Below are 102,110 nucleotides of genomic sequence, written 5' to 3' on the forward strand. Positions count from 1 at the left end.
ATCTAGCAGGTTAACACAGTGGTATATTTATTATATATTTAGCAGAAGAACCCAGTGGTTATTTATTATATATTTAACCCAGTGGTATATTTATTATATATCTAGCAGGTTAACCCAGTGGTATATAATATAATAATATATCTAATAGGTTAATAATAATAATAATATATTTATTATATATATTATATTATTTATTATATATTATATATTTATTATATATCTAGCAGGTTAACCCAGTGGTATATTTATTATATATTATTATATATATTAACACAGTGGTATATTTATTATATATTTAGCAGGTTATTATAGTATATATTTATTATATATTTAACCCAGTGGTATATTTATTATATATCTAGTATATTAACCTCCAGTGGTATATTTATTATATATCTAGCAGGGTTAACCCAGTGGTATATTTATTATATATTTAACCCAGTGGTATATTTATTATATATCTAGCAGGTTAACCAGTGGTATATTTATTATATATCTAGTAGTTAACCCAGTGGTATATTTATTATATATTTAACCCAGTGGTATATGTATTTTATATCTAGCAGGTTAACCCAGTGGTATATTTATTATATATCTAGCAGGTTAACACAGTGGTATATTATTATATATCTAGCAGGTTAACCCAGTGGTATATTTATTATATATTTAACCCAGTGGTATATTTATTATATATTTAGCAGGTTAACCCAGTGGTATATTTATTATATATCTAGCAGGTTAACCCAGTGGTATATTTATTATATATCTAGCAGGTTAACCCAGTGGTATATTTATTATATATCTAGCAGGTTAACCCAGTGGTATATTTATTATATATCCTTAACACTGGTTATTTACCCCAGTGGTATATGTATTATATATCTAGCAGGTTAACACAGTGGTATATTTATTATATATCTAGCAGGTTAACCCAGTGGTATATTTATTATATATCTAGCAGGTTAACCCAGTGGTATATGTATTATATATCTAGCAGGTTAACACAGTGGTATATTTATTATATATCTAGCAGGTTAACCCAGTGGTATATTTATTATATATCTAGCAGGTTAACCCAGTGGTATATTTATTATATATCTAGCAGGTTAACCCAGTGGTATATTTATTATATATTTAGTAGGTTAACCCAGTGGTATATGTATTATATATCTAGCAGGTTAACCCAGTGGTATATGTATTATATATCTAGCAGGTTAACCCAGTGGTATATTTATTATATATTTAACCCAGTGGTATATTTATTAAATATTTAGCAGGTTAACCCAGTGGTATATGTATTATATATCTAGCAGGTTAACACAGTGGTATATTTATTATATATCTAGCAGGTTAACCCAATGGTATATGTATTATATATCTAGCAGGTTAACCAGTGGTATATTTATTATATATCTAGCAGGTTAACCCAGTGGTATATGTATTATATATCTAGCAGGATAACACAGTGGTATATTTATTATATATCTAGCAGGTTAACCCAGTGGTATATGTATTATATATCTAGCAGGTTAACACAGTGGTATATTTATTATATATCTAGCAGGTTAACACAGTGGTATATTTATTATATATTTAGCAGGTTAACCCAGTGGTATATTTATTATATATCTAGCAGGTTAACCCAGTGGTATATTTATTATATATCTAGCAGGTTAACACAGTGGTATATTTATTATATATCTAGCAGGATAACCCAGTGGTATATTTATTATATATCTAGCAGGTTAACCCAGTGGTATATTTATTATATATCTAGCAGGTTAACCCAGTGGTATATTTATTATATATCTAGCAGGTTAACACAGTGGTATATTTATTATATATCTAGCAGGTTAACCCAGTGGTATATTTATTATATATCTAGCAGGTTAACCCAGTGGTATATTTATTATATATCTAGCAGGTTAACCCAGTGGTATATTTATTATATATCTAGCAGGTTAACCCATTGGTATATTTATTATATATCTAGCAGGTTAACCCAGTGGTATATTTATTATATATTTAACCCAGTGGTATATGTATTATATATCTAGCAGGTTAACCCAGTGGTATATGTATTATATATCTAGCAGGTTAACCCAGTGGTATATTTATTATATATTTAACCCAGTGGTATATGTATTATATATTAAGCAGGTTAACCCAGTGGTATATTTATTATATATTTAGCAGGTTAACCCAGTGGTATATGTATTATATATCTAGCAGGTTAACCCAGTGGTATATGTATTATATATCTAGCAGGTTAACCCAGTGGTATATGTATTATATATCTAGCAGGTTAACCCAGTGGTATATGTATTATATATCTAGCAGGTTAACCCAGTGGTATATTTATTATATATTTAACCCAGTGGAATATTTATTATATATCTAGCAGGTTAACCCAGTGGTATATGTATTATATATCTAGCAGGTTAACCCAGTGGTATATTTATTATATATTTTTACCCAGTGGTATATGTATTATATATCTAGCAGGTTAACCCAGTGGTATATTTATTATATATTTAGCAGGTTAATCCAGTGGTATATTTATTATATATTTAACCCAGTGGTATATTTATTATATATCTAGCAGGTTAACCCGGTGGTATATGTATTATATATCTAGCAGGTTAACCCAGTGGTATATTTATTATATATTTAACCCAGTGGTATATTTATTATATATCTAGCAGGTTAACCCAGTGGTATATTTATTATATATCTAGCAGGTTAACCCAGTGGTATATGTATTATATATCTAGCAGGTTAACCCAGTGGTATATTTATTATATATCTAGCAGGTTAACCCAGTGGTATATTTATTATATATCTAGCAGGTTAACCCAGTGGTATATTTATTATATATCTAGCAGGTTAACCCAGTGGTATATTTATTATATATCTAGCAGGTTAACCCAGTGGTATATGTATTATATATCTTTAACCCAGTGGTATATTATTATATATCTAGCAGGTTAACACAGTGGTATATTTATTATATATCTAGCAGGTTAACCCAGTGGTATATTTATTATATATTTTACCCAGTGGTATATGTATTATATATCTAGCAGGTTAACCCAGTGGTATATGTATTATATATCTGGCAGTTAACCCAGTGGTATATGTATTATATATCTAGCAGTTAACCCAGTGGTATATGTATTATATATCTAGCAGGTTAACCCAGTGGTATATTTATTATATATTTTACCCAGTGGTATATGTATTATATATCTAGCAGGTTAACCCAGTGGTATATTTATTATATATTTAGCAGGTTAATCCAGTGGTATATTTATTATATATTTAACCCAGTGGTATATGTATTATATATCTAGCAGGTTAACCCAGTGGTATATTATTATATATCTAGCAGGTTAACCCAGTGGTATATTTATTATATATTTAACCCAGTGGTATATGTATTATATATCTAGCAGGTTAACCCAGTGGTATATGTATTATATATCTGGCAGGTTAACCCAGTGGTATATGTATTATATATCTAGCAGGTTAACCCAGTGGTATATGTATTATATATCTAGCAGGTTAACCCAGTGGTATATGTATTATATATCTAGCAGGTTAATCCAGTGGTATATTTATTATATATTTAACCCAGTGGTATATTTATTATATATCTATCAGGTTAACCCATTGGTATATGTATTATATATCTAGCAGGTTAACCCAATGGTATATGTATTATATATCTAGCAGGTTAACCCAGTGGTATATTTATTATATATTTAACCCAGTGGTATATGTATTATATATCTAGCAGGTTAACCCAGTGGTATATTTATTATATATTTAACCCAGTGGGATATTTATTATATATTTAGCAGGTTAACCCAGTGGTCTATTTATTATATATTTAGCATGTTAACCCAGTGGTATATTTATTATATATTTAACCCAGTGGTATATTTATTATATATCTCGCAGGTTAACCCAGTGGTATATTTATTATATATTTAGCAGGTTAACCCAGTGGTATATGTATTATATATCTAGCATGTTAACCCAGTGGTATATTTCTTATATATCTAGCAGGTTAACCCAGTGGTATATGTATTATATATCTAGCAGGTTAACCCAGTGGTATATTTATTTATATCTAGCAGGTTAACCCAGTGGTATATGTATTATATATCTAGCAGGTTAACCCAGTGGTATATTTATTATATATCTAGCAGGTTAACCCAGTGGTATATGTATTATATATCTAGCAGGTTAACCCAGTGGTATATTTATTATATATCTAGCAGGTTAACCCAGTGGTATATTTATTATATATTTAACCCAGTGGTATATGTATTATATATCTAGCAGGTTAACCCAGTGGTATATTTATTATTATTTTCTAGCAGGTTAACCCAGTGGTATATTTATTATATATTTAACCCAGTGGTATATGTATTATATATCTAGCAGGTTAACCCAGTGGTATATTTATTATATATCTAGCAGGTTAACCCAGTGGTATATGTATTATATATCTAGCAGGTTAACCCAGTGGTATATTTATTATATATCTAGCAGGTTAACCCAGTGGTATATTTATTATATATCTAGCAGGTTAACCCAGTGGTATATGTATTATATATCTAGCAGGTTAACCCAGTGGTATATTTATTATATATCTAGCAGGTTAACCCAGTGGTATATTTATTATATATCTAGCAGGTTAACCCAGTGGTATATTTATTATATATCTAGCAGGTTAACCCAGTGGTATATTTATTATATACCTAGCAGGTTAACCCAGTGGTATATTTATTATATATCTAGCAGGTTATTCCAGTGGTATATTTAGCTGGTTGTGATGAATGTTTTATCCTGCAGCGTGGGCTGAATGCAGGGCAGCTATTAAATATGTATATCTGCCACAGTCATGACCTCCTGGCGTTTCAACCAGTCATCATTGAATTAACATGATTGATTTCCATCATGCTCTCCAACAACACAACACACTCACCAACACGACACCAACACAGAGTTCTGGGTCTTGCAACAATAGATTTTTCTGCCTTTTATCTGTCCTTATTTGCGTGAAACTCCACCTCTGTGTATTGGTTGAGTGTTATTAGCTGTATCCTCTGTGTTTCATGGTTCCGTGATTCCCCACACTGTGTTTCATGGTTCCGTGACTCCACACTGTGTTTCATGGTTCCGTGATTCCCCACACTGTGTTTCATGGTTCCGTGACTCCCCACACTGTGTTTCATGGTTCCGTGACTCCCCACACTGTGTTTCATGGTTCCGTGATTCCACACACTGTGTTTCATGGTTCAGTGACTCCCCACACTGTGTTTCATGGTTCAGTGACTCCCACACTGTGTTTCATGGTTCAGTGACTCCCCACACTGTGTTTCATGGTTCAGTGACTCCCCACACTGTGTTTCATGGTTCAGTGACTCCCCACACGGTGTGCCAGCTGTGTTTGTACCAGGTGTGTGAAAGCTGTGTTTGTACCAGGAGTGTAAAAGCTGTGTTTGTATCAGGTGTGTGAAAGCTGTGTTTCATCAGGAGTGTGAAAGCTGTGTTTGTATCAGGTGTGTGAAAGCTGTGTTTCATCAGGAGTGTAAAAGCTGTGTTTGTATCAGGTGTGTGAAAGCTGTGTTTGTATCAGGTGTGTGCCAGCTGTGTTTGTATCAGGAGTGTAAAAGCTGTGTTTGTATCAGGTGTGTGAAAGCTGTGTTTGTATCAGGTGTGTGAAAGCTGTGTTTGTATCAGGTGTGTGTGCCAGCTGTGTTTGTATCAGGAGTGTAAAAGCTGTGTTTGTATCAGGTGTGTGAAAGCTGTGTTTGTACCAGGTGTGTGTGAAAGCTGTGTTTGTATCAGGTGTGTGTGAAAGCTGTGTTTGTACCAGGTGTGTGTGAAAGCTGTGTTTTGTCAGGTGTGTGTGAAAGCTGTGTTTTATCAGGTGTGTAAAAGCTGTGTTTGTATCAGGTGTGTGTGTGAAAGCTGTGTTTTATCAGGTGTGTGTGAAAGCTGTGTTTTATCAGGTGTGTGTGTGAAAGCTGTGTTTGTATCAGGTGTGTGTGAAAGCTGTGTTTTATCAGGTGTGTAAAAGCTGTGTTTGTATCAGGTGTGTGTGTGTGAAAGCTGTGTTTTATCAGGTGTGTGTGAAAGCTGTGTTTATCAGGTGTGTGTGTGAAAGCTGTGTTTGTATCAGGTGTGTGAAAGCTGTGTTTGATCAGGTGTGTAAAAGCTGTGTGTATCAGGTGTGTGTACCAGCTGTATGTTTTTTGGCTCTATGAGGCTGGGGCTCTTAGGCACAGTTTAGCAGCAGCTCAGCCCGCCTGCATTATTCAGCCACGACTGAGCCCCAGGATAGGGTTACCCCAAGCAGTACAGCTGATACATTAAGGTGCCCTTTGCAACTATAACGGGCCACACACACACACACACACACACGCTGTGAGGCGGTGACAGGTCCCAGGGCTGAGGTGAATGGGGATGGAGGCTGCATAACCACAGAGAGAGTGTCGTCTCGGCTCAGTGGGAGAGACACAATGGACTGCTGCGGGACACAAAGGACCGCTGACGTGGGATATGCTTTCTCACACACCTGACACACACCTGACACACCGTGTGTAGGAGAGGATACCCCTGAGCAGGGGAGTCTCTCAGACGCACTTCTCTCTGTGTGGGGGGAAACTGCTGCCAAAACTCAGGCAGCAGCCAAGAAGACAACCAACGGCTGCAGAGCACCGACAGAACACTGGCAGAACACTGGAAGAGCACCGACAGAACACCGGCAGAACACTGACAGAACACTGACAGAACACTGGCAGAAAACTGGCAGAAAACTGGCAGAAAACTGGCAGAACACTGACAGAACACCGGCAGAACACTGACAGAACACTGGCAGAAAACTGACAGAACACTGACAGAAAACTGGCAGAATACTGGCAGAACACTGACAGAACACTGGCAGAACACTGACAGAACACTGACAGAACACTGGAAGAGCACCGACAGAATACTGGAATAACACTGACAGAACATTTGCAGAACACTGACAGAACACTGACAGAACACTGACAGACCACTGACAGACCACTGGCAGAACACTGACAGAACACTGGCAGAACACTGGCAGAACACTGGCAGAACACTGACAGAACACTGGCAGAACACTGGAAGAGCACCGACAGAACACCGACAGAACACTGGAAGAGCACCGACAGAACACTGACAGAACACTGGAAGAGCACCGACAGAACACTGACAGAACACTGACAGAAAACTGGCAGAATACTGGCAGAATACTGGCAGAATACTGGCAGAACACTGACAGAACACTGACAGAACACTGGCAGAACACTGACAGAACACTGACAGAACACTGGAAGAGCACCGACAGAATACTGGAATAACACTGACAGAACATTTGCAGAACACTGACAGAACACAGACAGAACACTGACAGACCACTGACAGAACACTGGCAGAACACTGGCAGAACACTGGCAGAACACTGGCAGAACACTGGCAGAACACAGACAGAACACTGACAGAACACTGGCAGAACACTGACAGAACACTGGCAGAACACTGACAGAACACTGGCAGAACACTGGCAGAACACTGGCAGAACACAGACAGAACACTCGGACAATGGGAGACAGTCGGAGGACGATACAGCTGACATATCTGGAGCATTTTTAAACCACAGAGGAAACACTTTTGATTATTTCTGCCTGGAAATATCCTGTATGATCATTCCTGCTATGCTAGACTGTCTGGACCCTTTTGGGCTGTTTTCAAGGGGACTTGCCTATTGAGTCTGTGTGGTAAGTGTGGCTGAGCCTCTGGCAGCCTGGTATGGTACAGTAGTGAATGATGGGAGCTGTGCTGTAAAGAGCCCCAGTCTGGATCAGTCTGCTAGACTACAGAGCTGTACTGTGTGCTGTAAGGAGCCCCAGTCTGGATCAGTCTGCTAGACTATAGAGCTGTCTGACTTTGAGAAGTAATGTGACCAACCGCTGACCGCTGTGATTCAGACTCCGTTACTAGATCGTGTTTTGGATGGCATTGGTTTGGTTGGGCTGTTTTTTCAGTTCACGTTACAGTCTTCACAGAGAAGAGTGGGTCTGAGGCGTAGCTTCATTCAGACAGAGACAGACAGACAGGAGGAGATGCTGCTGTGTTTGACGGCCGGGTGGACAGCAACCCTCTGACCGGCTCCATCTCCCTCTAGCAGGATCCCTGGCCGGAGACAACATGCCACCTAAGAAAGGAGCAGCAGCCAAGAAAGGAGGAGGGAAGGAGGACAAGAAAGGAGGGAAGAAAGAGGAGCCGGCTAAAGATAAAGCAAAGGATGATGGGAAGAAAGGAAAAGGAAAGAAGTCAGAGGAGGAGGAGGAGGTGCCAAGCGAGGAGGAAGAGGAGGATGAACAGAGTGAGGAAGAGCAGAAAGCTCCACCGCCACAGAAAGGGAAGGGGAAGGTCGCTCTGAAGGGAGCCTCTAAAGCCGTAGCCATGAAGGCTATGGTCAAGCCGCCCCCCAAACGAGGCCAGCCCCCGCCCCCCGAGGACGACGACGACGAGGAGGACGAGGAGGTGAAGAAGCCGCAGATGAAGAAGATGGGAGTGTTGAACCTGAAGAAGATGACTCAGGGGAACATCAAGGGAACCAAGGCCATGATGGGGTTCACTGCCGAGGGACAGAAGAAGACAGTCGCCGCCCAGAAGGTCCAGAAGAAACAGGAAGCCAAGTCTCACCTGAAGGCTCTGAGCGGTCTGACCGGTAAGGCCTCGCCCTTCTCTGCCTCCACACCTAAACCCCCCCCGCCGCCGGTGAAGACCCAGCCCAAGAGGAACATGAAGAGCACGTCTCGTCTGTTCCTCAGGATGTCAGGGCATAAGAAGACCAAACCTCCCCCCAACACCAAGCAGATCCTAGGCACCACTAAGTTCTTCGCTGGCTTCGGGAAGTCCAAATCTCCTCCTCCGGAGAAGCCAGCGCTGCCCAGCACCTCCAAGTTCTCCATGTTCACCAGGAAGGAGGAGAAGCCCAAAGAGCCTCCTGGTAACAAGGGCCTGCTGCTGTCTAACCTGGGGGCCCGTGGCCCCGCCGCGTCAGAGCAGGCTAAAGGACTGGGGGGGAAGTTTAAAGGAATGTTTGTCAAGAAGAAGGACGAGAGCTCTGAGTCTGGGTTTAATAGTAAAGGCTGGATGCTGGGGAGGATAGCGGGAGCTACTAACTGGCTGACTGGGAGATTCCTGTCCTCTAAGGGCCAGGGGCGTCTGAGGGCAAGTAAGAAGCTGTCGTTCGCCACGCGGGACCCCCGTGCCAGGCTGAGGGGGGGCTACTACAACGAGGATGATGAGGAAGAGGAAGAATTCACCTATGATGAAGATGAGTACGACCAGAGGTCCCGAGGTCGTTACGGACGACCTTTAACCTACGCCTCCTACGACCCCTACGGAGAGGTCACAGAATACTGCGAGGACAAGTACGGTTACTACGACGACAAGGGCAACTACTACGACTACTACAGCGAGGACGACTATGAGTACCGTGATGATGAGGTGGAGTACTACGACCCGTACCGTTACTACGATGACGGGTTTGACTACCTCGACCACAGGCAGGGGTTGACGATGGAGGAGTATTGTTACTACGGCGACGATGGTCTGGAGTATTACTATGGCGATGATGGACTGCTGTATCCGATGGAGACGGGGGAATACGGTTACTACTACGACACTAACGAGATGTTGGATTACTATGACGACCAGTTGGGCTATTACAACCCGCAGTACCTGGATTATGGGATGTCTGAGCAGTATGGGATGTTGCCGGGTTACGATGGTTACTATCTGTCAGACCAGTCCCTCCTGTACCACACAGACCCTGCTGCTGGGATGATGGGATATGCTGCTGTTGATCAGTTCAACCCCTATCCCCCCTACCCGCTCCACCAAGCCTACCCTCAGCCCTACCCTTTCCCCATGGAAGCTGTTCTGGAGTCAGTGCAGCCGGGGGTGGTGTACGGGGCTGACCAGCTGTCCTACCCAGCAGCTGTCCCAGGATCAGACCAGTTCCGGCTGCCGCGGCCGCAGGTCAGGCTGTTTGGCAAGGAGAGATTAGAGGTCGGCCACGCCCCCTCCTCCCCTCACCTGGCCCTCAAAGACCTGGACATTATGTCAGAGATACAGTACGAGCCGCTCCCCCTCCCCGAGTACACCCCCAGATCTCACCCCCGGCCTCCCTCGCCCACCCCCACAGCCAAGCTCATCCAGCAGGCCCACGGCCGCACCCCTCTCTCTGCCTCCCCCAGCCGGATCTCCCTCACCCCTGTTGGGGTGACACAGCTCCCACTTCATGACCCCCCCTTCTATCACCACTCCCCCATACCTCTAGAGCCTGTGTTCCAGCAATACACCCCACAGATGGGAGAGATCTCAGGGATGGGACCCTATCCACCCATGGCTTCACCTTACCCATCGATGGCTCCACAGAGGGTCACCACATTTTCCCCCATGTTTTCCCCAATGCCAGTGCGTCGTCTCGGCCCCCACCCATCCCCTCAGCTCTCTCTAAGGCCTGGTTCTCCAGGTATGGGGCGCGTCCCTCATCCCACTCATCCCATGGACCCCCACCTCTCCCCTCGGCTCTCCAGGAGGGGGATTCCTCCCCCCCATCTGCCCCCCTCTCCGCTAGCCAGGAGGCGCACCTCCCCCCCCTCCTCGCCCCTCCCAGCCAGACGAGGCCCCTCCCTCAGGGCTCAGAGTCAGCCGTCTAGGAGGAGGAGACTCCTCTCTCACCCGTCTCCCCCCCTGCTCCCCCTGGCCAGTCCCCCCTCCTCCCCCCGAGGATCCCTGAGGAAAAGGAGCCCTCCTCATTCCCCCAGGCCCCCTCCCTCCTTTCTCCAGAGCTCGCCTGATTGGAGGAAGGAAGCAAGGAAGCACCTTGTCTCGCCCCTCCTCCCCTCTGCCTCCCCTCTCAGAAGGAACCCCCCTCGGGGAATACAGACCCCTGTCTCCAACATTCCGTCCTGCCTCCCCCTCCCCTAACCTCTCCTCTCCCACCCCCTCCTGTATGTCCAGCCGCCCCTCCCTTCCCGCACCTCCACACGTCACCTCAGAGGGGTTCGTGGCCAGGTGCCCATGGGGCGGTGAAGCCCTCGCCAGGTAACCCCTACCTGCAGAGACGTAGTCGGCACGGCACCCCTCTCACCCAGAACGTGGCTCCCTTCAGGTCGTCGGTTCACAGCGTCCCCGAGGGTCAACCCCCCCCAGCAGGACAGCTGCAGGGCCCCGGCCCCCCCATGTTGGCACGCTCAGTGTCCCGGCCGGGAGGGGTCAGGGAGTCGCAGCGGACCCCCCAGGGAGGTTTCCATCGCCCTGTAGGGAGGGGCCACCCTCTCGTCCGCATGCCCAGGAACCCTCCTCCTGACAGGCAGTCGTTCAGAGGCCGTCCTCTCTCCCCCCAGCCCTCCATGAAGCAGCAGGGTGGTCCTCTCTCTCCACAGCCCTCTGTTAGACGCCCCTCCTCCCCACAACACAAGCAACCCTCTTCCCCCCTGCCGCCCCGTGCCCCCTCTCCCATCCACCACTTCTCCCCAGCCTCCTTCAGACCTCCCCCCCACCACCCCAGTCTCCCCATCACTCCCAGGTCATGACCCAGTACAACCACACTATGGAGCCAGGGGCCTCTCCCTTACTGACCAACGCTCACCTTAGAGGAGTAAACTACACCTCCCTCAGCAGCGGCCCCCTCCCCCCATCCCTCCCTCCGTTACGATCCTCGTTCCTCCCCCTCCAGAACTCTTACCTGCGTAACACGTCCTATAGTTCACCTGTACAGAGAGGCCCCTCCCCCGGTGGCCAGCTGATGATGTCATATGATGGACAGGTTAGCCAGGGTTCTTCCCCCCAGCTGTCTAACGCCTTACAGCAGAACACTAAGCTGTCTAACGCCTCCTACTCCTACCCCCTGGCCTCCTCTCCTCTCCAGAGGAATGCCTCCCTCTACACCCCCGTCCTCTCCCCCTATCAGACCCAGTCCTCCTCACCTCGTCTCTCCAGCACCGTGCTCAGCCCTCGGCTCCGCAACGCTTCCTACGCCTCCCCCGCTCTTCACAGACCTCCTCCACCCTCCTCCCCCACGCTGTCCACCACTCTTAGCACCTCCCACCACCTACAGGGGTCAGCGTTCCGCCTACCCGATGGTTCCGTGATGATGTCGGGGGGTTCCGAGGGGAACAAGAGCAGTGGAGGTTCTCCCGGTTCTGTCTCTCTGATGTCTAATGCTCTGCAGAACACTAGCATGAGACAAGCTACCTACCGTCTACCAGACGGTTCTCTGGTCACCAGGACTGAACCCAATCCTCAACCATCCTCCTTCTCTCCAAACCTCTCCTCCGCTCTCCTCAACCCCAACATGCAACAGGCTATGTATAAATTACCAGATGGGACGCTAGTAACCCAGAACGAGCCTCAACCGATTCCCTCTCCCTCCTTCTCTCCGAATCTCTCCTCAGCTCTTCTCAACCCAAACCTCCGCCTGGCTACGTACAGATTACCGGATGGAACTCTAGTAACCAGGACGGAACAAACTCTTCAGCCATCCTCTCCTAACCTCTCCTCTGCCCTCCTCAACCAGAATCTTACCAAGGCTACGTACAGATTACCAGATGGAACTCTAGTAACCAGGAACGAGCCTCCACAACCTTCTCCTAACCTCTCCTCTGCCCTCCTCAACCAGAATCTTACCAAGGCTACGTACAGATTACCAGATGGAACTCTAGTAACCAGGAACGAGCCTCCACAACCTTCTCCTAACCTCTCCTCTGCACTCCTCAACCAGAATCTTACCAAGGCTACATACCGTCTACCAGATGGAACTCTAGTAACCAGGAACGAGCCTCCACAACCTTCTCCTAACCTCTCCTCTGCTCTCCTCAACCAGAATCTTACCAAGGCTACGTACAGATTACCAGATGGAACTCTAGTAACCAGGAACGAGCCTCCACAACCTTCTTCTCCTAACCTCTCCTCTGCCCTCCTCAACCAGAATCTTACCAAGGCTACATACAGATTACCAGATGGAACTCTAGTAACCAGGAACGAGCCTCCACAACCTTCTTCTCCTAACCTCTCCTCTGCCCTCCTCAACCAGAATCTTACCAAGGCTACGTACAGATTACCAGATGGAACTCTAGTAACCAGGAACGAGCCTCCACAACCTTCTCCTAACCTCTCCTCTGCTCTCCTCAACCAGAATCTTACCAAGGCTACGTACAGATTACCAGATGGAACTCTAGTAACCAGGAATGAGCCTCCACAACCTTCTTCTCCTAACCTCTCCTCTGCCCTCCTCAACCAGAATCTTACCAAGGCTACGTACAGATTACCAGATGGAACTCTAGTAACCAGGAACGAGCCTCCACAACCTTCTTCTCCTAACCTCTCCTCTGCTCTCCTCAACCCTAACGTCCGTGGAGCCTCCTATAGTGGGGGGTCTCTGGCCCCCCCTAGCCCCTCCCCCAACCTGTCCAATGCTCTCCAGAACCAGAACCTGCGTTCCGCCACTTACAGACTACCTGATGGGACCTTAGTGACCCGGGCCCAGCCAAGCACTCCCCAGCTCTCCAACGCTCTACAGAACCAGAACCTGCGTTCCGCCACTTACAGACTTCCTGACGGGAGCCTGATGACGAGACCTGTTCCCGCCACCCCCCAGCTTGGCAATGCCCTACAGAACCAGAACCTCCGTGGGGCCTCCTACCGCCTGCCCTCCTCGCTGGAGGAGCCTGGAGGGGGGCGATACGCCGTGGTCATGCCCCAGGTCCAGGGCTCTGGGCCGGGGCAAGGGGCAGGGCATCACTGGGCTCAGGGCCCAGGGCCTGGGACGGGGACACAGCCTAGGGGTCCAGGGGAGCAGGTGGATGTGTGGGGGTCAGAGACAGTGCTGCCCCACCCCACCGTCCAGAACCTCACCAAGTGGTCCATGTACCGGGATGAGGAGCTGCTGGATCCCCCGGGGCCCCCCCACCATGGACAGAGAGAGATGGACCTGGAGCCGGACTGGGCTCCTAACAGGGAAGGGGAACCCACTGGGCCCTGGTACGATAAGGTAATACTGGTTTAACTATAGAACCCACTGGGCCCTGGTATGACGAGGTAATACTGGTTTAACTATAGAACCCACTGGGCCCTGGTATGATAAGGTAATACAGTAACTATAGAACCCACTGGGCCCTGGTATGACGAGGTAATACTGGTTTAACTATAGAACCCACTGGGCCCTGGTACGATAAGGTAATACTGGTTTAACTATAGAACCCACTGGGCCCTGGTATGACGAGGTAATACTGGTTTAACTATAGAACCCTCTGGGCCCTGGTATGATAAGGTAATACTGGTTTAACTATAGAACCCACTGGGCCCTGGTATGATAAGGTAATACTGGTTTAACTATAGAACCCACTGGGCCCTGGTATGATAAGGTATTACCGTAATACTGAAAATTTAATTTTAATTTTACCTTTATTTAACCAGGCAAGTCAGTTAAGAACACATTCTTATTTTCAATGGCGGCCTGGGAACAGTGGGTTAACTGCCTGTTCAGGGGCAGAACGGCAGATTTGTACCTTGTCAGCTCGGGGGTTTGAACTCACAACCTTCCAGTTACTAGTCCAACGCTCTAACCACTAGGCTTTTACTGTTATGATATGGTAATACAGTAAGCTACTACTGGTATGATATGGTAATACAGTAAGCTACTACTGGTATGATAAGGTAATACAGTAAGCTACTACTGGTATGATATGGTAATACAGTAAGCTACTACTGGTATGATATGGTAATACAGTAAGCTACTACTGATATAAGGTAATACAGTACGCCACTACTGGTATGATATGGTAATACAGCAAGCTACTACTGGTATGATATGGTAATACAGTACGCCACTACTGTTATGATATGGTAATACAGTACGCCACTACTAGTATGATATGGTAATACAGTAAGCTACTACTGGTATGATAAGGTAATACAGTAAGCTACTACTGGTATGATAAGGTAATACAGTAAGCTACTACTGGTATGATATGGTAATACAGTAAGCTACTACTGGTATGATATGGTAATACAGTAAGCTACTACTGATATAAGGTAATACAGTACGCCACTACTGGTATGATATGGTAATACAGCAAGCTACTACTGGTATGATATGGTAATAAAGTACGCCACTACTGTTATGATATGGTAATACAGTACGCCACTACTAGTATGATATGGTAATACAGTAAGCTACTACTGGTATGATAAGGTAATACAGTAAGCTACTACTGGTATGATAAGGTAATACAGTAGGCTACTACTGCTGTGATAAGGTAACACAGTAGGCTACTACTGGTATGGTAAGGTAATACAGTAGGCTACTACTGTCTTGATAAGGTAACACAGTAGGCTACTACTGTTGTGATAAGGTAATACTGCTACTACTGTCTTGATAAGGTATTACAGTAGGCTACTACTGCTGTGATAAGGTAACACAGTAGGCTACTACTGGTATGGTAAGGTAATACTGCTACTACTGTTGTGATAAGGTAATACAGTAGGCTACTACTGCTGTGATAAGGTAATACAGTAGGCTACTACTGGTACGGTGCATTAATACTGGTACTATTGGTAATACTGCTACTACTGTTGTGATAAGGTAATACAGTAGGCTACTACTGTCTTGATAAGGTAATACTGCTACTACTGTCTTGATAAGGTAATACAGTAGGCTACTACTGTCTTGATAAGGTAATACAGTAAGCTACTACTGGTATGATAAGGTAATACAGTAGGCTACTACTGTTGTGATAAGGTAATACAGTAGGCTACTACTGTTGTGATAAGGTAACACAGTAGGCTGCTACTGATACGGTGCATTAATACTGGTACTATTGGTAATACTGCTACTACTGTTGTGATAAGGTAATACAGTAGCCTACTACTGTCTTGATAAGGTAATACAGTAAGCTACTACTGGTATGATAAGGTAATACAGTAGGCTACTACTGTTGTGATAAGGTAACACAGTAGGCTACTACTGTCTTGATAAGGTAACACAGTAGGCTACTACTGTCTTGATAAGGTAACACAGTAGGCTACTACTGTCTTGATAAGGTAACACAGTAGGCTACTACTGTTGTGATAAGGTAATACTGCTACTACTGTCTTGATAAGGTAATACAGTAGGCTGCTACTGTTGTGATAAGGTAATACAGTAGGCTACTACTGTTGTGATAAGGTAATACTGCTACTACTGTCTTGATAAGGTAATACAGTAGGCTACTACTGTTGTGATAAGGTAATACTGCTACTACTGTCTTGATAAGGTAATACAGTAGGCTGCTACTGTTGTGATAAGGTAACACAGTAAGCCACTACTGTAATGATAAGGTAATACAGAAGGCTACTACTGGTATGATAAGGTAATACAGAAGGCTACTACTGGTATGATAAGGTAATACTGTTACTACTGGTAATACTGGTACGATGAGGTCATACAGTAGGCTGCTACTGTTATGATAAGGTAGTACTGGTACTATTGATACAATGAGGTCATACAGTAGACTACTACTGGTATGATAAGGTAATACTGTTACTACTGGTAATACTGGTACGATGAGGTCATACAGTAGGCTACTACTGTTATGATAAGGTAATACTGGTACTATTGGTACAATGAGGTCATACAGTAGGCTGCTACTGTTGTGATAAGGTAATACAGAAGGCTACTACTGGTATGATAATGTAATACTGTTACTACTGGTACTATTGGTACAATGAGGTCATACAGTAGCCTGCTACTGTTATGATAAGGTAGTACTGGTACTATTGGTACAATGAGGTCATACAGTAGCCTGCTACTGTTATGATAAGGTAGTACTGGTACTACTGGTGCAATATGGTACATTTGGTATTACTGGTACTACTGGTACAATAAGTTAACACTCAATCAATCAAATGTATTTATAAAGCCCTTCTTACATCAGCTGATGTCACAATGTGCTAAACAGAAATCCAGCCTAAAACCCCAAACAGTAATCAATGCAGGTGCAGAAGCACAGTGACTAAGAAAAACTCCATAGAAAGGCCAGAACCTATGAAGAAACCTAGAGAGGAACCAGGCTATGAGGTGTGGCCAGTCCTCTTCTGGCTGTGCCGGGTGGAGATTATAACAGAACATGGCCAAGATGTTCAAATGTTCATAGATGACCAGCAGGGTCAAATAATAATAATCACAGTAGTTGTCGAGGGTGCAGCAAGTCAGCACCTCAGGAGTAAATGTCAGCTGGCTTTTCATAGCTGATCATTCAGAGTGTCTCTACCGCTCTTGCTGTCTCTAGAGAGTTGAAAACTGCAGGTCTGGGACAAGGTAGCACGTCCGGTGAACAGGTCAGGGTTCCATAGCCACAGGCAGAACAGTTGAAACTTGAGCAGTAGCATGACCAGGTGGACTGGGAGTCATGCTAGGAGTCATCAGGCCAGGTAGTCCTGAGGCATGGTCCTAGGACTCAGGTCCACCGAGAGAGAAAGAAAGAAAGAAAGAAAGAAAGAAAGAAAGAAAGAAAGAAAGAAAGAAAGAGAGAGAGAATTAGAGTGAGCATACTTAAATTCACACAGGACACCGTATAAGACAGGAGAAATACTCCAGATATACAGTGGGGCAAAAAAGTATTTAGTCAGCCACCAATTGTGCAAGTTCTCCCACTTAAAAACATGAGAGGCCTGTAATTTTCATCATAGGTACACTTCAACTATGACAGACAAAATGAGAAGAAAAGAAATCCAGAAAATCACATCGTATGATTTAAAAAAAAAATTATTTGCAAATTATGGTGGAAAATAAGTATTTGGTCACCGACAAACAAGCAAGATTTCTGGCTCTCACAGACCTGTAATTTCTTCTTTAAGAGGCTCCTCTGTCCTCCACTCGTTACCTGTATTAATGGCACCTGTTTGAACTTGTTATCAGTATAAAAGACACCTGTCCACAACCTCAAACAGTCACACTCCAAACTCCACTATGGCCAAGACCAAAGAGCTGTCAAAGGACACCAGAAACAAAATTGTAGACCTGCACCAGGCTGGGAAGACTGAATCTGCAATAGGTAAGCAGCTTGGTTTGAAGAAATCAACTGTGGGAGCAATTATTAGGAAATGGAAGACATACAAGACCACTGATAATCTCCCTCGATCTGGGGCTCCACGCAAGATCTCACCCCGTGGGGTCAAAATGATCACAAGAACGGTGAGCAAAAATCCCAGAACCACACGGGGGGACCTAGTGAATGACCTGCAGAGAGCTGGGACCAAAGTAACAAAGCCTACCATCAGTAACACACTACGCCGCCAGGGACTCAAATCCTGCATTGCCAGACGTGTTGTCGTGGAAATTTCCTCTATTTACCAAATCATGAGCGCAAACCACACACAAGTCAGAGTTAGTTATCAAAGTCCATCTTTAATTACATGAGCTCTATAGAATTTTGACTTTCAACAGTTCAGTATCTCTAATGAAAAGTTGAGAGTCCATATCAACAGGCATATATCAAATCCATCCTATCTTGACAAGATCACAGAGACACACTGACTGGCACACAGACATTACCAAGAGCCAAGAGATACACGCTTGATGATCCCTTGACCTCTCCCCTCTCTGCGGCCCATGCAACCTAGTCTTGACATAGAACAGATACTGCAACCCTGCCACAGTATTATACAAAATTAACATTCTTGATGAGAAGTAACTTACAAACATACTGTATGATGAATATAAAACATCTTACCTATGTTACCCACCAATTCTGATTATTCCATTACAGTGTCCCCCTGCTTAAGCCAGTACATGTCCAGGCCTGTCTGAAGTTTGCTAGAGAGCATTTGGATGATCCAGAAGAAGATTGGGAGAATGTCATATGGTCAGATGAAACCAAAATATAACTTTTTGGTTAAAACTCAACTCGTCGGGTTTGGAGGACAAAGAATGCTGAGTTGCATCCAAAGAACACCATACCTACTGTGAAGCTGTCATGTCTTATTATGTCTGTTCCTGTCCTTTCTTTCACTCTGTCTCTCTCTGCTGGTCTTATTAGGTTACCTTCTCTTTCTCTCCTTCTCCAGCTGTTCCTCATCTCCCCTAACTAGCTCGTTCACCCTTTCCCCACCTGTTCCCTTTTTTCCCTCTGATTAGGTCTCTATTTCTCTCTCTGTTCCTGCTACTTTCGGTGTCAGATTCTCGTTTGTGTTTCTCATGCCAGAAGCAAGCTATCGTCTCGTTTGCTTCCTCCTAGTCCTATCCTGTCGGAGTCTGCCTGGCAGGTGCATCCTGTACACTTCTCACTATCTTTTGTTTGCACTGTGTCCAGTTCATCATATGCTACGTGTGATCAGGTACCACCGTTCCTCTGTGACCCGCACCGACCCAGAGCGACCTGCAGCCTGTCGCCGCTACCCAGCTATTCATCAGAGGGACTTTATGTTTCATTTGTCGCCCTCTCTGCGGGTAGTCTATTGTGCCATTGACAACGTCGGAAGAGGATCTATGCCATTCCTGTTTTTTCATTAAAAGAACTCTGTTTCTGTTAAACCGCTTTTGGGTCTTCACTCAAGTGCATAACAGAAGCATGGGGGTGGAAACATCATGCTTTGGGGCTGTTTTTCTGCAAAGGGACCAGGACGACTGATCCGTGTAATGGAACGAATGAATGGGGCCATGTATCGTGAGATTTTGAGTGAAACCTCCTTCCATCAGCAAGGGCATTGAAGATGAAACGTGGCTGGGTCTTTCAGCATGGCAATGATCCCAAACACACCGCCCGAGCAACGAAGGAGTGGCTTCGTAAGAAGCATTTCAAGGTCCTGGAGTGGCCTAGCCAGTCTCCAGATCTCAAACCCATAGAAAATCTTTGGAGGGAGTTGAAAGTCAGTGTTGCCCAGCAACAGCCCCAAAACATCACTGCTCTAGAGGAGATCTGCATGGAGGAATGGGCCAAAATACCAGCAACAGTGTGTGAAAACCTTGTGAAGACTTACAGAAAACGTTTGACCTCTGTCATTGCCTACAAAGGGTATATATTAAAGTATTGAGATAAACTTTTGTTATTGACCAAATCCTTATTTTCCACCATAATTTGCAAATAAATTCATTAAAAATCCTACAATGTGATTTTCTGGATTTTTTTTCTTCATTTTGTCTGTCATAGTTGAAGTGTACCTATGATGAAAATTACAGGCCTAATCTCATCTTTTTAAGTGGGAGAACTTGCACAATTGGTGGCTGACTAAATACTTTTTTGCCCCACTGTAACAGACTGGCCCTAGCCCCCCGACACATAAACTACTGCAGCATAAATACTGGAGGCTGAGACAGGAGTGGTCGGGAGACACTGTGGCCCCGTCCGACAATACCCCCGGACAGGGCCAAACAGGCAGGACATAACCCCACCCACTTTGCCAAAGCACAGCCCCCACACCACTAGAGGGATATCTTCAAACACCAACTTACCATCCTGAGACAAGGCAGTATAGCCCACAAAGATCTCCGCCACGGCACAACCCAAGGGACAACGCCAACCCAGACAGGAAGATCACATCAGTGACTCAACCCACTCAAGTGACGCACCCCTCCTAGGAACGGCATGAAAGAGCACCAGTAAGCCAGTGACTCAGCCCCTTTAATAGGGTTAGAGGCAGAGAATCCCAGTGGAAAGAGGGGAACCGGCCAGGCAGAGACAGCAAGGGCGGTTCGTTGCTCCAGAGCCTTTCCGTTCACCTTCACACTCCTGGGCCAGACTACACTCAATCATATGACCCACTGAAGAGATGAGTCTTCAGTAAAGACTTAAAGGTTGAGACCGAGTTTGCGTCTCTCACATGGGTAGGCAGACCATTCCATAAAAATGGATCTCTATAGGAGAAAGCCCTGCCTCCAGGTGTTTGCTTAGAAGTTCTAGGAACACTTAGGAGGCCTGCGTCTTGTGACCGTAGCATATGTGTAGGTATGTACGGCAAGACCAAATCGGAAAGATAGGTAGGAGCAAGCCCATGTAATGCTTTGTAGGTTAGCAGTAAAATCTTGAAATTAGCCCTTGCCTTAACAGGAAGCCAGTGTAGGGAGGCTAGCACTGGAGTAATATGATCAAATGTTTTGGTTCTAGTCAGGATTCTAGCAGCCGTATTTAACTAACTGAAGTTTATTTAGTGCTTTATCCGGGTAGCCGGAAAATAGAGCATTGCCGTTGTCTAACGTTGAAGTAACAAAAGCATGGATTCATTTTTCTGCATCATTTCTGGACAGAAAGTTTCTGATTTTTGCAATGTTACGTAGATGGAAAAAAGCTGTCCTTGAAACAGTCTTGATATGTTCGTCAAAAGAGAGATCAGGGTCCAGAGTAACGCCAAGGTCCTTCACAGTTTTATTTGAGACGACTGTACAACCATTAAGATTAATTGTCAGATTCAACAGAAGGTCTATTTGTTTCTTGGGACCTAGAACAAGCATCTCTATTTTGTCCAAGTTTAAAAGTAGAAAGTTTGCAGCCATCCACTTCCTTATGTCTGAAACATAGGCTTCTAGCGAGGGCAATTTTGGGGCTTCACCATGTTTCATTGAAATGTACAGCTGTGTGTCATCCGCATAGCAGTGAAAGTTAACATTATGTTTTCGAATGACATCCCCAAGAGGTAAAATATATAGTGAAAACAATAGTGGTCCTAAAAGGGAACCTTGAGGAACACCAAAATTTACAGTTGATTTGTCAGAGGACAAACCATCCACAGAGACAAACTGATATCTTTCTGACAGACAAGATCTAAACCAGTGCAGAACAGTGTAGACCAATTTGGGTTTCCAATCTCTTCAAAATAATGTGGTGATCGATGGTATCAAAAGCAGCACTAAGGTCTAGGAGCCTCAGTCTGAGGCCATTAAACGGTAATTTACTACATTTCCAAGTGCAGTCTAATTGCTATGATGTGGTCTAAAACCAGACTGAAGCATTTCATATACATTGTTTGTCTTCAGGAAGGCAGTGAGTTTTATTTCACCTTTATTTAACCAGGTAGGCTTGTTGAGAACAAGTTCTCATTTGCAACTGCGACCTGGCCAAGATAAAGCATAGCAGTGTGAACAGACAACACAGAGTTACACATTGAGTAAACAATGAACAAGTCAATAACACAGTAGAAAAAAAGGGTCTATATACATTGTGTGCAAAAAGGCATGAGGAGGTAGGCAAATAATTACAATTTTGCAGGTTAACACTGGAGTGATAAATGATCAGATGGTCATGTACAGGTAGAGATATTGGTGTGCAAAAGAGCAGAAAAGTAAATAAATAAAAACAGTATGGGGATGAGGTAGGTATAATTGGGTGGGCTATTTACCGATAAGACTATGTACAGCTGCAGCGATCGGTTAGCTGCTCTGATAGCAGATGTTTGAAGTTGGTGAGGGAGACAAAAGTCTCCAACTTCAGCAATTTCTGCAATTCGTTCCAGTCACAGGCAGCAGAAAACTGGAACGAAAAGGCGGCCAAATGAGGTGTTGGCTTGAGGGATGATCAGTGAGATACACCTGCTGGAGCGCGTGCTACGGGTGGGTGTTGCTATCGTGACCAGGGAACTGAGATAAGGCGGAGCTTTACCTAGCATGGACTTGTAGATGACCTGGAACCAGTGGGTCTGGCGACGAATATGGAGCGAGGGCCAGCCGACTAGAGCATACAAGTCGCAGTGGTGGGTGGTATAAGGTGCTTTAGTGACAAAACGGATGGCACTGTGATAAACTGCATCCAGTTTGCTGAGTAGAGTGTTGGAAGCTATTTTGTAGATGACGTCGCCAAAGTCGAGGATCGGTAGGATAGTCAGTTTTACTAGGTAAGTTTGGCGGCATGAGTGAAGGAGGCTTTGTTGCGGAATAGAAAGCCGATTCTGGATTTGATTTTCGATTGGAGATGTTTGATATGAGTCTGGAAGGAGAGTTTACAGTCAAGCCAGACACCTAGGTACTTATAGATGTCCACATATTCAAGGTCAGAACCATCCAGGGTGGTGATACTAGTCAGGCGTGCAGGTGCAGGCAGCGAACGGTTGAAAAGCATACATTTGGTTTTACTAGCGTTTAAGAGCAGTTGGAGGCCACGGAAGGAGTGTTGTATGGCATTGAAGCTTGTTTGGAGGTAAGATAGCACAGTGTCCAAGGACGGGCCGGAAGTATATAGAATGGTGTCGTCTGCATAGAGGTGGATCAGGGAATCGCCTGCAGCAAGAGCAACATCATTGATATATACAGAGAAAAGAGTCGGCCCGAGAATTGAAACCTGTGGCACCCCCATAGAGACTGCCAGAGGACCGGACAGCATGCCCTCCAATTTGACACACTGCACTCTGTCTGCAAAGTAGTTGGTGAACCAGGCAAGGCAATCATCAGAGAAACCAAGGCTACTGAGTCTGCCGATAAGAATATGGTGATTGACAGAGTCGAAAGCCTTGGCAAGGTCGATGAAGACGGCTGCACAGTACTGTCTTTTATTGATGGCCGTTATGATATGGTTTAGTACCTTGAGCGTGGCTGAGGTGCACCCGTGACCGGCTCGGAAACCCGATTGCACAGCGGAGAAGGTACGGTGTGATTCGAGATGGTTGGTGACCTGTTTGTTGACTTGGCTTTCGAAGACCTTAGATAGGAAGGGCAGGATGGATATAGGTCTGTAACAGTTTGGGTCCAGGGTGCTCCCCCTTTGAAGAGGGGGATGACTGCGGCAGCTTTCCAATCCTTGGGGATCTCAGACGATATGAAAGAGAGGTTGAACAGGCTGGTAATAGGGGTTGCAACAATGGCGGCGGATAGTTTCAGAAATAGAGGGTCCAGATTGTCAAGCCCAGCTGATTTGTACGGGTCAAGGTTTTGCAGCTCTTTCAGAACATCTGCTATCTGGATTTGGGTAAAGGAGAACCTGGAGAGGCTTGGGCGAGTAGCTGCGGGGGGGGGCGGATCTGTTGGCCGAGGTTGGAGTAGCCAGGCGGAAGGCATGGCCAGCCGTTGAGAAATGCTTGTTGAAGTTTTCGATAATCATGGATTTATCGGTGGTGACCGTGTTACCTAGCCTCAGTGCAGTGGGCAGCTGGGAGGAGGTGCTCTTGTTCTCCATGGACTTCACAGTGTCCCAGAACTTTTTGGAGTTGGAGCTACAGGATGCAAATTTCTACCTGAAGAAACTGGCCTTAGCTTTCCTGACTGACTGAGTGTATTGGTTCCTGACTTCCCTGAACAGTTGCATATCGCGGGGACTATTCGATGCTATTGCAGTCCGCCACAGGATGTTTTTGTGCTGGTCGAGGGCAGTCAGGTCTGGAGTGAACCAAGGGCTATATCTGTTCTTAGTTCTGCATTTTTTGAACGGAGCATGCTTATCTAAAATGGTGAGGAAGTTACTTTTAAAGAATAACCAGGCATCCTCAACTGACGGGATGAGGTCAATGTCCTTCCAGGATACCCGGGCCAGGTCGATTAGGAAGGCCTGCTCACAGAAGTGTTTTAGGGAGCGTTTGACAGTGATGAGGGGTGGTCGTTTGACTGCGGCTCCGTAGCGGATACAGGCATTGAGGCAGTGATCGCTGAGATCCTGGTTGAAGACGGCGGAGGTGTATTTGGAGGGCCAGTTGGTCAGGATGACGCCCTTGTTTAGAGATTTAGGGTTGTATCTGGTGGGTTCCTTGATGATTTGTGTGAGATTGATGGCATCTAGCTTAGGTTGTAGGACTGCCGGGGTGTTAAGCATATCCCAGTTTAGGTCACCTAACAGAACAAACTCTGAAGCTAGATGGGGGGCGATCAATTCACAAATGGTGTCCAGGGCACAGCTGGGAGCTGAGGGAGGTCGGTAGCAGGTGGCAACAGTGAGAGACTTATTTCTGGAGAGAGTAATTTTAAGATTAGTAGTTCGAACTGTTTGGGTATGGACCTGGAAAGTATGACATTACTTTGCAGGTTCTCTCTGCAGTAGACTGCAACTCCTCCCCCTTTGGCAGTTCTATCTTGATGAAAAATGTTATAGTTGGGTATGGAAATCTCTGAATTTTTGGTGGCCTTCCTGAGCCAGGATTCAGACACGGCAAGGACATCAGGGTTAGCAGAGTGTGCTAAAGAAGTGAGTAAAACAAACTTAGGGAGGAGGCTTCAGATGTTAACATGCATGAAACCAAGGCTTTTTCGATCACAGAAGTCAACAAATGAGGGTGCCTGGGGACATGCAGGGCCTGAGTTTACCTCCACAGAACAGAGGAGGAGTAGTATGAGGGTGCGGCTAAAGGCTATCAAAACTGGTCGCCTAGAGCGGTGGGGACAGAGAATAAAAGGGGCAGATTTCTGGGCATGGTAGAATATATTCAGGGCATAATGCGCAGACAGGGGAATGGTGGGGTGCGGGTACAGCGGAGGTAAGCCCAGGCACTGGGTGATGATGAGAGAGGTTGCATCTCTGGACATACTGGTTGTAATGAGTGAGGTCAACGCATAGGTGGGACAAAGGGGGTGCCAGGGGTAACTAGGGGCTCCATTGTAAACTAAAACAATGATAGCTAACCTGAACAACAGTATACAAGGCATATTGACATTTGAGAGAGACATATAGGGAAGCATACAGTAATCACAGGTGTTGAATTGGGAGAGCTAGCTAAAACAGTAGGTGAGACAACAACAGCTAATCAGCTAGCACAACAACAGCAGGTAAAATGGCGTTGACTAGGCAGGGAGGGTCGGATTAACTACACACAGAGACTGAGTGCGGCTGGGGTCGACAGATAAAACATAAACAAGCAGAATGGAGTACCGTGATTAATGGACAGTCCAGCATGCATCAGCTATGTAGCCAGGTGATTGGTGTCCAGGGGGCAGCGGTGGATGGGGCAGGGAAGCAGAAGGTGCAGAGGGTAAAGCCGCTAGCAGTGGCTAACCATGGCTAAATAGCTTGTAGCGAGTTAGCTTCTGGAGGTTCTTGAATGTGTTCTAAAAATTAAAAATAACAGCAGATTCCGTATCACATTGGGTGAGGCAGGTTACCGCGAGCTATAATCGAATTAAAATTCTAAAATGTTTGAGAGGAATGTTTGAGAGGAATGGGAGATTCGATATAGGCCGATAGTTTTTGATATTTTCTGGATCAAGGTTTGGCTTTTTCAAGAGAGGCTTTATTACTGCCACTTTTAGTGAGTTTGGTACACATCCGGTGGATAGAGAGCCGTTTATTATGTTCAACAGAGCCAAGCACAGGAAGCAGCTCTTTCAGTAGTTTAGTTGGAATAGGGTCCAGTATGCAGCTTGAAGGTTTAGAGGCCATGATTATTTTCATCATTGTGTCAAGAGATATAGTACTTGTACGTCTCTCTTGATCCTAGGTCCAGGCAGAGTTGTGCAGATTCAGGACAACTGAGCTTTGGAGAAATACGCAGATTTAAAGAAGAGTCTGTAATTTGCTTTCTAATGATCATGATCTTTTCCTCAAAGAAGTTCATTAATTTATTACTGCTAAAGTGAAAGCCATCCTCTCTTGGGGAATGCTGCTTTTTAGTTAGCTTTGCGACAGTATCAAAAATACATTTAGGATTGTTATTATTCTCCTCAAGGTTAAATGGAGTTCCTCAGTTAGGTGGTTAACTGATTTTTGTCCTCTTCTGTCCTTGGGGAAGGCAGAGGGAGTCTGGAAGGACATCAAGGAATCTTTGGGTTGTCTGAGAATTTATAGCACGGCTTTTGATGATCCTTGGTTGGGGTCTGAGCAGATTATTTGATGTGATTGCAAACGTAACAAAATGGTGGTCCGATAGTCCAGGATTATGAGGAAAACATTAAGATCCACAACGTTTATTCCATGGGACAAAACTAGGTCCAGAGTATGACTGTGACAGTGAGTAAGTCCAGAGACATGTTGGACAAAACCCACTGAGTCGATGATGGCTCCGAAAGCCTTTTGGAGTGGGTCTGTGGATTTTTTCCATGTGAATATTAAAGTCACCAAAGATTAGAATATTATCTGCTATGACTACAAGGTCCGATAGGAATTCAGGGAACTCAGTGAGGAACGATGTATATGGCCCAGGAGGCCTGTAAACAGTAGCTATAAATGTTTTTGATTTGGCTCCATAGATTTCATGGCTAGAAGCTCAAAAGACAAAACCTGTAACGCACTTCTATAAGTAGTGGGTGTGGAGTCAGGCACAGGAAGCAGAGAGTAAAGAACAATGTTTTATTCCGGGGCAGGAAAAATGGCCAAAACACCAGGCGCAATAACAAGACCGGCCCAAAACCAGGACCCAACCAGTCCGGAGAAAACAAAGGAAATTGCACAACCACAAACATAAACAGAGGAAAAATAAGCCTGCACAAAGAGCAGGTGGGCATTACCAGCATAAATAGCCCAACTAAAACCTAAACAAGAAACAGGTGTAACCAATAAGACAAAACCAACAGAAAAGGGAAAGGGGTTGGTGGCAGCTAGTAGACCGGTGACAACGAACACCGAGCGCCGCCCGAACAGTGAGAGGACAAAAAAAGATTTTTTTGTTGTTATAAATTGACATTTGCTATCGTAAATGTTAGCTACACCTCCGCCTTTGCGGGATGGGTAGGGGATATGGTCACTAGTGTGACACAGTTACACTCGCCAGTTTTGGCTTAAGCCAGCACCATCTTCAGAATGGCCTTAACGTCGGTAGCCCTGCCCCCTGGTAAACAGTGTATGATCGTTGGATGATTCGTTTTAAGTCTAATACTGTGTGTAATGGAGTCACCAGTGTCTAGGGTTTCAATTTGTCAGAGCGACTACCGCCCCGGTGGGAGGCTTTGGCATCTCAGACCCCGTTACGGGAGAAGTAGAGACAAGAGAAGGCTCGGCCTCTGACTCCGACTCGCTGCTTAATGGGGAAAACCGGTTGAAAGTTTCTGTCGGCTGAATGAGCGACATCGAAGCCATGAGAAAATTGTCTGGCTGCGGGGACCGTGCGAGGGGATTTATACTACTATCTGTACTTACTGGTGGCCCAGACGCTGTTTCATCCTTTCCTACACTTAAATGACCCTTGCCTAACTATTGCGTCTGAAGCTGGGCTTGTAGCACAGCTATCCTCGCCGTAAGGCGATCGTTCTCCTGTATATTATGAGTACAGCGACTGCAATTAGAAGGCATCATGTTGATGTTACTACTGAGCTTCGGCTGGTGGAGGTCCTGACGAACCACGTCCAGATAAAGCGTCCGGAGTGAAAAAGTTGAATGAAAAAAGTTGAGTGAGGGAAAAACTACAAATATAAACGGTAATTAAAAAGTAAAAACCGTAAAGTTGTCAGGTAGCAAAATAGGTTGGCAACAAAATGCACAGCAATACATCAAATCAATTAAAATGTATTTGTCACATACACATGGTTAGCAGATGTTAATGCGAGTGTAGCGAAATGCTTGTGCTTCTAGTTCCGACAATGCAGTAATAACCAACAAGTAATCTAACTAACAATTCCAAAACTACTACCTTATACACACAAGTGTAAAGGGATTAAGAATATGTACATAAAGATATATGAATGAGTGATGGTACAGAGCGGCATAGGCAAGATGCAGTAGATCGTATCGAGTACAGTATGTACATATGAGATGAGTAATGTAGGGTATGTAAACATTATATTAAGTAGCATTGTTTAAAGTGGCTAGTGATGTATTTTACATCAATTTCCATCAATTCCCATTATTAAAGTGGCTGGAGTTGAGTCAGTGTGTTGGCAGCAGCCACTCAATGTTAGTGGTGGCTGTTTAACAGTCTGATGGCCTTGAGATAGAAGCTGTTTCTCAGTCTCTCGGTCTCAGCTTTGATGCACCTGTACTGACCTCGCCTTCTGGATGATAGCGGGGTGAACAGGCAGTGGCTCGGGTGGTTGATGTCCTTGATGATCTTTATGGCCTTCCTGTAACATCGGGTGGTGTAGGTGTCCTGGAGGGCAGGTAGTTTGCCCCCGGTGATGCGTTGTGCAGACCTCATTACCCTCTGGAGAGCCTTCCGGTTCTGGGCGGAGCAGTTGCCGTACCAGGCGGTGATACAGCCCGCCAGGATGCTCTCGATTGTGCATTTGTAGAAGTTTGTGAGTGCTTTTGGTGACAGGCCGAATTTCTTCAGCCTCCTGAGGTTGAAGAGGCGCTGCTGGGCCTTCTTCACGACGCTGTCTGTGTGGATGGACCAACTCAGTTTGTCCGTGATGTGTACGCCGAGGAACTTAAAACTTACTACACTCTCCACTACTGTCCCGTCCATGTGGATAGGGGGGTGCTCCCTCTGCTGTTTCCTGAAGTCCACAATCATCTCCTTAGTTTTGTTGACGTTGAGTGTGAGGTTATTTTCATGACACCACACTCCGAGGGCCCTCACCTCCTCCCTGTAGGCAGTTTCGTCGTTGTTGGTAATCAAGCCTAGCACTGTTGTGTTGTCCACAAACTTGATGATTGAGTTGGAGGCGTGCGTGGCCACGCAGTCGTGGGTGAACAGGGAGTACAGGAGAGGGCTCAGAACGCACCCTTGTGGGGCCCCAGTGTTGAGGATCAGCGGGGTGGAGATGTTGTTACCTACCCACACCACCTGGGGGCGGCCTGTCAGGAAGTCCAGTACCCAGTTGCACAGGGCGGGGTCGAGACCCAGGGTCTCAAGCTTGATGACGATTTTGGAGGGTACTATGGTGTTAAATGCTTAGCTGTAGTCGATGAACAGCATTCTCACATAGGTATTCCTCTTTTCCAGATGGGTTAGGGCAGTGTGCAGTGTGGTTGAGATTGCATTGTCTGTGGACCTATTTGGACGGTAAGCAAATTGGAGTGGGTCTAGGGTGTCAGGTAGGGTGGAGGTGATATGGTCCTTGACTAGTCTCTCAAAACACTTCATGATGACGGAAGTGAGTGCTACGGGGCGGTAGTCGTTTAGCTCAGTTACCTTAGCTTTCTTGGGAACAGGGACAATGGTGGCCCTCTTGAAGCATGTGGGAACAGCAGACTGGGATAAGGATTGATTGAATATGTCCGTAAACACACCAGCCAGCTGGTCTGCGCATGCTCTGAGGGCGCGGCTGGGGATGCCGTCTGGGCCTGCAGCCTTGCGAGGGTTAACACGTTTAAATGTTTTCCTCACGTCGGCTGCAGTGAAGGAGAGTCCGCAGGTTTTGTTTGCAGGCCGGGTCAGTGGCACTGTATTGTCCTCAAAGCGGGCAAAAAAGTTATTTAGTCTGCCTGGGAGCAAGACAACCTGGTCCGTGACGGGGCTGGTTTTCTTTTTGTAATCCGTGATTGACTGTAGACCCTGCCACATACCTCTTGTGTCTGAGCCGTTGAATTGTAACTCTACTTTGTCTCTATACTGATGCTTAGCTTGTTTGATTGCCTTGCGGAGGGAATAGCTACACTGTTTGTATTCGGTCATGTTTCCGGTCACCTTGCACTGGTTAAAAGCAGTGGTTTGAGCTTTCAGTAAACAAATCTGCAAGTTGTGACCTGAAATTATGAAACAAAACACACTCTATCATTCACAAGCGCATACCATTGGTAGTACTGGTATGATAATGTACTACTGGTACGATAAGGTACCATTGGTAGTACTGGTATGATAAGGTACCACCGGTAACCTGGGGACGATAAGGCAATACTGGTATGCTAAGGTAATACTGGTACGATAATGTAATACTGGTAATACTGGTACGATAAGGTAATACTGGTACGATAAGGCAATACTGGTACGATAAGGTAATACTGGTACGATAGGGTAATACTGGTATGATAAGGCAATACTGGTAATACTGGTATGATAAAGTAATACTGGCACAATAAGGTAATACTGGTACGATAGGGTAATACTGGTACGATAAGGCAATACTGGTAATACTGGTACGATAGGGTAATACTGGTAATACTGGTACGATAGGGTAATACTGGTACGATAGGGTAATACTGGTATGATAAGGCAATACTGGTAATACTGGTACGATAAGGTAATACTGGTACGATAGGGTAATACTGGTAATACTGGCACGATAAGGTAATACTGGTAATACTGGTACGATAAGGTAATACTGGTACGATAAGGTAATACCGGAATGATAAGGTAATACTGGTACGATAAGGTAATACTGGTAATACTGGCACGATAAGGTAATACTGTTACGATAAAGTAATACTGGTACGATAAGGTAATACTGGTACGATAAGGTAATACTGGTACGATAAGGTAATACTGGTACTATAAGGTAATACTGGTACGATAAGGTAATACTGGTATGATAAGGTAATACTGGTAATACTGGTACGATAAGGTAATACTGGTACGATAAGGTAATACTGGTACGATAAGGCAATACTGGTACGATAAGGTAATACTGGTACGATAAGGTAATACTGGTACGATAAGGTAATACTGGTACGATAAAGTAATACTGGCACAATAAAGTAATACTGGTACGATAAGGTAATACTGGTACGATAAAGTAATACTGGCACAATAAAGTAATACTGGTACGATAAGGCAATACTGGTACGATAAGGTAATACTGGCACGATAAGGTAATACTGGTACGATAAAGTAATACTGGCACAATAAAGTAATACTGGTACGATAAGGCAATACTGGTACGATAAGGTAATACTGGCACGATAAGGTAATACTGGTACGATAAGGTAATACTGGTACGATAAAGTAATACTGGCACAATAAGGTAATACTGGTACGATAAGGTAATACTGGTACGATAAGGCAATACTGGTAATACTGGTATGATAAAGTAATACCGGTACGATAAGGTAATACCGGTATGATAAGGTAATACTGGTAATACTGGCACGATAAGGCAATATTGGTAATACTGGTACGATAAGGAAACACAGGTAATACTGGTACGATAAGGTAATACTGGTAATACTGGCACGATAAGGTAATACTGGTACAATAAAGTAATACTGGTACGATAAGGTAATACTGGTAATACTGGTAATACTGGTACGATAAGGTAATACTGGTAATACTGGTACGATAAGGTAATACTGGTAATACTGGTAATACTGGTACGATAAGGTACTACTGGTACGATAAGGTAATACTGGTACGATAAGGTAATACTGGTATGATAAGGTATAAGGTAATACTGGTAATAAGGTAATACTGGTATGATAAGGTAATACTGGTAATACTGGTACGATAAGGTAATACTGGTATGATAAGGTAATACTGGTATGATAAGGTAATACTGGTAATACTGGCACGATAAGGTAATACTGGTATGATAAGGTAATACTGGTAATACGATAAGGTAATACTGGTAATACTGGTACGATAAGGTAATACTGGTAATACCGGAATGATAAGGTAATAATACTGGTAATGGTAATACGATAAGGTAATACTGGTAATACTGGTACGATAAGGTAATACTGGTAATACTGGTACGATAAGGTAATACTGGTAATACTGGTACGATAAGGTAATACTGGTACGATAAGGTAATACTGGTACGATAAGGTAATACTGGTACGATAAGGTAATACTGGTACGATAAGGTAATACTGGTAATACTGGTACGATAAGGTAATACCGGAATGATAAGTTAATACTGGTAATACTGGTACGATAAGGTAATACTGGTAATACTGGTACGATAAGGTAATACTGGTAATACTGGTACGATAAGGTAATACTGGTACGATAAGGTAATACTGGTAATACTGGTACGATAAGGTAATACTGGTACAATAAGGTAATACTGGTACGATAAGGTAATACTGGTAATACTGGTACGATAAGGTAATACTGGTAATACTGGTACGATAAGGTAATACTGGTATGATAAGGTAATACTGGTAATACTGGTACGATAAGTTAATACTGGTATGATAAGGTACTACTGGTAATACTGGTACGATAAGGTAATAGTGGTAATACTGGCATGATCAGGTTATACCGGAATGATAAGTGGTACTGGATGCGATGTCTTGTGAATGTCGGTAGATGAACTCAACGGTGTGTCTGTGTGTAGATGTACTCCATCCGCAGCCTGCCCAGCATGGTGTACCGGGAGCAGCCAGAGGAAGACGGAGTAGAGGACATGACGCAGCTGGAGTGAGAACACAACACAACACAACAGCCTTATTTAAAGGATGTGGAAGCTGCTATTTCAGCTGGTCTGTGTGCTTCTGTGTCTGTTGTTCCAGGGAGCTGTCTGAGGGATCTGTGCTGCTCAACCTGAAGAAGAGGTTTGAGAGAGAGATCATCTATGTGAGTTTACTAACAACACACTGGACACTGTACACTTATTACCTGATAAATTAATAACATTCACACATGTCCCTCTATCCCCTGTACAGACGTATAGCTAGGATCCTGGTGTGTGTTATGAGTGGTGTGTGTGTGTGTGTGTGTGTGTGTGTGTGTTATTAGTGGTGTGTGTGTGTGTGTGTGTTATGAGTGGTGTGTGTGTGTGTGTGTTATTAGTGGTGTGTGTGTGTGTGTGTGTTATTAGTGGTGTGTGTGTGTGTGTGTGTGTGTGTGTTATGAGTGGTGTGTGTGTGTGTGTTATGAGTGGTGTGTGTGTGTGTGTGTGTGTGTGTGTGTGTGTTATGAGTGGTGTGTGTGTGTGTGTGTGTTATTAGTGGTGTGTGTGTGTGTGTGTGTGTGTGTGTGTGTGTGTGTGTGTGTGTGTGTGTGTGTACAGGGGTGGAAAAACTACCCAATTCTCATACTTGAGTAAAAGTATAGATACCTTAATATAAAATGACTCAAATTAAAGTGAAAGTCACCCAGTAAAATACTACTTTAGTAAAAATCTAAAAGTATTTGGTTTTAAATATACTAAAGTATCAAAAGAGAAAGTATAAATCATTTGAAATTCCTTTTATGAAGCAAACCAGACGGCAGCATATTGTTTTGTATTTATTTACGGATAGCCAGGGGCACACTCCAAAACTCAGACATCATTTACAAACCAAGCATGTATGTTTAGTGAGTCTGCCAGATCAGAGGCAGTAGGGATGACCAGGGATGTTCTCTTGATCAGAGGCAGTAGGGATGTTCTCTTGATCAGAGGCAGTAGGGATGACCAGGGATGTTCTCTTGATCAGAGGCAGTAGGGATGTTCTCTTGATCAGAGGCAGTAGGGATGACCAGAGATGTTCTCTGTTTAGTGAGTCCTCCAGATCAGAGGCAGTAGGGATGACCAGGGATGTTCTCTGTTTAGTGAGTCCTCCAGATCAGAGGCAGTAGGGATGACCAGGGATGTTCTCTTGATCAGAGGCAGTAGGGATGACCAGGGATGTTCTCTTGATCAGAGGCAGTAGGGATGTTCTCTTGATCAGAGGCAGTAGGGGTGACCAGGGATGTTCTCTTGATCAGAGGCAGTAGGGATGTTCTCTTGATCAGAGGCAGTAGGGGTGACCAGGGATGTTCTCTTGATCAGAGGCAGTAGGGATGTTCTCTTGATCCGAGGCAGTAGGGATGACCAGGGATGTTCTCTGTTTAGTGAGTCCTCCAGATCAGAGGCAGTAGGGATGACCAGGGATGTTCTCTTGATCAGAGGCAGTAGGGATGTTCTCTTGATCAGAGGCAGTAGGAATGACCAGGGATGTTCTCTTGATCAGAAGCAGTAGGGATGATCTCTTGATCAGAGGCAGTAGGGCTGACCAGGGATGTTCTCTTGATCAGAGGCAGTAGGGATGACCAGGGATGTTCTCTTGATCCGAGGCAGTAGGGATGACCAGGGATGTTCTCTTGATCCGAGGCAGTAGGGATGTTCTCTTGATCAGAGGCAGTAGAGATGTTCTCTTGATCCGAGGCAGTAGGGATGTTCTCTTGATCCGAGGCAGTAGGGATGTTCTCTTGATCCGAGGCAGTAGGGATGTTCTCTTGATCAGAGGCAGTAGGGATGTTCTCTTGATCAGAGGCAGTAGGGATGTTCTCTTGATCTGAGGCAGTAGGGATGATCTCTTGATTCGAGGCAGTAGGGATGTTCTCTTGATCCGAGGCAGTAGGGATGTTCTCTTGATCCGAGACAGTAGGGATGTTCTCTTGATCCGAGGCAGTTGGGATGTCCTCTTGATCAGAGGCAGTAGGGATGTTCTCTTGATCCGAGGCAGTAGGTATGTTCTCTTGATCCGAGGCAGTAGGGATGTTCTCTTGATCCGAGGCAGTAGGGATGTTCTCTTGATCCGAGGCAGTAGGGATGTTTTTACTTAAGTACTTTACACCACTGTGTGTGACGTCTTTCCCCTGTCTCAGACATACACCACTGGTCACTTAGAAATGTCCTCGTTTTAGAAAGAATTGATCAGAAATACAGTGTAGACATTGTTAATGTTGTAAATGACTGTTGTAGCTAGAAACTCCAGATTCTATATGGAATATCTTCATAGGAGTACAGAGGCCCATTATCAGCAACCATAACTCCTGTGTTCCAATGGCACGCTGTGTTAGCTAATCCAAGTTTATAATTTTATAAAGGCTAGTTGATCATTAGAAAACCCTTTTGCGATTATGCACAGCTGAAAACTGTTGTCCTGATTAAAGAAGCAATGAAACTGGCCTTCTGTAGACTAATTGAGTATCTGGAGCATCAGCACTTGTGGATTCGATTACAGGCTCAAAATGGCCAGAAACAAAGACCTTTCTTCTGAAACTCGTCAGTCCATTCTTGTTCTGAGAAATTAAGGCTGTTCCATGCGAGAAATTGCCAAGAAACTGAAGATCTCGTACAACGCTGTGTACTACTCCCTTCACAGAACAGATCAAACTGGCCCTGACCAGAATAGAAAGAGGAGTGGGAGGCCCCGGTGCACAACTGAGCAAGAGGACAAGTACATTAGAGTGTCTAGTTTGAGAAACAGACGCCTCACAAGTCCTCAGCTGGCAACTTCATTAAATAGTACCCGCAAAACACTAGTCTCAACGTCAACAGTGAAGAGGCGACTCTGGGATGCTGGCCTTCTCTCTAGCCTCAGTGAACCCCTATAAGATGTTCAACATGTATCTCTCTGTCTCTAGACATATATAGGTAGTATCCTGGTCTCAGTGAACCCCTATAGGATGTTCAACATGTATCTCTCTGTCTCTAGACATATATAGGTAGTATCCTGGTCAACATGTATCTCTCTGTCTCTAGACATATATAGGTAGTATCCTGGTCTCAGTGAACCCCTATAGGATGTTCAACATGTATCTCTGTCTCTAGACATATATAGGTAGTATCCTGGTCTCAGTGAACCCCTATAGGATGTTCAACATGTATCTCTCTGTCTCTAGACATATATAGGCAGTATCCTGGTCAACATGTATCTCTCTGTCTCTAGACATATACAGGTAGTATCCTGGTCTCGGTGAACCCCTATAGGATGTTCAACATGTATCTCTCTGTCTCTAGACATATATAGGTAGTATCCTGGTCTCAGTGAACCCCTATAGGATGTTCAACATGTATCTCTCTGTCTCTAGACATATATAGGTAGTATCCTGGTCTCAGTGAACCCCTATAGGATGTTCAACATGTATCTCTCTGTCTCTAGACATATATAGGTAGTATCCTGGTCTCAGTGAACCCCTATAGGATGTTCAACATGTATCTCTCTGTCTCTAGACATATATAGGTAGTATCCTGGTCAACATGTATCTCTCTGTCTCTAGTCATATATAGGTAGTATCCTGGTCAACATGTATCTCTCTGTCTCTAGACATATACAGGTAGTATCCTGGTCTCAGTGAACCCCTATAGGATGTTCAACATGTATCTCTCTGTCTCTAGACATATATAGGTAGTATCCTGGTCAACATGTATCTCTCTGTCTCTAGACATATATAGGTAGTATCCTGGTCTCAGTGAACCCCTATAGGATGTTCAACATGTATCTCTCTGTCTCTAGACATATATAGGCAGTTTCCTGGTCAACATGTACCTCTCTGTCTCTAGACATATACAGGTAGTATCCTGGTCTCGGTGAACCCCTATAGGATGTTCAACATGTATCTCTCTGTCTCTAGACATATATAGGTAGTATCCTGGTCTCGGTGAACCCCTATAGGATGTTCAACATGTATCTCTCTGTCTCTAGACATATATAGGTAGTATCCTGGTCTCAGTGAACCCCTATAGGATGTTCAACATGTACCTCTCTGTCTCTAGACATATATAGGTAGTATCCTGGTCTCAGTGAACCCCTATAGGATGGTCAACATGTATCTCTCTGTCTCTAGACATATATAGGTAGTATCCTGGTCTCGGTGAACCCCTATAGGATGGTCAACATGTATCTCTCTGTCTCTAGACATATATAGGTAGTATCCTGGTCTCGGTGAACCCCTATAGGATGTTCAACATGTATCTCTCTGTCTCTAGGCATATATAGGTAGTATCCTGGTCTCGGTGAACCCCTATAGGATGTTCAACATGTATCTCTCTGTCTCTAGACATATATAGGCAGTTTCCTGGTCAACATGTATCGCTCTGTCTCTAGACATATATAGGCAGTATCCTGGTCAACATGTATCTCTCTGTCTCTAGACATATATAGGCAGTTTCCTGGTCAACATGTATCTCTCTGTCTCTAGACATATATAGGCAGTTTCCTGGTCAACATGTATCGCTCTGTCTCTAGACATATATAGGTAGTATCCTGGTCAACATGTATCTCTCTGTCTCTAGACATATATAGGTAGTATCCTGGTCTCGGTGAACCCCTAGAGGATGTTCAACATGTATCTCTCTGTCTCTAGACATATATAGGTAGTATCATGGTCTCAGTGAACCCCTATAGGATGTTCAACATGTATCTCTCTGTCTATAGACATATATAGGTAGTATCCTGGTCTCAGTGAACCCCTATAGGATGTTCAACATGTATCTCTCTGTCTCTAGACATATATAGGTAGTATCCTGGTCTCGGTGAACCCCTATAGGATGTTCAACATGTATCTCTCTGTCTCTAGTCATATATAGGCAGTATCCTGGTCAACATGTATCTCTCTGTCTCTAGACATATATAGGTAGTATCCTGGTCTCAGTGAACCCCTATAGGATGTTCAACATGTATCTCTCTGTCTCTAGACATATATAGGTAGTATCCTGGTCTCGGTGAACCCCTATAAGATGTTCAACATGTATCTCTCTGTCTCTGGTCATATATAGGTAGTATCCTGGTCTCGGTGAACCCCTATAGGATGTTCAACATGTATCTCTCTGTCTCTAGACATATATAGGTAGTATCCTGGTCTCAGTGAACCCCTATAGGATGTTCAACATGTATCTCTCTGTCTCTAGACATATATAGGTAGTATCCTGGTCTCGGTGAACCCCTATAGGATGTTCAACATGTATCTCTCTGTCTCTAGACATATATAGGTAGGATCCTGGTCAACATGTATCTCTCTGTCTCTAGACATATATAGGTAGTATCCTGGTCTCGGTGAACCCCTATAGGATGTTCAACATGTATCTCTCTGTCTATAGACATATATAGGTAGTATCCTGGTCTCAGTGAACCCCTATAGGATGTTCAACATGTATCTCTCTGTCTCTAGACATATATAGGTAGGATCCTGGTCAACATGTATCTCTCTGTCTCTAGACATATATAGGTAGTATCCTGGTCTCGGTGAACCCCTATAGGATGTTCAACATGTATCTCTCTGTCTCTAGACATATATAGGTAGCATCCTGGTCTCAGTGAACCCCTATAGGATGTTCAACATGTATCTCTCTGTCTCTAGACATATATAGGTAGTATCCTGGTCTCGGTGAACCCCTATAGGATGTTCAACATGTACGGAACTGACATGGTGCTGAAGCACAAGGGAACCGCTCTGGGAGAGAACCCTCCGTAAGAACACTTCCTGTTCCTGTGTTGTTGTGATGCGTGTCTGTTTGTTAGAAGTGTATTATGTGTGTGTGTGTGTGTGTGTTTTGTGTCTATGTGTGTATGTGTTAATGCAATGTGGCGTGTGTGTGTTGTTGGTGTATTGTGTGTTGTTGGTGTATTGTGTGTTGTTGGTGTATTGTGTGTATTAGTGGTGTGTTATTGGTGTATTGTGTGTATTATTTGTGTATTGTGTATTATTGGTGTATTGTGTATTATTGGTGTATTGTGTGTTATTGGTGTATTATTGGTGTATTGTGTGTTATTGGTGTATTATGTGTATTAGTGGTGTGTTATTGGTGTATTGTGTGTATTATTGGTGTGTTATTGGTGTATTGTGTGTGTTATTGGTGTATTGTGTGTGTTATTGGTGTATTGTGTGTGTTATTGGTGTATTGTGTGTGTTATTGGTGTATTGTGTGTGTTATTGGTGTATTGTGTGTGTTATTGGTGTATTGTGTGTATTATTTGTGTATTGTGTGTGTTATTGGTGTATTGTGTGTGTTATTGGTGTATTGTGTGTGTTATTGGTGTATTGTGTGTTATTGGTGTATTGTGTGTTATTGGTGTATTGTGTGTGTTATTGGTGTATTGTGTGTGTTATTGGTGTATTGTGTGTTGTTGGTGTATTGTGTGTTGTTGGTGTATTGTGTGTATTAGTGGTGTGTTATTGGTGTATTGTGTGTATTATTTGTGTATTGTGTATTATTGGTGTATTGTGTATTATTGGTGTATTGTGTGTTATTGGTGTATTATTGGTGTATTGTGTGTTATTGGTGTATTATGTGTATTAGTGGTGTGTTATTGGTGTATTGTGTGTATTATTGGTGTGTTATTGGTGTATTGTGTGTGTTATTGGTGTATTGTGTGTGTTATTGGTGTATTGTGTGTGTTATTGGTGTATTGTGTGTGTTATTGGTGTATTGTGTGTGTTATTGGTGTATTGTGTGTGTTATTGGTGTATTGTGTGTATTATTTGTGTATTGTGTGTGTTATTGGTGTATTGTGTGTGTTATTGGTGTATTGTGTGTGTTATTGGTGTATTGTGTGTTATTGGTGTATTGTGTGTTATTGGTGTATTGTGTGTGTTATTGGTGTATTGTGTATTATTGGTGTATTGTGTGTTATTGGTGTATTGTGTGTAATTGGTGTATTATTGGTGTATTGGTGTGTTTTTGGTGTATAGTGTGTATTAGTGGTGTGTTATTGGTGTATTGTGTGTGTTATTGGTGTATTGTGTGTATTATTTGTGTATTGTGTATTATTGGTGTATTGTGTGTTATTTGTGTATTGTGTGTTATTGGTGTATTATTGGTGTATTGGTGTGTTATTGGTGTATTGTGTGTATTAGTGGTGTGTTATTGGTGTATTGTGTGTATTATTGAAGTATTATTGGTGTATTGTGTGTATTATTGAAGTATTATTGGTGTATTATTGGTGTAATGGTGTGTTATGTGTGTGTTATTGGTGTATTATTGGTGTAGTATTGGTGTATTGTGTGTGTTATTGGGGATTTTTGTGTGTTATTGGTGTATTGTGTGTGTGTTATTGGGGATTTTTGTGTGTTATTGGTGTATTATTGGTGTGTTATGTGTGTGTTATTGGTGTATTATTAATGTATTATTGGTGTATTGTGTGTGTTATTGGTGTATTATTGGTGTATTGTGTATTGTGTGTGTTATTGGTGTATTATTGGTGTGTTAGTGGTGTATTGGTGTATTATTGGTGCATTGTTGGTGTATTGGTGAAGTATTGGTGTATTGTGTGAGTTATTGTGTGTGTTATTGGTGTACTATTGGTGTACTATTGGTGTATTGTGTGTGTTATTGGTGTATAATTGGTGTGTTATTGGTGTATTGTGTGTGTTATTGGTGTATTGTCTGTTATTGGTGTATTATTGGTGTATTGAGCGCTTGTGTATTGTGTTTGTTATTGGTGTATTGTGTGTGTTACTGGTGTATTGTGTATTATTGGTGTATTATTGGTGTGTTATTGGTGTATTGTGTGTGTTATTGGTGTATTGTGTGTGTTATTGGTGTGTTATTGGTGTATTGTGTATTATTGGTGTATTATTGTTGTGTTATTGGTGTTATTGTAGTACTGTGTGTATTATTTGTGTGTTGTGTGTGTTATTGGTGTATTGTGTGTGTTATTGGTGTGTTATTGGTGTATTGTGTGTGTTATTGGTGTATTGTGTATTATTGGTGTATTATTGGTGTGTTATTGGTGTATTGTGTGTGTTATTGGTGTATTGTGTGTGTTATTGGTGTATTGTGTATTATTGGTGTATTATTGTTGTGTTATTGGTGTTATTGTAGTACTGTGTGTATTATTGGTGTATTGTGTGTGTTATTGGTGCATTGTGTGTGTTATTGGTGTATTGTGTGTGTTATTGGTGTGTTGTGTGTGTTATATGTGTATTATTGGTGTGTTATTGGTCTATTGTGTGTGTTATTGGCTTATTGTCTGTTATTGGTGTATTATTGGTGTATTGTGTGTTTGTGTATTGTGTTTGTTATTGGTGTATTGTGTGTGTTATTGGTGTATTATTGGTGTGTTATTGGTGTATAATTGGTGTGTTATTGGTGTATTGTGTGTGTTATTGGTGTATTGTTTGTTATTGTTGTGTTTTTGGTGTATTGTGTGTTATCGGTGTATTATTGGTGTATTGTGTGTGTTATTGGTGTATTGTGTGTGTTATTGGTGTATTGTGTATTATTTGTGTATTATTGGTGTGTTATTGGTGTATTGTGTGTGTTATTTGTGTATTGTGTGTGTTATTGGTGTGTTATTGGTGTATTGTGTATTATTGGTGTATTATTGTTGTGTTATTGGTGTTATTGTAGTACTGTGTGTATTATTGGTGTATTGTGTGTGTTATTGGTGTATTGTGTGTGTTATTGGTGTGTTATTGGTGTATTGTGTGTGTTATTGGTGTATTGTGTATTATTGGTAAGTCGCTCTGGATAAGAGCGTCTGCTAAATGACTTAAATGTAAATGTAATTGGTGTATTATTGGTGTGTTATTGGTGTATTGTGTGTGTTATTGGTGTATTGTGTGTGTTATTGGTGTATTGTGTATTATTGGTGTATTATTGTTGTGTTATTGGTGTTATTGTAGTACTGTGTGTATTATTGGTGTATTGTGTGTGTTATTGGTGTATTGTGTGTGTTATTGGTGTGTTGTGTTTGTTATTGGTGTATTGTTGGTGTGTTATTGGTCTATTGTGTGTGCTATTGGTGTATTGTCTGTTATTGGTGTATTATTGGTGTATTGTGTGTTTGTGTATTGTGTTTGTTATTGGTGTATTGTGTGTGTTATTGGTTTATTATTGATGTATTGTGTGTGTTATTGGTGTTATTGGTGTATTGTGTGCTATTGGTGTATTGTGTGTATTATTGGTGTATTGTGTGTGTTATTTGTGTATTGTGTGTATTGGAGTATTATTGGTGTATTGTGTGTGTTATTTGTGTATTGTGTGTATTGGAGTATTATTGGTGTATTGTGTGTGTTATTGGTGTATTATTGGTGTGTTATTGGTGTATAATTGGTGTGTTATTGGTGTATTGTGTGTGTTATTGGTGTATTGTGTGTTATTGTTGTGTTTTTAGTGTATTGTGTCTTATTTGTGTATTATTTGTGTATTGTGTTTGTTTTTTGTGTATTGTGTGTGTTATTGGTGTATTGTGTGTGTTATTGGTGTATTGTGTGTGTTATTGGTGTATTATTGGTGTGTTATTGGTGTTTTGTGTGTGTTATTGGTGTATTGTGTGTTATTGTTGTGTTTTTGGTGTATTGTGTGTTATTGGTGTATTATTTGTGTATTGTGTTTGTTTTTTGTGTATTGTGTGTGTTATTGGTGTATTGTGTGTGTTATTGGTATATTGTGTATTATTGGTGTATTATTGGTGTATTGTGTGTGTTATTTGTGTATTGTGTGTATTATTGGTGTATTGTGTGTGTTATTGGTGTTATTGGCGTATTGTGTGTTATTGTTGTTTTTTTGGTGTATTGTGTGTTATTGGTGTATTATTTGTGTATTGTGTTTGTTTTTTGTGTATTGTGTGTGTTATTGGTGTATTGTGTGTGTTATTGGTATATTGTGTATTATTGGTGTATTGTGTGCTATTGGTGTATTGTGTGTATTATTGGTGTATTGTGTGTATTTTTGGTGTATTGTGTGTAATATTTTTATATTATTGGTGTATTGTGTGTGTTATTGGTGTATTGTGTGTTATTGGTGTTATTGTTGTATAGTGTGTGTTATTGGTGTATTATTGGTTTATTATTGGTGTATTGTGTGTGTTATTGGTGTATTGTGTGTGTTATTGGTGTATTGTGTGTGTTATTGGTGTATTGTGTGTATTATTGGTGTATTGTGTGTTATTGGTGTTATTGTTGTATAGTGTGTGTTATTGGTGTATTATTGGTTTATTATTGGTGTATTGTGTGTGTTATTGGTGTATTGTGTTTGTTTTTTGTGTATTGTGTGTGTTATTGGTGTATTGTGTGTGTTATTGGTGTATTGTGTGTGTTATTGGTGTATTATTGGTGTGTTATTGGTGTTTTGTGTGTGTTATTGGTGTATTGTGTGTTATTGTTGTGTTTTTGGTGTATTGTGTGTTATTGGTGTATTATTTGTGTATTGTGTTTGTTTTTTGTGTATTGTGTGTGTTATTGGTGTATTGTGTGTGTTATTGGTATATTGTGTATTATTGGTGTATTATTGGTGTATTGTGTGTGTTATTTGTGTATTGTGTGTATTATTGGTGTATTGTGTGTGTTATTGGTGTATTGTGTGTTATTGTTGTTTTTTTGGTGTATTGTGTGTTATTGGTGTATCATTTGTGTATTGTGTTTGTTTTTTGTGTATTGTGTGTGTTATTGGTGTATTGTGTGTGTTATTGGTATATTGTGTATTATTGGTGTATTGTGTGCTATTGGTGTATTGTGTGTATTATTGGTGTATTGTGTGTATTATTGGTGTATTGTGTGTAATATTTTTATATTATTGGTGTATTGTGTGTGTTATTGGTGTATTGTGTGTTATTGGTGTTATTGTTGTATAGTGTGTGTTATTGGTGTATTATTGGTTTATTATTGGTGTATTGTGTGTGTTATTGGTGTATTGTGTGTGTTATTGGTGTATTGTGTGTGTTATTGGTGTATTGTGTGTATTATTGGTGTATTGTGTGTTATTGGTGTTATTGTTGTATAGTGTGTGTTATTGGTGTATTATTGGTTTATTATTGGTGTATTGTGTGTGTTATTGGTGTATTGTGTGTGTTATTGGTGTATTGTGTGTGTTATTGGTGTATTGTGTGTGTTATTGGTGTACTGTGTGTATTATTGGTTTATTATTGGTGTATTGTGTGTGTTATTGGTGTATTGTGTGTGTTATTGGTGTGTTATTGGTGTATTGTGTGTTATTGGTGTATTGTGTGTATTATTGGTGTATTGTGTGTGTTATTGGTGTTATTGGTGTATTATTGGTGTATTGTGTGTATTATTGGTGTACTGTGTGTGTTTTTGGTGTATTGTGTGTTTTATTGGTGTTTTATTGGTTTATTATTGGTGTATTGTGTGTGTTATTGGTGTACTGTGTGTATTATTGGTGTATTGTGTGTTATTGGTGTATTGTGTGTGTTATTGGTGTTATTGGTGTACTGTGTGCATTATTGGTGTATTGTATGTTATTGGTGTATAGTGTGTATTATTGGTGTATTGTGTGTGTTATTGGTGTACTGTGTGTATTATTGGTGTATTGTGTGTTATTGGTGTATTGTGTGTGTTATTGGTGTTTTGTGTGTGTTATTGGTGTATTGTGTGTGTTATTGGTGTATTGTGTGCTAAATTATGTGTTATTCATGCTAATGTTTTATCTTTGTGTCCATTCTGTGGTCCTCCTCAGACACCTGTTTGCCATAGCAAACGTCTCCTACACCAAAATGATGGATGCCAAACAGAACCAGGTTATTATAATCAGGTGACTACACAACACGGCTGCTCCCTCCTGATACGCTCTAGCCCAGCGTTTCCTAAACTTGGTCCTGGGGACCCAGATGGGAAGACACCTGCTGTCTGGGCCACTCTAGCTGTGTTCTGACGGACCCCTCCTGTCTGGGACACTCTAGCTGTGTTCTGAAGGACCCCCCCCTTCTGTCGTGGACACTCTCGCTGTGTTCTGAAGGACCCCCCCTCCCTGTCTGGGACTCTCTCGCTGTGTTCTGAAGGACCCCCCCTGTCTGGGAATCTCTAGCTGTGTTCTGACGGACCCCCCTGTTTGGGACACTCTAGCTGTGTTCTGAAGGACCCCCTGTCGGAGACACTCTATCTTTGTTCTGAAGGAACCCCTCCCCCTGTTTGGGACACTCTAGCTGTGTTCTGAAGGACCCCCCCCCCCCTGTCTGGGACACTCTAGCTGTGTTCTGACGGACCCCCCTGTCTGGGACACTCTAGCTGTGTTCTGACGGACCCCCTGTCTGGGACACTCTAGCTGTGTTCTGACGGACCCCCCTGTCTGGGACACTCTCGCTGTGTTCTGAAGGACCCCCCTGTCGGGGACACTCTATCTTTGTTCTGAAGGACCCCCCTGTCTGGGACACTCTAGCTGTGTTCTGGAGGACCCCCTGTCTGGGACACTCTAGCTGTGTTCTGAAGGACCCCCCCCCCTGTCTGGGACTCTCTCGCTGTGTTCTGAAGGACCCCCTGTTTGGGACACTCTAGCTGTGTTCTGAAGGACCCCCCTGTCTGGGACACTCTAGCTGTGTTCTGACGGACCCCCCCTGTCTGGGACACTCTAGCTGTGTTCTGACGGACCCCCCTGTTTGGGACACTCTAGCTGTGTTCTGACGGACCCCCTGTCTGGGACACTCTAGCTGTGTTCTGACGGACCCCCTGTCTGGGACTCTCTAGCTGTGTTCTGACGGACCCCCTGTCTGGGACTCTCTAGCTGTGTTCTGACGGACCCCCTGTTTGGGACACTCTAGCTGTGTTCTGACGGACCCCCTGTCTGGGACACTCTAGCTGTGTTCTGACGGACCCCTGTCTGGGACACTCTAGCTGTGTTCTGACGGACCCCCCTGTCTGGGACTCTCTAGCTGTGTTCTGACGGACCCCCTGTCTGGGACACTCTAGCTGTGTTCTGACGGACCCCCTGTCTGGGACACTCTAGCTGTGTTCTGACTGACCCCCCTGTCTGGGACACTCTAGCTGTGTTCTGAAGGACCCCCTGTCTGGGACACTCTAGCTGTGTTCTGACGGACCCCCTGTCTGGGACACTCTAGCTGTGTTCTGACGGACCCCCCTGTCTGGGACACTCTAGCTGTGTTCTGACGGACCCCCCCTGTCTGGGACACTCTAGCTGTGTTCTGACGGACCCCCTGTCTGGGACTCTCTAGCTGTGTTCTGACGGACCCCCTGTTTGGGACACTCTAGCTGTGTTTTGACGGACCCCCCCTGTCTGGGACACTCTAGCTGTGTTCTGACGGAGACATCTGTAAGGAAAGACCAGCCATGTCGGTGCCGGTATCATATCACGTCTCAGAGGGAGTGTGAAGTTGGCCCAGTGAGCACATTCCAGCGTTAAGTTTCAGCTCTCCGTCTCTGGTTAACTGAAAACCTCCCCGTTACCGTCACCCTACACCGAGCACACAGGTCCACTCTGGACTGGATCATAATGATGGTGTTTAGTGGTAAGCTGTTGGCAGGGGTGGTAAGGAAAGGCTTGTTGTTTTTTGACCTTCATTTTGACAGGGAAGTCATTCTGAGACCAGGGTATCTTTTCCAGATGAGCCCTGCAGAAACACATCCAACACATACCAAATAAAATGAAACAGACAGGTTTATCTGAACGACCCAGGTGGACCAGAACATCTCAGACAGCTCTGTAACTTGTTCCCCATAAAGGGCCCCAAAACAGTAAAATTAGCTTTACCCAACTCTGTGGAGACCGAAGGGGCCTCCAGTGTTATCTAAGCTTGAGACCAGGGTTGGTCATTTGGAAGTCTAAATTGAATTAATGATGATAGATACATAGGAAGTTTATGCCTGAATGATTTGTAAATAAACACAAGAGAATGCTGCTCTTTCCTTACATACCTAAAGGCCCAACCCACTTTTTAATAAAAAACACAATGGTGAGTTCTAGAACCATCACCAGTAATAAACCTCAGGGAACAATGGTGAGTTCTAGAACCATCACCAGTAATAAACCTAAGGGAACAATGGTGAGTTCTAGAACCATCACCAGTAATAAACCTAAGGGAACAATGGTGAGTTCTAGAACCATCACCTGTAACAAATCTAAGGGAACAATGGTGAGTTCTGGAACCATCACCAGTAATAAACCTCAGGGCCCAATGGTGAGTTCTAGAACCATCACCGGCAATAAACCTAAGGGAACAATGGTGAGTTCTAGAACCATCACCGGTAATAAACCTAAGGGAACAATGGTGAGTTCTAGAACCATCACCGGCAATAAACCTAAGGGAACAACGGTGAGTTCTAGAACCATCACCGGCAATAAACCTAAGGGCACAGTGGAAAACAGCATCTAGGGGTTTAAGTATAGTGCTGCGTGCATATAGATAATATCCCCAGAATCTAAAATAGACATAAAAGTGTCCTGGACAATTTCCTTCCTATTAACAAAAGTCAGACATGCTTTGTTTCTGTAAAAGAAACCAACCTTGACCAACTTCTTCACTGAAAAAAAGCATGTGTCTTGTTTTATTTGTACTTAGAACTTCAGATCCAGTAGTGACCTGTGTGTTGGTGGTGTTTTAGTGTTTATATTGACATTAAGTTCTGTGTGTGTTTCAGTGGGGAGAGTGGATCAGGGAAGACTGAGGCCACTAAACTGCTGCTGCGTTACCTAGCAGCAATACACCACAAACACAACATTACACAACAGGTAAACACACACACTCACACACACTCTCACACACACTTCTGTATCCTAACCTTGTCTTCCTGTGTATGACTCCCTGTGTCTGTGCTGCTCAGATTAAGGTAGCTGGTTTCTGCATGCCTCTCTGTCTGTCAGTGTTCAGTAAAGCTTGGTTTGTGTCCCAATTACCATACTATCATTCCATTCTATTACCATACTATCATTCCATTATATTACCATACTATCATTCCATTCTATTACCATAATATCATTCCATTATATTACCATACTATCATTCCATTCTATTACCATACTATCATTCCATTCTATTACCATACTATCATTCCATTCTATTACCATAATATCATTCCATTCTATTACCATACTATCATTACATTCTATTACCATAATATCATTCCATTCTATTGCCATACTATCATTCCATTCTATTACCATACTATCATTCCATTCTATTGCCATACTATCATTCCATTCTATTACCATTGTGACTGTGTCTCTGTTGTGACTGTGTCTCTGCTGTACTGTTGTGACTGTTCTGACTGTGTCTCTGTTTACTGTTGTGACTGTTCTGATTGTCTCTGCGCTGTGCTGTTGTGACTGTTCTGACTGTCTCTGCAGAGTAGCTAGCTGTCTGCATGCTCTACCTGCTGTGTTCTGAAGAGTAGCTAGCTGTCTGCATGTTCTACCTGCTGTGTTCTGTAGAGTAGCTAGCTGTCTGCATGTTCTACCTGCTGTGTTCTGAAGAGTAGCTAGCTGTCTGCATGTTCTACCTGCTGTGTTCTGTAGAGTAGCTAGCTGTCTGCATGTTCTACCTGCTGTGATCTGTAGAGTAGCTAGCAGTCTGCATGTTCTACCTGCTGTGTTCTGAAGAGTAGCTAGCAGTCTGCATGTTCTACCTGCTGTGTTCTGTAGAGTAGCTAGCTACACTGTCTGCATGTTCTACCTGCTGTGTTCTGTAGAGTAGCTAGCTCCACTGTCTACATGTTCTACCTGCTGTGTTCTGTAGAGAAGCTAGCTGTCTGCATGTTCTACCTGCTGTGTTCTGTAGAGTAGCCAGCTACACTGTCTGCATGTTCTACCTGCGGTGTTCTGTAGAGTAGCTAGCTACACTGTCTGCATGTTCTACCTGCTGTGTTCTGAAGAGTAGCTACACTGTCTGCATGTTCTACCTGCTGTGTTCTGTAGAGTGGTGTTCTGTAAGCTAGCTACACTGTCTGCATGTTCTACCTGCTGTGTTCTGTAGAGTAGCTAGCTGTCTACATGTTCTACCTGCTGTGTTCTGAAGAGTAGCTAGCTGTCTACATGTTCTACCTGTTGTGTTCTGTAGAGTAGCTAGCTACACTGTCTGCATGTTCTACCTGCTGTGTTCTGTAGAGTAGCTAGCTGTCTACATGTTCTACCTGCTGTGTTCTGAAGACTAGCTAGCTGTCTACATGTTCTACCTGTTGTGTTCTGTAGAGTAGCTAGCTACACTGTCTGCATGTTCTACCTGCTGTGTTCTGTAGAGTAGCTACACTGTCTGCATATTCTAACTGCTGTGTTCTGTAGAGTAGCTAGCTACACTGTCTGCATGTTCTACCTGCGGTGTTCTGTAGAGTAGCTAGCTACACTGTCTGCATGTTCTACCTGCGGTGTTCTGTAGAGTAGCTAGCTACACTGTCTGCATGTTCTACCTGCTGTGTTCTGTAGAGTAGCTAGCTGTCTACATGTTCTACCTGCTGTGTTCTGAAGACTAGCTAGCTGTCTACATGTTCTACCTGTTGTGTTCTGTAGAGTAGCTAGCTGTCTACATGTTCTACCTGCTGTGTTCTGTAGAGTAGCTAGCTGTCTACATGTTCTACCTGCTGTGTTCTGTAGAGTAGCTAGCTACACTGTCTACATGTTCTACCTGTTGTGTTCTGTAGAGTAGCTAGCTGTCTACATGTTCTACCTGCTGTGTTCTGTAGAGTAGCTAGCTGTCTACATGTCTACCTGCTGTGTTCTGTAGAGTAGCTAGCTGTCTACAGGTCTACCTGCTGTGTTCTGTAGAGTAGCTAGCTACACTTTCTACATGTTCTACCTGCTGTGTTCTGTAGATTAGCTAGCTCCACTGTCTGCATGTTCTATCTGCTGTGTTCTGTAGAGTAGCTAGCTACACTGTCTACATGTCTACCTGCTGTGTTCTGTAGAGTAGCTAGCTACACTGTCTACATGTTCTACCTGCTGTGTTCTGTAGAGTAGCTAGCTACACTGTCTATATGTCTACCTGCTGTGTTCTGTAGTGTAGCTAGCTACACTGTCTGCATGTTCTACCTGCTGTGTTCTGAAGAGTAGCTAGCTGTCTACATGTCTACCTGCTGTGTTCTGTAGAGTAGCTAGCTGTCTACATGTCTACCTGCTGTGTTCTGTAGAGTAGCTAGCTGCACTGTCTACATGTTCTACCTGCTGTGTTCTGTAGAGTAGCTAGCTGCACTGGACTTGTTCTACATGATGATATTTTCATTCTGATGTTTTATCTCTGAATACGCTGCCAGATTCTTGAGGCAGCTCCTCTTCTAGAATCCTTTGGAAATGCCAAAACAGTTCGCAACGACAACTCCAGTCGCTTCGGGAAATACGTGGAGATCTATCTGGAGGAGTGAGTATGATCTGGTATATATAGATCTATCTGGAACAGTGAGTATGATCTGGTATACATAGATCTATCTGGAACAGTGAGTATGATCAATAACTCTATACTCTGGTCTATAACCTCTATCTATAACCTCTATACTCTGGTCTATAACCTCTATCTATAAGCTCTATCCTCTGGTCAACATCCTCTATCCTCTGGTCTATAACCTCTATCCTCTGGTCTATAACCTCTATCCTCTGGTCTATAACCTCTATCCTCTGGTCTATAACCTCTATCCTCTGGTCTATAACCTCTATCCTCTATCTATAACCTCTATTTATAACCTCTATCCTCTGGTCTATAACCTCTATCCTCTGGTCTATATCCTCTATCCTCTGGTCTATATCCTCTATCCTCTGGTCTATAACCTCTATCCTCTGGTCTATAACCTCTATCCTTTGGTCTATATCCTCTATCCTCTGGTCTATAACCTCTATTTATAACCTCTATCCTCTGGTCTATAACCTCTATCCTCTGGTCTATAACCTCTATCCTCTGGTCTATAACCTCTATTTATAACCTCTATCCTCTGGTCAACATCCTCTATCCTCTGGTCTATAACATTTACATTACATTTAAGTCATTTAGCAGACGCTCTTATCCAGAGCGACTTACAAATTGGTGAATTCACCTTCTGACATCCAGTGGAACAGCCACTTTACAATAGTGCATCTAAGTCATTAAGGGGGGGGGTGAGAAGGATTACTTATCCTATCCTAGGTATTCCTTGAAGAGGTGGGGTTTCAGGTGTCTCCGGAAGGTGGTGATTGACTCCGCTGTCCTGGCGTCGTGAGGGAGTTTGTTCCACCATTGGGGGCCAGAGCAGCGAACAGTTTTGACTGGGCTGAGCGGGAACTGTACTTCCTCAATGGTAGGGAGGCGAGCAGGCCAGAGGTGGATGAACGCAGTGCCCTTGCTTGGGTGTAGGGCCTGATCAGAGCCTGGAGGTACTGCGGTGCCGTTCCCCTCACAGCTCCGTAGGCAAGCACCATGGTCTTGTAGCGGATGCGAGCTTCAACTGGAAGCCAGTGGAGAGAGCGGAGGAGCGGGGTGACGTGAGAGAACTTGGGAAGGTTGAACACCAGACGGGCTGCGGCGTTCTGGATGAGTTGTAGGGGTTTAATGGCACAGGCAGGGAGCCCAGCCAACAGCGAGTTGCAGTAATCCAGACGGGAGATGACAAGTGCCTGGATTAGGACCTGCGCCGCTTCCTGTGTGAGGCAGGGTCGTACTCTGCGGATGTTGTAGAGCATGAACCTACAGGAACGGGCCACCGCCATGATGTTGGTTGAGAACGACAGGGTGTTGTCCAGGATCACGCCAAGGTTCTTAGCGCTCTGGGAGGAGGACACAATGGAGTTGTCAACCGTGATGGCGAGATCATGGAACGGGCAGTCCTTCCCCGGGAGGAAGAGCAGCTCCGTCTTGCCGAGGTTCAGCTTGAGGTGGTGATCCGTCATCCACACTGATATGTCTGCCAGACATGCAGAGATGCGATTCGCCACCTGGTCATCAGAAGGGGGAAAGGAGAAGATTAATTGTGTGTCGTCTGCATAGCAATGATAGGAGAGACCATGTGAGGTTATGACAGAGCCAGAGCACAGGGTAGGGCAGTGTGAGCTGCCTTGTTGGCCGCAGATCGGCAGTTCCAGAGGCTACCGGAGACCTCTATCCTCTATCTATAACCTCTATCTATAACCTCTATCCTCTGATAATAATAATATATAATATATCCCATTTAGCAGACGCTTTTGTCCAAAGCGACTTACAAGTCGGCTGGGGCCACTACTTTTGCATATGGGTGGCCCCAGTGGGAAACGAACCCACGACGCTTGGCGTTGCAAGCGCCATGCTCTACCGACTGAGCCACACAGGACCCTCTGGTCTATAACCTCTATCCTCTGGTCTATATCCTCTATCCTCTGGTCTATAACCTCTATCCTCTGGTCTATAACCTCTATCCTCTATCTATAACCTCTATCTATAACCTCTATTCTCTGGTCTATAAGCTCTATCTTGAACCTCTATCCTCTGCTCTATAACCTCTATCCTCTGGTCTATAATCTCTATCTATAACCTCCATCCTCTGGTCTATTACCTCTATCTATAACCTCTATCGTCTGGTCTATAACCTCTATCCTCTATCTATAACCTCTATCCTCTGGTCTATAACCTCTATCCTCTGGTCTATATCCTCTATCCTCTGGTCTATAACCTCTATGCTCTGGTCTATAACCTCTATCCTCTGGTCTATAACCTCTATCCTCTGGTCTATAACGTCTATCCTCTGGTCTATATCCTCTATCCTCTGGTCTATAACTTCTATCCTCTGGTCTATAACCTCTATTTATATCCTCTATCCTCTGGTCTATAACCTCTATGCTCTGGTCTATAACCTCTATCCTCTGGTCTATAACCTCTATCCTCTGGCCTCTTACCTCTATCTATAACCTCTATACTCTGGTCTATAACCTCTATTTATAACCTCTATCCTCTGGTCAACATCCTCTATCCTCTGGTCTATAACCTCTATCCTCTGGTCTATAACCTCTATCCTCTGGTCTATAACCTCTATCCTCTGGTCTATAACCTCTATCCTCTGGTCTATATCCTCTATCCTCTGGTCTATAACCTCTATCTATAACCTCTATCCTCTGGTCTATAAACTCTATCCTCTGGTCTATAACCTCCATCCGCTGGTCTATAACCTCCATCCTCTGGTCTATAACCGCTATCTATAACCTCTATCTATAACTTCTATCCTCTGGTCTATAACTCTATCTATAACCTCTATCCTCTGGTCTATAATCTCTATCCTCTGGTCTTTAACCTCCTATCTATAACCTCTATCCTCTATCTATAACCTCTATCCTCTGGTTTATAACCTCTATGCTCTGGTCTATAACCTCTATCCTCTGGTCTATAACCTCTATCTATTACCTATTTCCTCTTGTCTATTATCTCTATTCTCTGGTCTATAACCTCTATCCTCTGGTCTATAACCTCTATCCTCTGGTCTAAAACCTATATCCTCTGATCTATAACCTCTATCCTCTGGTCTATAACCTCTATCCTCTGGCCTATAACCTCTATGCTCTGGTCTATAATCTCTATCTATAAACTCTATCCTCTGGTCTATAACCTCTATCCTCTGGTCTATAATCTCTATCTATAACCTCTATCCTCTATCTATAACCTCTATCCTCTGGTCTATAACCTCCATGCTCTGGTCTATAACCTCATTCTATAACCTCTATCGTCTGGTCTATAACCTCTATCCTCTGGTCTATAACCTCTATCTATAACCTCTATCCTCTGGTCTATAACCTCTATCCTCTGGTCTATAACCTCTATCGTCTGGTCTGTAACATCTATCCTCTGGTCTATAACCTCTATCCTCTGGTCTATAACCTCTATCCTCTATCTATAACCTCTATCTATAACCTCTATCCTCTGGTCTATAACCTCTATTCTCTGGTCTATAAGCTCTATCTTGAACCTCTATCCTCTGGTCTATAACCTCTATCCTCTGGTCTATAACCTCTATCTATAACCTCCATCCTCTGGTCTACTACCTCTATCTATAACCTCTATCCTCTATCTATAACCTCTATCCTCTGGTCTATAACCTCTATCCTCTGGTCTATATCCTCTATCCTCTGGTCTATAACTTCTATCCTCTGGTCTATAACCTCTATTTATATCCTCTATCCTCTGGTCTATAACCTCTATGCTCTGGTCTATAACCTCTATCCTCTGGTCTATAACCTCTATCCTCTGGTCTATATCCTCTATCCTCTGGTCTATAACCTCTATGCTCTGGTCTATAACCTCTATCCTCTGGCCTATAACCTCTATGCTCTGGTCTATAATCTCTATCTATAAACTCTATCCTCTGGTCTATAACCTCTATCCTCTGGTCTATAATCTCTATCTATAACCTCTATCCTCTATCTATAACCTCTATCCTCTGGTCTATAACCTCCATGCTCTGGTCTATAACCTCATTCTATAACCTCTATCGTCTGGTCTATAACCTCTATCCTCTGGTCTATAACCTCTATCTATAACCTCTATCCTCTGGTCTATAACCTCTATCCTCTGGTCTATAACCTCTATCGTCTGGTCTGTAACATCTATCCTCTGGTCTATAATCTCTATCTATAACCTCTATCCTCTATCTATAACCTCTATCCTCTGGTCTATAACCTCCATGCTCTGGTCTATAACCTCATTCTATAACCTCTATCGTCTGGTCTATAACCTCTATCCTCTGGTCTATAACCTCTATCTATAACCTCTATCCTCTGGTCTATAACCTCTATCCTCTGGTCTATAACCTCTATCGTCTGGTCTGTAACATCTATCCTCTGGTCTATAACCTCTATCCTCTGGTCTATAACCTCTATCCTCTATCTATAACCTCTATCTATAACCTCTATCCTCTGGTCTATAACCTCTATTCTCTGGTCTATAAGCTCTATCTTGAACCTCTATCCTCTGGTCTATAACCTCTATCCTCTGGTCTATAACCTCTATCTATAACCTCCATCCTCTGGTCTATTACCTCTATCTATAACCTCTATCGTCTGGTCTATAACCTCTATCCTCTATCTATAACCTCTATCCTCTGGTCTATAACCTCTATCCTCTGGTCTATATCCTCTATCCTCTGGTCTATAACTTCTATCCTCTGGTCTATAACCTCTATTTATATCCTCTATCCTCTGGTCTATAACCTCTATGCTCTGGTCTATAACCTCTATCCTCTGGTCTATAACCTCTATCCTCTGGTCTATATCCTCTATCCTCTGGTCTATAACCTCTATGCTCTGGTCTGTAACCTCTATCCTCTGGTCTATAACCTCTATCCTCTGGTCTATATCCTCTATCCTCTGGTCTATAACCTCTATCTATAACCTCTATCCTCTGGTCTATAAACTCTATCCTCTGGTCTATAACCTCCATCCGCTGGTCTATAACCTCCATCCTCTGGTCTATAACCGCTATCTATAACCTCTATCTATAACCTCTATCCTCTGGTCTATAACTCTATCTATAACCTCTATCCTCTGGTCTATAACCTCTATCCTCTGGTCTATAACCTCTATCGTCTGGTCTGTAACATCTATCCTCTGGTCTATAATCTCTATCTATAACCTCTATCCTCTGGTCTATAACCTCCATGCTCTGGTCTATAACCTCATTCTATAACCTCTATCGTCTGGTCTATAACCTCTATCCTCTGGTCTATAACCTCTATCTATAACCTCTATCCTCTGGTCTATAACCTCTATCCTCTGGTCTATAACCTCTATCGTCTGGTCTGTAACATCTATCCTCTGGTCTATAACCTCTATCCTCTGGTCTATAACCTCTATCCTCTATCTATAACCTCTATCTATAACCTCTATCCTCTGGTCTATAACCTCTATTCTCTGGTCTATAAGCTCTATCTTGAACCTCTATCCTCTGGTCTATAACCTCTATCCTCTGGTCTATAACCTCTATCTATAACCTCCATCCTCTGGTCTATTACCTCTATCTATAACCTCTATCGTCTGGTCTATAACCTCTATCCTCTATCTATAACCTCTATCCTCTGGTCTATAACCTCTATCCTCTGGTCTATATCCTCTATCCTCTGGTCTATAACTTCTATCCTCTGGTCTATAACCTCTATTTATATCCTCTATCCTCTGGTCTATAACCTCTATGCTCTGGTCTATAACCTCTATCCTCTGGTCTATAACCTCTATCCTCTGGTCTATATCCTCTATCCTCTGGTCTATAACCTCTATGCTCTGGTCTGTAACCTCTATCCTCTGGTCTATAACCTCTATCCTCTGGTCTATATCCTCTATCCTCTGGTCTATAACCTCTATCTATAACCTCTATCCTCTGGTCTATAAACTCTATCCTCTGGTCTATAACCTCCATCCGCTGGTCTATAACCTCCATCCTCTGGTCTATAACCGCTATCTATAACCTCTATCTATAACCTCTATCCTCTGGTCTATAACTCTATCTATAACCTCTATCCTCTGGTCTATAATCTCTATCCTCTGGTCTATAACCTCCTATCTATAACCTCTATCCTCTATCTATAACCTCTATCCTCTATCTATAACCTCTATCCTCTGGTCTATAACTTCTATCCTCTGGTCTATAACCTCTATCCTCTGGTCTATAACCTCTATCCTCTATCTATAACCTCTATCCTCTATCTATAACCTCTATCCTCTGGTTTATAACCTCTATGCTCTGGTCTATAACCTCTATCCTCTGGTCTATAACCTCTATCTATAACCTATTTCCTCTTGTCTATTATCTCTATTCTCTGGTCTATAACCTCTATCCTCTGGTCTATAACCTCTATCCTCTGGTCTATAACCTCTATCCTCTGGTCTAAAACCTATATCCTCTGATCTATAACCTCTATCCTCTGGTCTATAACCTCTATCCTCTGGCCTATAACCTCTATGCTCTGGTCTATAACCTCTATCCTCTGGCCTATAACCTCTATGCTCTGGTCTATAATCTCTATCTATAAACTCTATCCTCTGGTCTATAACCTCTATCCTCTGGTCTATAATCTCTATCTATAACCTCTATCCTCTGGTCTATAACCTCCATGCTCTGGTCTATAACCTCATTCTATAACCTCTATCGTCTGGGCTATAAACTCTATCCTCTGGTCTATAACCTCTATCTATAACCTCTATCCTCTGGTCTATAACCTCTATCCTCTGGTCTATAACCTCTATCGTCTGGTCTGTAACATCTATCCTCTGGTCTATAACCTCTATCCTCTGGTCTATAACCTCTATCCTCTATCTATAACCTCTATCTATAACCTCTATCCTCTGGTCTATAACCTCTATTCTCTGGTCTATAAGCTCTATCTTGAACCTCTATCCTCTGGTCTATAACCTCTATCCTCTGGTCTATAACCTCTATCTATAACCTCCATCCTCTGGTCTATTACCTCTATCTATAACCTCTATCGTCTGGTCTATAACCTCTATCCTCTATCTATAACCTCTATCCTCTGGTCTATATCCTCTATCCTCTGGTCTATAACCTCTATCCTCTGGTCTATATCCTCTATCCTCTGGTCTATAACCTCTATGCTCTGGTCTGTAACCTCTATCCTCTGGTCTATAACCTCTATCCTCTGGTCTATATCCTCTATCCTCTGGTCTATAACCTCTATCTATAACCTCTATCCTCTGGTCTATAAACTCTATCCTCTGGTCTATAACCTCCATCCGCTGGTCTATAACCTCCATCCTCTGGTCTATAACCGCTATCTATAACCTCTATCTATAACCTCTATCCTCTGGTCTATAACTCTATCTATAACCTCTATCCTCTGGTCTATAATCTCTATCCTCTGGTCTATAACCTCCTATCTATAACCTCTATCCTCTATCTATAACCTCTATCCTCTGGTTTATAACCTCTATGCTCTGGTCTATAACCTCTATCCTCTGGTCTATAACCTCTATCTATAACCTATTTCCTCTTGTCTATTATCTCTATTCTCTGGTCTATAACCTCTATCCTCTGGTCTATAACCTCTATCCTCTGGTCTATAACCTCTATCCTCTGGTCTAAAACCTATATCCTCTGATCTATAACCTCTATCCTCTGGTCTATAACCTCTATCCTCTGGCCTATAACCTCTATGCTCTGGTCTATAACCTCTATCCTCTGGCCTATAACCTCTATGCTCTGGTCTATAATCTCTATCTATAAACTCTATCCTCTGGTCTATAACCTCTATCCTCTGGTCTATAATCTCTATCTATAACCTCTATCCTCTGGTCTATAACCTCCATGCTCTGGTCTATAACCTCATTCTATAACCTCTATCGTCTGGGCTATAAACTCTATCCTCTGGTCTATAACCTCTATCTATAACCTCTATCCTCTGGTCTATAACCTCTATCCTCTGGTCTATAACCTCTATCGTCTGGTCTGTAACATCTATCCTCTGGTCTATAACCTCTATCCTCTGGTCTATAACCTCTATCCTCTATCTATAACCTCTATCTATAACCTCTATCCTCTGGTCTATAACCTCTATTCTCTGGTCTATAAGCTCTATCTTGAACCTCTATCCTCTGGTCTATAACCTCTATCCTCTGGTCTATAACCTCTATCTATAACCTCCATCCTCTGGTCTATTACCTCTATCTATAACCTCTATCGTCTGGTCTATAACCTCTATCCTCTATCTATAACCTCTATCCTCTGGTCTATATCCTCTATCCTCTGGTCTATAACCTCTATGCTCTGGTCTATAACCTCTATCCTCTGGTCTATAACCTCTATCCTCTGGTCTATATCCTCTATCCTCTGGTCTATAACTTCTATCCTCTGGTCTATAACCTCTATTTATATCCTCTATCCTCTGCTCTATAACCTCTATGCTCTGGTCTATATCCTCTATCCTCTGGTCTATAACCTCTATGCTCTGGTCTATAACCTCTATCCTCTGGTCTATAACCTCTATCCTCTGGTCTATAACCTCTATCCTCTGGTCTATAACCTCTATCCTCTGGTCTATATCCTCTATCCTCTGGTCTATAACTTCTATCCTCTGGTCTATAACCTCTATTTATATCCTCTATCCTCTGGTCTATAACCTCTATGCTCTGGTCTATAACCTCTATCCTCTGGTCTATATCCTCTATCCTCTGGTCTATAACCTCTATCTATAACCTCTATCCTCTGGTCTATAACCTCTATGCTCTGGTCTATAACCTCTATCCTCTGGTCTATATCCTCTATCCTCTGGTCTATAACCTCTATCTATAACCTCTATCCTCTGGTCTATAACCTCTATCCTCTGGTCTATAACTTCTATCCTCTGGTCTATAACCTCTATTTATATCCTCTATCCTCTGGTCTATATCCTCTATCCTCTGGTCTATAACCTCTATCTATAACCTCTATCCTCTGGTCTATAAACTCTATCCTCTGGTCTATAACCTCCATCCTCTGGTCTATAACCTCCATCCTCTGGTCTATAACCTCTATCTATAACCTCTATCCTCTATCTATAACCTCTATCTATAACCTCTATCTATAATCTCTATCCTCTGGTCTATAACTCTATCTATAACCTCTATCCTCTGGTCTATAATCTCTATCCTCTGGTCTATAACCTCCTATCTATAACCTCTATTCTCTGGTCTATAACCTCTATCTATAACCTCTATCCCCTGGCCTATAACCTCTATTTATAACCTCTATCCTCACGTCTATAAACTCTATCCTCTGGTCTATATCCTCTATCTATAATCTCTACTCTCTGGTCTATAACCTCTATCTATAACCTCTATCTTCTGGTCTATTACCTCTATCCTCTGGTCTATAACCTCTATCCTCTGGTCTGTAACAGCTATCCTCTGGTCTATAACCTCTATCGTCTGGTCTATAACCTCTATCCTCTGGTCTATAACCTCTATCTATAACCTCTATCCTCTGGTCTATAACCTCTATCCTCTGGTCTATAACCTCTATCGTCTGGTCTGTAACATCTATCCTCTGGTCTATAACCTCTATCCTCTGGTCTATAACCTCTATCCTCTATCTATAACCTCTATCTATAACCTCTATCTTCTGGTCTATAACCTCTATTCTCTGGTCTATAAGCTCTATCTTGAACCTCTATCCTCTGGTCTATAACCTCCATCCTCTGGTCTATTACCTCTATCTATAACCTCTATCGTCTGGTCTATAACCTCTATCCTCTATCTATAACCTCTATCCTCTGGTCTATATCCTCTATCCTCCTATCTATAACCTCTATGCTCTGGTCTATAACCTCTATCCTCTGGTCTATAACCTCTATCCTCTGGTCTATATCCTCTATCCTCTGGTCTATAACTTCTATCCTCTGGTCTATAACCTCTATTTATATCCTCTATCCTCTGCTCTATAACCTCTATGCTCTGGTCTATAACCTCTATCCTCTGGTCTATAACCTCTATCCTCTGGTCTATATCCTCTATCCTCTGGTCTATAACCTCTATGCTCTGGTCTATAACCTCTATCCTCTGGTCTATAACCTCTATCCTCTGGTCTATAACCTCTATCCTCTGGTCTATAACCTCTATCCTCTGGTCTATATCCTCTATCCTCTGGTCTATAACTTCTATCCTCTGGTCTATAACCTCTATTTATATCCTCTATCCTCTGGTCTATAACCTCTATGCTCTGGTCTATAACCTCTATCCTCTGGTCTATATCCTCTATCCTCTGGTCTATAACCTCTATCTATAACCTCTATCCTCTGGTCTATAACCTCTATGCTCTGGTCTATAACCTCTATCCTCTGGTCTATATCCTCTATCCTCTGGTCTATAACCTCTATCTATAACCTCTATCCTCTGGTCTATAACCTCTATCCTCTGGTCTATAACTTCTATCCTCTGGTCTATAACCTCTATTTATATCCTCTATCCTCTGGTCTATATCCTCTATCCTCTGGTCTATAACCTCTATCTATAACCTCTATCCTCTGGTCTATAAACTCTATCCTCTGGTCTATAACCTCCATCCTCTGGTCTATAACCTCCATCCTCTGGTCTATAACCTCTATCTATAACCTCTATCCTCTATCTATAACCTCTATCTATAACCTCTATCTATAATCTCTATCCTCTGGTCTATAACTCTATCTATAACCTCTATCCTCTGGTCTATAATCTCTATCCTCTATCTATAACCTCCTATCTATAACCTCTATTCTCTGGTCTATAACCTCTATCTATAACCTCTATCCCCTGGCCTATAACCTCTATTTATAACCTCTATCCTCACGTCTATAAACTCTATCCTCTGGTCTATATCCTCTATCTATAATCTCTACTCTCTGGTCTATAACCTCTATCTATAACCTCTATCTTCTGGTCTATTACCTCTATCCTCTGGTCTATAACCTCTATCCTCTGGTCTGTAACAGCTATCCTCTGGTCTATAACCTCTATCGTCTGGTCTATAACCTCTATCCTCTGGTCTATAACCTCTATCTATAACCTCTATCCTCTGGTCTATAACCTCTATCCTCTGGTCTATAACCTCTATCGTCTGGTCTGTAACATCTATCCTCTGGTCTATAACCTCTATCCTCTGGTCTATAACCTCTATCCTCTATCTATAACCTCTATCTATAACCTCTATCTTCTGGTCTATAACCTCTATTCTCTGGTCTATAAGCTCTATCTTGAACCTCTATCCTCTGGTCTATAACCTCTATCCTCTGGTCTATAACCTCTATCTATAACCTCCATCCTCTGGTCTATTACCTCTATCTATAACCTCTATCGTCTGGTCTATAACCTCTATCCTCTGGTCTATATCCTCTATCCTCTGGTCTATAACCTCTATGCTCTGGTCTATAACCTCTATCCTCTGGTCTATAACCTCTATCCTCTGGTCTATAACCTCTATCCTCTGGTCTATATCCTCTATCCTCTGGTCTATAACTTCTATCCTCTGGTCTATAACCTCTATTTATATCCTCTATCCTCTGGTCTATAACCTCTATGCTCTGGTCTATAACCTCTATCCTCTGGTCTATAACCTCTATCCTCTGGTCTATAACTTCTATCCTCTGGTCTATTACCTCTATTTATATCCTCTGTCCTCTGGTCTATAACCTCTATCCTCTGGTCTATAACTTCTATCCTCTGGTCTATAACCTCTATTTATATCCTCTATCCTCTGGTCTATAACCTCTATGCTCTGGTCTATAACCTCTATCCTCTGGTCTATATCCTCTATCCTCTGGTCTATAACCTCTATCTATAACCTCTATCCTCTGGTCTATAACCTCTATTCTCTGGTCTATATCCTCTATCCTCTGGTCTATAACTTCTATCCTCTGGTCTATAACCTCTATTTATATCCTCTATCCTCTGGTCTATAACCTCTATGCTCTGGTCTATAACCTCTATCCTCTGGTCTATATCCTCTATCCTCTGGTCTATAACCTCTATCTATAACCTCTATCCTCTGGTCTATAAACTCTATCCTCTGGTCTATAACCTCCATCCTCTGGTCTATAACCTCCATCCTCTGGTCTATAACCTCTATCTATAACCTCTATCCTCTATCTATAACCTCTATCTATAACCTCTATCCTCTGGTCTATAACTCTATCTATAACCTCTATCCTCTGGTCTATAATCTCTATCCTCTGGTCTATAACCTCTATCTATAACCTCTATCCTCTGGTCTATAAACTCTATCCTCTGGTCTATAACCTCCATCCTCTGGTCTATAACCTCCATCCTCTGGTCTATAACCTCTATCTATAACCTCTATCCTCTATCTATAACCTCTATCTATAACCTCTATCCTCTGGTCTATAACCTCCTATCTATAACCTCTATTCTCTGGTCTATAACCTCTATCTATAACTTCTATCCTCTATCTATAACCTCTATCTATAACCTCTATCCTATGGTCTATAACCTCTATCTATAACCTCTATCCCCTGGCCTATAACCCCTATTTATAACCTCTATCCTCACGTCTATAAACTCTATCCTCTGGTCTATATCCTCTATCTATAATCTCTACCCTCTGGTCTATAACCTCTATCTATAACCTCTATCTTCTGGTCTATTACCTCTATCCTCTGGTCTATTACCTCTATCCTCTGGTCTATAACCTATATCCTCTGGTCTATAACCTCTATCCTCTGGTCTATAACCTATATCCTCTGGTCTATAACCTATATCGTCTGGTCTATAACCTCTATCCTCTGGTCTATAACCTCTATCTATAACCTATATCCTCTATCTATTATCTCTATCCTCTATCTATAACCTCTATCTATAAGCTGTATCTACAACCTCTATCTATAACCTCTATCCTCTATCTTTAACCTCTATCCTCTATCTATAACCTCTATCTGCAACCTCTATCTATAACCTCTTCCTCTATCTATAACTCCTCCTTACTTCCGGCGCCGACAGAGATGGCCGCCTCGCTTCGCGTTCCTAGGAAACAATGCAGTTTTTTGTTTTTTTTACGTGTTATTTCTTACATTAGTACCTCAGGTCATCTTAGGTTTCATTACATACAGTCGAGAAGAACTACTGTATATAAGATCAGCGTCAACTCACCATCAGTACGACCAAGAATATGTTTTTCGCGACGCAGATCCTGTGTTCTGCCTTACAAACAGGACAACGGAATGGATTGCATGCAGCGACCCAAAAAAACGACTCAGAAAAAGAGGGAAACGAGGCGGTCTTCTGGTCAGACTACGGAGACGGGCACATCGTGCCCCACTTCCTAGCATTCTTCCTGCCAATGTCCAGTCTCTTGACAACAAGGTTGATGAAATCCGAGCAAGTGTAGCATTCCAGAGGGACATCAGAGACTGTAACGTTCTGTGCTTCACGGAAACATGGCTCACTGGAGAGACGCTATCCGAAGCGGTGCAGCCAACGGGTTTCTCCACGCATCGCGCCGACAGAAACAAACACCTTTCTGGTAAAGAAGAGGGGTGGGGTGTATGCCTTATGGCTAACGAGGCATGGTGCGATGAAAGAAACATACAGGAACTCAAATCCTTCTGTTCACCTGATTTAGAATTCCTCACAATCAAATGTAGACCGCATTATCTACCATGAGAATTCTCTTCGATTATAATCACAGCCGTATATATCCCCCCCCAAGCAGACACATCGATGGCTCTGAACAAACTTTATTTAACTCTTTGCAAACTGGAAACCATTTATCCGTAGGCTGCATTCATTGTTGCTGGAGATTTTAACAAGGCTAATCTGAAAACAAGACTCCCTAAATTTTATCAGCATATCGATTGCGCAACCAGGGGTGGAAAAACCTTGGATCACTGTTACTCTAACTTCTGTGACGCATATAAGGCCCTGCCCCGCCCCCCTTTCGGAAAAGCTGACCACGACTCCATTTTGCTGATACCTGCCTACAGACAAAAATTTAAAAAAGAAGCTCCCACGCTGAGGTCTGTCCAACGCTGGTCCGACCAAGCTGACTCCACACTCCAAGACTGCTTCCATCATGTGGACTGGGACATGTTTCGTATTGCATCAGATAACAACATTACCGAATACGCTGATTCGGTGTGTGAGTTCATTAGAACGTGCGTTGAAGATGTCGTTCCCATAGCAACGATTAAAACATTCCCTAACCAGAAACCGTGGATTGATGGCAGCATTCGCGTGAAACTGAAAGTGTGAACCACTGCTTTCAATCAGGGCAAGGTGTCTGGTAACATGTCTGAATACAAACAGTGCAGCTATTCCCTCCGTAAGGCAATCAAACAAGCTAAGCGTCAGTATAGAGACAAAGTAGAATCTCAATTCAACGGCTCAGCCACAAGAGGCATGTGGCAGGGTCTACAGTCAATCACGGACTACAGGAAGAAATCCAGCCCAGTCACGGACCAGGATGTCTTGCTCCCAGGCAGACTAAATAACTTTTTTGCCCGCTTTGAGGACAATACAGTGCCACTGACACGGCCTGCAACGGAAACATGCGGTCTCTCCTTCACTGCAGCCGAGGTGAGTAAAACATTTAAACGTGTTAACCCTCGCAAGGCTGCAGGCCAAGACGGCATCCCAAGCCACGCCCTCAGAGCATGCACAGATCAGCTGGCTGGTGTGTTTACGGACATATTCAATCAATCCCTATACCAGTCTGCTGTTCCCACATGCTTCAAGAGGGCCACCATTGTTCCTGTTCCCAAAAAAGCTAAGGTAACTGAGCTAAACGACTACCGCCCGTAGCACTCACTTCTGTCATCATGAAGTGCTTTGAGAGACGAGTCAAGGACCATATCACCTCCACCCTACCTAACACCCTAGACCCACTCCAATTTGTTTACCACCCAAATAGGTCCACAGACGATGCAATCGCAACCACACTGCACACTGCCCTAACCCATCTGGACAAGAGGAATACCTATGTGAGAATGCTGTTCATCGATTACAGCTCGGCATTCAACACCATAGTACCCTCCAAGCTCGTCATCAAGCTCGAGACCCTGGGTCTCGACCCCGCCCTGTGCAACTGGGTACTGGACTTCCTGACGGGCCGCCCCAGGTGGTGAGGGTAGGTAACAACATCTCCTCCCCGCTGATCCTCAACACTGGGGCCCCACAAGGGTGCGTTCTGAGCCCTCTCCTGTACTCCCTGTTCACCCACGACTGCGTGGCCACGCACGCCTCCAACTCAATCATCAAGTTTGCGGACGACACAACAGTGGTAGGCTTGATTACCAACAACGACGAGACGGCCTACAGGGAGGAGGTGAGGGCCCTTGGAGTGTGGTGTCAGGAAAATAACCTCACACTCAACGTCAACAAAACTAAGGAGATGATTGTGGACTTCAGGAAACAGCAGAGGGAACACCCCCTATCCACATCGATGGAACAGTAGTGGAGAGAGTAGCAAGTTTTAAGTTCCTCGGCATACACATCACAGACAAACTGAATTGGTCCACTCACACAGACAGCATCGTGAAGAAGGCGCAGCAGCGCCTCTTCAACCTCAGGAGGCTGAAGAAATTCGGCTTGTCACCAAAAGCACTCACAAACTTCTACAGATGCACAATCGAGAGCATCCTGGCGGGCTGTATCACCGCCTGGTACGGCAACTGCTCCGCCCTCAACCGTAAGGCTCTCCAGAGGGTAGTGAGGTCTGCACAACGCATCACCGGGGGCAAACTACCTGCCCTCCAGGACACCTAAACCACCCGTTGTTACAGGAAGGCCATAACGATCATCAAGGGCATCAACCACCCAAGCCACTGCGTGTTCACCCCGCTATCATCCAGGAGGCGAGGTCAGTACAGGTGCATCAAAGCTGGGACCGAGAGACTGAAAAACAGCTTCTATCTCAAGGCCATCAGACTGTTAAACAGCCACCACTAACATTGAGTGGCTGCTGCCTACACACTGACTCAACTCCAGCCACTTTAATAATGGGAATTGATGGGAAATGATGTAAATATATCACTAGCCACTTTAAACAATGCTACCTTATATAATGTTACTTACCCTAAATTATTCTTCTCATATGCATATGTATATACTGTACTCTATATCATCGACTGCATCCTTATGTAATACATGTATCACTAGCCACTTTAACTATGCCACTTTGTTTACATACTGCCGTGTTAACTCTAGGGGTGTGTGTGTGTTAACTCTAGGGGGGGTGTTAACTCTAGGGGTGTGTGTGTGTGTTAACTCTAGGGGTGTGTGTGTGTGTTAACTCTAGCAGTGTGTGTGTGTTAACTCTAGGGGTGTGTGTGTGTTAACTCTAGGGGTGTGTGTGTGTGTTAACTCTAGGGTTGTGTGTGTGTTAACTCTAGCGGTGTGTGTGTGTTAACTCTAGGGGTGTGTGTGTGTGTGTTAACTCTAGGGGTGTGTGTGTGTTAACTCTAGGGGTGTGTGTGTGTTAACTCGTGTGTGTGTGTGTGTGTGTGTGTGTGTGTGTGTGTCTAGGGGTGTGATCAGCGGTGCCATAACCTCTCAGTATCTGATGGAAAAGTCCCGTATAGTCTTCCAGGTGAGATACACACACCACACCACACACACACACACACACACACACACCACACCCCACAGTCACATGGACACATGTGTCTTTGAATAGGTGCTAAATGACTGAGATGTTTCTACAGGCCAGAGATGAGAGGAACTATCATATCTTCTATGAGATGCTGTCAGGTCTCCCCCCCCAGCAGAGGCAGGCCTTCTACCTGCAGGAGGCTGAGACCTACTATTACCTGAACCAGGTAGACACACACACACACACACACACACACACACACACACACACACACACACACACACACACACACACACACACACACTACACACACACACACACACAGCTGATGGCGATGTTCATGTGTGTCCAGGGAGGGGATTGTGGGATAGCAGGAAAGAGTGACAGGGAGGACTTCCTCCGTCTGCTGGCTGCTATGGAGATCCTTCACTTCACCCCTGACGACCAGGCGTCCATCTTTAGAGTCCTGTCTTCTATTCTACACCTGGGGAACGTCTACTTCCAAAGATATGAGGTATGACTGTCTAACCCCAACCTTAAAGGGATAGTCTGGGGAATGTCTACTTCCAAAGATATGAGGTATGGTAGTCTAACCCAAACCTTAAAGGGATAGTCTGGAGAATGTCTACTACCAAAGATATGAGGTATGACTGTCTAACCCGAACCTTAAAGGGATAGTCTGGAGAATGTCTACTTCCAAAGATATGAGGTATGACTGTCTAACCCGAACCTTAAAGGGATAGTCTGGGGAATGTCTACTTCCAAAGATATGAGGTATGACTGTCTAACCCGAACCTTAAAGGGATAGTCTGGAGAATGTCTACTCCCAAAGATATGGCTGTCCATCCCAAACCTTAAAGGGATAGTCTGGGGAATGTCTACTCCCAAAGATATGAGGTATGACTGTCTAACCCGAACCTTAAAGGGATAGTCTGGAGAATGTCTACTACCAAAGATATGAGGTATGACTGTCTAACCCGAACCTTAAAGGGATAGTCTGGAGAATGTCTACTTCCAAAGATATGAGGTATGACTGTCTAACCCGAACCTTAAAGGGATAGTCTGGGGAATGTCTACTTCCAAAGATATGAGGTATGGTAGTCTAACCCGAACCTTAAAGGGATAGTCTGGAGAATGTCTACTCCCAAAGATATGAGGTATGGTAGTCTAACCCGAACCTTAAAGGGATAGTCTGGGGAATGTCTACTTCCAAAGATATGAGGTATGGTAGTCTAACCCAAACCTTAAAGGGATAGTCTGGGGAATGTCTACTTCCAAAGATATGAGGTATGACTGTCTAACCCGAACCTTAAAGGGATAGTCTGGAGAATGTCTACTTCCAAAGATATGAGGTATGACTGTCTAACCCGAACCTTAAAGGGATAGTCTGGAGAATGTCTACTCCCAAAGATATGGCTGTCTAACCCAAACCTTAAAGGGATAGTCTGGGGAATGTCTACTTCCAAAGATATGAGGTATGACTGTCTAACCCGAACCTTAAAGGGATAGTCTGGAGAATGTCTACTCCCAAAGATATGGCTGTCTAACCCAAACCTTAAAGGGATAGTCTGGAGAATGTCTTCTTCCAAAGATATGAGGTATGACTGTCTAACCCGAACCTTAAAGGGATAGTCTGGAGAATGTCTACTCCCAAAGATATGGCTGTCTAACCCAAACCTTAAAGGGATAGTCTGGGGAATGTCTACTACCAAAGATATGAGGTATGACTGTCTAACCCGAACCTTAAAGGGATAGTCTGGAGAATGTCTACTCCCAAAGATATGGCTGTCTAACCCAAACCTTAAAGGGATAGTCTGGAGAATGTCTTCTTCCAAAGATATGAGGTATGGCTGTCTAACCCGAACCTTAAAGGGATAGTCTAGGGAATGTCTACTTCCAAAGATATGAGGTATGACTGTCTAACCCAAACCTTAAAGGGATAGTCTGGAGAATGTCTACTTCCAAAGATATGAGGTATGGTAGTCTAACCCCAAACCTTAAAGGGATAGTCTGGATAATGTCTACTTCCAAAGTTATGAGGTATGGTAGTCTAACCTGAACCTTAAAGGGATAGTCTGGAGAATGTCTACTTCCAAAGTTATGAGGTATGACTGTCTAACCCGAACCTTAAAGGGATAGTCTGGAGAATGTCTACTCCCAAAGATATGGCTGTCTAACCCAAACCTTAAAGGGATAGTCTGGAGAATGTCTTCTTCCAAAGATATGAGGTATGACTGTCTAACCCGAACCTTAAAGGGATAGTCTGGGGAATGTCTACTACCAAAGATATGAGGTATGACTGTCTAACCCGAACCTTAAAGGGATAGTCTGGAGAATGTCTACTCCCAAAGATATGGCTGTCTAACCCGAACCTTAAAGGGATAGTCTGGGGAATGTCTACTTCCAAAGATATGAGGTATGGTAGTCTAACCCAAACCTTAAAGGGATAGTCTGGATAATGTCTACTTCCAAAGTTATGAGGTATGGTAGTCTAACCTGAACCTTAAAGGGATAGTCTGGATAATGTCTACTTCCAAAGTTATGAGGTATGACTGTCTAACCCGAACCTTAAAGGGAAAGTCTGGGGAATGTCTACTTCCAAAGATATGAGGTATGGTAGTCTAACCCCAACCTTAAAGGGATAGTCTGGAGAATGTCTACTTCCAAAGATATGAGGTATGACTGTCTAACCCGAACCTTAAAGGGATAGTCTGGGGAATGTCTACTACCAAAGATATGAGGTATGGTAGTCTAACCCCAACCTTAAAGGGATAGTCTGGGGAATGTCTACTCCCAAAGATATGAGGTATGACTGTCTAACCCGAACCTTAAAGGGATAGTCTGGAGAATGTCTACTTCCAAAGATATGAGGTATGACTGTCTAACCTGAACCTTAAAGGGATAGTCTGGGGAATGTCTACTTCCAAAGATATGAGGTATGACTGTCTAACCCGAACCTTAAAGGGATAGTCTGGGGAATGTCTACTCCCAAAGATATGAGGTATGACTGTCTAACCTGAACCTTAAAGGGATAGTCTGGGGAATGTCTACTTCCAAAGATATGAGGTATGACTGTCTAACCCCAACCTTAAAGGGATAGTCTGGGGAATGTCTACTTCCAAAGATATGAGGTATGACTTTCTAACCCCAACCTTAAAGGGATAGTCTGGGGAATGTCTACTTCCAAAGATATGAGGTATGACTGTCTAACCCGAACCTTAAAGGGATAGTCTGGGGAATGTCTACTCCCAAAGATATGAGGTATGACTGTCTAACCCGAACCTTAAAGGGATAGTCTGGAGAATGTCTACTCCCAAAGATATGGCTGTCTAACCCAAACCTTAAAGGGATAGTCTGGAGAATGTCTTCTTCCAAAGATATGAGGTATGGCTGTCTAACCCGAACCTTAAAGGGATAGTCTAGGGAATGTCTACTTCCAAAGATATGAGGTATGACTGTCTAACCCAAACCTTAAAGGGATAGTCTGGAGAATGTCTACTTCCAAAGATATGAGGTATGGTAGTCTAACCCCAAACCTTAAAGGGATAGTCTGGATAATGTCTACTTCCAAAGTTATGAGGTATGGTAGTCTAACCTGAACCTTAAAGGGATAGTCTGGAGAATGTCTACTTCCAAAGTTATGAGGTATGACTGTCTAACCCGAACCTTAAAGGGATAGTCTGGAGAATGTCTACTCCCAAAGATATGGCTGTCTAACCCAAACCTTAAAGGGATAGTCTGGAGAATGTCTTCTTCCAAAGATATGAGGTATGACTGTCTAACCCGAACCTTAAAGGGATAGTCTGGGGAATGTCTACTACCAAAGATATGAGGTATGACTGTCTAACCCGAACCTTAAAGGGATAGTCTGGAGAATGTCTACTCCCAAAGATATGGCTGTCTAACCCGAACCTTAAAGGGATAGTCTGGGGAATGTCTACTTCCAAAGATATGAGGTATGGTAGTCTAACCCAAACCTTAAAGGGATAGTCTGGATAATGTCTACTTCCAAAGTTATGAGGTATGGTAGTCTAACCTGAACCTTAAAGGGATAGTCTGGATAATGTCTACTTCCAAAGTTATGAGGTATGACTGTCTAACCCGAACCTTAAAGGGATAGTCTGGGGAATGTCTACTTCCAAAGATATGAGGTATGGTAGTCTAACCCCAACCTTAAAGGGATAGTCTGGAGAATGTCTACTTCCAAAGATATGAGGTATGACTGTCTAACCCGAACCTTAAAGGGATAGTCTGGGGAATGTCTACTACCAAAGATATGAGGTATGGTAGTCTAACCCCAACCTTAAAGGGATAGTCTGGGGAATGTCTACTCCCAAAGATATGAGGTATGACTGTCTAACCCGAACCTTAAAGGGATAGTCTGGAGAATGTCTACTTCCAAAGATATGAGGTATGACTGTCTAACCTGAACCTTAAAGGGATAGTCTGGGGAATGTCTACTTCCAAAGAAGATATGAGGTATGACTGTCTAACCCGAACCTTAAAGGGATAGTCTGGGGAATGTCTACTCCCAAAGATATGAGGTATGACTGTCTAACCTGAACCTTAAAGGGATAGTCTGGGGAATGTCTACTTCCAAAGATATGAGGTATGACTGTCTAACCCCAACCTTAAAGGGATAGTCTGGGGAATGTCTACTTCCAAAGATATGAGGTATGACTTTCTAACCCCAACCTTAAAGGGATAGTCTGGGAATGTCTACTTCCAAAGATATGAGGTATGACTGTCTAACCCCAACCTTAAAGGGATAGTCTGGGGAATGTCTACTTCCAAAGATATGAGGTATGACTGTCTAACCCGAACCTTAAAGGGATAGTCTGGGGAATGTCTACTTCCAAAGATATGAGGTATGGTAGTCTAACCCGAACCTTAAAGGGATAGTCTGGGGAATGTCTACTCCCAAAGATATGAGGTATGGCTGTCTAACCCAAACCTTAAAGGGATAGTCTGGGGAATGTCTACTTCCAAAGATATGAGGTATGACTGTCTAACCCGAACCTTAAAGGGATAGTCTGGAGAATGTCTACTTCCAAAGATATGGCTGTCTAACCCAAACCTTAAAGGGATAGTCTGGAGAATGTATTCTTCCAAAGATATGAGGTATGACTGTCTAACCCGAACCTTAAAGGGATAGTCTGGGGAATGTCTACTTCCAAAGATATGAGGTATGACTGTCTAACCCGAACCTTAAAGGGATAGTCTGGAGAATGTCTACTCCCAAAGATATGCCTGTCTAACCCCAACCTTAAAGGGATAGTCTGGAGAATGTCTACTCCCAAAGATATGGCTGTCTAACCCAAACCTTAAAGGGATAGTCTGGGGAATGTCTACTTCCAAAGATATAAGGTATGACTGTCTAACCCGAACCTTAAAGGGATAGTCTGGAGAATGTCTACTCCCAAAGATATGGCTGTCTAACCCAAACCTTAAAGGGATAGTCTGGGGAATGTCTACTTCCAAAGATATGAGGTATGGTAGTCTAACCCCAAACCTTAAAGGGATAGTCTGGGGAATGTCTACTTCCAAAGATATGAGGTATGGTAGTCTAACCCCAAACCTTAAAGGGATAGTCTGGATAATGTCTACTTCCAAAGTTATGAGGTATGGTAGTCTAACCCGAACCTTAAAGGGATAGTCTGGAGAATGTCTACTTCCAAAGATATGAGGTATGACTGTCTAACCCAAACCTTAAAGGGATAGTCTGGGGAATGTCTACTTCCAAAGATATGAGGTATGGCTGTCTAACCCAAACCTTAAAGGGATAGTCTGGGGAATGTCTACTTCCAAAGATATGAGGTATGGTAGTCTAACCCGAACCTTAAAGGGATAGTCTGGAGAATGTCTACTTCCAAAGATATGGCTGTCTAACCCGAACCTTAAAGGGATAGTCTGGAGAATGTCTACTCCCAAAGATATGGCTGTCTAACCCAAACCTTAAAGGGATAGTCTAGGGAATGTCTACTTCCAAAGATATGAGGTATGGTAGTCTAACCCGAACCTTAAAGGGATAGTCTGGGGAATGTCTACTTCCAAAGATATAAGGTATGACTGTCTAACCCGAACCTTAAAGGGATAGTCTAGGGAATGTCTACTTCCAAAGATATGAGGTATGGTAGTCTAACCCGAACCTTAAAGGGATAGTCTGGAGAATGTCTACTTCCAAAGATATGAGGTATGGTAGTCTAACCCGAACCTTAAAGGGATAGTCTGGAGAATGTCTACTTCCAAAGATATGAGGTATGGTAGTCTAACCCGAACCTTAAAGGGATAGTCTGGGGAATGTCTACTACCAAAGATATGAGGTATGACTGTCTAACCCGAACCTTAAAGGGATAGTCTGGGGAATGTCTACTTCCAAAGATATGAGGTATGGTAGTCTAACCCGAACCTTAAAGGGATAGTCTGGGGAATGTCTACTTCCAAAGATATGAGGTATGGTAGTCTAACCCGAACCTTAAAGGGATAGTCTGGGGAATGTCTACTTCCAAAGATATGAGGTATGGTCGTCTAACCCCAACCTTAAAGGGATAGTCTGGAGAATGTCTACTCCCAAAGATATGGCTGTCTAACCCAAACCTTAAAGGGATAGTCTGGGGAATGTCTACTTCCAAAGATATGAGGTATGACTGTCTAACCCGAACCTTAAAGGGATAGTCTGGAGAATGTCTACTTCCAAAGATATGAGGTATGACTGTCTAACCCGAACCTTAAAGGGATAGTCTGGGGAATGTCTACTTCCAAAGATATGAGGTATGACTGTCTAACCCCAACCTTAAAGGGATAGTCTGGGGAATGTCTACTACCAAAGATATGAGGTATGACTGTCTAACCCGAACCTTAAAGGGATAGTCTGGGGAATGTCTACTACCAAAGATATGAGGTATGGTAGTCTAACCCCGAACCTTAAAGGGATAGTCTGGAGAATGTCTACTTCCAAAGATATGAGGTATGACTGTCTAACCCGAACCTTAAAGGGATAGTCTGGGGAATGTCTACTACCAAAGATATGAGGTATGGTAGTCTAACCCCGAACCTTAAAGGGATAGTCTGGAGAATGTCTACTTCCAAAGATATGAGGTATGACTGTCTAACCCGAACCTTAAAGGGATAGTCTGGGGAATGTCTACTCCCAAAGATATGAGGTATGACTGTCTAACCCGAACCTTAAAGGGATAGTCTGGAGAATGTCTACTCCCAAAGATATGGCTGTCTAACCCAAACCTTAAAGGGATAGTCTGGAGAATGTCTTCTTCCAAAGATATGACTGTCTAACCCGAACCTTAAAGGGATAGTCTGGAGAATGTCTACTCCCAAAGATATGGCTGTCTAACCCAAACCTTAAAGGGATAGTCTGGGGAATGTCTACTACCAAAGATATGAGGTATGACTGTCTAACCCGAACCTTAAAGGGATAGTCTGGAGAATGTCTAATCCCAAAGATATGGCTGTCTAACCCAAACCTTAAAGGGATAGTCTGGAGAATGTCTTCTTCCAAAGATATGAGGTATGGCTGTCTAACCCGAACCTTAAAGGGATAGTCTGGGGAATGTCTACTTCCAAAGATATAAGGTATGACTGTCTAACCCGAACCTTAAAGGGATAGTCTGGGGAATGTCTACTTCCAAAGATATGAGGTATGGCTGTCTAACCCGAACCTTAAAGGGATAGTCTAGGGAATGTCTACTTCCAAAGATATGAGGTATGGCTGTCTAACCCGAACCTTAAAGGGATAGTCTGGGGAATGTCTACTTCCAAAGATATGAGGTATGGCTGTCTAACCCGAACCTTAAAGGGATAGTCTAGGGAATGTCTACTTCCAAAGATATGAGGTATGACTGTCTAACCCAAACCTTAAAGGGATAGTCTGGAGAATGTCTACTTCCAAAGATATGAGGTATGGTAGTCTAACCCCAAACCTTAAAGGGATAGTCTGGATAATGTCTACTTCCAAAGTTATGAGGTATGGTAGTCTAACCTGAACCTTAAAGGGATAGTCTGGAGAATGTCTACTTCCAAAGTTATGAGGTATGACTGTCTAACCCGAACCTTAAAGGGATAGTCTGGAGAATGTCTACTCCCAAAGATATGGCTGTCTAACCCAAACCTTAAAGGGATAGTCTGGGGAATGTCTACTCCCAAAGATATGGCTGTCTAACCCAAACCTTAAAGGGATAGTCTGGAGAATGTCTTCTTCCAAAGATATGAGGTATGACTGTCTAACCCGAACCTTAAAGGGATTGTCTGGGGAATGTCTACTACCAAAGATATGAGGTATGACTGTCTAACCCGAACCTTAAAGGGATAGTCTGGAGAATGTCTACTTCCAAAGTTATGAGGTATGACTGTCTAACCCGAACCTTAAAGGGATAGTCTGGGGAATGTCTACTTCCAAAGATATGAGGTATGGTAGTCTAACCCCAAACCTTAAAGGGATAGTCTGGGGAATGTCTACTTCCAAAGATATGAGGTATGGTAGTCTAACCCGAACCTTAAAGGGATAGTCTGGGGAATGTCTACTACCAAAGATATGAGGTATGGTAGTCTAACCTGAACCTTAAAGGGATAGTCTGGATAATGTCTACTTCCAAAGTTATGAGGTATGACTGTCTAACCCGAACCTTAAAGGGATAGTCTGGGGAATGTCTACTTCCAAAGATATGAGGTATGGTAGTCTAACCCCAAACCTTAAAGGGATAGTCTGGGGAATGTCTACTTCCAAAGATATGAGGTATGGTAGTCTAACCCGAACCTTAAAGGTATAGTCTGGGGAATGTCTACTACCAAAGATATGAGGTATGGTAGTCTAACCCCAACCTTAAAGGGATAGTCTGGGGAATGTCTACTTCCAAAGATATGAGGTATGGTAGTCTAACCCCAACCTTAAAGGGATAGTCTGGGGAATGTCTACTTCCAAAGATATGATGTATGGTAGTCTAACCCGAACCTTAAAGGGATAGTCTGGGGAATGTCTACTCCCAAAGATATGGCTGTCTAACCCAAACCTTAAAGGGATAGTCTGGGGAATGTCTACTTCCAAAGATATGAGGTATGACTGTCTAACCCGAACCTTAAAGGGATAGTCTGGGGAATGTCTACTTCCAAAGATATGAGGTATGACTGTCTAACCCCAACCTTAAAGGGATAGTCTGGGGAATGTCTACTTCCAAAGATATGAGGTATGACTGTCTAACCCCAACCTTAAAGGGATAGTCTGGGGAATGTCTACTTCCAAAGATATAAGGTATGACTGTCTAACCCCGAACCTTAAAGGGATAGTCTGGAGAATGTCTACTTCCAAAGATATGAGGTATGACTGTCTAACCCGAACCTTAAAGGGATAGTCTGGAGAATGTCTACTTCCAAAGATATGGCTGTCTAACCCAAACCTTAAAGGGATAGTCTGGAGAATGTCTTCTTCCAAAGATATGAGGTATGACTGTCTAACCCTAACCTTAAAGGGATAGTCTGGGGAATGTCTACTTCCAAAGATATGAGGTATGACTGTCTAACCCGAACCTTAAAGGGATAGTCTGGAGAATGTCTACTCCCAAAGATATGGCTGTCTAACCCAAACCTTAAAGGGATAGTCTGGGGAATGTCTACTTCCAAAGATATAAGGTATGACTGTCTAACCCGACCCTTAAAGGGATAGTCTGGAGAATGTCTACTCCCAAAGATATGGCTGTCTAACCCAAACCTTAAAGGGATAGTCTAGGGAATGTCTACTTCCAAAGTTATGAGGTATGGTAGTCTAACCCGAACCTTAAAGGGATAGTCTGGAGAATGTCTACTTCCAAAGATATGAGGTATGACTGTCTAACCCCAAACCTTAAAGGGATAGTCTGGGGAATGTCTACTTCCAAAGATATGAGGTATGGTAGTCTAACCCCAAACCTTAAAGGGATAGTCTGGATAATGTCTACTTCCAAAGATATGAGGTATGGTAGTCTAACCCGAACCTTAAAGGGATAGTCTGGAGAATGTCTACTCCCAAAGATATGGCTGTCTAACCCAAACCTTAAAGGGATAGTCTAGGGAATGTCTACTTCCAAAGATATGAGGTATGGTAGTCTAACCCGAACCTTAAAGGGATAGTCTGGAGAATGTCTACTTCCAAAGATATGAGGTATGGCTGTCTAACCCAAACCTTAAAGGGATAGTCTGGGGAATGTCTACTTCCAAAGATATGAGGTATGACTGTCTAACCCGAACCTTAAAGGGATAGTCTGGGGAATGTCTACTTCCAAAGATATAAGGTATGACTGTCTAACCCGAACCTTAAAGGGATAGTCTGGGGAATGTCTACTTCCAAAGATATGAGGTATGACTGTCTAACCCGAACCTTAAAGGGATAGTCTGGGGAATGTCTACTTCCAAAGATATGAGGTATGGTAGTCTAACCCCAAACCTTAAAGGGATAGTCTGGAGAATGTCTACTTCCAAAGATATGAGGTATGACTGTCTAACCCGAACCTTAAAGGGATAGTCTGGGGAATGTCTACTTCCAAAGATATGAGGTATGGTAGTCTAACCCGAACCTTAAAGGGATAGTCTGGAGAATGTCTACTCCCAAAGATATGGCTGTCTAACCCGAACCTTAAAGGGATAGTCTGGGGAATGTCTACTTCCAAAGATATGGCTGTCTAACCCAAACCTTAAAGGTATAGTCTGGAGAATGTCTTCTTCCAAAGATATGAGGTATGGTAGTCTAACCCGAACCTTAAAGGGATAGTCTGGGGAATGTCTACTCCCAAAGATATGGCTGTCTAACCCGAACCTTAAAGGGATAGTCTGGAGAATGTCTTCTTCCAAAGATATAAGGTATGACTGTCTAACCCGAACCTTAAAGGGATAGTCTGGGGAATGTCTACTTCCAAAGATATGAGGTATGGCTGTCTAACCCAAACCTTAAAGGGATAGTCTGGGGAATGTCTACTACCAAAGATATGAGGTATGACTGTCTAACCCAAACCTTAAAGGGATAGTCTGGAGAATGTCTACTCCCAAAGATATGGCTGTCTAACCCAAACCTTAAAGGGATAGTCTGGGGAATGTCTACTTCCAAAGATATAAGGTATGACTGTCTAACCCGAACCTTAAAGGGATAGTCTGGGGAATGTCTACTTCCAAAGATATAAGGTATGACTGTCTAACCCGAACCTTAAAGGGATAGTCTGGAGAATGTCTACTCCCAAAGATATGGCTGTCTAACCCGAACCTTAAAGGGATAGTCTGGAGAATGTCTTCTTCCAAAGATATAAGGTATGACTGTCTAACCCGAACCTTAAAGGGATAGTCTGGGGAATGTCTACTCCCAAAGATATGACTGTCTAACCCAAACCTTAAAGGGATAGTCTGGAGAATGTCTACTTCCAAAGATATGAGGTATGACTGTCTAACCCCAAACCTTAAAGGGATAGTCTGGGGAATTAATTACTTCCAAAGATATGAGGTATGGCTGTCTAACCCGAACCTTAAAGGGATAGTCTGGGGAATGTCTACTACCAAAGATATGAGGTATGGCTGTCTAACCCCAAACCTTAAAGGGATAGTCTGGGGAATTAATTACTTCCAAAGATATGAGGTATGGTAGTCTAACCCCAAACCTTAAAGGGATAGTCTGGGGAATGTCTACTTCCAAAGATATGAGGTATGGCTGTCTAACCCGAACCTTAAAGGGATAGTCTGGGGAATTAATTACTTCCAAAGATATGAGGTATGGCTGTCTAACCCGAACCTTAAAGGGATAGTCTGGAGAATGTCTACTTCCAAAGATATGAGGTATGGCTGTCTAACCCGAACCTTAAAGGGATAGTCTGGAGAATGTCTACTTCCAAAGATATGAGGTATGGCTGTCTAACCCCAACCTTAAAGGGATAGTCTGGAGAATGTCTACTTCCAAAGATATGAGGTATGGTAGTCTAACCCGAACCTTAAAGGGATAGTCTGGGGAATGTCTACTACCAAAGATATGAGGTATGGTAGTCTAACCCCGAACCTTAAAGGGATAGTCTGGGGAATGTCTACTACCAAAGATATGAGGTATGACTGTCTAACCCGAACCTTAAAGGGATAGTCTGGAGAATGTATTCTTCCAAAGATATGAGGTATGACTGTCTAACCCGAACCTTAAAGGGATAGTCTGGGGAATGTCTACTTCCAAAGATATGAGGTATGACTGTCTAACCCGAACCTTAAAGGGATAGTCTGGAGAATGTCTACTCCCAAAGATATGCCTGTCTAACCCCAACCTTAAAGGGATAGTCTGGAGAATGTCTACTCCCAAAGATATGGCTGTCTAACCCAAACCTTAAAGGGATAGTCTGGGGAATGTCTACTTCCAAAGATATAAGGTATGACTGTCTAACCCGAACCTTAAAGGGATAGTCTGGAGAATGTCTACTCCCAAAGATATGGCTGTCTAACCCAAACCTTAAAGGGATAGTCTGGGGAATGTCTACTTCCAAAGATATGAGGTATGGTAGTCTAACCCCAAACCTTAAAGGGATAGTCTGGGGAATGTCTACTTCCAAAGATATGAGGTATGGTAGTCTAACCCCAAACCTTAAAGGGATAGTCTGGATAATGTCTACTTCCAAAGTTATGAGGTATGGTAGTCTAACCCGAACCTTAAAGGGATAGTCTGGAGAATGTCTACTTCCAAAGATATGAGGTATGACTGTCTAACCCGAACCTTAAAGGGATAGTCTGGGGAATGTCTACTTCCAAAGATATGAGGTATGGCTGTCTAACCCAAACCTTAAAGGGATAGTCTGGGGAATGTCTACTTCCAAAGATATGAGGTATGGTAGTCTAACCCGAACCTTAAAGGGATAGTCTGGAGAATGTCTACTTCCAAAGATATGGCTGTCTAACCCGAACCTTAAAGGGATAGTCTGGAGAATGTCTACTCCCAAAGATATGGCTGTCTAACCCAAACCTTAAAGGGATAGTCTAGGGAATGTCTACTTCCAAAGATATGAGGTATGGTAGTCTAACCCGAACCTTAAAGGGATAGTCTGGGGAATGTCTACTTCCAAAGATATAAGGTATGACTGTCTAACCCGAACCTTAAAGGGATAGTCTAGGGAATGTCTACTTCCAAAGATATGAGGTATGGTAGTCTAACCCGAACCTTAAAGGGATAGTCTGGAGAATGTCTACTTCCAAAGATATGAGGTATGGTAGTCTAACCCGAACCTTAAAGGGATAGTCTGGAGAATGTCTACTTCCAAAGATATGAGGTATGGTAGTCTAACCCGAACCTTAAAGGGATAGTCTGGGGAATGTCTACTACCAAAGATATGAGGTATGACTGTCTAACCCGAACCTTAAAGGGATAGTCTGGGGAATGTCTACTTCCAAAGATATGAGGTATGGTAGTCTAACCCGAACCTTAAAGGGATAGTCTGGGGAATGTCTACTTCCAAAGATATGAGGTATGGTAGTCTAACCCGAACCTTAAAGGGATAGTCTGGGGAATGTCTACTTCCAAAGATATGAGGTATGGTCGTCTAACCCCAACCTTAAAGGGATAGTCTGGAGAATGTCTACTCCCAAAGATATGGCTGTCTAACCCAAACCTTAAAGGGATAGTCTGGGGAATGTCTACTTCCAAAGATATGAGGTATGACTGTCTAACCCGAACCTTAAAGGGATAGTCTGGAGAATGTCTACTTCCAAAGATATGAGGTATGACTGTCTAACCCGAACCTTAAAGGGATAGTCTGGGGAATGTCTACTTCCAAAGATATGAGGTATGACTGTCTAACCCCAACCTTAAAGGGATAGTCTGGGGAATGTCTACTACCAAAGATATGAGGTATGACTGTCTAACCCGAACCTTAAAGGGATAGTCTGGGGAATGTCTACTACCAAAGATATGAGGTATGGTAGTCTAACCCCGAACCTTAAAGGGATAGTCTGGAGAATGTCTACTTCCAAAGATATGAGGTATGACTGTCTAACCCGAACCTTAAAGGGATAGTCTGGGGAATGTCTACTACCAAAGATATGAGGTATGGTAGTCTAACCCCGAACCTTAAAGGGATAGTCTGGAGAATGTCTACTTCCAAAGATATGAGGTATGACTGTCTAACCCGAACCTTAAAGGGATAGTCTGGGGAATGTCTACTCCCAAAGATATGAGGTATGACTGTCTAACCCGAACCTTAAAGGGATAGTCTGGAGAATGTCTACTCCCAAAGATATGGCTGTCTAACCCAAACCTTAAAGGGATAGTCTGGAGAATGTCTTCTTCCAAAGATATGACTGTCTAACCCGAACCTTAAAGGGATAGTCTGGAGAATGTCTACTCCCAAAGATATGGCTGTCTAACCCAAACCTTAAAGGGATAGTCTGGGGAATGTCTACTACCAAAGATATGAGGTATGACTGTCTAACCCGAACCTTAAAGGGATAGTCTGGAGAATGTCTAATCCCAAAGATATGGCTGTCTAACCCAAACCTTAAAGGGATAGTCTGGAGAATGTCTTCTTCCAAAGATATGAGGTATGGCTGTCTAACCCGAACCTTAAAGGGATAGTCTGGGGAATGTCTACTTCCAAAGATATAAGGTATGACTGTCTAACCCGAACCTTAAAGGGATAGTCTGGGGAATGTCTACTTCCAAAGATATGAGGTATGGCTGTCTAACCCGAACCTTAAAGGGATAGTCTAGGGAATGTCTACTTCCAAAGATATGAGGTATGGCTGTCTAACCCGAACCTTAAAGGGATAGTCTGGGGAATGTCTACTTCCAAAGATATGAGGTATGGCTGTCTAACCCGAACCTTAAAGGGATAGTCTAGGGAATGTCTACTTCCAAAGATATGAGGTATGACTGTCTAACCCAAACCTTAAAGGGATAGTCTGGAGAATGTCTACTTCCAAAGATATGAGGTATGGTAGTCTAACCCCAAACCTTAAAGGGATAGTCTGGATAATGTCTACTTCCAAAGTTATGAGGTATGGTAGTCTAACCTGAACCTTAAAGGGATAGTCTGGAGAATGTCTACTTCCAAAGTTATGAGGTATGACTGTCTAACCCGAACCTTAAAGGGATAGTCTGGAGAATGTCTACTCCCAAAGATATGGCTGTCTAACCCAAACCTTAAAGGGATAGTCTGGGGAATGTCTACTCCCAAAGATATGGCTGTCTAACCCAAACCTTAAAGGGATAGTCTGGAGAATGTCTTCTTCCAAAGATATGAGGTATGACTGTCTAACCCGAACCTTAAAGGGATTGTCTGGGGAATGTCTACTACCAAAGATATGAGGTATGACTGTCTAACCCGAACCTTAAAGGGATAGTCTGGAGAATGTCTACTTCCAAAGTTATGAGGTATGACTGTCTAACCCGAACCTTAAAGGGATAGTCTGGGGAATGTCTACTTCCAAAGATATGAGGTATGGTAGTCTAACCCCAAACCTTAAAGGGATAGTCTGGGGAATGTCTACTTCCAAAGATATGAGGTATGGTAGTCTAACCCAACCTTAAAGGGATAGTCTGGGGAATGTCTACTACCAAAGATATGAGGTATGGTAGTCTAACCTGAACCTTAAAGGGATAGTCTGGATAATGTCTACTTCCAAAGTTATGAGGTATGACTGTCTAACCCGAACCTTAAAGGGATAGTCTGGGGAATGTCTACTTCCAAAGATATGAGGTATGGTAGTCTAACCCCAAACCTTAAAGGGATAGTCTGGGGAATGTCTACTTCCAAAGATATGAGGTATGGTAGTCTAACCCGAACCTTAAAGGTATAGTCTGGGGAATGTCTACTACCAAAGATATGAGGTATGGTAGTCTAACCCCAACCTTAAAGGGATAGTCTGGGGAATGTCTACTTCCAAAGATATGAGGTATGGTAGTCTAACCCCAACCTTAAAGGGATAGTCTGGGGAATGTCTACTTCCAAAGATATGATGTATGGTAGTCTAACCCGAACCTTAAAGGGATAGTCTGGGGAATGTCTACTCCCAAAGATATGGCTGTCTAACCCAAACCTTAAAGGGATAGTCTGGGGAATGTCTACTTCCAAAGATATGAGGTATGACTGTCTAACCCGAACCTTAAAGGGATAGTCTGGGGAATGTCTACTTCCAAAGATATGAGGTATGACTGTCTAACCCCAACCTTAAAGGGATAGTCTGGGGAATGTCTACTTCCAAAGATATGAGGTATGACTGTCTAACCCCAACCTTAAAGGGATAGTCTGGGGAATGTCTACTTCCAAAGATATGAGGTATGACTGTCTAACCCGAACCTTAAAGGGATAGTCTGGAGAATGTCTACTTCCAAAGATATGGCTGTCTAACCCAAACCTTAAAGGGATAGTCTGGAGAATGTCTTCTTCCAAAGATATGAGGTATGACTGTCTAACCCTAACCTTAAAGGGATAGTCTGGGGAATGTCTACTTCCAAAGATATGAGGTATGACTGTCTAACCCGAACCTTAAAGGGATAGTCTGGAGAATGTCTACTCCCAAAGATATGGCTGTCTAACCCAAACCTTAAAGGGATAGTCTGGGGAATGTCTACTTCCAAAGATATAAGGTATGACTGTCTAACCCGACCCTTAAAGGGATAGTCTGGAGAATGTCTACTCCCAAAGATATGGCTGTCTAACCCAAACCTTAAAGGGATAGTCTAGGGAATGTCTACTTCCAAAGTTATGAGGTATGGTAGTCTAACCCGAACCTTAAAGGGATAGTCTGGAGAATGTCTACTTCCAAAGATATGAGGTATGACTGTCTAACCCCAAACCTTAAAGGGATAGTCTGGGGAATGTCTACTTCCAAAGATATGGCTGTCTAACCCAAACCTTAAAGGGATAGTCTGGAGAATGTCTTCTTCCAAAGATATGAGGTATGACTGTCTAACCCTAACCTTAAAGGGATAGTCTGGGGAATGTCTACTTCCAAAGATATGAGGTATGACTGTCTAACCCGAACCTTAAAGGGATAGTCTGGAGAATGTCTACTCCCAAAGATATGGCTGTCTAACCCAAACCTTAAAGGGATAGTCTGGGGAATGTCTACTTCCAAAGATATAAGGTATGACTGTCTAACCCGACCCTTAAAGGGATAGTCTGGAGAATGTCTACTCCCAAAGATATGGCTGTCTAACCCAAACCTTAAAGGGATAGTCTAGGGAATGTCTACTTCCAAAGTTATGAGGTATGGTAGTCTAACCCGAACCTTAAAGGGATAGTCTGGAGAATGTCTACTTCCAAAGATATGAGGTATGACTGTCTAACCCCAAACCTTAAAGGGATAGTCTGGGGAATGTCTACTTCCAAAGATATGAGGTATGGTAGTCTAACCCCAAACCTTAAAGGGATAGTCTGGATAATGTCTACTTCCAAAGATATGAGGTATGGTAGTCTAACCCGAACCTTAAAGGGATAGTCTGGAGAATGTCTACTCCCAAAGATATGGCTGTCTAACCCAAACCTTAAAGGGATAGTCTAGGGAATGTCTACTTCCAAAGATATGAGGTATGGTAGTCTAACCCGAACCTTAAAGGGATAGTCTGGAGAATGTCTACTTCCAAAGATATGAGGTATGGCTGTCTAACCCAAACCTTAAAGGGATAGTCTGGGGAATGTCTACTTCCAAAGATATGAGGTATGACTGTCTAACCCGAACCTTAAAGGGATAGTCTGGGGAATGTCTACTTCCAAAGATATAAGGTATGACTGTCTAACCCGAACCTTAAAGGGATAGTCTGGGGAATGTCTACTTCCAAAGATATGAGGTATGACTGTCTAACCCGAACCTTAAAGGGATAGTCTGGGGAATGTCTACTTCCAAAGATATGAGGTATGGTAGTCTAACCCCAAACCTTAAAGGGATAGTCTGGAGAATGTCTACTTCCAAAGATATGAGGTATGACTGTCTAACCCGAACCTTAAAGGGATAGTCTGGGGAATGTCTACTTCCAAAGATATGAGGTATGGTAGTCTAACCCGAACCTTAAAGGGATAGTCTGGAGAATGTCTACTCCCAAAGATATGGCTGTCTAACCCGAACCTTAAAGGGATAGTCTGGGGAATGTCTACTTCCAAAGATATGGCTGTCTAACCCAAACCTTAAAGGTATAGTCTGGAGAATGTCTTCTTCCAAAGATATGAGGTATGGTAGTCTAACCCGAACCTTAAAGGGATAGTCTGGGGAATGTCTACTCCCAAAGATATGGCTGTCTAACCCGAACCTTAAAGGGATAGTCTGGAGAATGTCTTCTTCCAAAGATATAAGGTATGACTGTCTAACCCGAACCTTAAAGGGATAGTCTGGGGAATGTCTACTTCCAAAGATATGAGGTATGGCTGTCTAACCCAAACCTTAAAGGGATAGTCTGGGGAATGTCTACTACCAAAGATATGAGGTATGACTGTCTAACCCAAACCTTAAAGGGATAGTCTGGAGAATGTCTACTCCCAAAGATATGGCTGTCTAACCCAAACCTTAAAGGGATAGTCTGGGGAATGTCTACTTCCAAAGATATAAGGTATGACTGTCTAACCCGAACCTTAAAGGGATAGTCTGGGGAATGTCTACTTCCAAAGATATAAGGTATGACTGTCTAACCCGAACCTTAAAGGGATAGTCTGGAGAATGTCTACTCCCAAAGATATGGCTGTCTAACCCGAACCTTAAAGGGATAGTCTGGAGAATGTCTTCTTCCAAAGATATAAGGTATGACTGTCTAACCCGAACCTTAAAGGGATAGTCTGGGGAATGTCTACTCCCAAAGATATGACTGTCTAACCCAAACCTTAAAGGGATAGTCTGGAGAATGTCTACTTCCAAAGATATGAGGTATGACTGTCTAACCCCAAACCTTAAAGGGATAGTCTGGGGAATTAATTACTTCCAAAGATATGAGGTATGGCTGTCTAACCCGAACCTTAAAGGGATAGTCTGGGGAATGTCTACTACCAAAGATATGAGGTATGGCTGTCTAACCCCAAACCTTAAAGGGATAGTCTGGGGAATTAATTACTTCCAAAGATATGAGGTATGGTAGTCTAACCCCAAACCTTAAAGGGATAGTCTGGGGAATGTCTACTTCCAAAGATATGAGGTATGGCTGTCTAACCCGAACCTTAAAGGGATAGTCTGGGGAATTAATTACTTCCAAAGATATGAGGTATGGCTGTCTAACCCGAACCTTAAAGGGATAGTCTGGAGAATGTCTACTTCCAAAGATATGAGGTATGGCTGTCTAACCCGAACCTTAAAGGGATAGTCTGGAGAATGTCTACTTCCAAAGATATGAGGTATGGCTGTCTAACCCCAACCTTAAAGGGATAGTCTGGAGAATGTCTACTTCCAAAGATATGAGGTATGGTAGTCTAACCCGAACCTTAAAGGGATAGTCTGGGGAATGTCTACTACCAAAGATATGAGGTATGGTAGTCTAACCCCGAACCTTAAAGGGATAGTCTGGGGAATGTCTACTACCAAAGATATGAGGTATGACTGTCTAACCCAAACCTTAAAGGGATAGTCTAGGGAATGTCTACTACCAAAGATATGAGGTATGACTGTCTAACCCGAACCTTAAAGGGATAGTCTGGGGAATGTCTACTTCCAAAGATACTGCTGTCTAACCCGAACCTTAAAGGGATGTTTGAGATTTTGCCAATCAAGCCCTTTTTTTCTACTTACCTAAAATCTCAGACTATCTCCAACCTCTCCCGCCTGTATATAGACAATCTCCATGAACGCCCAGTGTGGCATCCCTCTGCTCCAACCTCTCCTGCCTGTATATACACAGAGCCTTCGGAAATTATTCAAACCTCTCAACTTTTTACACATCCTATGTTACAGGCTTATTCTAAAATATATATATTTTTTTTGCTTTGTCATTGTGGGGAATTGTGATGTCATTATGGGGTTTTGTGATGTCGTTATGGGGTATTGTGATGTCATTATGGGGTATTGTGATGTCATTATGGGGTATTGTGATGTCATTACGGGGTATTGTGTGCAGATTGATGCGAAAAATAAACGATTTCATCCATTTTAGAATAAGGCTGTAATATAACAAAATGTGGAAAAAGTTAAGGGGTCTGAATACTTTCTAAATGCACTGTATGTCATAGTCCCCACTGTTAATGTGGTATCACTATAATATGGAATAGCTCTCCTCTACAATATTCCACTGTATGGTTGGAGCAGAGGGCTGCCCCTGTGTGTCATTCAGAGGGGTTGGGATGAAGCAGAAGTTGCCTTTGATAAATAAATGTTAATGTCTTGTACTGCAGACGGATGGCCAGGAGGTGGCGTCTGTGGTCAGTGCTCAGGAGATCAGAGTCGTAGCTGAGCTGCTCCAGATCTCCCCTGAGGGACTCCAGAAGGCCATCACACACAAAGTCACGGTCAGGACACAGCATTTCTACTGAGCTTCTCCACTCCCTGAATACAGTATCTAGTACTCTATCATCTCTACTCTATCATCTCTCCTCTATCATCTCTACTCCCTGAATACAGTATCTAGTAGTCTATCATCTCTACTCCCTGAATACAGTATCTAGTAGTCTATCATCTCTACTCCCTGAATACAGTATCTAGTACTCTATCATCTCTACTCTATCATCTCTACTCTATCATCTCTCCTCTATCATCTCTCCTCTATCATCTCTCCTCTATCATCTCTCCTCTATCATCTCTACTCCCTGAATACAGTATCTAGTACTCTATCATCTCCACTCCCTGAATACAGTATCTAGTACTCTATCATCTCTACTCTATCATCTCTACTCTATCATCTCTCCTCTATCATCTCTCCTCTATCATCTCTCCTCTATCATCTCTACTCCCTGAATACAGTATCTAGTACTCTATCATCTCTACTCTATCATCTCTCCTCTATCATCTCTCCTCTATCATCTCTACTCTATCATCTCTACTCCCTGAATACAGTATCTAGTAGTCTATCATCTCTACTCCCTGAATACAGTATCTAGTACTCTATCATCTCCACTCCCTGAATACAGTATCTAGTACTCTATCATCTCTACTCTATCATCTCTACTCTATCATCTCTACTCTATCATCTCTCCTCTATCATCTCTACTCTATCATCTCAACTCCCTGAATACAGTATCTAGTACTCTATCATCTCTACTCCCTGAATACAGTATCTAGTACTCTATCATCTCCACCCCCTGAATACAGTATCTAGTAGTCTATCATCTCTACTCCCTGAATACAGTATCTAGTACTCTATCATCTCCACTCCCTGAATACAGTATCTAGTACTCTATCATCTCTACTCTATCATCTCTACTCTATCATCTCTACTCTATCATCTCTCCTCTATCATCTCTACTCTATCATCTCAACTCCCTGAATACAGTATCTAGTACTCTATCATCTCTACTCCCTGAATACAGTATCTAGTACTATATCATCTCTCCTCTATCATCTCTACTCTATCATCTCTACTCTATCATCTCTACTCTATCATCTCTACTCCCTGAATACAGTATCTAGTACTCTATCATCTCTACTCCCTGAATACAGTATCTAGTACTCTATCATCTCTCCTCTATCATCTCTACTCTATCATCTCTACTCTATCATCTCTACTCTATCATCTCTACTCCCTGAATACAGTATCTAGTACTCTATCATCTCTACTCCCTGAATACAGTATCTAGTACTCTATCATCTCTACTCCCTGAATACAGTATCTAGTAGTCTATCATCTCTACTCCCTGAATACAGTATCTAGTAGTCTATCATCTCTACTCCCTGAATACAGTATCTAGTACTCTATCATCTCCACTCCCTGAATACAGTATCTAGTACTCTATCATCTCTACTCTATCATCTCTACTCTATCATCTCTGAATATCATCTCTACTCTATCATCTCTACTCTATCATCTCAACTCCCTGAATACAGTATCTAGTACTCTATCATCTCTACTCTATCATCTCTACTCTATCATCTCTACTCTATCATCTCTCCTCTATCATCTCTCCTCTATCATCTCTACTCCCTGAATACAGTATCTAGTACTCTATCATCTCTCCTCTATCATCTCTCCTCTATCATCTCTCCTCTATCATCTCTACTCCCTGAATACAGTATCTAGTACTCTATCATCTCCACTCCCTGAATACAGTATCTAGTACTCTATCATCTCTACTCTATCATCTCTACTCCCATCTCTACTCTAGTATCTAGTACTCTATCATCTCTCCTCTATCATCTCAACTCCCTGAATACAGTATCTAGTACTCTATCATCTCTACTCTATCATCTCTACTCTATCATCTCTACTCTATCATCTCTACTCTATCATCTCCACTCCCTGAATACAGTATCTAGTACTCTATCATCTCTACTCTATCATCTCTACTCTATCATCTCTACTCTATCATCTCTCCTCTATCATCTCTCCTCTATCATCTCTACTCCCTGAATACAGTATCTAGTACTCTATCATCTCTCCTCTATCATCTCTACTCTATCATCTCTACTCTATCATCTCTACTCTATCATCTCTACTCCCTGAATACAGTGTCTAGTACTCTATCATCTCTACTCCCTGAATACAGTATCTAGTACTCTATCATCTCTACTCCCTGAATACAGTATCTAGTACTCTATCATCTCTCCTCTATCATCTCTACTCCCTGAATACAGTATCTAGTACTCTATCATCTCTACTCCCTGAATACAGTATCTAGTACTCTATCATCTCTCCTCTATCATCTCTACTCTATCATCTCTCCTCTATCATCTCTACTCCCTGAATACAGTATCTAGTACTCTATCATCTCTCCTCTATCATCTCTACTCTATCATCTCTCCTCTATCATCTCTACTCCCTGAATACAGTATCTAGTACTCTATCATCTCTACTCCCTGAATACAGTATCTAGTACTATATCATCTCTACTCCCTGAATACAGTATCTAGTACTCTATCATCTCTACTCTATCATCTCTCCTCTATCATCTCTACTCTATCATCTCTACTCCCTGAATACAGTATCTAGTACTCTATCATCTCTACTCCCTGAATACAGTATCTAGTACTCTATCATCTCTCCTCTATCATCTCTCCTCTATCATCTCTACTCCCTGAATACAGTATCTAGTACTCTATCATCTCTACTCCCTGAATACCGTATCTAGTACTCTATCATCTCTACTCTATCATCTCTACTCCCTGAATACAGTATCTAGTACTATATCATCTCAACTCCCTGAATACAGTTTCTAGTACTCTATCATCTCTACTCTATCATCTCTACTCCCTGAATACAGTATCTAGTACTCTATCATCTCTACTCCCTGAATACAGTATCTAGTACTCTATCATCTCTACTCTATCATCTCTACTCCCTGAATACAGTGTCTAGTACTCTATCATCTCTACTCCCTGAATACAGTATCTAGTAGTCTATCATCTCTACTCTATCATCTCTACTCCCTGAATACAGTGTCTAGTACTCTATCATCTCTACTCCCTGAATACAGTATCTAGTAGTCTATCATCTCTCCTCTATCATCTCTACTCCCTGAATACAGTATCTAGTAGTCTATCATCTCTCCTCTATCATCTCTACTCCCTGAATACAGTATCTAGTAGTCTATCATCTCTCCTCTATCATCTCTCCTCTATCATCTCTACTCCCTGAATACAGTATCTAGTACTCTATCATCTCTACTCTATCATCTCTACTCCCTGAATACAGTATCTAGTAGTCTATCATCTCTCCTCTATCATCTCTACTCCCTGAATACAGTATCTAGTAGTCTATCATCTCTCCTCTATCATCTCTCCTCTATCATCTCTACTCCCTGAATACAGTATCTAGTAGTCTATCATCTCTCCTCTATCATCTCTACTCCCTGAATACAGTATCTAGTAGTCTATCATCTCTCCTCTATCATCTCTCCTCTATCATCTCTACTCCCTGAATACAGTATCTAGTACTCTATCATCTCTACTCTATCATCTCTACTCCCTGAATACAGTATCTAGTACTCTATCATCTCTCCTCTATCATCTCTACTCCCTGAATACAGTATCTAGTACTCTATCATCTCTCCTCTATCATCTCTACTCTATCATCTCTCCTCTATCATCTCTACTCCCTGAATACAGTGTCTAGCCCTATATCATCTCTACTCCCTGAATACAGTATCTAGTAGTCTATCATCTCTACTCTATCATCTCTACTCTATCATCTCTACTCCCTGAATACAGTATCTAGTACTATATCATCTCTACTCCCTGAATACAGTATCTAGTAGTCTATCATCTCTACTCTATCATCTCTACTCTATCATCTCTACTCCCTGAATACAGTATCTAGTACTCTATCATCTCTACTCCCTGAATACAGTATCTAGTACTCTATCATCTCTACTCCCTGAATACAGTATCTAGTAGTCTATCATCTCTCCTCTATCATCTCTACTCCCTGAATACAGTATCTAGTACTCTATCATCTCTCCTCTATCATCTCTACTCTATCATCTCTCCTCTATCATCTCTACTCTATCATCTCTACTCCCTGAATACAGTGTCTAGTACTCTATCATCTCTACTCCCTGAATACAGTATCTAGTACTCTATCATCTCTACTCCCTGAATACAGTATCTAGTAGTCTATCATCTCTCCTCTATCATCTCTACTCCCTGAATACAGTATCTAGTACTATATCATCTCTACTCCCTGAATACAGTATCTAGTACTCTATCATCTCTACTCTATCATCTCTACTCTAATCATCTCTCCTCTATCATCTCTCCTCTATCATCTCTACTCCCTGAATACAGTATCTAGTAGTCTATCATCTCTCCTCTATCATCTCTCCTCTATCATCTCTACTCCCTGAATACAGTATCTAGTAGTCTATCATCTCTCCTCTATCATCTCTCCTCTATCATCTCTACTCCCTGAATACAGTATCTAGTAGTCTATCATCTCTACTCTATCATCTCTCCTCTATCATCTCTACTCCCTGAATACAGTATCTCGTACTCTATCATCTCTCCTCTATCATCTCTACTCCCTGAATACAGTATCTAGTAGTCTATCATCTCTACTCTATCATCTCTCCTCTATCATCTCTACTCCCTGAATACAGTATCTCCTCTATCATCTCTACTCTATCATCTCTACTCCCTGAATACAGTATCTAGTAGTCTATCATCTCGTACTCTATCATCTCTCCTCTATCATCTCTACTCCCTGAATACAGTATCTAGTAGTCTATCATCTCTACTCTATCATCTCTCCTCTATCATCTCTACTCCCTGAATACAGTATCTCGTACTCTATCATCTCTACTCCCTGAATACAGTATCTAGTACTCTATCATCTAGTACTCTATCATCTCTACTCCCTGAATACAGTATCTAGTAGTCTATCATCTCTACTCTATCATCTCTCCTCTATCATCTCTACTCCCTGAATACAGTATCTAGTACTCTATCATCTCTCCTCTATCATCTCTACTCCCTGAATACAGTATCTAGTAGTCTATCATCTCTACTCTATCATCTCTCCTCTATCATCTCTACTCCCTGAATACAGTATCTAGTAGTCTATCATCTCGTACTCTATCATCTCTCCTCTATCATCTCTACTCCCTGAATACAGTATCTCGTACTCTATCATCTCTCCTCTATCATCTCTACTCCCTGAATACAGTATCTAGTAGTCTATCATCTCTCCTCTATCATCTCTCCTCTATCATCTCTACTCCCTGAATACAGTATCTAGTAGTCTATCATCTCTACTCTATCATCTCTCCTCTATCATCTCTACTCCCTGAATACAGTATCTAGTAGTCTATCATCTTTCCTCTATCATCTCTCCTCTATCATCTATACTCCCTGAATATAGTATCTCACTGTGTCTATCATCTAGTACTCTATGACCTCCTCTATATCTGACTCTCTCTACAATGACCTGTTATATACACACTTTGTCTAATGGAGGGTCTGGTACAATGACCTGTTATAATGACCTGTTATATACTCACTGTGTCTAATGGAGGGTCTGGTACAATGACCTGTTATAATGACCTGTTATAATGACCTGTTATATACACACTGTGTTTAATGGAGGGTCTGGTACAATGACCTGTTATAATGACCTGTTATATACTCACTGTGTTTAATGGAGGGTCTGGTACAATGACCTGTTATAATGACCTGTTATATACTCACTGTGTTTAATGGAGGGTCTGGTACAATGACCTGTTATAATGACCTGTTATAATGACCTGTTATATACACACTGTGTCTAATGGAGGGTCTGGTACAATGACCTGTTATAATGACCTGTTATAATGACCTGTTATATACTCACTGTGTCTAATGGAGGTTCTGGTACAATGACCTGTTATAATGACCTGTTATAATGACCTGTAATAATGACCTGTTATATACTCACTGTGTCAAATGGAGGGTCTGGTACAATGACCTGTTATAATGACCTGTTATATACTCACTGTGTCTAATGGAGGGTCTGGTACAATGACCTGTTATAATGACCTGTTATAATGACCTGTTATATACACACTGTGTTTAATGGAGGGTCTGGTACAATGACCTGTTATAATGACCTGTTATATACTCACTGTGTTTAATGGAGGGTCTGGTACAATGACCTGTTATAATGACCTGTTATATACTCACTGTGTTTAATGGAGGGTCTGGTACAATGACCTGTTATAATGACCTGTTATAATGACCTGTTATATACACACTGTGTCTAATGGAGGGTCTGGTACAATGACCTGTTATAATGACCTGTTATAATGACCTGTTATATACTCACTGTGTCTAATGGAGGTTCTGGTACAATGACCTGTTATAATGACCTGTTATAATGACCTGTAATAATGACCTGTTATATACTCACTGTGTCAAATGGAGGGTCTGGTACAATGACCTGTTATATACACACTGTGTCTAATGGAGGGTCTGGTACAATGACCTGTTATAATGACCTGTTATATACATATACACTGTGTCTAATGGAGGGTCTGGTACAATGACCTGTTATAATGACCTGTTATATACACACTGTGTCTAATGGAGGGTCTGGTACAATGACCTGTTATAATGACCTGTTATAATAACCTGTTATATACACACTGTGTCTAATGGAGGGTCTGGTACAATGACCTGTTATAATGACCTGTTATAATAACCTGTTATATACACACTGTGTCAAATGGAGGGTCTGGTACAATGACCTGTTATATACTCTCTGTGTCTAATGGAGGGTCTGGTACAATGACCTGTTATAATGACCTGTTATAATGACCTGTTATAATGACCTGTTATATACTCACTGTGTCTAATGGAGGGTCTGGTACAATGACCTGTTATAATGACCTGTTATAATGACCTGTTATAATGACCTGTTATAATGACCTGTTATAATGACCTGTTATATACTCACTGTGTCTAATGGAGGGTCTGGTACAATGACCTGTTATAATGACCTGTTATAATGACTTGTTATATACTCACTGTGTTTAATGGAGGTCTGGTACAATGACCTGTTATATACACACTGTGTTTAATGGAGGGTCTGGTACAATGACCTGTTATAATGACCTGTTATAATGACCTGTTATAATGACCTGTTATATACTCACTGTGTCTAATGGAGGTTCTGGTACAATGACCTGTTATAATGACCTGTTATAATGACCTGTAATAATGACCTGTTATAATAACCTGTTATATACACACTGTGTTTAAATGGAGGTTATATACACACTGTCTGGTACAATGACCTGTTATAATGACCTGTTATAATGACCTGTTATAATGACCTGTTATATACTCACTGTGTCTAATGGAGGGTCTGGTACAATGACCTGTTATAATGACCTGTTATATACTCACTGTGTCTAATGGAGGGTCTGGTACAATGACCTGTTATAATGACCTGTTATAATGACTTGTTATATACTCACTGTGTCTAATGGAGGTCTGGTACAATGACCTGTTATAATGACCTGTTATAATGACCTGTTATAATGACCTGTTATATACTCACTGTGTCTAATGGAGGGTCTGGTACAATGACCTGTTATAATGACCTGTTATATACTCACTGTGTCTAATGGAGGGTCTGGTACAATGACCTGTTATAATAACCTGTTATATACACACTGTGTCTAATGGAGGTCTGGTACAATGACCTGTTATAATGACCTGTTATATACTCACTGTGTCTAATGGAGGGTCTGGTACAATGACCTGTTATAATGACCTGTTATAATGACCTGTTATATACACACTGTGTCTAATGGAGGGTCTGGTACAATGACCTGTTATATACTCACTGTGTTTAATGGAGGGTCTGGTACAATGACCTGTTATAATGACCTGTTATAATGACCTGTTATATACTCACTGTGTCTAATGGAGGGTCTGGTACAATGACCTGTTATAATGACCTGTTATATACTCACTGTGTCTAATGGAGGGTCTGGTACAATGACCTGTTATAATGACCTGTTATATACACACTGTGTCTAATGGAGGGTCTGGTACAATGACCTGTTATAATGACCTGTTATATACTCACTGTGTCTAATGGAGGGTCTGGTACAATGACCTGTTATAATGACCTGTTATAATGACCTGTTATAATGACCTGTTATATACACACTGTGTCTAATGGAGGGTCTGGTACAATGACCTGTTATAATGACCTGTTATAATGACCTGTTATATACTCTCTGTGTCTAATGGAGGGTCTGGTACAATGACCTGTTATAATGACCTGTTATATACTCACTGTGTCTAATGGAGGGTCTGGTACAATGACCTGTTATAATGACCTGTTATAATGACCTGTTATATACTCTCTGTGTCTAATGGAGGGTCTGGTACAATGACCTGTTATAATGACCTGTTATATACTCACTGTGTCTAATGGAGGGTCTGGTACAATGACCTGTTATAATGACCTGTTATAATGACCTGTTATATACTCTCTGTGTCTAATGGAGGGTCTGGTACAATGACCTGTTATAATGACCTGTTATAATGACCTGTTATAATGACCTGTTATATACACACTGTGTCTAATGGAGGGTCTGGTACAATGACCTGTTATAATGACCTGTTATATACTCTCTGTGTCTAATGGAGGGTCTGGTACAATGACCTGTTATAATGACCTGTTATAATGACCTGTTATATACACACTGTGTTTAATGGAGGGTCTGGTACAATGACCTGTTATAACGACCTGTTATATACTCACTGTGTCTAATGGAGGTCTGGTACAATGACCTGTTATAATGACCTGTTATATACTCACTGTGTCTAATGGAGGGTCTGGTACAATGACCTGTTATAATGACCTGTTATAATGACCTGTTATATACACACTGTGTCTAATGGAGGGTCTGGTACAATGACCTGTTATAATGACCTGTTATATACTCACTGTGTCTAATGGAGGGTCTGGTACAATGACCTGTTATAATGACCTGTTATACTCACTGTGTCTAATGGAGGGTCTGGTACAATGACCTGTTATAATGACCTGTTATAATGACTTGTTATATACTCACTGTGTCTAATGGAGGGTCTGGTACAATGACCTGTTATAATAACCTGTTATATACACACTGTGTCTAATGGAGGTCTGGTACAATGACCTGTTATAATGACCTGTTATATACTCACTGTGTCTAATGGAGGGTCTGGTACAATGACCTGTTATATACTCACTGTGTTTAATGGAGGGTCTGGTACAATGACCTGTTATAATGACCTGTTATAATGACCTGTTATATACTCACTGTGTCTAATGGAGGGTCTGGTACAATGACCTGTTATAATGACCTGTTATATACTCACTGTGTCTAATGGAGGGTCTGGTACAATGACCTGTTATAATGACCTGTTATATACACACTGTGTCTAATGGAGGGTCTGGTACAATGACCTGTTATAATGACCTGTTATATACTCTCTGTGTTTAATGGAGGGTCTGGTACAATGACCTGTTATAATGACCTGTTATAATGACACTGTGTATAACAATGACCTGTTATATGACCTGTTACACTGTGTCTAATGGAGGGTCTGGTACAATGACCTGTTATAATGACCTGTTATATACTCACTGTGTCTAATGGAGGGTCTGGTACAATGACCTGTTATAATGACCTGTTATAATGACCTGTTATATACACTGTGTTTAATGGAGGGTCTGGTACAATGACCTGTTATAACGAATGGAGGGTCCTGTTATATACTCACTGTGTCTAATGGAGGTCTGGTACAATGACCTGTTATAATGACCTGTTATATACTCACTGTGTCTAATGGAGGGTCTGGTACAATGACCTGTTATAATGACCTGTTATAATGACCTGTTATATACACACTGTGTCTAATGGAGGGTCTGGTACAATGACCTGTTATAATGACCTGTTATAATGACCTGTTATAATGACCTGTTATATACACACTGTGTCTAATGGAGGGTCTGGTACAATGACCTGTTATAATGACCTGTTATAATGACCTGTTATATACACACTGTGTCTAATGGAGGGTCTGGTACAATGACCTGTTATAATGACCTGTTATAATGACCTGTTATATACACACTGTGTCTAATGGAGGGTCTGGTACAATGACCTGTTATAATGACCTGTTATATACACACTGTGTCTAATGGAGGGTCTGGTACAATGACCTGTTATAATGACCTGTTATATACTCACTGTGTCTAATGGAGGGTCTGGTACAATGACCTGTTATAATGACCTGTTATAATGACCTGTTATATACACACTGTGTCTAATGGAGGGTCTGGTACAATGACCTGTTATAATGACCTGTTATAATGACCTGTTATAATGACCTGTTATATACACTGTGTCTAATGGAGGGTCTGGTACAATGACCTGTTATAATGACCTGTTATAATGACTGTTATATACACACTGTGTCTAATGGAGGAGGTCTGGTACAATGACCTGTTATAATGACCTGTTATAATGACCTGTTATATACTCACTGTGTTTAATGGAGGGTCTGGTACAATGACCTGTTATAATGACCTGTTATATACTCACTGTGTCTAATGGAGGGTCTGGTACAATGACCTGTTATAATGACCTGTTATAATGACCTGTTATATACACACTGTGTCTAATGGAGGGTCTGGTACAATGACCTGTTATAATACTCACTGTGTCTAATGGAGGGTCTGGTACAATGACCTGTTATATACCTGTTATATACACTGTGTCTAATGGAGGGTCTGGTACAATGACCTGTTATAATGACCTGTTATAATGACCTGTTATATACTCACTGTGTCTAATGGAGGGTCTGGTACAATGACCTGTTATAATGACCTGTTATATACTCACTGTGTCTAATGGAGGGTCTGGTACAATGACCTGTTATAATGACCTGTTATATACTCACTGTGTCTAATGGAGGGTCTGGTACAATGACCTGTTATAATGACCTGTTATAATGACCTGTTATATACACACTGTGTCTAATGGAGGGTCTGGTACAATGACCTGTTATAATGACCTGTTATATACTGTGTGTTAATGGAGGGTCTGGTACAATGACCTGTTATAATGACCTGTTATAATGACCTGTTATATACACTCTGTGTCTAATGTAGGTCTGGTACAATGACCTGTTATAATGACCTGTTATATACTCACTGTGTCTAATGGAGGGTCTGGTACAATGACCTGTTATAATGACCTGTTATAATGACCTGTTATATACTCACTGTGTTTAATGGAGGGTCTGGTACAATGACCTGTTATAATGACCTGTTATATACACACTGTGTCTAATGGAGGGTCTGGTACAATGACCTGTTATAATGACCACTGTGTCTAATGGATCTGGTACACTCCTGTTATATGACTGTGTCTAATGGAGGGTCTGGTACAATGACCTGTTATAATGACCTGTTATAATGACCTGTTATAACACTGTGTCTACTGGTACAATGACCTTATATATATACACTGTGTCTAATGGAGGGTCTGGTACAATGACCTGTTATAATGACCTGTTATATACTCACTGTGTTTAATGGAGGGTCTGGTACAATGACCTGTTATAATGACCTGTTATAATGACCTGTTATATACACTGTGTCTAATGGAGGGTCTGGTACAATGACCTGTTATAATGACCTGTTATAATGACCTGTTATATACTCACTGTGTCTAATGGAGGGTCTGGTACAATGACCTGTTATAATGACCTGTTATAATGACCTGTTATAATGACCTGTTATAATACACTGTGTCTAATGGAGGGTCTGGTACAATGACCTGTTATAATGACCTGTTATAATGACCTGTTATAATGACATATACACTGTGTCTAATGGAGGGTCTGGTACAATGACCTGTTATAATGACCTGTTATAATGACCTGTTATATACACACTGTGTCTAATGGAGGGTCTGGTACAATGACCTGTTATAATGACCTGTTATAATGACCTGTTATATACACACTGTGTCTAATGGAGGGTCTGGTACAATGACCTGTTACCTGTTATAATGACCTGTTATAATGACCTGTTATAATGACCTGTTATATACAATGACCTGTTATAATGACCTGTTATATACTGTGTCTAATGGAGGGTCTGGTACAATGACCTGTTATAATGACCTGTTATAATGACCTGTTATATACACTGTGTTTAATGGAGGGTCTGGTACAATGACCTGTTATAATGACCTGTTATAATGACCTGTTATAATGACCTGTTATATACACACTGTGTCTAATGGAGGGTCTGGTACAATGACCTGTTATAATGACCTGTTATATACTCTCTGTGTCTAATGGAGGGTCTGGTACAATGACCTGTTATAATGACCTGTTATATACTCACTGTGTCTAATGGAGGGTCTGGTACAATGACCTGTTATAATGACCTGTTATAATGACCTGTTATATACACACTGTGTCTAATGGAGGGTCTGGTACAATGACCTGTTATAATGACCTGTTATATAATCACTGTGTTTAATGGAGGGTCTGGTACAATGACCTGTTATAATGACCTGTTATATACTCACTGTGTCTAATGGAGACCTGGTCTGGTACAATGACCTGTTATAATGACCTGTTATATACTCACTGTGTTTAATGGAGGGTCTGGTACAATGACCTGTTATAATGACCTGTTATAATGACCTGTTATATACACACTGTGTCTAATGGAGGGTCTGGTACAATGACCTGTTATAATGACCTGTTATAATGACCTGTTATAATGACCTGTTATATACACACTGTGTCTAATGGAGGGTCTGGTACAATGACCTGTTATAATGACCTGTTATATACTCACTGTGTCTAATGGAGGGTCTGGTACAATGACCTGTTATAATGACCTGTTATAATGACCTGTTATATACCTGTTATATACACTGTGTTTAATGGAGGGTCTGGTACAATGACCTGTTATAATGACCTGTTATAATGACCTGTTATATACACTGTGTTTAATGGAGGGTCTGGTACAATGACCTGTTATAATGACCTGTTATATACTCACTGTGTTTAATGGAGGGTCTGGTACAATGACCTGTTATAATGACCTGTTATATACACACTGTGTTTAATGGAGGGTCTGGTACAATGACCTGTTATAATGACCTGTTATATACTCACTGTGTTTAATGGAGGGTCTGGTACAATGACCTGTTATAATGACCTATAATGACCTGTTATATACACACTGTGTCTAATGGAGGGTCTGGTACAATGACCTGTTATAATGACCTGTCTGGTATAATGACCTGTTATAATGACCTGTTATAATGACTGTTATAATGACTCACTGTCTAATGGAGGGTCTGGTACAATGACCTGTTATAATGACCTGTTATATACTCACTGTGTCTAATGGAGGGTCTGGTACAATGACCTGTTATAATGACCTGTTATAATGACCTGTTATAATGACCTGTTATATACTCACTGTGTTATAATGGAGGGTCTGGTACAATGACCTGTTATAATGACCTGTTATATACTCACTGTGTTTAATGGAGGGTCTGGTACAATGACCTGTTATAATGACCTGTTATAATGACCTGTTATATACTCACTGTGTTTAATGGAGGGTCTGGTACAATGACCTGTTATAACCTGTTATAATGACCTGTTATAATGACCTGAATGGAGGGTCTGGTACTGTTATATGACCTGTTATATACTCACTGTGTCTAATGGAGGGTCTGGTACAATGACCTGTTATAATGACCTGTTATATACTCACTGTGTTTAATGGAGGGTCTGGTACAATGACCTGTTATAATGACCTGTTATAATGACCTGTTATATACTCACTGTGTCTAATGGAGGGTCTGGTACAATGACCTGTTATAATGACCTGTTATATACTGTGTTTAATGGAGGGTCTGGTACAATGTGTTATAATGACCTGTTATAATGACACTGTGTCTAATGGAGGGTCTGGTACAATGACCTGTTATAATGACCTGTTATAATGACCTGTTATATACACACTGTGTCTAATGGAGGGTCTGGTACAATGACCTGTTATATACTGACTGTGTCTAATGGAGGGTCTGGTACAATGACCTGTTATAATGACCTGTTATAATGACCTGTTATATACACACTGTGTTTAATGGAGGGTCTGGTACAATGACCTGTTATATACACACTGTGTCTAATGGAGGGTCTGGTATACAATGACCTGTTATAATGACCTGTTATATACTCACTGTGTCTAATGGAGGGTCTGGTACAATGACCTGTTATAATGACCTGTTATATGTGTTTACATATACACTGTGTTTAATGGAGGGTCTGGTACAATGACCTGTTATAATGACCTGTTATAATGACCTGTTATATACACACTGTGTCTAATGGAGGGTCTGGTACAATGACCTGTTATAATGACCTGTTATAATGACC

At 42.4% G+C, this 102,110-nt stretch overlaps 1 protein-coding gene across 1 annotated transcript; it reads left to right on the forward strand.

The window, feature by feature from the left end:
- Positions 1-11,653: 11,653 nt before the first annotated feature.
- On the forward strand, positions 11,654-87,535 carry LOC135535728 (unconventional myosin-XV-like). The gene is made up of 13 exons (XM_064962159.1): positions 11,654-13,471; positions 13,547-14,113; positions 33,092-33,174; positions 33,267-33,330; positions 38,803-38,912; positions 44,861-44,935; positions 47,773-47,863; positions 47,956-47,961; positions 50,374-50,477; positions 67,034-67,097; positions 67,213-67,326; positions 67,453-67,614; positions 87,398-87,535. The coding sequence occupies exons 1-13, from the start codon at positions 11,654-11,656 to the stop codon at positions 87,533-87,535; spliced, it is 3,396 nt and encodes a 1,131-aa protein (XP_064818231.1).
- Positions 87,536-102,110: the final 14,575 nt, after the last annotated feature.

This window comes from Oncorhynchus masou, unplaced genomic scaffold (genome assembly GCF_036934945.1).
Source record: "Oncorhynchus masou masou isolate Uvic2021 unplaced genomic scaffold, UVic_Omas_1.1 unplaced_scaffold_506, whole genome shotgun sequence".
Classification (NCBI taxonomy): Eukaryota; Metazoa; Chordata; class Actinopteri; order Salmoniformes; family Salmonidae; genus Oncorhynchus; species Oncorhynchus masou.

Excerpts from the sequence above, each read along its gene's own strand:
- LOC135535728 (XM_064962159.1), top strand. The coding sequence starts at position 11,654 with ATGACCCAGTACAACCACACTATGGAGCCAGGGGCCTCTCCCTTACTG. Across the intron at positions 33,175-33,266 it reads GAGGACATGACGCAGCTGGA|GGAGCTGTCTGAGGGATCTG; the intron begins GTGAGAACACAA and ends CTGTTGTTCCAG. Across the intron at positions 67,098-67,212 it reads AGTCCCGTATAGTCTTCCAG|GCCAGAGATGAGAGGAACTA; the intron begins GTGAGATACACA and ends ATGTTTCTACAG.